Source organism: Heloderma suspectum, chromosome 3 (genome assembly GCF_057233095.1).
Source record: "Heloderma suspectum isolate Gila_16-S chromosome 3, 16-S_ref, whole genome shotgun sequence".
Classification (NCBI taxonomy): domain Eukaryota; kingdom Metazoa; phylum Chordata; class Lepidosauria; order Squamata; family Helodermatidae; genus Heloderma; species Heloderma suspectum.
In genome coordinates, this window is record NC_139460.1 from 8,488,304 (window position 1) to 8,622,748 (window position 134,445).

At 47.1% G+C, this 134,445-nt stretch overlaps 1 protein-coding gene across 1 annotated transcript; it reads right to left on the reverse strand.

Moving 5' to 3' along the window:
- Positions 1–17,244: 17,244 nt before the first annotated feature.
- Positions 17,245–83,326, reverse strand: LOC146349318 (retinal guanylyl cyclase 2-like). The gene is made up of 24 exons (XM_084845390.1): positions 83,258–83,326; positions 79,518–79,581; positions 78,617–78,673; positions 76,673–76,725; positions 75,021–75,061; positions 74,217–74,281; positions 73,221–73,916; positions 69,470–69,771; positions 67,660–68,017; positions 65,908–65,992; positions 59,336–59,432; positions 57,143–57,274; positions 55,523–55,603; positions 51,815–51,991; positions 48,588–48,744; positions 46,600–46,749; positions 45,390–45,538; positions 43,406–43,569; positions 36,019–36,211; positions 34,672–34,846; positions 29,244–29,342; positions 26,168–26,262; positions 22,634–22,719; positions 17,245–17,771 (listed from the first exon to the last, which is right to left on the reverse strand). Exons 1-24 carry the CDS (start codon positions 83,324–83,326, stop codon positions 17,678–17,680), a joined length of 3,639 nt encoding a protein of 1,212 aa, XP_084701516.1. The 3' UTR covers positions 17,245–17,677.
- Between the last annotated feature and the right edge of the window lie 51,119 nt (positions 83,327–134,445).

Sequence of the window (134,445 nt, forward strand, 5' to 3'; positions counted from 1 at the left end):
AACTATAAAGATTTAGGGTGCTTCGAGATGAGGGCTTTTTCATACCATCTCTATGTCTCATTCATGGAATTTGGGGGGGGTGTCTAGATTTCGTCTTCTACTCATAGCTCGCCCGTATTTCCTCACTGCTTCTCCTGCCTTTTTTCTTGCTGCAGAAAAGCCATCAAGGAAGAAAAGGCAGAATAGCTGCACCATGCCTTCTGACTGGTAATGCTAGGTGCACTCTGTCTGAAAGCACCCTAACAGATTTAGGGGACCGCAATACCTGATGCAGTGCCTCTCCTGACATGAATCTACCCAGACACTATAATCAACACCCGGGGCCTTCCTCTGAGTGCCTCCTCCGAGGGAGGCTCGGAAGGTGACAACAAGAGAGAGGGCCTTCTCAGTGGTGGCCCCCTGACTTTGGAACAAGCTCCCCACTGAGGCCCACCTGGCACCAGCACTGTCATCTTTTCAGCACCAGGTTAAGACTGTCCTTTCTTCCCAGGCATTTAATGACATATGATGGGGCATTTATGACAGCTGTCTTCATCAGGTCTGGTATCTGGTTTTAGCTATTTAAGGAAGCAATCCTATGGCCCTAGACAGCTTCTGAGGGGCCATAAAATACTTTGGATTCCCTAATCTGATGTCAAAGACAGCGCTCTGACCTTGGAGGGGGGAATTGGAGATCTGACTCCCTCCCCCTCGCAGCTGGTGCAGAAAAACTGCGCTTCCGCTCTGAGGCCAGGAACACAACCTCAGAGAGGTGGAAAAGGGGGCGTTTTGGTGGGTGGGGAGGGGAGAAGGGTGGAGAGGCCAGGAGACCAGCTATCTTGAGGCCTCTCCAGCCTCCTTCCCTCCCCCCTCCAAAGCGCTGTCACCACATGGGCAAAAAAGCCCATCTAGCGAAAAATGCAGGGCTGGAGGACAGGGAGGCCAAGATCGCCTCCGCTACTCCTCCCACCCTGCACGGGATGCTCGTAAGCCTCTGTGTTCGGGGGTTTACAGTCATTGAGGGCACAAGCCATAGGACTGCACCCCAAATTGTTCTACATTTTGTTTGTTAACAATTTTATACTATATTTTGTTATCTTGTATTTGTGGTTTGTAATTTTGTGAACCACCCAGAGAGCTTCAGCAATTGGGTGGTATAGAAATGAAATAACAACAACAACAACAACAACAACAACACATTTTGGTAGCTGGGAATCCAGCTCATCAGATGTTGGATTGGACAACGTTCTGGAGAAGAGCTCTCAATAGCTGTGGATACAAGCCCTATCCAATCTTCCTTCGAAGCACAGAGCTGAGCACAAATGACGGGGGGTGGGGGGTGGAAATGTGCGGTTGGCCAATGTTGGAGGCAGAATGCTAGACTAGATAAATCTTGGACTGACCCAGAACAGCAGTTCTTATGTCCTATGATACGCTCAAGGTGATTAGTTGATGGCACTCCATCCTTGTTGGTCTTTAAGATGCTACACCAGCCTTCCCAACCTGGTGCCCTCCAGATATGTTGGACTACAGGTACCAGCATCCCCAGCCAGGATAGCCAACACAGCTGGATCAGTGGAGGCTGGTGGCTCCGATGTCAATGGGGGTGGTGAATCCACTCCAGGTTTCAGTCGGATTCTGACTGAAACCTGGAGCGGGTTCGCCGTCCCACTGACATAGGAGCCACCAGCCTCCACTGATCTGGAGGGCACCAGGTTGGAGAAAGATGTGCTACACAATCTTAAGAGTTTCAGCACAGGTGTCAGGTTCCTCATCTGACATTATGCGCCATGTGTGAGATCAGATTGGCCGCAAACAAACTATTCCACAGGTAAACCAAATGCACAGGCCAAAATGGGAAGTTTACTGAAACAAAACAAACATGGAAAAAACGCACATTTCATGCCTTGAGGGTCGAGCCCCAACCAAAAGACATACATTTTTGGCACACTTTTTTTTTTTTAGGAAGGGAAAAAGTGCTTGAAATGAAAGCTCCCACAACTGAAGTGATCATAACAGTTAGGGATATGTCTTCTGGAGTTTCAGATATTTTGAAATTAGTTTTCTTAACGAAGCAAAACAAAATTAAAAAAAAAAATAGGGCATGATCCTGTCTGAACCTGCCATGAGGCAATGCATGTACACAGCCCACAGATGAGCATAGCTGTCTGATGAGAAGGGACCCCGTAGAGGAAAGGAGCCATAGGTCAGTGACAGAGCATGTGTTTGCACACAGGATAGTACTGTGCAAACTCTTCAACTATGCACTTGTGCACGTGTTTCCAGAACAGTACAAGATGCTAGCTTGGGATGATGGGAGTTGTAGTCCAACCCATCTGGGGGGCACCAGGTTGGGGAATGTTGGCCTAGGACGGGGTGGGCATAGTTAAACTATGGAACTCACTACCACAGGATGCAGTGATGGCCACCAATTTGGAGGGCTTTAAAACGGGGTTGGACACATTCCTGGAGGAGAAGGCCATCGAGGGCAACTAGTCCTGATGACTCTGTGCTACCTCCAGTGCCAGAAGCAGTGAGCCTATGTACACCAGTTGCTGCGGAACATGGGTGGGAGGGTGCTGTTGCGCTCGTGTCCTGCTTGTAAGTTCCCGGTCAACAGCTGGTTGGCCACTGTGTGAACAGAATGCTGGACTAGATGGACCCTTGTCTGATCCAGCAGGGCTCTTCCTATGTTCTTATATTCTTATGTTCTTAACTTGTGGCCCTCCAGATGTTTGGGCCTACAACTCCCATGAGCTTCAGCTAGCATAGTCAATGGCTAGGGATGATGGGCACTGTAGGCCAAAACATCTGGAGGGCCACAAGTTGCCAGCTCCTGGTCTAAGAGAACATTACCCACATTCTGATGTTGAGATGTTGTGTGTTTCCCTGTCCCCTTCCAGTAGCAACCAATGACGTGGAACAGTGGCAGGGGAAACGGAGAACATGACAATGTCAGAGAGGGCACAGGCAAGTTCTACATAATGTTGCAGAGCGGCAATCAGACAAGCAGCTGCCGTTTTCAGTGGCAGGAGCGTGTTTATCATAGTACTTAATGAGAGTGCAATCTCCACCTTAATTTGGACGCCAAAGTGAACTCCGTAGTGCCGGATCCTTGGAATATAAGCTGACAACCTCAGTCAGCCATGCTCAGCTCCTAAATGTAACGGTACAGGCCTTGCTTTAAGGACTCTGGTATATTTCCACGAACCTTCTCAGGATTGGGCCCTCAGGGTTGGGCCTTGTTAGTGTTTGCAAAATGACTGGATGAGTCAGCTTCCCAAATAATGGTTTATTAGCTCCAGCTTAGACACTGGAGACAGCTGGGATCATTCATGCGCATGAAAGGTTGAGCAAGAAAGAGCCTTCAGACATGTTGCCAGGAACATGTGAAGAAACCGGGCACAGGCATGGCTGACAGAGTGAGAGGCGGGGCTTCCAGTGATGCGCTGACTGACACATTTGAATCTGTGCCAGTCACCCAGAGAATGTGTGAGGAATCGCTATTTTGACTGCTGCTCAAGTTGCCAACTCTTTCACAGGTCCTGCTGCTGTGCTTTAACTGAAGCATGGCGTGCCAACAATTTAAGCAAGAGAAGGTTTTCCTGGCATTGAGATAATGTGGTAGGAAAAGGTTCCTGGCTGCGGTTAAAGACGCTAGAACAAAGGCAATGAAAAGGGGTTTGTTTTTTGAATATCTATCTTGTGTTTCTGCTAGGGATAGGTGTATCTTTTAAGCTCAATCTCAACGTCCTCATTTTTCCACTGCCGAGATTGTTCCATCCCAGTTCTGTGTGAGCCTCTTGTTTTCCATACAAAAATGTGTATGTCTTTTTGTGTGCATTTTTCACTAACATGAGTTTGTATGCATTTTAGAAATGTTCACATTTTTCTTTGCACATTTTCCAAAACTGTGCACGTTGTCGGGCGCATTTTTCCTTCCCTTGGAATGCATAGCAAGCTCAGAAATGGGCAGATTTCCAACGATCTTGCATAAAAATATGACCCTAATGAATTTGTCACCCATCCCTGCTTCCTACCATGATGGAATTCAAGGCAGCATAGATGGGGTTTTGTAGAAAATCTTCCGATTTCCATACACTGACCAGACTCAGACTTGCTTAGCTTCACCACGGATGTTGCTTAAGATGAGGGGGGTGGGACCTTTGATCGGCTACATATTGTTGGATCATAGCTCCTATCATCCCTGGCCATTGGTCATGCTAGCTGGGGTTGATGGGAGCTTGAGTCCATCAATATCTGGAGGGACGCAGGTTCTGGCCCTTGCTTTCAGACCATATGGTGGGAGCACACCTGATGGTATTGGCCCACCCTTCACCCCTGCTCAAACAGGTTTTGCAGGTTTTTTAAAGAATATCAAAAACTGCCATTCCTATTTGTCAAAGGAGAAAGCACAACAAAGTTACACATCATGAGCAGCACTCCCTCTCTCAGGCTGCCTCCCGCTCTCTGAACAAACTGTCTCTACTCCAGGCATTGTTGTTGCCGTTGTTGTCATTATTGTGTGTTTTCCACGATTGCACCTTGCCTTTCATGCAGAGATGTGCTCCCATTTCTCCTTATGACAACTCTGTGTGGTAGGCCAGGCTCAGTGACACTGAGCAACCAGCTCAACATCCCCCTACGGAACCCTTTTAGTGCTGATCCTTATGGTTTTGGAGTGGTGCAAATTGTTTTTGAATGCTTTAAAAATCCCTAGGTTTCCTTGGCATTTTTGAATGGTTCTATATGTTGATGCTTTCATATGTTGCAAGTTCAGTTATGGACAGGAAGGTGGAATGATGATGATGCAATAATCATTATTATTAATAATATAAGCACAAGTAATTCATTGCAGCATGAAGCAGCCCTTAAACTCTACATTTAATTGAACTTTCTGATGGGTTCCAGTTTTGTACTAGATCTTTCTTTCCTTTTACGTGCAAAGGCTACCGGGAGACGCCGGTTTCCATTTTCCGATCCTTCATTCAGTCTGGCAATAATTCTCTGACTCCCACCCTCGAGCCTTTGACCGGATGGTATCCTTTGCCTGACCCCCAGCTTCTGTCCTGTCCCGTGCTCCTGTATGAACTGGGCTGTGTCCCGGCTCCAAACTATTGATTCCTGGCAGACTTCAGAATGTTACACCTTCTTGTCCAAATCCTGTATAAGTTACACAACAAACAATCCTTCCTATCCTTCAACCCAGATGTTTCCTGCTGCAATGTGATAGTCTGGTCATCATCTCTGCAGCCCAGTCTGGCAGTCGGTTGTGAATGCAAAAGCTCCGATACACACACTTCCCATACCCACGATGATTTCTCCATCAATTTCAATGGAGGAAGCTATTATACATGTGTGTGCGTGCGCATGCGCGCAACTGAAGACCTGTATCCTCTATTTTCTAGGAATCTTCTGGACCCAATACACCAGCCTCCCACAACCTGGTCCCCTCCAGATGTGTTGAACTACAATCCCATCATCTTCAGCCAGCCTGAACATGATGGGTTATGCTCCAACACCAGGTTGGGGAAGGCTGGAATACAGTATTTGGATTCAGTCCCCAATGTGTGATCCATGGTCACATCATAGTTCCATTGAACTTGGGGCTCCCAAAAATAAGTTCAGCTTAATCCACCTGTCTGCAGGGGTGGGAGTAGCCCAGGTGCGCCCCCACCTATGCATATGGGATTGGGGCACAGCTCTTCATTTTGAAAGTAATGCTCATCCTAAGACCTCCAGAAGGAGGTTAATAACAGCCCTGTTGAAATGACAATCACATTGCTCATGCCCTTATCCAGGTTTGGCATCAAAGGTAGGCATGGCTGACCCTCCCCAGCAGGGGACCATTGACAAGAGCCCTCTGGAGTTGCTCCTCCTCTTCACCATGGCAACCTGCTTCTTGTTCGCCTACCTCTCGCTTAGGTCCAGATGATGCTGGTGGTGAGAAGTCCCTTTTACCTCTCACAGGGGAAGTAATAGCTCTCTTCAGAGTTGAGTTGATGCTTGTTCTACTGTATGCGTATCATCAAAAGCAAATGAATGCTTACAAGAGTGGATTGATTCAAACTGATGCAATTAACTCAGATTTTTTTTTAAACGGCAGATAACCTCAGTAATAAATTGGAAGATCAGGCTAAATCCAACATTATGTGAGTGCGCTGGGAGTTTCCCTCCTCCTCGCCCCCCCATTCCTCCCCCAAATCTGCTTTGGAGGGTCCCCCCAACCTTCCGGAGAAGATTTGGGGGGCATGTGGGGAGCTTCACGAGCGGAGGGAGAACTGGATCTTCTGGCAGTGTCTATTCCACTAGTGGATGGGCACCGTGGGATGCAACCCAATGAATAGAAATTGCTCGACCAGTTAATCTGTTCAAATTGAGCATTCATGGAAGAAAAATGAGAATGGATGAACATAAATAAAGAATGGACCAATTAACTGGTTAAAACCAGCAGTGTTGGACAAATGAACCAAAAATTAATCAACCCTGCTGCATCCCAAAAAGAGGCGAAGATTGGTTAGCAGTAGATGTAATTTGGGTGTGTGGTTCTACACTGACTCCAGAAGATAAAATATGTCATTTGGAAACAAGCTGATGACCTGTTCTCATTGGATTCTGCTTTGGCAGAAGGAAGGCTTGTCTCCCAGACTTCGTATGGCATTCTCCTTCCATGGGTACCAGATGTTTTACAGCTTGGAAAGGACTTTCTCATCCATTAGAAATGTAAAGAATTCCTAAATAGGATTTAAAAAAGGGATCAGCCTCTGTTACTCAGCATGCAAAGTTAGTGAAAGGCTGGGCAACAGGGATGAGAAAGCCAATGCGGGCAGAGGGAGGGGGGAGGCTGGGGAAGCATCTAAAAAGGAAAATGTTTGGCAGCTGTACAATGTCCACCAGTTGGGAAATTGCAGATGTGTATGTGTGTGCATGCATGTGCCACCACGCTGAACATGGGTTCTATTAAACACATCTTGCCTGCCCCCTAGTGGCAAGGGATGCATGTGCCTTTGCAGTGTTAAGGTACAAATATTCCACTACCATTTCTTTCTTTCTTTCTTTCTTTCTTTCTTTCTTTCTTTCTTTCTTTCTTTCTTTCCCTGTTAGACATATGCATCACTCAGAAAGAAGGCAAACGAAAGGCATGGATTTGCATAAAATGTGCATGAGTGAATTTATATGTATACATGCAAATTTAGAAATGTTCATTGCAATTTAAATAGAAAGACAATATATCTCACCATAGCGGGAAAGATTGTGACCAGGTGACCTGACTGCCTGTTCAGCCTGCTAACTGTAGAAGGGCAGCTTTAAGGCACCCATTTATTTTTATTATATATTTTTTAAGGTAATGGGCTGTAGTCTGCCTATAAACTCTTTGGCTCTATGAGCAGGCAATATTAAAGGGCTTGTAAAGGAAGAAGAGGGTCGACCAATTGCTAATATGTTAGTTGCAGCCTGGATTCCTATTGCAAATTTTTGGGAAAAGGAAGAAACACCACCACCTACGTTATGGGAAAACAGCATATGGCAAAGAATATTAATGTATAAAATATATCTCTCTATACAAAAAATCGGGAAGGTAGAGCAACAAAGGAATACTCAGTGAGACAGTGGAGTAAATTTATTATGTATTGGAAAGGGAAAAAATTAACATGATATTTTAATTGAAGACATTCTGGAAGTATTTTAATTATTGAAAAACAGAGTATTCAAGTTAGGGTAATAACTATTGTTATTTTTGATCTTCTCTTTATTATTGAAAGTCTTGTGTAATGAGAGTGAATATAAATGGAGAATAATTTTTATTATTATGACTCTGATAATGACTGTAATTATTATCAGGTTGTATTACTTCTGGCTCCTTTAGTACTGGACTCTGATTGTATATTTGTATAGTATATTGAGAGAGGGAGAGGCACCCACCTGCTCTCCCATCTTAGGGTTCTTTATCTTTAAAACCAGAATTGGACTGGACATCCTCTTCAGGTAGAGGACACCTTCAGATAAAAGATTGTCCTCCAGCAGCTCTTCAAGTAGCGCAGAGGATGGCCAGGCCGTGATCTGCACCTGGCTCTTGGCCTCTCTCTGTGTGGCCCCCAAGCACACACCCTGTACCTTCGCACTGCCACCGCAAGGAGAAAGAGAAGGGCCGGTCGGCCAGCCGGCAGCAAGGACATGTACAACCCAACCTTGGAGCATGTGCTGTGCTATGTGCTTGGGTGCCACATGTACCTGCTTCCCAGTCTCCTGCCAGCTCTACCGTTCTTTCCGGCCGCAGCGGCATGGAAGGGCAGGGACTGGGCATCAGGGGGATCAGGGAGGGGGAGGCGAGGGCTTCTTTCTCTTGCAGGATCTTCTGAATTGAGGAGAGAGGGCAGGGGACAGTAGCGCTCTAGGATGAAAGGGGGACAGCAGACTGCACAGCTGCAAGCGTGCATCTGAGTGCACGTTTGTGTGAATGGATGGGTGGTGTGAGTGAGAGAAAGAGAGAATTAAGGGGTGATGAGGGAGGGAGAGGGGGTGATCCTGCCCACGCTTGGATTTTGCCCCGCCCACCACCGGCATGTGGCTCCTGGCCTCTTTCCACTGAGGAAATGAGTTCCACGCTGTCCAAAGATTTGCCACCCCTGGAATAGAGGACTTTCCTCTGTGAAGCAGGATGCAAAGCTCCCTAGCGGATGTGAGTCCCATTACCCACATTCTACCATTTGCAATGGGCCAGATAGACAGTCTCCATGGGCCACGAGCTGCCCAGCACAGCCCTAAATATCCCCTATTTTCTGGTACATATCCTTAGCATGCCCCAGTTTTGCCTTTGGGGAAGATTTTTCTTTTCTTTTTTTAGTGTTGTTTAGTGTGCGGACGCGTGGACTACAGGGGCACTCCACTCCCACTTTTGTAGGGCAGACACACCCAGAGGAACAATTTTTTAAAAAAAGGAACGGAGGGCTGGAGGGACGTCCCAGATGAGGAGCGGAACACCATCAGGGGCAAGGCCAGTTGATGCGACACACGAAACCATATATGCGAATATGCTCATTTGCGAGAATGCACATTTTCGCACATATGCAAATATGCACATTTTTGCGATCGCCATTTTATTTCTCAAAAATGGCAACCGCAGAGGATATCCGGTTGGAGCCATGGCATTCTGTAGTGACTTGAGGAGCTCTGCAGGTTGCTTATCTCAAACAGCTCAGTAAACTTTTTTACATCTTTCCCTGGAATTAAAAGGGGAAGCTTACAGTACCATCCAGATGAAATCTTGGAAGAACAGCTGCTTCTGCGGAGAAACAGAGGAGCTGAAATCTAAGATTAGATGCTGGAGTGTCATCTACTGAATGCTGTTTGAAACTCCTAAGCAATTAAGAGACATAAGGACAAACGGCTCCAAATAGTATTTCTGAATTTAAACTACCAGCAATAGCTGAGGACTTGTAATAAAATCTGTGTGTTTGCCTTTTTTTGTTTCTGCAATTATACTTGTTTGTTGTTGTGCTTTTGAAAGTGGAGGATGGCAGTACCAAAGGAAAAAAAGAAAGGCTTGAGAATGTCACCTATCTCCCCAATTGCTCCCCCGGCAAAGGTTTCTAGAAATGCTGGAGATGAAGAGGAGTTGCTTGCTTTGATAAAAACTATGTCTTCTCAGCTGCCAGAGCAGTCAAAGAAACTTGAAACAATTCAGGACTCAATTACTGCCCTTCAGGGGGCTGTGGATTTAATTAATATCTCTTTTCAAAAGATGGAATTGAAGGTTAATGCCCTCAAAGATCAGGTTAATGCTCATGAAACCGCCATGGAAGCTTCTCATAACATTTTGTCTGCTTGAATTTCTCAAGTGGGGGCCTTCACATGTAGAGCGAATCTTCGTATCTTTGGTATTAAGGACGTGGCTACTGATAAATGTTTGGCTGAATTTATGGATAAAATTTGCATGATCTATTGTTTTTTCCATCTGATTTTCTACTTGATATTGAGCATGCATATCATGTTCCTGGTTCAATTGTTGTTGTTCAGTCGTTCAGTCGTGTCCGACTCTTCGTGACCCCATGGACCATAGCACGCCAGGCCTTCCTGTCCTCCGCTCTCTCCCGGAGCGTGCTCAAGTTCATATTCATTGCATCCGTGATGCTATCTAGCCATCTCATCCTCTGCCATCCCCTTCTCCTTTGGCCTTCAGTCTTTCCCAGCATCAGGGTCTTTTCCAGGGAGTTTTCTCTTCGCATTAGGTGGCCAAAATATTGGAGCTTCAGCTTCAGTATCTGTCCTTCCAATGAGCACTCAGGGTTGATTTCCTTTAGGATGAACCGATTTGACCTCCTTGCAGTCCAGGGGACTCGTAAGAGTCTTCTCCAGCACCACAGTTCGAAAGCATCAATTCTTCAGCGCTCAGCCTTCCTTATAGTCCAGCTCTCACAGCCATACATTACTACTGGGAAAACCATAGCTTTGATTAGATGGACCTTTGTCGGCAAGGTGATGTCTCTGCTTCTTACTATGCTGTCTAGGTTGGCCATAGCTTTCCTCCCAAGGAGCAAGCGTCTTTTAATTTCATGGCTACAGTCACCGTCTGCGGTGATCTTGGAGCCCAAGAAAGTAAAATCTGTCACTGCTTCCATTTCTTCCCCTTCTATATGCCAGGAAGTGATGGGGCCAGATGCCATGATCTTAGTTTTTTTAATGTTGAGTTTCAAACCAGCTTTTGCACTCTCCTCTTTCACCCTCAACAAGAGGCTCTTGAGATCCTCTTTGCTTTCTGCCATTAGGGTGGTATCGTCTGCATATCGGAGGTTGTTGATAATTCTCCCAGCAGTCTTAATTCCGACCTCTGATTCATCCAACCCGGCATTTCTCATGATGTACTCTGCATATAAGTTAAATAAGCAGGGTGACAATATGCAGCCTTGTCGTACTCCTTTCCCAATTTTGAACCAATCGGTTGTTCCATGTCTGGTTCTTACTGTTGCTTCTTGACCCTCGTACAGGTTTCTCAGGAGACAGGTGAGGTGGTCTGGTACTCCCATCACTTTGGGATGATGGTCCCATCACTTCTGTGGGGACCAGCAAATGATGAGATTATGCTCTTTCCTGATTATACTAAAGAAATTACTGACAGAAGAAGGCAATTCACCAAGGCGAGAAGTTTGGCAAAGCAAATTAACCTGGTTCAATACGTGGCACTAAAGGGACTTTTGGGACTGTTATTGTTAAATTTTCATGAGTCTCTACAAAATATTATCTTATGCGTCTGTCAAGAGAATGAGATGAGCTTCCGTGGGGACCAGCAAATGATGAGATTATGCTCTTTCCTGATTATACTAAAGAAATTGCTGACAGAAGAAGGCAATTCACCAAGGCGAGAAGTTTGGCAAAGCAAATTAACCTGCAATATCATATTAAATATCCAGCTACATTTTGCATTCTTTTTGAAGGCCAGATGAAAAGATTTTTGGATCCTGATGCTGCAGAATCATTTTTAATTGGTATTAAAATTAAAACAAGAGAACCAACTCTCTCAGCCTCCAGAGTTGGAACTTTGCCATCTTTACTGTTCTTCTGAAGTGCTGTTTGGGTTATAGCTGATAAGATGTCTGGGCAGTATGCCAGAGTAAATGTTTGCATATTTCTGTTTTTTGTCTCCTTTTTTGTGTTATATTGTAATAAAATGCCTATTTGTGTGTGTATGTGTGTGTACACATATAAATATATTTTCAGATATGATATTACTTAAAATATACAAATGATTTGCATTTGTTTTTTATTTTTATCTTTTTCTTAAACTTTTAAATATTTTTATTATTATTATTACTATTATTAATTTCATTATGGGACTATTATTATTACTATTTCTTGTTGGCTAAACCTTTAATGTTTATGAATACCCATTAACTGAATGGTATGGATTGTTTGCTCCCATTATTTTACTATAAGACTGAGGTTATGATACTGAAAGATAAGGTTTACCATTTGTGGTGTAGTGGATTGAAGATTTAATAATACTTGTAATGTTTGGAAGAATGCTAGGTATAATCTGCAATTGGACTTATATTTGGATATTTGGTTTGTTCTTATTGAAGTTTAATATAATCCTTTTTTCTTTTTTCCCCTTTTCCTTCTTTTGTTATCCTCCCTTTTTTCTTTCCTCAGAATATTGTACTGTTAGAAACGGAAGATTTTCATTATGTTGTTGGTAGTGTTTATTTCATTTATAAAAATAAAATAAAAATAGATTTTAAAAAATGGTGACTGCAGACCTTGACGAGGCCGCCGGAGTGAGTGCGGGCTGCTTGCTGAGCACGGAAGAGGCTCAATCGTGCTCCGGGGACTGGCGAGCAGGGAAAGGGGCTGGGCAGGGACCTGGAGAACCCGGACGGAGGTGGGTTCGTGCATCTCTAATAATTCTACACAAACTCAGTCAGTGGTCAGCAGTTTGGATAGGTCCTTTACAGTTCTGACTGGTTTTTGGCTGAAACCCAGAGGAGATTCACCGTCCCACTGAAATAGGAGCCACCAGCCTTCACTGCACACAGTTCTTCATGGCTGATACTTAGAAAGTTCCTTGTGGCAGGGAACTGTTCCTTTTGCTTATTTTCCTCTAAATGTGCTGCGTTTGGCAGCTGTGCTATATAAATAACTGTGGTGCATCTTTTAGATTTCCCTCAAAGCAGATTTTTGCAGAAATATGTCTGAAGAAGACAGACGTATGAGGTTTGTCCTGTACCAGCTGCAGAAATACAGCACTATGGCAGCTACCAATTGTGGAATGTTCCTCTGTCTCTTCCTTCTTCCAGGCTTAACCTAACTTTGGGGGTGGGTGGGGCATATGCAGTCACCATAGCATAGTGTTGGGTCCACCCGGCTGGGAAAACACAGTGCAGAGCTATGACAGCTGCACACTCACGGATCTCTCTCTGTGTGTTTTTTTAGGCTAAAAGGCATTAAAGCCAGAAGACTCAGGCTCAGTGGTGCAGCTAGGTAATTTTAGACTGTGACTTAATTATCTTAGGATCCTGTCTTTAGATGGCCATGTTGTATTACTTCTGCTGTGAAGCACCAGACTAACAATTTGCTTTTCTTCACTCACTATCCCCTGCTTTACAAATGCTTCTACATTCCTAATATATCTGAGCAAACTCCTCCCCAATCCCCATAAGCCCTGCCAACTCTGATGAAAAAGAAAGAAAGAAAGGAAGGAAGGAAGGAAGGAAGGAAGGAAGGAAGGAAGGAAGGAAGACTCTCATCATATGCAGTTTTGGTTTGTAAACGCACTTAGGGGGCAATCTTCAAGGTGTTGGTTTTGACCTTTAAAACCCTATATGGTTCCGGCCCAGCCTATCTTAAGGAGCGCCTCCAGCAGCACCAGATAGGCCGCTTAACAAGATCAGCCTCAGATGGCCTTCTCTCTGTCCCATCAGCCAGGACAGCTAGACTGGTGGGGATGAGGGAGAGGGCCTTTTCTGTGGTGGCCCCCACTCTGTGGAACTCCCTCCCTAGGGAACTCCGTCATGCCCCCTCTTTAATGAGCTTCCGTCGTGCATTAAAAACGTTGTTCAGGCAGGCATTTGGGGTGGGTTAGGGTATTTTAGAAAATGTTTTTATTGTAGAATTTTATTGTTTTAAACTGTTTTTATTGTATGTTGTACATCACCCAGAGTGGCTGGGTGACCAGCCAGATGGGCGATTAATAAATTTAATAATAATAAATAAATAAAAATAAATCTTATTAGCAATGTTGAAGAAATCCATTTGGGGGGTGGAGTTCGACAAGTTTTCCTAAGCTCAGCCCCCCCCCCCCCCGACTTCATTTCAGTTCCTGGTGTGGCACCCAAATCGATCTGCAGCAAGTCAGGCCAGTTCACAGAATTTCCAAGAATTTTGCGCATTTTGGAGGAGGGGATGGTTCTGAAGTTGTGCAAATTTCTTAGCAGTCTGCACACATTTCTGAGCAAATTGCAGCAAAATTGGCACAAAGTCAACCATAATTTGTGCAAATTGCTCAGAAATGTGTGCAAATTGTGGAATCTTCAAAAACAAAATTGCACAAAAAAGTTCCCTGAATTCAGGGAACTGCCCATAGATGCAAAGCACATTGTACACACTGCAGAACTCCATTGAGCCAAAAAATGCTAAAAGCAACAAAAAGGCTTTCTTCAGATGCATGCACAGTAAAAGACAAAGGAAAGAAATGGTGGTTCAGCTATTCAGTGAGGATGGCAAAATGGTAACAGATGACAAAGAAAAGGCAGAAGTGCTCAATTCCTACATTGGCTCAGTCTTCTCCCGAAAGAGGGTCTATGAGCCCCCTGGCAAAGGAGAAGTACAGGCTGAAGGGGCAGGATTGCAGCTTGAGATCAATAGGCATATGGTCAAGGAACACCTAATTACTTTGAATGAGTTCAAATCTCCAGGGCCAGATGAACTGCATCCTACAGTAATAAAGGAACTGGCAGAAGAACTCTCAGAGCCACTGTCTATTGTCTTTGAGAAATCATGGAGGACGGGGAAAGTGCCAGATGACTGGAGGAGGACTAATGTTGTCCCTCTCTTCAAAAAGGGCAAAAAGGAGGAACCTGGGAACTACAGACCAGTCAGTCTGACATCAATCCCTGGGAAAATTCTGGAGCAGATTATAAAGCAATCCATCTGTAAGCACCTTGAAAACAATGCAGGAAGCCAACATGGATTTTTCAAGAACAAATCCTGCCAGACTAATCTGATCTCATTTTTGGATCAGGTAACCTCCCTTGTGGACTGTGGGAATGCTGTGGATATAATGTACCTCAACTTCAGCAAATCTTTCAGCAAAGTGCCCCGTGATATCCTGATGAGCAAACTAGCTTAAAGTGGGCTAGATGAAACAACTCTCAGGTGGATCCACAGTTGGCTACAGAATCGGACTCAAAGAGTGCTTATCAATGATCTTCTCAAATTGGGAAGAGGTAACCAGCGGGGTGCCGCAGGGCTCAGTCCTGGGCCCAGTGCTCTTCAACATTTTTAGTAATGACTTGGAGGAGGAAGTGCAGGGAATGCTGATCAAATTTGCAGAGGACACAAAAATGGGTGGGATATCTAATACCCTGGAGGACAGAAACAAAATTCAAAGTGATCTTGATAGACTGGAGTGCTGGGCTGAAAACAACAGAATGAAATTTAATAGGGATAAATGCCAAGTTCTGCACCTAGGAAAAAGAAACCAAATGCACAGTTACAAGATGGGGGACACTTGGCTCAACAACACTACAAGCGAGAAGGATCTTGGAATTGCTGTAGATCACAAGCTGAAGATGAGCCAACAATGTGATGTGGCTGCAAAAAGGGCAAATGCTATTTGGGGCTGCATTAATGGAAGCATAGCTTCCAAATCCCATGAAGTACTAGTTCCCCTCTACTCAGCACTGGTTAGGCGTCATATGGAGTACTGTGTGCAGTTCTGGGCACCACACTTTAAGAAGGATGCAGACAAACTGGAGAGGGCTCAGAGGAGGGACAATGAGGATGATCAGGGGACTGGAAACAAAGCCCTATGAGGAGAGACTGAAAGAATTGGACATGTTTAGCCTTGAGAAGAGAAGACTGAGGGGAGGTATGATAGCGCTCTTCAAGTACTGGAAATGTTGTCCCAGAGAGGAAGGCCAGGATCTCTTCTCGATCATCCCAGAGTGCAGGACATGGAATAATGGGCTCAAGTGACAGGAAGCCAGATTCCAGCTAAACATCAGGAAAAATGTCCTGACTGTTAAGAGCAATATGACAATGGAACGAATTACCTAGGGAGGCAGTGGGCTCTCCCACACTGGAGGCATTCAAGATGAAGCTGGACAGCCATCTGTCAGGGATGCTCTGACTTGGATTCCTGCATTGAGCAGGGGGTTGGACTCGATGGCCTTGTAGGCCCCTTCCAACCCTACTATTTTATGATTCTATGATTCCCAGTGATGGAAAGCCCTAAATCTGACACATGTTTAGAAAGAAAAAAGGCCTACCAGCATGCCCCAGCCAGCACAGCTGGGAGTTGTCTGCATAGGATTGTGCCTTTAAAATCAGAGCACCATCAAGAATAAAATGGACCCTATTTCTGCTGCCCTGATGCTAAACACATTTATTTGGGAGTAAGCAGCATTTCGTTATAGAAAAGGGTATCTATCTATCTATCTATCTATCTATCTCAAATGATCATGTGCAACAATGTACTTCCTCAGGCAACTGTCTCCTGACAAAATGTTTAAGAAGAAGAAAGCAAGCAATGTCAGCCCCAGGGCTTCCTCGCATGCCCATGATGTCCCAGGTGCTGACACCAGGTCTGTTAACCCCTGTCCTCATCATCTGCTGCTCTCTGCGGGGTCATTGTGCATGTGTGTCTGTGTGTGGGGGGGGTGGATTGGGTGGCAGTGCCCTGGACTTTGGCCCCACTGCTGAGGCGTAGTTCTCACTGAAGTAAGTCTGGGTCAAACTACTTATGGCTACAGGTGGGCTTCCATGAAGAAGAGTAGGATTTAAGGAGAAGGGCTCCAGGGTTTGTTTTGTTTTGTACTGGTACAGAGGAGCATTCAGTCATGTGAGCCCCCATCTTCAGTCTGACATGGTGTGGCCCAGGCACAGGTTTTAACACCTCAGGGAAAACTAGGCCACAGAAGACACCATGAGTGTGACCGACCACTAGGGATGGGGGAGAAATTTGTTCGGTTTGCATTGATGCAGGTCTCCAATCAAAAAAGATGCATAAAAATGTGTATGCTATGGGAGAGTGTGCACGAACATGTATATATTAGCAAAAGTAATGTACAAAAATGCATTATATTAGGGAAACCGCTTGCAAAAAATGTGTTCCTTAGGCAAAATTGCATACAAAACTGCATAGTAGGAGAAAAGCAAATTCTCGCATGGCCTTAAAAAACAAATTGCACACCGATGCGGAAATGAGACACAATGAACATAAGGTTGGGAAAATGAGAAACTGAGCGAAACCAAAATTGGTCGGCTTGGCCGTGCCGATCTCCCATAGCCCTCTGCGGCATTTCTCCAGCCCTTTTTTTTTACTTTCCAGAATTGTATGCAAATTTAGTCGTATGAAAATACGAAACTTACTGGAAAATATGCTAATATATACATAAGAACATAAGAAGAGCTATGCTGGATCTTACCAAGGGTCCATCTAGTCCAGCATTCTGTTCACACAGTGGCCAACCAGCTGCCCACGGGCAACCCACAAGCAAGACACGAGTGCCACAGCCATTTAACAACAACACAACAACAACAACGTTTCCTAAAACTCTGATCTTTCTTCAGCCTCTGCTGTGTAGCACTCTTTTATTGTGCACTCTGCTCATTGATTGTGCAGTGAGCTAAGAAAAATACACAAAAGGTTATGTGCCAGCAAAACTTACATAAATTACGACCGACTTTTTTGTGTAGGGGAAAAAAGATCCGATTCCGTCAATGAGCAGACAATGGAATGAAAGACGCCTGACAATCCATGAAACGCAGATGGAAAAGATTAAACAAAAGTTAATCCCTATCAGTAACAAAGCTGAAGCAAACATAACAGTGATACATGACGTGCGATGGACCAGACCTCAATTTAAAACAAAACGAAACCATCCATTTTCAAAATGTGATGATCAGCCATAACTTAAAAAACAAAACAAAAACGGCAGTTAATTGTATGGTTAACCCTTTTCCGTTGCATTTGTTTTTCAGTTTAGTGCTGTTTGTTGTGCTTGCTGATGATCTTTCTCTTTGAGTGTTTCAGGGCAGACTTGATTTCTTGGGCCACTGTCTCTTGCCATGGTTGTCTGTCAACAATGAAGAGCAATCAGATGATGAGGAGGAGGTTTGGATGAGCTATGACAGGGGTAGAACCTCACAGCTGGGGGACCAAATCTGGCCTGTCTGGGGTTCCAATCGGGCCCTCTGGGTTTCCCCAGATGCCCACACCTCCTTCCCCGGCTGCAGCCCTTTCCCCGTTGATAGAACCAAAGAGGCACCATCTTAAAGTACTGGCAGCCATCTGAGGCAGCCTCCTACAGTGGAAAGTCCCAGAGGAAGATAGTCCTATCAACTGCCTTGTTGGCAGCAACAGTAACAGTCTGTTTCATATCAGGTACAGCCAGAGGAGCCTCCCCACCTTCGAGTAGCCACTCCTGCAGCTGGTTAGAACCAGTTCCAGCTAGATCGCTTCCTGCCCAGCTTGCAAGGACAGGTCAGCCATAGAGACATGTCAACTACGCATGCTTAATGAAGTTCATGAATATTATGTGGCCCACCCCGCATAGCTAATGAGGTCATTATACTGAAAGTATATAAGCTGTACCAAAAACTTCTAGGGTGTGGTTCTCCTTTGCGGCGTTAGCTGCGAGAATCCACCCAAACAGCGCTGTTTGTCTCCTGCCAAATAAAACTGCGTTGAACTGAATCTCAGAGTTCTGTGTGTCTCTAAGGGGATATTGGCATACCCCTCCTAGAGGGAACGAACTTAAGCATAATTTGTGCAACACCGTGGCCACCAATTGTTTGGTGGTTTCCTGGGTTCTGTGCAGGTCTTTCCCCGCTCTAAAAGGTTTGGATGCCTCTCCTAAGGCCTAGTTACTGGCAGGAAGAATTTTAAGCTAAAATTGGCTGCTATGTTTGGCCCCTTTTGCCTTTGGCCCACCACTAGAATGTGGCCCCCAAGAACCTCTCTGAAAAAGAATCCAGCCCTGAGGCTGAAAGAGGTTCAACACCCCCTGGGCTATGAGGGTTTCGCAGCGAAAGCTCATTCACTGCCCTTGACACCCCCACCCAGTATGAAGATCTGCTTCCATAATCAACAATCAGAATTCTCTATCTTGAGATAACGGTGGTGTGCAGTCATTTTCGAACAAATATGAACTATATGTGAACCTACTCGGTTCCATTGTCATGTGTTTGGAAACAAGTGCCCAGAGGAGGACCGGAGGGGAGTGACTGCACCCCCCCCCCCATTCTTACCCCTTTGTGCCATTTGGAGGCGGGCCTCCAGTGGCTGTTCCTGGCAGATGCCATTTTTGTGGCTGTTTCTGGGGCCGCCATTTTATTTACCCAGAATGCCCTGAACACTGTGTTGTTCTGAGGCATTCCAGGGGAAGTTTCTGACAACTTGCGGAGGCCATCTTTTGTTTGTGGTGGCTACCATTTTCACCCAGCATGCCGCAGAACGACAAAACAGGCAAGGCATTCTGGGTAAACAAAACAGCAGCCCTCAAGAACAAACACAGACATGAGAGCTGCTGTTTCTGCCACTACCACAAGCAACAGCAAAAAAAGGGGGGGGGATGACAAAGAAATGAAAGTGAGTGAAATGAATAATTCACGAAAAGAATGCCATGTTAACAAATACATTATAAAATGAAAGCAGGGCTTACTAACAAAAATTAATGGAGTAATGAAATGGGGGGGGGGAATGGTTGCACGACTATATGGAATCACGAGTAGTGTCTTTGGCCGAGTTCTCACTGAGGTGGTAAACCTGTGTCCGGAGTGTACCACTTCAGGCTGCGGGTGGGGGCTCACATGACCGAATGATCTTCCATACAAAAAAGTTCCTAGTTGAACAGCAGGAAGCAGGGGTAGGGGGTGGAGCCAAGGATGCTCTGTTCTACCTGGGCAGCAACTGGGTAGCAAAAATGTCCATCACTGGCCCCACCCACACGGTTCCTGGATCCAAACATTCCCAGCATGGTGCAGGACAAACCAGTCAGGAAGAGACGCCCCCAGACTCCCAGTGTAATGGATGAATCGGCTTTAATGGGAAGAGGGTGGAAATGGGTTAACCTTTTGGAAACAAACATTTCCCATAGCATTACCCATTCCTGTAGTCTAAACATCTTTTATTCTCCCTTCAAGGCTGGGATATCGTTGCTCAAATGGGACACACACCACCCCCAGCCAATAAAAAATAGCCTGAGAAATAAGCTCCGTTCTTGATTTCTGTGGAGTGTTATCCAGAGACAGGGAACTGGACTATCTCAGTGTCACGCTCAATGTTGAAGCCATAAATAAGTCTTTTGAGGTTCATGGGATCTGTAATTCCTCTTGCTGCAGACATGGGAGGTCAAATGCTGACAATATTTAAGGGCCTTTCCAGATACTGTGGTTCTCCCTGGAGGATTTGCAAAGCCGGCACTGAACCAACTAAAGCCATAGCCTTCAATCTATCCAGACTTCAGACCCACCTTTGAACCCCGAGCTGTAGCATCAGACCCACTCTCAATTTATCTGTTATTTATGCCCCCACCTCCTTACTTTCTCCTTCTCTCTCCTCCCACTTTCTCTCATCTTCTGTCTTTGTGTATCACTCTCTGGCTTATTTCCCCCTGAGGTGGTAAACCCATGTCTGGACTGCACCATGGCAAAATGTCGGCGGGGGCTCATGTGATAAAATGCCCTTAACTGGGGGGAAAAAAACCTGAATAGAGAAATATAGCATGCCAGGGGGAAGCCTAGGCTACGACCCTTCCCCCTGACATGCTGGGTTTCTACATGTGGGGATTTTAATTTTATTTGTATTTGTCTGGAATGGCATTCAGTCATGTGGCACCCCACCTCCCATCTAAAGCAGGGCCAGTGCTATGAATCAGTATTAGGTGTGTTGAACCTCGGTCCCGTGGGGCAAATCCAGCCCACCTGGAGTCCCAATTTGGCATGCTGGATGATGATGATGATATTTATTTATATCCCGCCTTTTCCCAAAACTGGGACTCAAGGTGGCCTTACAACATTAATACTTAAATAGAAATAGAAATACAACTGTACAAAAGTTAAAAAATATAATTAAATCATCAATATTAAAATTGTAGAAATATTAAAACATTAAAAGACAACCACCACCACAAAAATAATATCCATATGTCACATTTTCACAGGTCCAGACTAGCTATCCCCAAAGGCCTGCTGGAACAAAGAAGTTTTTGCATGCCTACGAAAACATATCAAGGAGGGTGCCACACTCGCCTCCCTGGGAAGGGAGTTCCAGGGCCTTGGGGACTGGCCATGCCCCTTTTCCCTAGCCCCACCCCTTTTCCTGACGTCCAATCATTGGTTTGTTTCCAGGCTTTTACAGTTTCCCCCCCATTCTATACAGTTGACATCCTTCTCGTAAGGCTTAGTTACTGGCAGTGACAGCTTCAAGCTAAAATATGCCAGTACTTGGGGCCTTTTGGCCACGCCCCTATTGCCTTTAGCGCCCCGGAATGCAGCCCCCAAGAGCTTTTCCAAACTCAGATTTGATCCTTAGGCTGAAAGTGGTTCAGCACCTCTGGTCTAAAGTGTTATAGTCCAGGCACAGGTTTAGTACCCCAGTGGGAACGAGGGGCAGTTTCCAATGGTGACATTCCGCAAACTCAAACAGCGCTAGCGGAGCTCCACTGAGTCTGTTGTACAAGCAGTTGCCCATTATGTTTGTGCAACTGGTTGCACAACGCACTGCACAATGCATTACACAATGGGTGCAAGCAGTTGTGTAACCGGTTGCACAAGCAGAATGCACGGTGCATTGTACATAGGGATGTCACAAGCGCCCGTGCAGGGGGTGGAGTCCAATGGACTCCTTCGTGCTCAGCCCCCCAGATGCAGCTCGCCAAGCCCCCGCCACCACCTGCCAAGCTGTGAGAGGCTCCGGGACTTACCGAGCCCACCTGCAAGCCCCTGAAGCTGTCCACCCTCTGTGCAGGTCACTATTCTATGTAAAAAATGGTGACTTGCTGTTTTCCATAAAGTAAATCTTGCACAAATCTCCAGCACTTTCCAGCCGGCCACTGTGCATAAGATTTAACTTACAAAAAAGAGTGTCCTCCTGTCAAAGCACTGCCTTCACAGTAGCTGGGATGGAAGGGGGAGAAAGGATCGTTGCCCCTGCCCACTGAGCCACGCACCTGCAGCCGCCCGTCCTCTGTGCGAGTAGCCATTTTACACAGAAGTGGCAACTTGTTATTTTTTCCAAATTAAACCTTGCACACAACAGCAAGCCAGAAAGCGCCGGCCATCATGCACAAGATTTAATTTACGGAAAATAGCAAGTCGGCATTTTTACGTATAATGGCAACTCACCCAGAGGACAGACAGCTTCAGTTGCACGCAGGTGGGGACAGGGCGAGCATGGAGGCTCGCCGAGCAGGTCCAGGCCACGCAAGTGGGGGCAATGGCTCGTCGAGCTTCCAACTGGCCCGGACCGAGGTGAGTTCGTCCTTGCCTATGCACACAACACGTGCATAATGGGTTGCACAAGAGCTAAGCAAAAGCCCTTGCCCAAATGTAACTTTAGTTGGATTCTTCCCTTGTGCATAGTTCAAAACCTAGTTTCCACTCACGCAGCATTATTTGCGCTAACAGAATGACACGGTTGGATACTGTCCCTAGGATTCTTTCTTAGTGGAGAGTGGGCAAACTCCGCAATAACTGATCCACCCCACCCCCCAAGCATGTCCACTGGACTCCCAGGATTAACCCTAAGTCAAGCGGGACGAGTCAGCCTTGTTGCCCTTCCAATAACCTCATCCTGCAGGCAGAGCGAATTACAGTCTAATTTGTTTATGTATTCTGACTCTGCGGAGAGATTTTATCTGATTAGACTCATGCGTTCCACTTCGTCTTTTAAGGGGGGGAAACGATGTAGTTCATTGACACTCACAGTCATACTCACCCTGGTTTGATTTCAGGAGGACGTGGCAGTGGCTTCGTGAACCCTTTTTTCCCTACCAGCCAATACGTGTCTTCCAAGCCTTTGCCCTATCAGCATGGAAACGGGAACTCGTCAGCACTCGAAATGGTCTGAAATGTCAAGGCAATTTTGCAAAGGATGTCCAGTCCACCCCCACACCGCCTCAGGGGCTGATTCCAACTTCAGGGGGCCCTTGGCAAAGGGATGTCTGCTGGGCCCTCCACTCCTACAGTGGTGGGCACCTATAGTGTTCATGGGGTGCGGCTGGGGGTGGGGACTCTGAGGGGCTGTTCTTGGTGCAGTCAAGGCTCCAATGTCAGCAGGGAGGTGAATCCCCTCCAGGTTTCGGTCAGAAGCAGTCAGAACTCTAAAGAAGCTATTCAAGGTGTGAAATGGTCCATTAGAGTTCTGACTAGTTCTGCCAGAAACCCGGAGTGGAACATAACATAAGAAGAGCCCCGCTGGATCAGACAAGGGTCCATCTAGTCCAGCATTCTGTTCACACAGTGGCCAACCAGCTGTTCATGGGAAACCCACAAGCAGGACATGAGTGCAACAGCACCCTCCTGCCCATGTTCCCCAGCAACTGGTGTACACAGGCTCACTGCACTGACATTGGAGCCGCTGGCCTCCACTGCCTTGGTGTTACCAGCATCTCCTCCCAGCGGCCATTTTTCCCACCTGAAAATGCCCTGAAAGTCACATTGTCTTCTGGGGCATGGGGGGGTGGGGAGAAAGGGCCCCACCGTGTTTCTGTGGTGGCAGCTATCTACCCCCTACAATAGATTTGCAGAACCTCCAGACCAGGGGTCAAATTCATCCCTCCTGGGGGTTTTCTGGGGTTCCCCAGATGGCTACACCCTATTTCCTTGGCCCCGCCCCCTTTCCCTGGCCCCGATCATTTGGTGGTTTCTCAGCTTCTGTGCAGTGTTCCCCCCATTCCAAACGGATGGGATGCCCTCTCCTAAGGCTGAGTGATTGGTAGGGCTGTGCACCGCTTTGGCCCGAAGCCCGAGCTCCTAGTCAAATTGGGGCACTTTGGGATGCCTCCGAGGCCAAACGGAGGGGGCTTGAAGCGGCCCAAAGTGAAGCAGGCTGCTCTGAAGTGCTTCGGTGTGCTTCAGAGTGATCCAGAAGCCCAGCGGCCATGCCGCCATCACTGCTGCCGCCCAGCCCACAGCTCCATATCTGGGTTCTCTGGATGTGTGCCAGCAGCCATCTTGTTGTTTTGTTTTAAAAATGGCTCCTCCCCTCCAGAACAACAAGACGGCTGCCAGAGCATGTCCAGAGGGCCTAGGAGCTGGCGGCAGAAGCGGCTCTCCTGGCAGCAGTGGCAGCTCCCCTGGTGGCGGCACACCCCCTCCCCATGGAACAAGGGCCCAGGCAAGGAGCTGGGTAGCGTGTTGCGGGGGGCCGAAGCAGGATTCTGGTGTCCAAATTCTGCTTCGGCTTCATGGGCCTAAGTGAGTCGGCGGGGGGGCCTGAATCAGCCTGAGCTGAATCGGGCCCACCTCGGAATCCACGAAGCAGCCTCCAAGCCGGATCAGGGGGTCTATGCACAGCCCTAGTTACTTGCACTGAGAGCTTTAAGCTACACTATTCTGACACGTTGGGCCTGCCCCCTTTGCCTTTGGCCCCGCCCACCGCTGGAACGCAGCCCCCGACCCCGAGAGCTTCTCGCAAACAGAACCCGGCTCTTGTGCTACAGGAGGTTCTGCACCTCTGCCCTACAACACTGGCAGTGACTTGGAAGTTGCGGCAGCCTCCAGACCAATGGTGAAAATGGAAGTGGTCATTGCGGAGCTGGATAACAGCGTCGCTGTGCTGTCATTTTTAAAAGAGGGCCAGGAGGAGGCAGGGCCAGCCCAAGATATTTTGCTGCCTGAGGCGAAGGACAAGATGGCACCTCCTTCCATTCCATGTGCAAAAGCTGACTCGACTGGCTGTTGAATCATTCGTCAGTACTGACCGTGGGACAGCATCCACCCTTGCACCTGAAGGCAGCAGGCTAGCTTAGGGGGCGCAGGGCAGACTGTGTGGCCCACAGCAATCTCCAACAACGTGCTGCCGCCTCCCTGCATCTGCCGCCTGAGGTGACAGCCTCACTTTGCCTCATGGTAGGGCCGGCCCTGGGAAGAGGCACCAGCAGCGGGTCGTGCCAGGACACTGGTGCTCCAGGAGGTGCCCAATGTTCCCTAGTGCTGCCCCCCTCCCCCAGTTGCTCTCAGTGCTCCAGTATTGAGACATAACTTTTTATTTCAGTTGCATTTATTCCAGTGGGAGAATTGTTGTGCAATCCTATGCATGTCAACTCAGAAGTAAGTCCTATGGAGTTCAGTAGGACTTAGTCCCACGTGAACGGGCAGAGCAGGGCTGGGGAGCCTTTTTCCTTCAAAGGCCCATTGAGCTGAAGGAAAAGTCAATAGAGGACCACAGCTGATGGTGGGTGGAGCCCGATCTCATGGGTGGAGCCAGAGCCCAAAGTGGGAGGAGTTTCCAGCACCATGGAATTGCATAGCTCTTTCTCTCGGTGGTTCACCCCATCCCTTTGTCTTTGTCTCTCTCGCCTTCTCATGTGCACATACATGCATGCAGATGCACACAGACACATGCACAAAGTAGAAAAGGGAGCTGTTCCCAATCTAGACTGGGTCCACAGCATCCCGAAAGCCAGATGACACCATGGGTAGGGATATTGGAGAATTCCGCCATGGATCTCAGTGAGGCTGAATGCCAATGCATTCGGCCCCCCGAAATCCGTGGCGGAATGAAGCCCCCCCACCCCACAAAAGGCACACAAAACGGAGCACCTACCTGGTGCCGTTTGCGCTGCTTTGCGAATGGCGGCCGCAGATGCGGCCGCCATTCGCTTCACGATTTTTCCCGTGATAGGCTACGTAAGTATTTACGTAGTAAATAGTAAATAGTAAGTACTTACTATTACAGCTAATGCAGGGACGCCATTTGCATCTCTGCGGAGGCTGTGATAGGCTACGTAAATATTTACGCAGCCTATCACAGCGAAAAAAAGGGACGCAAATGGCAGCAGCTACGGTGGCTGCCATTTGCGTCCCTGCGCAGCCCAGCAGCGGCCGGATGTTGCTGCGGGCGGCCCCAGCTGGCGGCTCCGTGGAGTTGCTGCAGAGCAGAGCCGGCCGGCGAGGATTTCGGGGGGAGGGACAGAGCGCCTCCACACCACTGCGGATGTCACGAAACGAAACAGGTAAGTCGTTTCGTACATCCCTAACACGAGGCACATGAAATAAGGCCCAGCATTGCATTCTGACAGTGCAGCCGTGTACATTTTATTTTTTAAATTTTTTTATTTCATTTCTATACCGCCCAATAGCTGAAGCTCTCTGTCTACTCAGAAGTATGTTTCCTGAGCTATAGCTCCTCTTTGACCTGCCCTCCATGCTGAACTATAAAATGATGCCCTTGGCAGAATGATGGAGCTGGCCAGAATACAGGAGGGCTTCCTAGCAAGGAGTCTTTTGGTCAGCGTGAGTTTCTTACCTTCAGTTCGGTCTTCCCCCTGAAATCTATTTTATACCCTTCGTTTAGATGCCGCAGTGTTTTCATTGTGCTTTGGCTGATGTGAATTCTGTACGCTGAGATTAAAAAAGAAGATATATGCGCACAAAATCTTGCCGTGCATCCAAAATGTAGAGCCTTTTGTAAATGCTCCTTGCGCGTGTTTTAAAAACACACACCTTGCTTCGTCGGGATGTTGTGGGCAAAGGTCAGCTCCATCTGTTGAATTCTGTGTGTTATGCAGCTGTTAAAAGCACAGACATTGAGCCCAACAGACCAGCTTTCCCCAACTGGCACTTTCCAGATGTGTTGGACTGCAACTCCCATCAGCCCCAGCCAGCATGGCCAAATGATGGGAGCCCTTCAAAGAGAGGACGCCTTCAAAGAGCAGACTGTGCTCTGTAAAGAAAGACACCTGGCCACCCTGTGCAGGACTCCCAAGAAATCTCCCTTCCAAGCAGAGCGAGACTTGTTTAGCTTTAGCAAACTGAACTGCACCCCTCGGGCCATTCTCCAGCTTCAGTGGCACCCCTCTGGCAGAATGCTAACTGCTGCCCACCATGGATTGACGGCTTCCCTTTGCTCCGAATCAGCATCTTTCACTGGTCCTAAGGGGCTGCTGCACATGAAGGACAGCTTCACAGGTAACGACAGCCCACAGTATGGGTTGAGTATTGGTTGTCATTGAACTGTGGGTTGCCATTACGTGCGAACCCTGCACTATGGCTTAATTATGCTTTTGTTAACCATGAGCAACCCAGAGTTCACAAAAGTTCTCTTCCTGGATTGTTCATGGTTAACAACCCATAGTTAAACCATAGTGCAGGGTTGACATGTAATACCAGCCCACAATTCAACAACAAACCATACCCAACCCATACTCAACCCATGCTCTGGGTTGATGTTATGTGTGAATCTGGTCACTATGAATTCTATACATGGATGCCCTGTCCCTGGTTAGAGAGAGGATCTTGTGAATGCCAGTTGTGATGCATGCACTCTCTCTCTCTCTCTCTCTCTCTCTCTCACTCACACACACACATACACACACACACACACACAGTATACTTCATTACATGTGTATTCATCATGTATATCCAACCACCTGTAGGATTTTCACACTGTTTCCTACCCAGAAGTGTCTGCTATGTGGAAACATGTAATTTGGGATGAAGTGGCACTAACTTTAAGATATCTGTGTAGGATGGCTAGATATCTGAAGGTTTGTGCGGCAAGGGGACTGGGAAAAAAACAAAAAAATTTGCCCCAAAACATACACATCCCCACCCCCTAATTTTCCAAAAATCTCTGGGGGGAAAATGGAAGAATTTTCCCCCCATTGTTTGTCACTCCACCCCCTTATTTTTTTCTGGGTTTTTCCTGGGCCTTCACATGTCTAGGAATGCCACACATCAGCTGCACAACCTGTGAGCCTACAACTGAAACCCAGCACACTGGCTAGCTGGGTGTAGTGGCTCACCAGAGGTTTGACAGTCTGGGAACTTTGAGCCAGCTAGGGTGCAATCCTATGCATGTTCAGACAGAAAAAAGTCCGACAACTCCCAGCATTCCCCAGCCAGCCATGCTGGCTGGGGAATGCTGGGAGATGTAGGACTTTTTTCTGTCTGAACATGCATAGGAGTGCACCCTTAAGAATTTATTTTATTAATTATTACATTTATATCCCACCTTTTTTCCTCATGCAAGGGCCTCAAGGCAGCGGACATGATCCTCCTCCTCTCCACTTTATCCCCACAACAACCCTGTGAGGTAGGTTCGGCTGAGAGTCAGTGACTGGCCCAAAGTTACCCACTGAACATCATGGCCGAGTGGGGACTAGAAACCAGATCTTCCTAGTCCCACTCCAACACTCTAACTACTACAACACACCAACTCTCAAGAATGTTGCAGCCAGATGACTAACCAGGGCCAGTTTTAGGGAGCATGTGACCGCCATGTTACAACAGCTTGATCGGTGACTGTTCCATTTGTGGGCACAATTCAAAGGGTTCGTCATGATCAAAGCCCTACACAACCTGAGACTACGTTATCTGAAGGAGTGTGGTCCCTGACAGGAGCCTGCCCAGGCCTTGAGATCCGCAGGACAGACCGTTCATCTGAAGCACGACCAGCAGGAATGTCAGTCTGCTGACTTTTAATGATGTTAACACTGGTTTTAACTGGTTCGTTTGATTGATGTTGTTTTATTGATATATTGTTGTTTTATGTGAAGACTTCGGGGGGAAACTGGAAAAATTCAGGAGGTAAATGTCCCACCCACCCCTGCACACATTTACAAAAATCCCTGATGAAAAAAACCCAGAACCCCCCCCCCCGGGGGGGAGGCGCTGAATTTTTCCATTCCTTCCCACCCCCCATTTTTTCTGGGTGGGTTTCAGACCTTCACATCTCTAGTTTTACCAGACTTCAGGGCCGGCATCAATGAAAGGCATGATCAAGTAGCTGGCAAGGGCACACACCCCAGCAGGGGCCCACTGACAAGAGCCCCCCAGAGTTGCTCCTCCTCTTCACCTTTGCAACATGCATGTTCACCTGCCTCTTACCTGGCCCAAACAAAGGGTGCTCCATTGTCCTCTTTTACAGAGGAGAGCGGTGGTGAGAAGGAGGAGCTGCAGAAGCCAAGGCCCGCTTGCTCCCCGGCTCTCCGCCTGTCGAGCAAGGAAGTGGGAGCAAGGACGAGAAAGAGGACAAGAAGCAAGAGCAGCTGGGGACCATGGTGGTGAGAAGGTGGACTCCCTGAGGAAGCCCACGGAGGGTGTCTCAGCCAAGGGCCCTCAAAAACCTGGAGCCAGCACTGCCTGACTTGTCTTGTTCTGGGTTTTTAAAAACTTTATTCCTATCTGATCATACTGTATTTTGTTACGTTGTTATATTCGTATTATTAGTTTCAGAACCATTTGGTTGAAAGGGCAAGACACAAATGAAGCCAACGAAGAACCAAACAATCCATTCCCCCCATTTTGGCAGTCCTCAGGAAACAGGCCCCAAACTGGAAACCTCCCCAACAGATCTGCTCAAAATTCCATGGAACACTTACGTAACCCAGTGGATTCTATCCGGGAAGCCGTATTCACCGTATCGCCAAAGAGACAGTACCGGGGCATGGTAAGACCCACCACCCCCGCAGCACAAGGGCCTAGGAAAAAAGAAAAGGGAAAGACAAATACAGATTGTGAACAGGACCTCAGCCTGAGCTGAAACAGATATTTGCAAATAGTCAAAAATGTGGTGACTTTTCAGATTTTGATGCTCCCATGTTGGATGTGAAAATTTTCTTTGAAATATGAATGCTTTAGACTTAGAATTCTATTTTTTATTATTATTATTATTATTATTATTATTATTAGAATGTGTGCATTGCTTCCAACTGCCAAAATCAGTGTCAAAGTGCCTTACACATACAGATAGCCATAATTAATATAACAGAAAAAAAGCCAAAATCAATACAATATGGAAAGTGTTGATCCACAACATACAAAATCTTTCCCAACTCCCCACTCCCAGCCTAGAATAAACCCCACAAAAGCAGCCTGGAATTATTAATGTAGAAATGTCTAGGAAAGTTGATTGGCCCCGAAAAGATGACAGTGTTAGTGGAAAGCGAGCTTCCTTGGGGACAGCTTTCCATAAACAGAGTCTAACATGGAGCTATTGTGGAACTGCTCTTACCATTAAGAAGTTTCTCCTAATGTTCAGCTGAGATCTACCCTCCTGTAACTTAATTCCATTAGGTCAAGCACCATCTTGCCCCTCCTCAGCCTTTTCTTATTAGCATCTCTTGATGGTTTTGTGTCATTATTTAGAATTTCCTTATCTCATCTTTCCACATAGCAGCAAAAGTGGTTAAAATAATAATAAAACAATCACATTAAAATGAATAAAATATCAAATGTTATCAGCTGTCAAAGACGAGTACCATTCCATGTCAGCTGCTAAACAGCATTGCATGTCATCTATCAAATACTCAGTACCTAATACTAATACTAATTGCCTAATGTGAAGTACCATTTCATATCACAGCTACTAAAGATTGTCAAATACTTTTGCACGGCAGCCATGAAATACTGCCAAATATCAGACATGTCAACGACTAAGCTGCTAAACAGCAATGCACATCAGGCAGCTTTCAAATACTGTTAAATACTCAGCAGCATTAGATTCCAGCTAGTAAATAATGTCAAATGATCCATTTTCAAATATCAAAATGTGACGTCAGACGTCATGGGATGTCAAAGGTGGACATCAACTATTCAGAGAATCTGTGAGAAACTTTCCAGACAAGGTACACGTTCCAGCCTATCAGTGAAAGTCAAGAGTTAAACTCTACAGTTCTTGGCAAAGTCATGGACCACCCAGCCTCCCATCCTTAGGCCTGGAAATCTGATTAAATAATCATCCAGACAAGCTGTGTGTTTTGGCTATTGTCTCATCCCTGAGTGAAGGCCCCATTCTTTTCAGAAGTAGTCAGGAAAACCCAAGCCGTATGCTGTTTGATAATGTAAAGTTTAGGAGATATTCATTCCACACCCCTTTTAATGTGAATTTACCTAACTTTGCACTTTCAAAGAACTATGAGAGTCAGTGCAGTGTAGCGGTTAGAGTGTTGGACTACGGCTAGAGAGACATAAGTTCAAGTCCTCACTTGGCCATGAAGCACCCTGGCTGAGTTTGGGCCGGTCACTGACTCTCAGCCTACCTTACCCAACAGGGTTGTTGTGGGGATAAAAAGGGAGAGAAGGGGGATCATGTACGCTGCTTTGAGCTCCTTGGATGAAAAGTGGGATATAAATGTGCATATGCGAACCAAAAGCACAAGATGTTTCCAGACCTGTTTATATATCATTAGTTGCCTAATATTTATTATGCAGCGGACTCAAGTCCACAAAATATGATGTCTTTATAAGTCTTTTAAAAGTGCTGCAAGTTTCTTCCTTGGTTTTGTTCAGCATCTGGACACCCTTGGTGCTTAACAAGCTGACAACTGCTTTTTCTCATGAGTAGGGGTGGCTGTATCTGTCTGTTTGCTTTCTCCCACATTCAGTTTTTTTTTTAAAAAAACCCTCAAGTTCTTATCAAACAACGAACTGAAATTCTCACCCATCTGCACTGACCAAATCCGAGACATACAGTGATTCCCAACATGGAGAGGCCCCTGCAGCCCTTAAAGATGAGGAGCCTCTCAGCAAAATGCACAGGCCGCCCTAACGCGGTTGGATATGCAAGTATTCAAAGCCAGACTTTCATGAGCTAAGGCAGCCTTCCCCAACCTGGTGCCCTCCAGATGTTTTGGACTACAACTCCCACCAGCCCCAGCCAGCATGGCCAATGGTCAGGAATGCTGGGAGCTGTAGTCCAACACATCTGGAAGGCCCCAGTTTGGGGAAAGGTGAGCTAAGCAGACAAATGGGCGAATTAGTCAGTTTCGCTTTCTCCTACATTCGAATTTTTGTAGCCTCAAGTTCTTTGTGTCCTGTTTATGGAGAAATTGGGGGATCTGGGAGAAGATCTTCTCAGAAAACAAACCAATCAGAATTCTCATCCATGAGCTTCCACGTGGACTTAGCTCCTTGCCTAGCCTCCATAAGTCAACAGGGTGACTTTCCTCAGCAACAGCTTCCCAAGCAGGACGAGAGATTCTGTGAGGCAATCTTTCAGCTCAGATGTCTGAGTGGGTCAGGTTTCTCCTCCATGGTCTTAGGAATTTGCTTTTCATGTTTGCTGTTTTTCTTCGCTGGTGGCCGCTTGCCAGGAGAGCCGGGTAGGTTAATGAGGTATGCTAGCTAATCTTCTGAAATAACCATTAAGGATTCCAGGGGGATATATGAATTTGGAGCTGCGTTGGGTGGCTCCCTGCCAAAGATTCAGGGTCTTGACAAACAAACCCACCCAGGCCTCTCTTGCTTGGGGGAATTCTACCTCTCTCCCAACACTGACTCCCCTTGCTGTTCAGGTCCAGCTTGGATATCTCTAACTCAGCTGCTGTTTTTGGCATGATAAAGCCACAGTGCAGATGGCAGTGGGAGGTCAGGATCCACACTGAGAATTCTCTCCCCTACCCATCTAACAATAACTCCGAAATGTTGATCGCCAACTTCTGACTTGTTAATTATGCTACAGCCCGAACAAGACCATAACTCAGTGGCATAGCAGGTCCTATTTACTACTAGCAAACCCATTCTCGGCGTGCTGACCCATCTGTAGCCAAAATGGCATCATCCATCCACAAGAGCTGGCAACCCCAAAGATTGCAGAAGTACCCCCCCAAAAAAAATCTTTAGGGGGGAAAAACTTAAGAGGGAGGAAACATCAAGAACAGCCCAATGGAAACTGAATGGAATGGTGACTGACCTTAGCGGGGTGGCTGCAGGGGAAAGGAGTATCATTGAAGAAGACGTGGCTGGCTGGAACCTTGAACAAAAGCACTCTATGCTGCAACATTTTGTTGCAGATCCCAACTGTGTTTTGTCTATAGGAATAGTCTTCAGCTTGTTCAGTCCTTTAACCCAAACATGCATTTTGGGACACATTTATTTATGTTTGTTTCCTTAGGGCACAATCCTATGCATATTTAGACAGAAAAAAGTCCTACAACTCCCAGCATGCCCCAGCTAGTCATGGCTGGCTGGGGCATGCTGGGAGTTGTAGGACATTTTTCTGTCTAAACATGCATAGGATTGTGCCCTTAAAATATTTCTTGGCCACCTTTCAGGGCAGGAGCCCTCCCAAGGTGGCATGCAACACCAAAACATATTGTAAAAACTGATGCAGTATTAAAAATGTTAAGAACACAATAAAAACAGCAAAACCACAATAAAAACAGCAACAGCAGGGAACAGTCTAAAGAACAGCAAACGCCAGCATAAAATCAAAACTTACAACAGACAGCTGCAGCCACAACCCAGTCCAATAAAACATTATCAAGGAAGGCCAGAGTAAAGTAGCACATTTTCAGGGCCTTCTTAAAAGTCTGCAATGATGGGACCTGGCAGACTCCCGATGGCACCTTCTTCCAGAGGTGTGGGGCCACTACGGAAAAGGCTGTTCTTTGTGTGGTCGTCCACCTAACAGCCCTCACAGGTGGGCCAATGTGAAGGGCCTCTGTTGCTGATCTTAAAGTGCAGGCAGATACATACTTCTTAATCCCCCCCCCACATATATTTATATGGTCCTAGAGCACCTGTTGAAACCCATCTTTGTTCAAAGCATGACCCAGTAATGGATCCCAACCCATCAGTTGAAGACCAATAGGCTATGGCAGGAATGGGGAATTTTGGCCCTTTTGATATTGTTGGACTACAACTCCCAGCACCCTTGACCACTGGTCATGCTGGCTGAGACTGATGGGAATTGGAGTCTGACAACATCTGGAGGGCCACATGTTCCTCACACATCTACGCAGTTCAATCTCCCACATCTCCAGTTATCAAAGATCACCAGTAGCAGAGATGGGAAAGAATTCTTGAGCCCCTCGGAGAACCGCTTTCAGTCAGAGCAAACACCACCGGGCTGGATGGAGCACCGATCTCAGTCAAAGTAAGGCAGATAAATATAATCCTATATAATTTAAAACTTTTAATTCTGTGTTGTTGTTGTTGTTGTTGTTATCCCTTTTATTGTTCACCACTCAGATATTTTATTTTATTGGTGCAGAATGGTATATAAATGGTGTAAATAATTAATAGGGGGGACCCATAGCTCCATGGGGCAGCACGAAAGCCCCAAAGTGCAAGAAAATACCTTTTGGCAGAGGCTGTCAGGGTTCACCTCTGCCCAGACCTGGAACCTGGTGTCACCTCGGAGGATGAGCAGGGGGAGGAGGACACTGGCCTCCCAGCAGACTCCCAAAATCACAGCACCACAGAGGAGCCTTCAGACCCAGACATGACAGCTAGTCACCTGGGTTCCTGGCCAGCTCTTACATGTCCTCTTGTCACCCCCAGTACTGCAGAAACAGAGGGGATGGGATGCCAGGCAGGATCAGATCTCCCATGCCAAGCGTGGGAGATCTGATCATATGGGAGAGGCCACAGCTGAGTGGTAGGGCCCCTGCTTTGCATGCAGAAGGTCCCGGTTTGAACCCCGGCATCTCCAGGTAGGGCTGGGAAAGACCTCTGCCTGAAACCCTGGAGAGCCGCTGCTGCCAGTCAGTGTCAACAATAATAGGCCAGATGGACCGAGGTCCTGACTCAGTATAAGGCAGCCTCCTATGTTCACAGCTTTCCCACGTCATGTGTGGTTTTAGCCCAAGTAAAACACCATGTTTGACGGGCCTCTCTCATTCCCATGTATTTTGAATTATTCCTCCCCCAAAGCCTGGAAACGGATGTGGGAGTACAATGGTACTGCGCTGCAGACAAGAAAGAACAGGTGAGTAATACTGAAGGCGACGGCCTCATTTTGGTTGGCCAAAGACTGCCAATTCTGATTTGAATTTCAAACCCAGGCAAGGGGTCTGGCATCATTACCTGAGTGCAGCCCCATCCGTATCCTGACAGGCACGTTGGGGAGGTGCTTCATTCTGAACGACCCCACCGAGCTGAGGATGTCCAAAGACATGTTGGCAATCTCGGCGGCATGTCTGTGGCCGTTGCGTTTTGGCAGCCCTGAGGCAACCATGTAAGCGTCGCCGATGGTTTCTACCTGGAAATCAAGGCCATTATTTTTTCCCAAAGGGCAGATCTGGAGTCAACGAATAAGTTATTTATTTGTTTATTTGTTTATTTAAAACATTTGTATCCCACCCTATATCATTAAGATCTCAGGGCGGCATACAAATAAAATCAATTTAAACGGTATAAAACGTATGCTAGTACCTTGCCCAGATTGAAGAGGAACAATGGCTGTGCTGGCTCAGAATGACGGGAGTTGTAGTCCAACCTCCAGAGGGTACCAGATTGGGGAAGGTTGATCTACACTGGAGGCATTTAAGATGAAGCTGGACAGCCACTTGTCAGGGATGCTTTGACTTGGATTCCTGCATTGAGCAGGGGGTTGGACTCGATGGTCTTGTAGGCCCCTTCCAACCCTACTATTCTATGATTCTAGGATTCTACACACAGGTGCCCTCAGGGACACCTGTTCTACAAGTGTGCCTGTGTGTGCAGGGACCACTACATACTTATTTATTGAGTATTGTTGTATTTGGCTTTTTCTCCAAATTGCTCAGAGTGGCTCACGCATGGTTCCCAAGTGTCTCCCATGCAGGTATAACTAAGGTCCAGACAGGAGGATTAGAGCTGTGCACAAATGTCCTCTTGAAATTATCCACCTTACTTGTGGGCAGAGAAATTTGGGAGGCAATTTCATCAAATTTCTCCAGGGATTTATAAAATAATATTTTAAAAATATATTTTTGTGGTGTTTTTGAGCTTATCTAATCACAGCAAGCCTCCCAGGCTGCCTGCGTGTCCTGATCTGAAAAAGCCCTATGGGAGGAATTACCTCATGGTGTCTTCCATTGGGCTTTAATTGAAATGTGGGAAGCTGAGGAGGCTACAGGCTGCCAGAGAGATTATTGTACGATGAAAAACGGGACATGTGTGCTCACTCCTTAGTAACGTAAGCCCAAGAAACCCAACCCCAAACCATGAGAATTTCTCCAAAATGTATTCACAATTGAATTTCCTTTTGAAAGCAATTTCTCTCCTATCAAATTGAATGAGAATGGTCGGAAAAAATGTGGGAGAAATTTTTGGCACAGCACTAGAGAGGATATTCAGCCCACTCCAAAGTGGGGCTAAAGGGGAAGATGAAAAAAACCCCACACGTCCTCCTCCGGCTCTAAGGTTGGAGCACCCAGGGCAAGGCCTCACCTTGTAAACATCATGGTGGCCAATGATGGCATCGAACAGAGTGTAAAGGTCATTCAGAAGATCCACAATCTGAATGGGCTCGCTGAGGGCAGAGATGATTGTGAAGCCGATGATGTCACTGAAGTAGATGGTGACCTCATCGAAATACTCTGGTTCGACAGTAGCCCCAGTTTTCAGAGTTTCTGCCACCGACCTAAAATGGCACAAGAATGTCAGTCTGAGCAACCTGAAATGGAGGACCTTGTAAGGCAGCAGCCGGAACATTTAGAGGTATTGGGGGATGGTTGCATCATCAGACACACACACCCCAGTGCTGTCAAAGCTCTCTGGGTGACCTTGGATCAGTCCGTATCTCTTAGCCTGATCTACCTCACAGGGTTATTGTGAGGATATAATAGGTGGGGGAGAACCACGTACACCACCCTTAGACTGATGGATGTGATAAAAATGTAATACATTTTTGTTTTTCCTGTGCTATTTGGTTGGGTTTTCTTTTTTAATTTGTATTCCATTTTATTCTTCTAGCTTTATGTAATCTGCCCAGAGAACTTTTGATATTAGGCATACTAAAAATAAAATAAAATATATAAGCAGAATCATTCCCTCTATCTCTGAAACTGAGGGATGAATGTAGATCCTTGTGTCACCAAAACAGTATCATCCCCTAGGGATGTCGGAGAAATCTGCAGTGGAACCAAATGAGTTCAGATTTTCATGAATCTGACCCATGCATTCCACAGTGACCAGCTTTTCCCTTGTCAGGCAGATTCCATGGACTTGTGGACTGTTTTTCTAACTTTCCTGAGTTTTGCACAAATTTTGCCATAGAAAAATATGCAAAATTTAAAAAACCAGCCAAAAACGTGCATTTCCCCCATAGCCTAAAGCGTGAAAATGCAGATTTGGGAGGAAATTGTGCATTTTCATATGTGCAAATTTGCACAAATTCGGTAACAAAAAAAAATCCAATTCCCTCGATGGGCGGACGACAGAACAAAAGGTGCCTGACAATACAGGAAATACAGACAGAACAGATTTTACACAGTCCGTACATCCCTATCATCCACAGACAAAAGGGGGTTAGTAGGCTCAGTGAAACCCCAAGATTTGTAAAAATTATATATGAACTTCCCATGTGAAGTTCCATATGAGCCTGCCTGTAGTTTAAGATTTTCTTCGAATGCCCTTCTGTGAGTCCCACCACCAAGACAGACTAGGTTGGTGGGAACACGGGATAGGGCCTTCTCTGTGGCAGCACACTGCCTTGTTGCTTGTTCAGTCGTTAAGTCGTGTCCAACTGTTCGTGACCCCATGGACCATAGCACACCAGGCCTTCCTGTCCTCCGCTCTCTCCCGGAGCGTGCTCAAGTTCATATTCATTGCATCGGTGATGCTATCCAGCCATCTCATCCTCTGCCGTCCCCTTCTCCTTTTGCCTTCAATCTTTCCTAGCATCAGGGTCTTTTCCAGTGAGTTTTCTCTTCACATTAGGTGGACAAAATATTTGAGCTTCAGCTTCAGTATCTGTCCTTCCAATGAGCACTCAGGGTTGATTTCCTTTAGAATGGACTGATTTGACCTCCTTGCAGTCCAGGGGACTCGTAAGAGTCTTCTCCAGCACCACAGTTCGAAAGCATCGATTCTTTGGCGCTCAGCCTTCCTTATAGTCCAGCTCTCACAGCCATACATTACTACTGGGAAAACCATAGCTTTGATTAGACGGACCTTTGTCAGCAAAGTGATGTCTCTGCTTCTTATTATGCTGTCTAGGTTTGCCATAGCTTTCCTCCCAAGGAGCAAGCATCTTTTAATTTCATGGCTACAGTCACCATCTGCTGTGATCTTGGAGCCCAAGAAAATAAAATCTGTCACTGCTTCCATTTCTTCCCCTTCTATATGCCAGGAAGTGATGGGGCCAGATGCCATGATCTTAGTTTTTTTAATGTTGAGTTTCAAACCAGCTTTTGCACTCTCCTCTTTCACCCTCAACAAGAGGCTCTTTAGCTCCTCTTCGCTTTCTGCCATTAGGGTGGTATTGTCTGCATATCTGAGGTTGTTGATAATTCTCCCAGCAATCTTAATTCCGACCTGTGATTCATCCAACCCAGCGTTTCTCATGATGTACTCTGCATATAAGTTAAATAAGCAGGGTGACAATATACAGCCTTGTCATACTCCTTTCCCAATTTTGAATCAATTGGTTGTTCCATGTCTGGTTCTTACTGTTGCTTCTTGACCCTCGTACAGGTTTCTCAGGAGACAGGTGAGGTGGTCTGGTATTCCCATCTCTTTCAGAATTTGCCAGAGTTTGTTGTGATCCACACAATCAAAGGCTTTAGCGTAGTCAATGAAGCAGAAATAGACATTTTTCTGAAATTCTCTTGCTTTCTCCCTGATCCAGTGAATGTTGGTGATAAGATCTCTAGTTCCTCTGCCTCTTCGAAACCCAGCTTGTACTTCCAGTAGTTCTTGGTTCACATTAGGGATGGATGAAAGGGACTTACCTGGTCCCGCAGCTTGCTTCGCGGTGGGGGGGAGGTGCTTCGGTTCTCCCGCCGAAGTTCAGGCGAGGGGGGGGAGGCGCCCCGCCTCGCCTGGCCGAAATTCAGGCCGGGGGGGAGGCGCCCCATCCCTCGCCGCCGAAATTCAGGCCAGGGAGGAGTGCCTCGTCTACCCAGCCGCGAAAAAAAAAAGGAAAGTAAAAAAACCACACACACACACCCATGATAGGCTACGTAACGATTTACGTAGCCTATCACGGCTAGATTTCCAAAGTCAGCCGTGATAGGCTATGTAAATTGTCACGTAGCCTATTACGGGCGACTTTGAAAAAAAAAAGCGCGTACGCAAATGGCGGCGCCCATGGGGCGCTGCCATTTGCGTTCCTTAGTTTGGCACGTCTAGTCTACGTAAAGATTTATGTAGACTACGTCGAAAATAAGGGAACGCTATTTGCGTTGCCCTTATTTTCGCCGTAGTCTACGTAAATCTTTACGTAGACTAGACGTGCCAAACTAAGGAATGCAAATGGCGGCGCCCCATGGGCGCCGCCATTTGCATACGCACTTTCCCCCCCCCAAAGTCACCCGTGATAGGCTACGTGACGATTTACATAGCCTATCACGGCTGACTTTGGAAATCTAGCTGTGATAGGCTACGTAAATCGTTATGTAGCCTATCATGGGTGTGTGTGTGTGTTTTTTACTTTTCTTTTTTATTTTGCAATGGCGGCGGCAGCCGGTCAGAAGACTGGCCGCTGCTGCCGCCCCCGCCAAACCGCCGCCGAACCGCCACCTGGACCCGCCGCCGAGAGGGACATTCGCACGAGGTAAGTCCCATTCGGGGGGCTGGGGGGCCGGCGGAGAATTTCACCACCAATTTCGGGGGGCCAAATGCGTTGGCATTCAGCCTCCCGGAGATTCGTGGAGAAATTCTCCGCCATCCCTAGTTCACATGCTGCTGAAGCCTAGCTTGTAGGATTTTGAGCATAACCTTGCTGGCATGTGAAATGAGCGCAATTGTACGGTAGTTTGAACACTCTTTGGCATTGCCCTTCTTTGGAACTGGAATGTAAACTGTCCTTTTCCAGTCTTGTGGCCACTGTTGAGCATTCCAAATTTGTTGGCATATTGAGTGCAGCACTTTAACAGCATCATCTTTTAGGATTTTAAATAGCTCAGCTGGAATACTGTCATCTCCGCTAGCTTTGTTGTTAGTCATGCTTCCTAAGGCCCACTTGACTTCACTCTCGAGGATGTCCGGCTCAAGTTCAGTGACTGCACTATCATGGCTATCAGGGACATTCAGATCTTTCCTGTATAGTTCTTCTGTGTATTCTTTCCACCTCTTTTTAATCTCATCTGCTTCTGTTAGGTCCCTGCCTTCTTGGTCCTTTATCATGCCCGTCTTTGCACAAAACGTTCCCTTGAGATCTCCAATTTTCTTGAAGAGATCTCTAGTCTTTCCCATTCTGTTGTTTTCCTCGATTTCTTTGCATTGTTCATTTAAGAAGGCCTTCTTGTCTCTCCTTGCTATTCTCTGGAACTCTGCATTCATTTGGATATATCTTCCCCTTTCTCCCTTGCTTTTCACTTCCCTTCTTTCCTCAGCTACTTGTAAAGCCTCATCAGGCAGCCACTTTGCTTTCTTGCATTTCTTTTTCTTTGGGATGGATTAGTTGCTGCCTCCTGAACAATGTTATGGACCTCCGTCCATAGTTCCTCAGGCACTCTAGCTTTCAGGTCTAATCCCTTAAATCTATTCCTCACCATCCCTGTATATTCATAAGGGATATGATTTAGGTCATACCTGAATGGTTTAGTGGTTTTCCCTATGTTCTTCAATTTCAGCCGAAATTTTGCAATAAGAAGCTCATGATCTGAGCCACAGTCAGCTTCAGGTCTTATTTTACTGACTGTATAGAGCTTCTCCATCTTTGACTGCAAAGGACATAATCAATCTGATTTCGATATTGACCATCTGGTGATGTCCATGTGTAGAGTCGCCTCTTGTGCTGTTGGAAAAGAGTGTTTGCTATGATCAGTGTGTTCTCTTGGCAAAACTCTATTAGCCTTTGTCCTGCTTCATTTTGTACACCAAGGCCATGCTTGCCTGTTATCCCAGTGATTTCTTGACTTCCTACTTTGGCATTCCAATTCTTTATGATGAAGAGGACATCTTTTTTTGGTGTTAGTTCTAGAAGGTGTTGTAGGTCTTCATAGAACCGATCAACCTCAGCTTCTTTGGCTTCAGTGGTTGGGGCATAGACTTGAATTACTGTGATTTTGAATGGTTTGCCTTGGATTCGTACTGAGATCATTCTTTTGTTTTTGAGATTGTACCCCAGTACTGCTTTGCCCACCCTTTTATTGACTATGAGTGCTACTCCATTTCTTCTAAGGGATTCTTGCCCACAGTAGTAGATATAATGGTCACCTGAATTAAATTTGCCCATGCGTGTCCATTTTAGTTCGCTGATTCCCAAGATGTCGATGTTCAATCTTGCCATCCCATGTTTGACCACCTCCAACTTACCTTGATTCATTGATCTGACATTCCAGGTTCCTAAACAATATTGATCTTTACAGCATCGGATGGCCTCGTCTTTGTTCAGTTTTAGGCAGGCTGATAATATTTTTTTGTTCCATATGGCTTTTTAGTATTATAAGCCTGCAGTCCTATGCACACTTACCTGGGAATAAGCCCCATTGAACTTAATAGGGCTACCTTCTGGGTAGACATGAATAGCATTGCGCTGCATATTTCTTTGCTCCACACTCTGTTCTTAAGGTTCTCTCCTGCTCTCAATTTCTGCTGTTAATGATGTTTTAAGGTTTTAAACTGTTTTTAAAGTTTTTAAATATTTCAGAAAAGGTTAGTTTGGGGGTGGGGGGAAGTTTTAAAATTGTGCAAGTTTCAGCTGTAAGTCACCTGGGCGGCTGTATTTAGGGATGTCAGAGGAATCCAACTGGGGAGTGAAGCTCACTGAGCTTTAGTCAGCTCTGCGCCCTGGATTTTGGCCTGCTTTCCCACAAACTGGCCTGACTCAATCTGCATCGAGTAGGGCCAGTTCATGGATTTCCTTTTTTAAAAAAATTGTGTATAAAGCACTTTGCTGCAATTTGTGCAAATTACACAAATTGCAGCCATAATTTGTATAATTCACACAAATTGCAGTTGCAATTTGTGCAGTTTGCACAAATGACAGCAAAATTTACATAATTTGAGCAAATTACTTTTTCTGCAAATTTTTAAAACCCAAGAAGTTCCCAGATTTCTGGAAGAAACTCCCAGCTAAGCTTGCAAATGCAAGCCAAGCCGTGGTGCTACAGATATCCAGTTAGCCCCCAAAAGAATCAGATTCCCTGGTGACAGACATCCCTACTCATAAATGTATAAATAAATACCTTTTTAAAAAAAGAAACCATAAAAGGGAGAGAAAAACACCCCAAGCAGCTCAGTGAGGATGGTGCATGCTCAATGAGGACAGAATGCTGACTGTTGGGGGTGGGAGGAGAGAATGGAAAACATGGTGGAATGGGGAATGGAATGGAGTGTTGTGGAGGAGGGCATGGCTGGCAGGAACAGTGAAGAACTCCAAACTGTGACATTTGGCTGCAGACCTCACTTAGGGTGCTTCCAGATGGAGGGCTCCTAGCGCTAACAAGCAGAAGGCATTGCAGGGCCATTCCATCTTTTCTAACTTAGAGTGCAATCCTATGCATGTTTAGTCAGAAAAAAGTCCTACAACACCCAGCACGGCTGGCTGGGGGATGCTGGGAGTTGTACGACTTTTTCTGTTGAAATGTGCATAGGATTGTGCCCTTAGCAGGTTTTCCTCATTAAGACAAAAGATGGAAGAGGTAGTGGAAAGCCACGGGAGGGAAGATGACATAAGAACATAAGAAGAGCCCTGCTGGATCAGACTAAGGGTCTATCTAGTCCAGCATTCTGTTCACACAGGGGCCAACCTGTTGCCAACCAGGAACCCACAAGCAGGTCATGAGTGCAACAGCACCCTCCCGCCCATGTTCCCCAGCAACTGGTACACATAGGCTCACTGCCTCTGGTTCTGGAGGTAGCACACAGCCATCAGGACTAGCAGCCATTCATAGCCTTTTCCTCCAGGAATTTGTTCAACCCCTTTTAAAGCCATCCAAATTGGTGGCCATCACTACCTTCTTAGTAGATGACGTTGTCTGGACACTCCCCCCTATAATATTCTGTAAATGAAGCAGAACAATCGCATGGAAAAGAAGCCTCATCTAGAAGCATCCTCATTCTCTGTATTGAAGTGATTCCCAACACATGCAGACGTGCAAGATTACATGTGACTAGGCATGTATGAGAATTTCATTTGTGCTTGCAAAATGTGCGAGCATGTCCTGTTTTAAGCCCCAAACATGAGCACGTCTGCAGAAAATGTTTGCACATCGTCAAACAAGTGCTCGCATGCATCTCATTCCCAATTCCCCATTCAATTTGAGCACATTTCCTAATTTCCATAAATTCCCTCAGGATACTGAAGCAGCCCTGCTTTAGTCTATGGAGGGAATTTGCACAAATTAGGAGATTTGCACAAATTTGGGGAGATGTGCGCAAACTTGGGGAGATTTGTGCTTATCTCCCATTTGATTGCTGCTCAATTTGCACAAGTTTCCCATTCATGCAGAGCGAGCTGCGATCACAAACACAAACTGGAGTCCAGCACAAGACAAGCAGCAAGAATTCTGGCAATTTCGAACATCGCTCACTCACGCATCTTTATGCGTGACTGATTAAGGCAGACTCCCACAACCTGCAGAAGGTTTTTTTAAAAAATACATTTGGAAGGTCTTTGGAGCAGAGTGTCTGTCAGGCAGGGATCCTTACTGGGACTTGTCCTTACCAGGGAAGCATCTGGGTGAGCAGTTTCTCCGTCTTCTGCTTTTCGATCTCCAGCTCCTTGGTCCGTTCCCAGATTAATTCCTCCAGGTTGCTGGAATATTGTTCCAGCATCCGCAACATGGAGTCGATGATATTTGTCCTCTTGCCTTTGTTGATGGTTTTAAACTGGAGTGGCGCCATGGGGGAGGGGAAAGAGAGAATTTAAAAATGGATTTTGAGGTGCCAAGGGTGTCAGCCGACTAAAGAAAACTTAGTTAATTGGTCGCATGCGCTGCACTTGGTGAAAGGGAGGGGGGATGGAGGAGAAAACCTATTCTGCTTTTAGCTAATGTGTTGCAGGCAACAGAGGCCCCAAACTAGAGATGACTGATGCCAGCCTTCATAATCTCCCAGGCAGCCAGGGCCAAATTAGTCGTGATGGGGACTGCATGAATGCCAAGAACAGTGGAGGCTGGTGGCTCCAAATTCGGGGGGCTGATGTAAGGGTACCAAGTACAAAGGGAACTAGGTTGGGGGGTTGGTTTCATTACATTAGATCACATCAAGGATGGGCAACATGTGACCCCTGACCTTTTTTGCAGCCTCCCACTGCCCCACCACTGCCACGTCACCAAAATTCGGTGGCATGGCAGTGGGGAAAGTAGTTCTTAAAAAAATAAAAACGCCAAAATTTGGTGGTGGGGCAGCAGCAAAAATTGGCTATTTTAAAGCAGAATAGCCCCTTTTCCTGAAGGCCAACATTCTACTCAGCATGACCACTCCTTCTTACATACTTGAAGATCTGAGATAGAGAGGAGAAGAGAAGAGAAGAGAAGAGAAGAGAAGAGAAGAGGGACTGTAATGCTGGCATTAACTATGCGATCAGAGGGCACGCATGATGAGGGTGGCCACTTACGCATCAGCAAAAAAGAGGAACGCCATCACCCCAAAAGAGGACAAATGAGGTCTGAAATTTGCATCAGATTTGCATATGTGAATGTATATAGATATTTGTTTTATTATTTATTTATTTTATTTGTACCCTGCCTGTCTGCCAAAAAATGGCACTCAATGGATTCCTGCGTTGAGCAGGGGGTTGGACTCGATGGCCTTGTGGGCCCCGTCCAACCCTACAATTCTATGATTTTATGATTCTATGATTCTAAGGCAGCTTACAAAGCCAATTAAAATGGATTAAAACAATATATTAAAATGCAATAAAAGCATAACAGTTAGAGAAAAAAATATTATTAAAAACAGCACCCAACCCACCAGACCCACTTACAGGTTAAAGCCCTTCTTAAATAAAGCAGTCTTTGCCTGCCGTCAGAAGGGCATTGAAGAGGGAGTGAACCTAACCTCCCTTGGGAGGGAGTTCCACAGCCTGGGAGCTGCCACCAAAAAGGCCCTCTCTCACGTCACCACCAAACATGCCTCTGATGGTGGCAGCCTTGAAAGAAGGGCCTTTCCAGAAGATCTTAAGGACCAGGCAGGCTCATATGGGAGAAGGGAGTCTTTCAGGTAGCCTGGTCCCAAGCCAGATGCAAATTTGGGAATACTTGCTATCGTTTAAAGAGAAATACGACACATTTCACCAGAGTGGGGAAGGTTGTGACCAGGTGTCCTGTGTCACCTGCTCAGTCTGCTATCCTGGTGCTAACTGTGGATGGGCAGCTTCATGGCCCCTCCCACTCTCCCTTCTTAGGGTTCTTTGGACTGGATCCAGTCTAAGTTAGTTGCACGTAATTCCCATTGACATCATCGGGACTGAAGTCATGACTAACTTGATCGACTGATGTCAGTGGGGTCTAACTTCAACCAACTCTTTGTTTTTAAAGCAGACTTGGACCGGACAGTCCTTCAAAGAGAGGACACCATCACACAGAGGCCTGTCCTCTGTAAGGCAGTTCACATGACCACCCTACAACCACCTCCCCACATGGTGAAAGTAGCAGTGCAGCTCCTCCCCCAAGAGGACAAGAACGTGCACCACAGCAAGTACTGACCTGTTCAAAGATCTCGTCAAATGTTGGTCTTCGCTCTGGGACTTCGCTCCAGCACTGCTTCATGAGCTGGATACATTCCAAGGGGGTATTTTCTGGGGGAACGCTCGGGCGGTACAAGGGCGGAGGTTTCCTCAGCTTTCGGATAATTTCTGGACCGAAGAGAGGAGAAAATCAGGCACCACTCATCTCCAAGTGCTAACTCGCTGATAACCCTCACATTTCTGGTATCAGAGCCCCAAGAAAGGACCTCAGGAGACAGAATGCAGGGGGAAAGAGCTAGGCATGTCAAAGAAATTTGGATCTGATTCAAATGAGTTTGGATTTCAGATTCTGCAGCGGAGTGGCTTTTTCTGGGTCGCACAGATTCTGTGGATTTGTGGACCAGGAGGGACAATTCCCCCTACTTTGGAGGGGGAATTTGTACAGATTTGCACTTGCGTGAATATACATTGGAGCTAATGCGCATTTATACTAAAGCATATGAGTGCTAATGTGCATTAGTGCAAGTGGAATTAAATTCTCATAGATCCCTAAAAAATAATCCAATTCCGTGAATGAGTGGACAACAGAAGAAAAGACGCCTGACAATCTGTGAAACACAGATGGAATGGATTTACCAAAATACGTTCATCCCTTGTAAGAGCAGTGGGACGGTTCCACAGACTCACCCCCACACCACTTGGGTTTAAATTGCATTTCCCCCTTCTTTACATGTGAATGGTTCAGACACATGTTTAAAGGCCCAGGTCAACCACCGTCACATGCTTCTCTCTGTTGAGCCAGAGAGAAGAAGGCATGAACAAAGACAGGCAATCTCAAAAAGGAAACCAAAAGATACTTTGTTCTAACTTTCCCACTGTCACTCTGCATTGATCAAAATTGTAAAACTGAACCGATGCTGACAGCACAAATGTTTATGTCCATAAAAAGTGTTTGGGATTGCATCCTTCAGGTCTAACTAGACTAGGAATCCAGCCCATCACCCAGCACAGCCAGTGGCCCACACATCTGGAGGATGCTAGGTTGGGTTGGGAGAGGCTGCGCTATGGAGCTAGAAATGTCATGGGTATGTTGTTGCACCTGATGAGTGCCCCATTCCATGTGAAAAAAAAGAAAAAGAACTGCCCGTGACCACCCAGGTGTGTTGAGTACATATGCACCCAATTTGCTATGTGCATGCACGTACTGAAGAAACATTCAGTGACATCACCTTCAGCCGGTATTTCAGACATGCAGTACGGGGCCCCCCGGAGAACAACCTCTTGCAGGATGATGCCAAAACTATACACGTCTCCTTTAAAGGTGCCTTTTGGGTGCATCATTGGGTCCCGCAATAACTCAGGAGCTGTCCAGAGCAATTCTGCAAAAAAAGGAGAACGGGGGAAAAAAGACCAGCTTATTCTGTGACATGGAGCTGTCCTTCAGGGTCCGTTTCTATAGAGCTGTGAGCATCTTCGACCAGCATGCTGGCTTCCATAAACCTCTCTGGAAAGGAAGCTGCCTTATCAAACCCTCGGTCCATCTAGCCCATTACTGCTGACATAGGCTGGCAGCAGCTCTCCAGGGTTTCAGGCAGGATTCCTTCCTAGCCCTACCTGGAGATGCCCGGGATTCAATCTGGGACCTTCTGCATGCAAAGCAGGTGCTCTGCCACTGAGCTACAGTCCCCCCAAAGGATCACACATGCCTTCCCCAGACTTCCAAGTCCACGAAATGGGAAGCTTTGTCTGCCAGAGTCAGCTAAAGCCAAGTCTCCGTTAATCAACACTTTTCTAGCTTCCTCGCACAGCCCAAAAGGTGAGAAGAAGGGTCTTCCTGCCGACGCACCTGTACCTGATTGCTGAACTGAATAAACGTGGAATACATCCCTTCTGCTTTGGGGTCACTGGATCCCCTGACCAGCGAAGGATGTTGCGTGTGTTGCAACTCACCAGTTGACCCCCTGCGGTGTGAGCCTCTTCCCTTAAAGGGTTGAACGTAGGCTAGCCACCTTTGTTTTACTTTGCTTTCTCTTCTTGCCTTTTATTATATTCCTTTAGCAAAGACCTTCTCTCAATTTGGATTGGAGGTTTGGAGGGCCAACCCTAAGAGGGAGGTGTTTCTCTCCACACCTGCCTAGCCACTTGATTTAGTACCAGGCTTCACGGAGTTATGCCTGGGTGGGAGGAAGCAAGCAGCCTGCCTGTGGGCGGGAGGTTTTGGCTGGCCGCTCCCCCGCCCCCCATTCCAGGTACATAACTGGCTCATGGCTCTTGGTTCCCTTACCCAGGATTAGAGAAAAAAGGAGTGGTGGCAGACCACAATCAGATAGAACCATGTGCAGCTGGCCTGCCTCGCAAGGCAGTTGTGACATGAGGAAATACTTCTTTGCATTCAGGTCTACGCTTGCAGGAAGGCTCCAGAAGGGAAGCCCTTTTTTTTTAGCCTGCAGCAGGAATGGGTGCTTCCAAATCACATGCTCCTAGGGCTGCAAGTCAAAAGGCATTGTACAGCCTTTCTCCAGCACTGAGCAGGGAAAGACAATCACTCCATGCCTCTCTCTGCATGGAGAAAGGAACCCGATGATGTCGAGGGACCTAGGGCACAATCCTATGGAGATAGCCGTCAGCCTCCGAGCTCAGAGGCTGACAACTATCCAATGCAGCCCTGCTTTTTTGGCTAGATTAGCGATTTTGCTTGTCTAGCTGGGGAGCTTCAGAACAGGAGGGGGGAGAGGCTGCGTGGCACATAGGAAGCTGTGTAGTGTGGCTTCCGTGGTCTTCTCCCCTCCCCCAGGAGCGCCCCCTTTTCTCCATTTCCGAGTGTGGAGACATAGCAGGTGCGGAGAGAACTGCGCTGGCTACAAGGAGGCGGGGAGCATGGTTTCTAGGCTGCAAGGGTGGAGCCTTGGTTCCAATGTTGGAGCCCAGAAACCAAAAAATCCTATGTCCCCCCAGACACTGTTTGGGAGACATAGGATTGCTCCTGCCATGCTTTAATTAATTTAATTAATCAATTGAAGAAGAAGAAGAAGAGGAGGAGGAGGAGGAGAGTTTGGGGAAGGACGTGGGGCTTTGGGATGGGTGGTCCTATTACTGATGTCAGCCAGCCACCCAAGGGTGTCCTGAGGGCAATTCAGCCTCCAGGGCCAGAAGAGTTCCCCACTACTGGCTCAGATAGACCAGTGTTCTGACTCTTCCTAAGGCAGCTGCTTCTTACCTTCTGCCGGTGGCTGAATCTGTAGGGCGTGCTGTGCTGCTAAGAGCTCACAGCAACTGTAGTCAGTGATCTTCAGCACAAACCGTCCATCCACCAGACAGTTGCGAGACTTGAGACGCCCGTGGCAAATATCCTGCTGGTGCAAATATTTCATTCCCTGTAAAACAACAGGGCTTGATGGCGAAGTTGACGCTTTCACCTTAACAATGCAACAAGCCTTCTCCAGCAAAATGTCTTGTTCCATGTCTATTGGATGCCACAACATCTCTTTAATAAGGATTTGGATGTGTAACAGCTAATGCTGCTTTTAACCATATGTTTTGGCAATGCCCAATAGTTGGCTCTTTTGAGGAAGAGGTTATATGGCTAAACCTTGTATTGGAACACTCTTTAATATTTACTGATGTACATGTCCTCTTAAATTATGTACTTGCTTCCTGGAAGCAAGGTCAGTGCAGACAGATTCTCCATGACCTTTTGACAGTGAAAGACTGATAATCCAAGATTGCAAGGATAAATGCTCATCTTCTATAACTGCAATGGACTGAGGACCTAAAAAAGTTTTCAGTATTTGAACAGGCGGTAAACAGATGCCACTTACAAATGGATACTGATATGGATATTTGGTCCGCCTTTATTGAAGTTCATGTATAATTCTTAGAAAGCCATATGTAGATATATAGATATAGATATAGATATAGATATAGATATAGATATATACACACACACACATACATTGTTGTTGTTCAGTCGTTAAGTCATGTCCGACTCTTCGTGACTCCATGGACCATAGCATGCCAGGCCTTCCTGTCCTCCGCTCTCTCCCGGAGCGTGCTTAAGTCCATATTCATTGCATCGGTGATGCTATCTAGCCATCTCATCCTCTGCTGTCCCCTTCTCCTTTTGCCTTCAGTCTTTCCCAGCATCAGAGTCTTTTCCAGTGACTTTTCTCTCCGCACTAGGTGGCCAAAATATTTGAGCTTCAGCTTCAGTATCTGTCCTTCCAATGAGCACTCAGGGTTGATTTCCTTTAGGATGGACTGATTTGACCTCCTTGCAGTCCAGGGGACCCGTAAGAGTCTTCTCCAGCACCACAGTTCGAAAGCATCAATTCTTCGGCGCTCAGCCTTCCTTATAGTCCAGCTCTCACAGCCATACGTTGCTACTGGGAAAACCATAGCTTTGATTAGACGGAACTTTGTCGGCAAGGTGATGTCTCTGCTTCTTACGATGCTGTCTAGGTTTGCCATAGCTTTCCTCCCAAGGAGCAAGTGTCTTTTAATTTCATGGCTACAGTCACCGTCTGCAGTGATCTTGGAGCCCAAGGAAGTAAAATCTGTCACTGCTTCCGTTTCTTCCCCTTCTATATGCCAGGAAGTGATGGGGCCAGATGCCATGATCTTCGTTTTTTAATGTTGAGTTTCAAACCAGCTTTTGCACTCTCCACTTTCACCCTCAACAAGAGGCTCTTTAGATCCTCTTTGCTTCCTGCCATTAGGGTGGTATCATCTGCGTATCTGAGGTTGTTGATAATTCTCCCGGCAATCTTAATTCCGACTTGTGATTCATCCAACCCGGCATTTCTCATGATGTACTCTGCATATAAATTAAATAAGCAGGGCAACAATATGCAGCTTTGTCGTACTTCAGCCTCAGTGGTTGGGGCATAGACCTGAATTACTGTGATGTTGAACAATTTGCCTTGGATTTGTACTGAGATCATTCTGTCATTTTTGAGATTGTACCCCAGTACTGCTTTGCCCACCCTTTTATTAACTATGAGTGCTACTCCATTTCTTCTAAGGGATTCTTGCCCACAGTAGTAGATATGATGGTCACCGAAATTAAATTCGCCCATGCTTGTCCATTTGAGTTCGCTGATTCCCAAGATGTCGATGTTCAATCTTGCCATCTCATGTTTGACCACCTCCAGCTTACCTTGATTCATTGATCTGACATTCCAGGTTCCTAAACAATATTGTTCTTTACAGCATTGGATTTTCTTTTCACCACCAGACACATCCACAGCTGAGTGTCCTTTCGGCTTTGGCCCAGCCGCTTCACTCTTTCTGGCGCTACTTGGAAATTTCCTCTGCTCTTCCCCAGTAGTATATTGGACACCTTCCCACCTGAGGGGCTCATCTTCTGGTGTCATATCTTTTAGCCTTGTGATACGTTCCATGGGGTTTTCTTGGCAAGAATACTGGAGTGGGTTGCCATTTCCTTCTCCAGTGGACCACATTTTGTCAGAACTCTCCACCATGACCTGTCCGTCTTGGGTGGCCCTGCATGGCATAGCTTATGGCTTCACTGAGTTACGCAAGCCCCTTCGCCACAACAAGGCAGTGATCCATGAAGGGGACATACATACATACATATAATTTATTTGATTTATTAGTCTCCCATCTGCCCAGCTACCTGGCCACTCTAGGTGGCGTACAATACTAATAACAAATTTACATAATCAACTGAACAAAAAAAAATAACAAAACACGGCCCTAAAAAACCCTAACCTACCCCAAATGCCTGCTGGAACAGCCAGGTTTTTAAAGCCTGGTGGAAGCTCATCAAATATAAATATAAATATATAATCATATGCATGCATTGAAATTGATATATTCAAATATACATAGCTACAATTTTTTCTTTTTTGTTTGTTTGGTTTTGTTGAAATTTCACAATAAAATTAATTATTATTATTTTTTAAAAGCAATACAATAACCTCTAATATTAAACCGAACATCTGTCAGGTCCAGCCATCTGCATTGGTTGAATGGCCCTTGGGAGCTCACCAGCAGGGCATGAGGGTGGTGCATAATCATTACCATTTAACCATTTTTAGCTATTGAGGCCAACAGTTAGGGGTAGACCTTTCCTCCATGCTATAGATCAGCCTTTCCCAACCTGGTGCCCTCTAGATGTTTTGGACTACGAGTCACAGCATTCCTGACCATTGGCCATGTTAACTAGGGCTGACGGGAGTTGAAGTCCAAAGCATCTAGAGGGTGCTAGGTTGGGGAGAGCTGCCATAAGGGACCCCTGTAAGCCTTCCAAAGATTTGTGCGGAACCCAAACCCAGTCTCAAGGCTCAGAGCAACCTCTATTCCTGTTGTAGGGTGGGAGACAAGGACTGCACCATGGATGGGACACATGGTGTCAAATTTTGCACTTTGATGAACTGCTGCTTCAGCCCTCCTTTGCAACCCCACCATAAGAAGAGACCTTACTTTAATTGAGTCCATCAGAAGAGACGATTTGAACATCCAGTCCAGCTTAATGTCTGTATTTCTCAGCAAATCTTCCAGGCTCCCTCTGGAGCAGTACTCCATCACCATGGCAGAATGGACCCTATCTGATAAAAGGCCTAAAAATGGGTTCACATTTTCATGGCGTATGTCCTTCATCTGGGGACCCAAGCATCAAAGCACAAGAGAATGAGGGCTTCTTATTATTGTTATTATTATTACATTTTTACTCTTGCAAAGGAACCCAAGGCAGCTTACATGATCCTTCTCCCCATTGTATCCTCACAACAACCCTGTGAGGTAGCTCAGGCTGAGAGTCAGTGACTGGCCAAAAGTCACCCAGTGGGCTTCAGGGCTGAATGGGGACTAGAACCCAGATCTCCTGGCTCCCAGTCCAACACTCTAACCACTACACCACACTGGCTCTCCTTTTGGAGGCTAGGGAGGGGTACTTGGCTTTCGATGTCCAAATGCAAAAGAAATGTATCACCATGTCAGTGCATGACTGGTGTCAAAGGAAGGCATGATTGGGCACCTGACGAGAGCTCACTCCTGAGCAGGGTCCCACTCACTGACGGCCCCCTGGGCTTGCTGCTCCTCTTCTCCTTTGCCACCTGCTTGCTCAGCTGCCTTTCGCTCTGGCCCAGACAATGGTGGCCATGAGAAAGAGGATGAGGAGTGATACCAGCCAGTGACAATGGTGATGAGAAGGTAGACTCACTCAGAAAGTGAGTTTCCTTCAGAAACCTGGGACCTGTTTCCATAAGTGATTTACTCCGAGCTGGCTGTGTATGGAGGTCATTAGGGATACATGATGTCGTAGCCATCCAGCTGCCACCCCGGAGCTTACCGCAGAAAAACTGGATTTTCTGAAACTGCTTAAAGTCCATTTCTTTTCCTTAAGTCGGGTTCTCCCCAGTATAGTTACTGTGTGCCCCAGCCCCCACATTGACCTCGGGTATGCGAGCCCTGCCCAGGAGAGTGCCTTTCACCGTGACCGCAGTCAAGGGGAGTTTCATGTGTGTTTCCCATCCCTGCACAAACCAATTAGTACCTACTCAGAAGTAACTCCCATTGCGCTGAATGAGGCTTGCCCTCTGAATGCCCTCAGGACTTACAGAGATCCCGCTCAATTTACATGGCACAGTTTAAAGCCCAATTCCATAAGTGTGGTAAAGTGTGATCTTGAGGCTCTAATTCTCCTTTGTTTGGTTTATTGCCTTAGGAAGAAACTACTTCCACCCTTCATTATACGGATCCTGCAGGTTAAAATGGGGGCTAGTTTCCCTCTCTCCCCCACTCTTCCCAGCACAAGCATATGTGTGTCTACTTGGAAGTAACTCCCATTGTGCTCAATGAGGCTTGCTCCTGAAATGCAGGTGCATCTGGACTTTCAGGGGAAAGGAGAAAGGGGGCAGAGGGGGGGAAGCCTCTCTTATTGGTTGAGCAGCCCCTGCCAGTCAGATGACATTCACTCCAACCCCCAACCCCACCAGGAAGTATGTTCTGTGAAGTGATTTTTACTGGTACACAGCACTGACTCGTGGAGCCCTGCATGGACCAAAGTGCAGCAAAGCTGATTCCTTTTAAAAACTCTGGTACTCCTCCATTGGCTTCTCTGCCCGTTGCCATGGAAACATGGCCTTGGAGTCAGCATTGATGCAGTGTGATCCACAATTATTCTGCAAACTTTTAATGACATTTACGATAACGAGACTGAAAGTGTGTGTGATATTTGTTCCTTTCATTTCCTTATTTATTCATTCAATTTTGTCTCCCAACTTTCCATTTTGGCGTGCATGCTCGAGATGGCTAAGAAAATTGCCAATGTACAATGCAAATAGGCTCAATCGAGCAAAATGATGACATCATGATCAGATAGAAAAAGAGCTAGCCTCTAATGGCAACTGATAACGTTGAGTGGGCACAGCACAGACAAAAGTCTGTCGTTGGCTACTATCTCTGCTGCAGAAGGCTGAACATGTCAAGTGGCTGTAGCATCAACACCAACATGTTTATTTGTGTGCCACTTTTCCAAATTTTGCACAAGGTGGCTCTCACAAGAGCAAACAAATCAATATATAGGCGCCACAAAAATATAGACCTCCACCCAAGGCCCATCTATATATTCTGGAAATGGTCCGGAAACTTCAGTTAGTCCAAAACAGGGCAGCAAGATTGTTCACAGGGGCTCAACAAGATCACATTACGCCAGTACTTTTCCAGCTGCACTGACTGCCAGTCCATTTCCAGGCCCAATTCAAAGTGCTGGTATTAACATTCAAAGCCCCAAACGGCTTGTGGCCAGGTTATCTGAAGGATTGCCTCCTTCCATATGTGCCTGCCTGGACCCTAAGATCATCCTCAGCGGTCCTTCTCTGTGAGCCCCTGTCAAAGGAAGTGAGACGGCTGGCTACCAGGAAGAGGGCCTTTTCTGCTGTGGCACGCTGCCTGGGGAATGAACTCCCTAGAGAGGTTCACCTGGTGCCTACACTGTACTCCTTCCAGTGCCAGGTAAAGACCTTTTTATTCTCCCAGTATTTTAGCATTTTAGCTTCCTAGTCTTTTAGCTTCGGTGTTATAAATCTGTATTTTAAATCTCTGCCTTGCTGCTAGGTTTTATTCTGGTGGTACTGTTATACTGCAGTTTTAATGCTTTCATATTTTATATTGTTTTATCCTTTGCATTTTGGTTTTAATTTCTGTGAACTGCCCAGAGACCTTTGGCTATTGGGTGGTATAGAAATGAAATGAAATAAATAAATAATTTTAAAAAAAATTAAAGCCAGGTTCAGATAGTCTTTTCAGCCATCACTATGGTCAAAAAGATTAACGAGATATTAAGTTAAAGCACAGAAATCCAAAGGGCTGGATGTGCCTGATCTCATCTGAACTCAGAAGCTAAGCAGGGTCAGCCCTGGTTAGTACTTGGATGGGAGACCGCCTGGGAATCAGGCTTCCTGCATGGAGCAGGGGGTTAGACTCGATGGTCTTGTAGGCCCCTTCCAACCCTATGATTCTATGACATCGAGCGAAGGGTTGGATGCGCCCGATCTTGTCTGATCTCGGAAGCTAAGCAGGGTCAGCCCTGGTTAGTACTTGGATGGGAGACTGCCTGGGAATCAGGCTTCCTGCAATGAGCAGGGGGTTGGCCTCGATGGTCTTGTAGGCCCCTTCCAACCCTATGATTCTATAAGACATTGATTTGCAGAAAAATACTAGAGTCCCCCTGTCCCCAGTACTTGACAAATGAAGCGACAGCATTTGAAACCTTCATAATGATTGGGTGTAAGAGCTCTGGTTTAAATTGCTTGGAATGAGACCTTCCTAGCCATTGGCTCAGCTGCTGCGGTGTTATCAAATGTTTATGAACATTCCATTGCTCCAAAGTGTTACAATAATCAGTACACAAGGTCGAGGGACAGAAGGACAGTGGTGTTCTCTTAATGGGAAGGAGTGGGGCACAGAAGAAAGTAGACAGGGATACTGAAATGGAAGACATCCTTTAGACTATGTGTGTGACTGTTTTGTGTGTAAAGAGTGTATGTGAATGGTATATGTGAGTAATATGAATGGGTGAGTGTGTGAGAGGGTAACAGGGGAATGGACACAGAGAAGATATGCACACAAAAAGAGACATCTGTGAAGATGGGCACGTCACCATTTGTTCAATATTCATCCCTTCCCTACCTTGCTTAGCAAGCAGGTTGTACGCTGTCTCAGGTCATTGGTTGTTCCAAACTCCAACTTCTTCAACCATACCCAGTCTCCCTGGGCAGAAAAAGCATAGGTGAATGATTAGAAAAGACGGTGGCTAATTAGAGAACTAAAACAAAAGTAAGCGCAAATGCATGGTTTTACAACATTTCACAATTCAGATTCATACTTCCTCAATGTGGAATGTTTCCAAATTTCACTTTGGGAAATGAGATGAAGCTGACTTGTAAGGAGTGAATGGGTGGTAGTCATGTGAAAATCTATCAGAATAAAAAGAGGCTCAGCTCTTTCATTTGCTTTTCAAGGAACATTCTGAAATGGGTGTAGAATTTGTCGTTCTGTGGTCCCTGATTGGCTAGAATCACCTATGTGACCTGTATATGAAGCGTTGTCCTTACTCTAAACATGCTTCATGCGTCCTAAGTGATGTCAGGAAATGGCCAAATCTTATTGATTAAGATGTTGTACTGTCTTTGTACATGATTCTTGATTGGCTGGGATCACTTGAGGAAGATTAAAACATAAGGGGAAATGGCTGCCAAAGCAGCAGCAATGAAGAACAACTGCAAACAGTAGTGAATACACACACAAATTTAGGAGTTGGCAGGTTGGCTACCTTTGAACTGAAAAAAAATGAACATAGAGAATTTTAAAGTCAGTCCTAAAACCGGACTTCGAGGAATGGAAGAGAAAACTGAGGGGAGATATGATAGCACTCTTCAAGTACTTGAAAGGTTGTCACAAAGAGGAAGGCCAAGATCTCTTCTCAATCATCCCAGAATGTAGGACACGGAATAATGGGCTCAAGTTCCAGGAAGCCAGATTCCGGCTGAACATCAGGACAAACTTCCTGACTGTTAGAGCAATACGACAATGGAACCAATTACCTGGGGAGGTGGTGGGCTCTCCCACACTGGAGGCATTCAAGATGAGGCTTGATAGCTATCTGTCAAGGATGGTTTGACTTGGGCTCCTCCACTGAGCAGGGGGTTGGACTCGATGGTCTAGTAGGCCCCTTCCAACCCTACTATTCTATGATTCTATGAATACTTCTGGGAAGCTCAAAGTTTAAGCCCTATTGATACGTTTTAAGCCAGTCATGAGAAACATCAGCTGAGCATAGTCAGTGCTTTGAATATGAATGACACCTGTTTCCCCTCCCTTCTCCTTGAGGCAACCTATGGCTTTGGATGCAAGGAATCCCTGCCCCCTTTCTCCTTCACACACCTTTGCCTTTGCTGTCTTACCTTCTGAGGGACATTCTTAGGACAGATTCATACAGGCATGGCCATTAGGTGATGACTGCAACATCAAGCGATGGCTTTCATGTGTCAATGGCTCATCACAGATCAAACACCTCAGGCAGAACTTCCAAAGCACCTCACATTGCTTCAGTGTTTTTCCAGTGGAGTCAGTTTATGTTCATACAAGGTATTCCTATTCCTCAAGTAAGAGAACCACCTTTGTGCTACTGGAATAACTACCCACCCACCCACTTATTTATAGCACTTGTAAGATTTTTTTGTCTGTTTAGGTAGAGAAGGATCTCCAAAGGTACTCAGTTTGACCATATTTTATCAGGGTTCCCACTACCTCATACACAGCCACATTGGAGGTTTCGTAGGTCACAACTGTGCTTTTGACAGACAAGGAATGGGTTGCAGATCTCAAACTTCGGCCTTCTGAGTTGCTCTTGGAATCGCTGAGGTTATCCAGAGTCAGCCGCTGTGAAAGCAAATGTAGCCTGAGGTTAACCGATGAAGATGTCCTGCTTACCACAGCTGAATATGTAGTAAGCAGTTGAATATGTAGTAAACACTCCTATGTAGTGTTGATACAATGATTTGGATGGACTGTAAAAGTTTCCTCCAAGCCAAGAGGCCATGATCATTTGTCCCTTTCTCATGATCCTCTGTGACACTGGTGAATGCTCTTTCCCACACTGCTTGGTCATACCGTGGCTGCTCTTCATTTCCGCATCACTCGTCCTGGAAAGTAGGGTTACCCTAAGAAGTGAAGGAGCCACAGCGTAGACTCCTTGATATGAACCAGGGCTCCTCAAGTTACCCCAGCAGTGCAGGAAGAAGCCATGCTATTTATAATTGATTGGTTACATTTATATCTTGCCTTTCCTCCATGGAGCCCAAGGCAGTGTACATTATCCTCCACCTCCCCATTTTATCGTCACAACAACCTTGTGAGGTAGGTTAAGCTGAGAGTCATTGACTGGCCCAAAGTCACCCAGTGAGCTTCATGGCTGAGTGGTGACTAGAACATGGCTCTTCTGTCTCCCAGTTCAACACTCTAACCACCACACTGGCTCTCTAACCACTGCACTACAGATACCAATGTAACATGATAAGGGACCTATGAAAGTGTATCAGAAGAAATGGTTGGAGGAAACTCCCCCTGACCTTAAGATGGCTAGGCTTTTGCCAAGAGACAGGGTTTGGATCCAGATTTATGCTGGATCAACTGTGCTCATGGAAATGGACAGAGGGACATTCTGTGGGTGGAGCCTTTCCTCTTACAGAATGTCCCTCCTTCATGTGGAAGGCAGTTCTTGGATCCAACCCAAGGTCTAGAGTAATGCTGATCCAAAATGGGGAACCCATGTTTGTGAAAACCTTCATCAGAAGCAAAAAGGCCCCCAATTCATCATTTTGTCATTGTGAATAGGCTAAGAAACTCTTTGATTCTTAGAATAATCCCTGATTGGCTAGGATCAGCTATGTGACCAGTTCAGGAAACACTGCCTTCACTCTAATAGACTTTGTTCTTATTGACATCACCACATAGCTAATTTTGTTTGGCTATATTGCATTGTCATATCATCCATTCCAGTATGTGATCCCTGACTGGCTGGGATCACTTGAGAAGGAATGAAACAGAGGGGGATATGGCTGTCAAAGCAACATCAAAGGGGGGAAATAGTGTGGAAGAGTGCTTGTGAAAAGCTGTAACTACTACCAAAAGTAGTTGTGGGAGGACTGCCCCCACTGAAATAATTACTTTTGAGGCAAAAATAAAACCTGGAGTACATTCAACTCAGCACTAGTCTAGAAATGCAATTCTAGCAGGGATGTTAGAGAATTCCACCACGGATCCCAGGGGGGCCAAATTCCAGTGAATTCAGCCCCCCGGAATCCGTGGTGGAACGGAACCCCCCGCCCCACCACTCTGCGAAAGCCCCGTGAAACGGAGCCTATCTGGCTGCGGCTCTGGCTCCAGCAGCGGCGGCAGCAGTAGCTTCGGCCGCTGCCGGGCTGCTGCAGCCGCAAATGGTGGCCATCGTAGCGGCCGCCATTTGCATCCCTATGCCGGCCCTTGATAGGCTACGTATATATTTACATAGCCTATCACGGGCTTGCGTAGGGACACAAATGGTGTCCCCTACGCAGGACGCCATTTGCGTCCGCAGCAGCCCAGCAGCGGCTGGAGGCCCCGCTGCGGGTTGGCCCGGCCAGTGGCTCCATGGCCTGGCTGCGGAGCAGAGCCAGCCAGGCAGGATTCCGGGGGGGAGGAACGGATCGCCTCCCCCCCATCAAGGATTCCGGGGGGAGGAACGGATCACCTCGCCCCACCTGCGGAACCCAGCGGAGCCAGGTAAGCGGGGTTTCGTACACCCCTAAATTCTAGTCCACCCTGCTTGACTTCCTTTGAAAATTCTCATATGTTTCATGCACTTGAAGAGCAGGTCCTAAATTTGTTTCAGGTATAGTTTAGGTGAAATGTCAGTGCCAACTGCAGCCAGTATCTGATATATACATTCAGATTAATACCTACCATTCTGCTGAGCTGAGCGTGTACAAAAGTGAGATCATCCAGAGTCAGCAGTAACTTCTTAGACCCTTTGATGAATTGGTGATAGAGGGCGCTGTGCCTGAAAAGGAATCGGAATAAAAACACAAATATCCTTTTTGCAAGTTGGAATTTTATTATTCCAGTCCCTGCCATGTGGTTTTAACTTTTAGATCTGGCTATCATTTTAGTTGTGTTGGCATGTTTATTAGTCTTATATTGTTGATTGTTTTTATTAGGATTTTATTTTTATTTATAGGTTGTTGCCATGTTTTGTACAACATCTAGAGAATTCATTAATTAATTAACATGTACATACCACCTTATTTGCTAAAAAGCCATCATTATTTTACATTCCTCTATTTGAAGGAGTCCTCGAAGGTGTCCTCTGTTTGAATAACTGACCAGTCCAAGCCCAGTTTAAAGACAAAGAACCCTAAGAAGGAAGAGCAGCTGGGGGCCTTGAAGGTGCCCATCCACAGTTAGCACCTGGACAGCAGACAGAGTACGCACACACATCACCTGGTCACAATCTTCTCCACTATGGTAAAATTTACAGTATTTCTATTTAAATAGTAGTTATGATTTCTAAGTTTGCACCTGTCAAGGTTCCTCTTATGACCTGGACCCCCTGAGCAACTTCTTAAGGATGTCTTGGCTCCTTAAGAGTACCACCGATGGCCTTGTAGGCCCCTTCCAACCCTACTATTCTATGATTCTATGATTCCTTCTTTTAAACTTCCCCTTCCCAGTAACGTGGGGTTTAGGCTGTAGACATGGGGTGATTGACACTCTAGACAGGGTTTAACCACAACAGTTTACTGGTAAATTTAAAGCTAGCAAATCACAACTAAAGGTACTTACACAATAAAGCTGAGTGATACAAAAAAGGCATTAGAAGAAAATAAAACTCACAAAATGCAAGTTCCTTTACCCTAGCTGTCCTTAGACTTTTCTAGGCTGCTTCTTCCTCCTCCCTCTTCAGGCTCTGCTCTCACTTCAGGCTCTGGCTGTCTCTTCTCTTACTGGCTCGTTTGATTTCTTTATATACCCTCCTCCCTCAAAACCGAAAGTACTGCTTCGAACCTGAAGAAATGGAACTTAAGGGGAGAAATGATACTAACACTTAACTGGAGAAATGAAACTACTCCTCTCAGGGTTATCCCCTCCTAACAGAAAACTCCAGGCTGCTAAGCCTGACCGTTTTTTTCCCTTTGCCTCTGTAGGCCTCAAACCTTCACAGCATTTATACATACACCTTTGCAAATGCAAATGTTATGCAGATTAGCGTCCTCTTTTGTTCTCTGTTTTGGCAGTGTGTAAGTGGCCACCCTTGTCCAAGGCCAAGGTCAATGGTCTCCCCTTTCAGAAGGCAAGGAGGGGGAGCTAGGCTCCCAGCTCCCCTCCCTCATCCACCAGCACATCTCTGGATTAATAAATCCCATCTGGAAGCCAAATTGCTGGGTGGCCTTTATTGACTCAGTCTGATTTCACCTTTGCAGAAAGAATAGAAGGCCTCTCCATTTACGGCTGAAGGAGGCACTGTGGCAGCAACAGAACTCTGCCGTGAGTGGGATGCACAAGAACCAAGGACCGTTTCGGTCCTCTTTCTGCCTCTGACAGAAAAAAACTCCCATTAATCAGGAGGCAATTCTGGGGTTCTGGTAGCATCTTGTTCTGCACTGAATTGATTCTGGAAGCAGGGCTTCTTTCTGCTGCCAGCAGGGCTGGACCACCCTCACTCTGGACAAGCACACATCATGGTTGTGCCAAGGAGAACCAGCTGCAATAACAACAGCTTTTGCGCCCCTCTTTTCAGGAGCATCGCTGTGGGAAGGCGGGAGGAGGCGGGAGAATGCCTGGATCACAAATTCCCAATCTGGATGCCAAGACCTATTCATTAGATAATTAAAGAAGTCACCCCTCATAAGTCTACTCAGCAAGGAGGATGGCCGGTGCGTCTCTGCATGATCCATCCTCCCTCCCCCCAATCAGTCCCCACTGGGGATGGGTAATTTCATTCCACCATTGTATCTCAGGGGTGGGGAATCCTCTCCCATCCCTGAGGGCTACATTTCCTTGGGGGAAGTGGTCAGGGGGCAGAGATGGCAGTGGCTGGGGACAGAGATTTAGGGCGCAATCCTAACTAGATAGGCGGCCGCCTCCGAATTCGGAGGCCTATCCAAAGCAGGGCAGGAGAAGCACGGAGGGGATCATTCCCTCCGCACTTCTCCTGCCCTGCTTTTTTGGCTAGACGACCGATTGCGGCTGTCTAGCCACAGGAGCACGGAGCGGGGAAGGAGGCTGCTGTACGACACATTGGATGTGTCGTACACGTAGCTATGCCCTCCCCTCCCCAGAACACCCCAACCATGCCCCTTTCCTGCCACTCCCGCTCCTCTCGCGAGCACTGAGGACGGGGCTGTTCCGCGCTGCCTCGGAGGCAGCACAGAAGTCAGGGGAGGTCGGTTCTCCGGGAAACACCATATCCTATGGCCGTGTAGCCGCTGTCTAGCAGCCATAAGATTGCTCTCTAAAAAAGTGTTTGTATATCTAAGTATTTATAAGTTACCTTTATGGACCAAGTCTACCCAAGGCAGCAAACAAAATGCAAATATAACAATACAATAATATCATATTTTATTATTTAACATTATTTCAGGCCACCTTTAAGGGTGGAGCACTGTCATTTTATAATAAAACAGTAAAATATAAAACAGTAACAATACATAAGGCTATATAATTCAGCCAATCTGAAAAAAACTTTTTCAGAGCCACAGCTATAAAACCTAAATAAAACAGCAGCAAGAACAATAAATAATGTCAACTGAAAACCATTTGAAACCGGTGGGGCTTTGAAGCCTTTTTAAATGCTGCAAACTGTGGGGGCCAACCACACATCCCACGGGATGGAGTTCCAGAAAGTAGGGGCTGCTACTGAGAAGGCCCTGTCTCTGGTACCCGCCAGTCTCACTGATCTTAAAGGTGGGCCAGCAGCTAAGGCTTCTGATGTCAATCTTAATGTACAGGTATAGTGGTTAGAGTGTTAGACTGGGACTTGGGAGACCCGGGTTCTAGTCCCCACTCACCCATGAAGCTCACTGGGTGACTTTGGGCCAGTCACCGACTCTCACCCTAACCTACCTCACAGGGTTGTTGTGAAGATAAAACGGAGAAGAGGAGGAGGAGGGCCATGTAAGACACTTTGGGTTCCTTGTGAGAGGGGAAAAAAGCAAGATATAAATGTAATAAAATAAAAAATATGGGTGCCAGCAGTCCTTCAAACAACCTGGCTCCAACTGTTTAGAGCAGCAACATTGAATCCCTTTCAGGCTGAAGGCTTTTCAGAGAAGCTCGGGGGGGGGGGGGGCTGCATTCCAGTGGTGGATGGAGCCAAAGGCAAAGGGGAGGGGCCAAAAATGCCAGCATATTTTAGCTGAAGCCTAAGGAGAGGAAACCACCAAACCATCATCAATGGCTGCAGGAAAGGGGGTGCAGCCATCTGAGGAACCCTGGAGGGCTGGATTTGACCCAAGGAGGGTCAGGTTAAATCTCCAAGCCTGGGGTTCTCTATCCCTGGTTTAGGGTTTTAAAGGCCAAAGCAGTATTTAAAACTGCATTGTGTTGAGTTAAGAGCACTTACTGAAAAACCACCAGCTCCTGTGAAGATTGGTTCCAGAAGGTCTGGGACACTGTCTACATGATAAAATCGACATATTTCAGAAGATATAAAGAACAAGGTTTTGGAAACAAGCTTATTCAGAATTGGCCACTTTTCGTAACGTGTTGGAATTCTAAGTTCAAGGATTGTTTGAGTCCTTATGTTATGTTTGAAATGTTATAATGGTCTCTTTTTTCTTCTTTTTCTTTGTTATATCTTGTGAGTTGTGAAAATAAAAGAAAACAACAATATTTTTTTAAAAAACCTATCAACTCCAACAGGGTTTATCAGACAGGTATGATCCAACATGGATGATGGTCACAGGGCAACCAGGTTAGCAAGCTTCTTAATTACACAGACTTTTTCTTCAGCTGGGAATGAAGAAGCATCCTGCGTCACCCAAAGATCACAACTGTACCCTGTCCACTGAGAAGCTTCTACAAAACTTTAACCTAGACCGTTTTTAGTTGCGCTGTGTATGATTCGCTGCCCTTGGGCATTTGTTCACATTAGTGTTAATAATTCAGTGTTATTATTATTAGTTAACGGTTAAGCAGGAGACCTGTATGCTCCTGTCACAGCCTGAATTATCAGAGGATTTTGAACACCTGGCCTATAATGACTGCTATACACAGCACTTACTTAGCACAATTTATTTCCGAGGTTAGCAGTCATTAACCAATTAGACCTCCCTGTAACTCTCCCTTTGCAAGTGCAGAGCTGTTATAACTCTCAAGCCAGGCGGTGGAGGAAACATGGAGTGGATTCTTGGTGATGACCGGGTTGGAATGAGGAAATGAAGCAGAGCAAACCAAGGCTGGGTGCACTCACCCCAAAGTTTGCACCACAGGACAGCTGGATTTTGCACTCAAATATGGATAGCCAGACAAATGCTGAGAACCTGTTTCTGGCCACCGACTTCTTGAGGGCAGGGAACCTTTATCCCACCAGGGGCCGGCGACCCACTGAAAAAATTAATCTGGAGCCACACACAAGGAGATGGCACCTCTCCCACCCGAGGAGAACCTTGGAGGTGCTGCTTGGTGGGGCTGTGGAAGCCCTGCCACTTTTTGGAATACAGAAATGGCCAGGGTGGCTGACGCTATCGTTGCTAAGCACCCTCTTCCCCCTGGTAGGGCCAGGCTGGCTCCCTGGTTTGGCAGGGAGCTAAGGGCACTGAAACAGGAGGGGTGAAAGCTAGAGCACTGTTGGAAGACGTAGAAGACCACCCTTCACTAGGATGTCCATTGCTATAGCCAGGGCCGGCATCATGGGTAGGCCTGATGGGGCAGCTGCCAAGGGCCCACACCCCGGCAGGGGCCCACTGACAAGAGCCCTCTGGAGTTTCTCCTCCTCTTCCCCGTTGCAGCCCGTTTGTTCTCCTGACTCTTGCTCTGGCCCAGGCAATGGTGGTGGTGAGGAGGAGGAGGAGGAGAAGCTTCTGTCGTGCATTAAAAACGTGGTTGTTCAGGCAGGCATTTGGGGTGGGTTAGGGTATTTTAGAAAATGTTTTTATTGTAGAATTTTATTGTTTTAAACTGTTTTATTGTACATTGTACATCGCCCAGAGTGGCTGGGTGACCAGCCAGATGGGCGATTAATAAATGTAATAATGTAGTGGTGGGAGTGCTGGACTGGGAGCCGGGAGATCCGGGTTCTAGTCCCCACTTGGCCATGGAAGCTCACTGGGTGACTTTGGGCCAGTCACAGACTCTCAGCCCAACCTACCTCACAGGGTTGTTGTTGTGAGGATAAAATGGAGAGGAGGAGGATAATGTAAGCTGCCTTGGGTTCCTTGCAAGAGGAAAAAAGGTGGGATATAAATACAATAATAATAAATAAAAAATAAAAAGGAGGAGGAGGAGAGGATGCCCCTGCCTGCTTGCTCACTGCTCTCTGCCTGGCAAGCAAGCAAGTGGGAGCAACGAGGAGAAAGAGCAGCTGTGACAATGGTGGCGAGAAGGTAGACTCACTGAGGGAGGGGGGCATTGAAGGTGTCTTGCCCAAGGGCCCTCCAAAACCTGTGCCCAGCACTGTCTTTAGCCACCCATATCTGAAGATACCCCCCATTCACTTCCACTGCCACCATACATCTACACCCTTTTATTTCACATACTCCTTTACTACTAAGTCCTTGGTTAATGGCCTGGTTCGCACATAACAACCCAGAATATTGGTTGGGTATGGGTTGTCACTGAGTCATGGGTTTTCGTTATGAGTGAACCCTGCACTATGGTTTAACTATGGGTTGTTAACCACAAACAACCCAGAAAGAGAACCCATGATTTGTTGTTGTGCTGAGAACTCTGGGTTGTTTGTGGTTAAAAATCCGTAGTTAAACCATAGCACAAGGTTCACACATAAGGGAACTCCCTCCCTAGGGAACTCCGCCATGCCCCCTCTTTAATGAGCTTCCACCACACATTGAAAACTTGGTTGTTCAGGAAGGCATTTGGGGTGGGTTAGGGTATTTTTAGATGATGTTTCAACGTGTGATTTTACTGTTTTAAATTGTACTGTTGTTCATCGCTCAGAGTGGCTGGGTGACCAGCCAGATGGGCGATTAAGAAATTTAATAAATAAAGATAACCTACAATTCAACGACAATGCATACTCAACCCGTACTCTGGGTTGTTGTTACGTGTGAACCAGGTCAATGAATTTCTTCTGGCATATTAGCAGTGACACACTAGACCCCTCCAGCACACAGTTGAAGAGCAAATGCTGTAGCCACTGCACAACGCTGGCCCTTAGTTGGACCACGATTTGGCCATTTTGATGTGTGTTGGGGTTGTGAGCTGTGTCAGTGAGCCAGGCTTGTCAGGGGTCCTTCTGTTCTTTGGGAAAGAGATAGAGCCTTTCAAAAGTAGAAAGAGAAGGTCTAGAAAGCTCTAACCTGATGAGGTATGCAATGCACATGCCGAAGAGCAGCAGGGAGAGTGGAGGCAGCAAGACCAAGATGACAATGGGTGGCTCTGAACCTAGGTGGGAAAGAGGGACAACAGAATGAAGTCTAAGTCCTGCACTGGAATGAAGGCTAAGTCCTGCACTGGACTTATGTCAAAATATCAAAAATACCATCCCATTAAAGCGCTTCCTGCCAATAACTAAGCCTTAGGAGAGGCATTTCAATCTTTTAGAATGGTGGGGTGGGGGCGGGAGAGAGAGAATTGCTCAAAGGCTGGGAAACCACCAGACGACTGGAGGTCAGGGGAAGGAGGTGGGGCCATGGGGAGGGGTTGTGGCCACCTCAGGAACCCTGGAAGCCCAGAGTGGGACTCTGGGTAGGCTGGATTTGGCCCCAGGCCTGGGTTTCTGCACCCATGCTTTATGGATGCACCTTAGGAACCTGCTCAGGCATTTTAAAGTGGTTAAACCAAGGATAGGGTACCTCCAGCCCATGGGCCCAATATGGACCTCTCGGCCTCTTGGCCTGGACCTCTAGACTCTCCTGAAGCCACAGCCAGCCACCAGCTCCACTCTTGGTTTCTGATAGTATTTACCCCATCTCACTCTGCCCTCCAACGACAAACTGATCAGTGTGTGGGGGGACTTCCACATATTTGGGGAATGGGGTTGCCAGGATGCAAGTGTCCCCTCGCCCACCCACCCAGATGACATAGTTAATAAAAGTAAGAGCCACATATGTAACTCCACCCACTTGGGCTCTGGTCCTGCCCACTTTTGGCTCAGGCCCTGACGACTGCTGAAATGCAGTTCCCAACAGGTTTTGACCAAGCTGATGTTGAACTTGACAGGAAAAATGTCCCCCACCCCCAAGTCCAAACATTGGTCCAGCTTGCCAGGTGATTGTCTACTCCAATTTGTCAGCACTTTTCCAGGGTTTCCGGAAGACATCTTTCCCAGCTGCTTGCCTACGCTGATGGACAATGGCTGTCCAAGGACTCAAGCAATGGTCTCCAATCTTCTCTGGAGATGCCAGTGGTAGAACCTGGGACCCTCTGCATACAAGAATCCTTGGGATTCTTTTACTTAGCACTACCAAGGACTGGAGCTGGGATGTTCTCCCTGCAAAGCATGTGCTCTGCCACCTAGCTACACATCACCTCCCTGTAGGTTTCCCATGTTAATAAGATGTTAACTTCTCCCCCAAAGTTCCCTCCAAACTAATATACCTCAAAGTCATTAATTCCCCGGAGAGCTCAGCAAATCGTCAAGGAAATACAATGCGCCACCCTCCCAATGGAGAGTTCTGGGCTGCCTCCGGCATCTCTCGATACAACTCAAATTATATTAAGTGATTTCTCTCTCCCCCCTTCTCCCTCTCCCTCCCTCCCTCCCTCCCTCCCTCCCTCCCTCCCTCCCTCCCTATCTTGTTCTTCTTGCTGAGATAAGCTCAGCATATTCCCCAGGGGCTTTTCTAATTGGCAGAATGCAGAGTTGACACAAAGCGGCATTAAGCAAAGAGACCCGCAGCGTTCAGCCTTTCGATATGGCTGAGATACACCAATTTGCTTCATCGTCAACAGAGAACAGAACAGAAGAAACAAATGCCTCAGGGATTGCTACATTTTTTTTCTTCTTTTTTTACTGGGTTGTTGCGAGGGTGACAAGAAGATAATGCCAGCCAAGTGCTTCCCACTCAAGTCAAGAGCACCGTGGAAATTGCAGGATGGGCATACATTACCTCTAATGCAGAGAACATCTGGATCAAACCAACAGCTGGGATCGGCGGGGGGCGGCCCTCTTCCAGGAAAGTGCACTGCTCTTCCCAGCGACTGCACCAGGCCAGAGGAGGCAGCCAGCAAGCAGGTGGGGAAGAGGTGGCTCCCTTTGCCATCTGTGTCCAGGATGACGTATCTGGCCAGGGGTTGCCCTCTGCTGTCGGCCTGGACCCTGCGGCTGAATCCAGCAAAATCGAGGTTTTTGACATGTTGGGCCAACGTGGCCCCTGAGATCTCGGCGGTTCCGTGCTGACGTGCCTTGGTGAAAGCTTTCGCGATGAGGTAAACGGCATCGTAGATTGTGCCGAAGAGCGGAGTGACCTGGAAAGATACAGCCAGCTTTTCGCTACTTCCCCAAATGTGGCAAAGCATCTGACTCAATGTTTCCTGCTACATTGCTAGTTTCCCACCTGCTATCAATGTGGGGGCCAAAGGAGAGTGGCTTAAGGGAAACCACTGAGTCAGAAGTTCCCTTCAGAGAATGTTCAGCTCAAATTCTGAGGGCTGGAGGGGGAAACGAAAGGTTCCTTGAAACTGACCCGCAGACTGCTTTTGTCACTGCTGTCTGTTTTGCAGTAGGCACGGTGGTACTCTTCCAGGCAGTGGGATGCCACCCTTTTTTTTACCCAGAAATCCCCTAGAGCAAGGTTGGCAAAGCAGGGAGCGAGCACTCTGCTTCCCCAGGCCAAAGGCCTAGAGGGAGGGTAGGAAAGAAGCAATTCTGATTGGCTTCAGAATAAGGCTATGTCATCATGTCACATTGTTCCGAAGCCAATCAGAGCGGAGGCAATGCTTCCATCACTCTCAGGCAGGAGAACACAACCTGAGGCCCTCCAAATGTTTTGGACTACAACTCCCATTAGCCCCAGCCAGCATGGCAGTGGAGGCTGGTGGCTCCGATGTCAGTGGGGTGGTGAATCTGCTCCGGGTTTCAGTCAGAGCCAGTTTGCACCTTGGATAGCTCTTTTAGAGTTCTAACTGGTTCTGACTGAAACCCAGAGTGGATTCACTGCCCCACTGACCTCCACTGACTCGACCCTTGCCTTTCTTGGCCAATTCACCTGGCCAAAGTGGGACTGATGCCATGGCCAAGAGAAGTGATGAATACCTCTTTGCGGGAGGGAATTGTTCCATCTTGCTTTAAAGAGGCACACTCAGTCCTCATTGGGGCTGTTTTGTGATTTCTCCCCCCCCCATTAGGGTGTTTTTCTACCCCCAAAAATTGTACATCTCAAAACTTTGGGGGTCCCCCAAGTCTTCTGGTACCTCCCTTGTGTGTGTGTAGTGCTCTTTTAGGTACATAATAAGTAACTGTTTTAGAGTTCTGACAGGTTCTGACTGAAACTCAGATCCCCAGTCTACCTTTTTCAAAGCTTTCTTTGATTCTTTTTGCGTGAGAATCCACATGCAATTTCCGCCACATGTTTCCAATTGTACAAATCAGTTGTGCGCGTTTTTAAATGTATGCATTCTTCTCCCATTGATTAAAAGGTATTCGTGCACATTTTTCAAAAGTACACATTTTTTCATGCACATTTTTCAAATGCACACATGCTGTGAAAAACATTTTGTGGGGTCCACAAACTACACTGCAAGCTCAGAAATGTCTGGACTTCGACTGCAGATTGCATCCCAGTCTGGGGGGGGTGGTCTTCATTAAATGGAAAAGGGGCAAAATGCTTCCAAGTTTATTGTGATATGACGTCACTCTCAGCACATTCTGGTTCTGGAGCAAAACAGTAACGAAGGACTTCTACTATAGTCAGTGCTCACCTGTTGTGGTTCCAAATCTATTGTTATTTCACCCCTTTGTTTGGCTGCCCCAAATGCCTCGTAAAAGGTTCTCTCCCCAGATTGTAGAGTAATAGTCAACACTGCGTCATAAGCCTCTCGAAACTTGCGATCGTTTTCCAGAATGAAGTAGGAATGGTTTTGGTATGGAAGGCTGTAGAACAGGGTGTCATACGTCACAAAGACGTATCTCCCATCCGTCAGCCCCATTTCCTGAGCTTTGGTTAGTAACATAGCCTGGTCTTCTCCTCCGATGAGTGCGGAATGCATGCACAGAATTATAACTGAAAGAAGAGAAACCCCAGTTAATTTTTTCAGAACTTTTTCTGCTGTAGAGAAGAAGGAAAAGGTCAGCAGGAGTGTCAATTCACTGCTGAACCAAAGATCAGCTTTAATTTATGATTACACTAGCGAATGGACCCGGCTTTGCACGGGTTGGACTGGCCCTTAGTTTGATACAGCAAAGCCTTCAAGCAAATTTACACAGCTGTCAGAGTGGCCACCCCATCTGAGTGAGAGCCTGCCTGCTGGCACCCCTAAGCTCAGCCCCTACCAGGCTCCCCAAAGGGAGGGTTATGTCCACTCTAGTCCCCTGAGGGAGGGCTGCCCCACAGAAGGGGGAGGGTGAAGCCATATAACTCTGTCCCTCGGTCTCTTCATTTCCCCTGGCTTCAAACGGTACGGACTGCAAAACTATGTGCTGGTTAGGGAAGTCTGCCCCTGGTGACTGAAGATGTCACTGCAAGCCTCGACTGCGTGGGCGCATTAATATGAATTAAAAATAATTAATATATCAACTTAACGTCAACCAAATCACAGCAACGTAGGAATTTGCCTCATACAGAGTCCGACCATTGGGCCCCTTAGCTCATTGCAGTGGAGGCTGGGGGCTCTGATTCAGTGGGTCAGTGAATCCACTCCAGGTTTTAGTCAGAACCAGTCAGAACTCTAAAGGAGCTCTCCAAGGTGAAGCACCTTGGCTTTAAAAGGGGGTTAGACCAGTTCCCAGAGGAGACAGCTCCACACCTTGGAGAGCTCCTTTAGAGTTCTGACTGGTTCTGACTGAAACCCAGAGCGGATTTACCACCCCACTGACATTGGAGCCACCAGCCTCCACTGTCCCAGTGTTGCCCACCCTGCTGGACAAGGGCTGTCCAAGCTCTCAAGCAATGGTCTTTGCCGACCCTTCCTGGAGATGCCAGGGATTGAATCTGCATACAAGCATGTGCTCTGACACCGAGCTACAGCCCTTCTCCTTTGCACCATGGGCCTTCAGGCTATGCTCACACAGGAGATACCTGTCAGGGCACTGTCAGAAAATGTCCCCCTTAAATACAGGGTGGCCCAAAAGTAGGTATACAGTTGTTTAGAATGTTGATGGGACGGGGAGAGAATGTGTGAGTAGAAGATGTGTGAGTGGAGTCAGAATGACAGTTGGGCAAAGTGAGTGACAGGGATTGACAGTTAAATCAGTTAAGTGTAGAGAGTGAGGGGAGTGAGGCCCTTAAGTAGGTGTACAGTTGTTTAGTTGTTTAGTAATTTTTTTTACTGATATTGTGAATGATGGCAGCGAACTTGAGTCAAGAACAAAGAAAGTGGATTCTAAAGCAGTACTGGAAGACTGAAAATTCTCTCCCCCTTCCATCAACATTCTAAACAACTGTATACCTACTTTTGGCCCACCCTGTATTTCTCCTTTTTCTAAAGCATCAGAGAAATACAGGCTGGAAAGATATATACTAAACAGGACATTTAGTACAGAAAGTTGGCTCAGCTCAGGAATGACTAGTCCTTCCAGCCATAGAAAGACATGTAACAATTTCGGGAAGGAGAAATGAGATTTTTGACTCATGGGTCAGGATCTCTCCAAAGATACACACTTCTAAGTTGCAATGATTTCAGTGCAAGAGAGTTAAGCCATCCAGCCTCAAATGGGGGAGAGTCCACCACCTCCAGAAGCAGTGTGGGCAACTGTCGAACAGCCCATACCATCAGGATGTTTTTCCTAATGTTTTGTCAAAATCCTCTTTCTTGTCATTTGAACCCATCAATTCAGGTCTTCCACTCTGGAGTAAGAATGATGGGGAAATCCACCGTGGACTCAAATGAGGCCCCGTTCCAAAGAATCTGACCTCCAGAGTCTGCCATGGGCTGGCCGTGCTCACCTCTGGGTCTGGAGGAGTTCCCACGAGGCAGGTCTCCAGCTTCCTGTAAAACACGATACACTCATGGTGGCTGCCATTAGCTTATCACAGGAAAGTGACAGCTGTAAATGAAGTATTGTATGCCATTTGCGGCTGTAAAGCACTTACTTTTACCTAAATACAGCTGTAAAAAGCTGCAATTTAGATTAAAGTTAGTGCTTTACAGCCACAAATGGTGCAAAATATGCCATTTACAGCTGTAATTTTCCTGTGATAGGCTAATGGCAGCCGCCATTAGCATATCACGTTTTAGAGGAAGCCAGAGAACCGCTCTGCCAACTCTGGCGGACACGGCAGGGCTCCAGAGAACTCCGCAGGGCCCCAGGTGGCCCCAATTGCCCCACAACGGACACCCCCTACCCCAGGACCAGACCGGGGGGCAGGTCATACATCTCTACTCTGGAGTGACAAAAAAATAAATTTCCTCCATCCTCTATGTGACAGCCCTTCAAATATTTGAGGATGGCTATTGTATTGCCTCTTAAACATGTCTTCCACAAAATAAGCATATTCAACTCCTACAATGGTTTCTCATAGGACTTGGTCTTCATGAGAACATAAGAGCCCTGCTGGATCAGATCAAGGGTCCATCTAGTCCAGTGTTCTGTTCACACAGTGGCCAACCAGCTGTCGACCAGCAACCCACAAGCAGGGCATGAGTGCAACAGCTCCCTCCCGCCCATGTTCCCCAGCAACTGGTGTACATAGACTTACTGCCTCTGACACTGGAGGTAGCACATAGCCTTCAGGACTAGTAGCCATCGATAGCCTTCTCCTCCATGAATCTGTCCAGTCCCCTGACCATCTTTGCCACCCTCCTCTGGACACATTCCAGATTGTCAATATCCTTATTACATTGCAGTGCCCAAAACAGGAGACAGAGCTCCAGGTGAGGACTGAACAATGTCTCCCCTTATCATCAATGCAAGCATCTATGATAGCATTAAATTTTCTGAAAGCTGGCTGGGGCATGCAGGGAGTTGTAGTCCAACACATCTGGAGGGCACCAGGTTGGGGATGGCAGTGCTAAGATGATAAAATCAGGTGGACAGGATTGGTATAATTCTAGTCTCTAATCCTCCCTTGCACGCAGTGATGCATGACACTCCCAATCGTGTTGGTCCCAGAGAAGGAGACATATTTCTTGGACAAGTCATGGTTCCAAAAGGAGCTTATATTCTACCTGTTTGCATTTTTAAAAAGAAAAGAGTCCCAAAGCCTCTGTTTTGGTATTTCCACAAATCAGGTGCATAGTACTTGGAGGCTTCAATGTCAGGCACACTTTTCTGGAAGTATACCCCATTGAACACAATGGGACTTACTTCTGAGGAGACAGGCATAGGATTGCACTGTGCATGTGTGAGGCACTCTGCAGTCCTTGTGTTCACTGTCACAGTGATCCTGTGAGGCTATCTAATTTTTGAATGGAGACTGAGAGACAGAGGCATGCTCAAGGCTATGCAAAATGGGGCTAGAAGAACAGAGGTGGCTCAGGCTCACAGACCTCTCCAAGACCCTCTCTTACTTACCTTTGATGTTTCCAGCAGCTTGGATCTTTGCCCAAGTCCCTTCAGCATTTTCGTCATCTTTCCCTGTTGATGTCACAACGCCTACGGGTAGACCCCGGTTTCTTAGTGCCATAGCTAATTTATTGGCCGTGTCCACCCAAAGGTCGTCTTTGGAACAGATGATGCCAACATGAGCCCAGCTAAAGTATTTCAACACAGCCAGGAGTACACCAGTTGAGGAGGGCAATGTTCTTATAAACGTGGGATGGGAGCTTGGGTTGTCCAATTCATCGTTTATGCACACCCAGGAGAAAACGGCTTTATTCCAGCCCTTCCCTAGCAAGGAGGCAGTGTCACAGTAGCCAGGGTTGAGAGGTCCTATAAAAGCCGACAGTTGTTTCTCAGAGCCAATGAATCCCGCAAGAGCTGTACAAGTTTGGCAGTCCTCGTCGCATAATGTGCAGTCCAGTTGATGTGCATGATTAATTGAGGGGTCTTTCTTGATTTGCTCCATGGCTAACTTCACAGCAACTTGGGGAAATGCCTTGGAAAGGAAAGGGTCACATGACCAAGGTCCTACCAGACCAACATTAAAGACAGTGCAGTATATTGGAAGAGGTGACATTAGCATTCCTAGAGATATCCACCAGAGCCCTGCTAACATGTTGCAAAGCATCAGAAGGGTCAGCCGGAGCAATCTTGCACACTGGGAGATGTCTAGAGGAGCACAGCTAAAACACAGTAGGAAAGAAGCCATTCTCTCATAGCTGATTAGTATCAAGTTGAAGTCCTTACAGCTGCATGACCTGTCAAAAGGAAAAGTAGATTGTAGATGGTATAGATGAGGGGTGGGGAACCTCTTCCAGACAGAGCACTGAATTCAATTTTTGGAGGAGCTCTTGGGTGCCAGATTCCAGTGGTGGGTGGAGCTGAAGGCAAAGGGGGTGGGGCTGAAGAGAAAAGGGGTGGAGCCAAAAATACAAAAAAAATGCCAGCATATTGTATCTTAAAGCTTACTGCTAGTAGCTATGCCTTCGGAGACGCATTTCAACCTTTTCAAATGGGGGTCAACAGCACGAAATCTGGGAAACCACAGAACAATATGTGTTTGGAAAAGGGGGGGCATGGCTATCTGGAAAACCCCAGAGCACCAGATTAGAACCGCAGGAGCACCACATCTGGCCTCCGGGCCAAAGGTTCCCCATCTCTGGTAAAGATCGATTATGGGCATTTTAAAGGATCAGTGGCAGCTGGTGGCTCCGATTTCGGTGGGGCTTTGATTCCATTCTGGGTTTTAGCCAGAGCCAGAATTCTAAGGGAGCTATCCAAGGTGCTGAACTCTATCCCCAAAATGGGTTCAGCACATTGGATAGCTCCTTTAAAGTTCTGGATGGTTCCAACTGAAACCCAGAATGGAATTCCAGAATGGAATTCAGCCCCACCGAAATCGGAGCCACCAGCCTCCACTATTCAGGATTTATGACCTGGAAGTGGACAAATAAATTGCAGATGACATAATATTACATGTGCAGGAAAATGTTACATATAGGAAAGAGGCACCCAAAATATATACACATAGGGTACTTCCAAATGAGGCTTTTACTCTGCAATTGCCCACCTCAAACATAGAATTTTAGGGGGGGGGGATGTCCGGATGATGTCATGTACCATCTGAAACCCTCCTATATTTTCCCACTGCTTCTTCTGTCTTTTTTCTTGCCAGGAAAAAAAACAGTTTAGGAGGAAAAGACAGAATAACTACACTATGTCTTTTGATCGGTAGCATTAGGAGCCCTCTGTCTGGAAGCACCCCATAGTTACACGGTTTTGGTTACCTCCATCTTAAAACGGGCATTGTAGAGCTAGAAAAGATGCAGAAAGAAGCAGCCAAAATTATCAAGGGAGTTGAACAACTTCCAAATGACACTAAAGCATTTGGGACTTTTTGTTCAGAAAAAAAGATTTGGGGGTAGGGGCAGAATAGAAGTTTATAAAATGATGCCTGATGTGGGGAAAATGGGAAGAGAAAATAATTTGCCCTGCCCTGGAATACCAGAACTCAAAGTCACCCCATGAAATGATGAGCAACAGATTCAGTCCATCTTCACCCAGTTCTTAACTAGCCTATGGAATTTACTGCCAAAGGATGTGATGATGGTTTCTTAGATGTCTTTAAATGGGGACATCTTTAAATTTATGCAAGAGGACACACCTATCATGATTGTGTATAGAGTCTGCATATTCAGACAGCAGTATGCCATGGAATACCCCTTGTGGGTGAGCAACAGTGGGCAAACTCTACTGCCTTCCTGTCCTGTCTGTGAGCTTCCTAGAGGAATCTGATTGGCCACTGTACGAAACAGGACTTTGGACTAGAATGATCTTTAGTCTGATCTGGCATGGCTCATCTTCTGCCATTATGTTCTTATGTATTGATGGTGCAAGTGCTATCTCACTCGATGTCTGTTCAAGGCAACCTAGCACAAGAACCCCTGCATGGCTGCTACGGAACCCTAGAATGTTACAGAATATTCTGGGGCTTATTCTATGAGAAAGACTCACTTTATGGGGGCACTGGAAAGGCCTTTTGGGCCTCAGCATCATGCCATGCAAACTGAGAATATTTCCTAGAATACCCACAGCCCTCCCTTGGGCTCACGAATTTCTGCAGAATGTCAGTCATGGTGGACAAGTTGTTGTCATTGGGGAAAGCCTACCAACCATGACTGATCTTCTTATGAAGGTTCACTAGGCTCCTACAGAACACCATTTTCAGGGGTTATCGTTTCATTAAAAATAATAATGTCATATTACACACTGTGTAATAACTATATCCACTATTTCAAAACAGTCCTTCATTTGGAAAACGTATGTTCTTTGTATCTTGCGGGAAACTGTCCAGTGCATGTAAAAATACTGGGTGAGAAAAGGAAGTAACGGGTTGTATCCATTATTAGTCTAACTTAAGTCCCATTCATTTCAATGGGTCTACTCTAGGTAGGACTAACATTTGATGCAACCCATTGATATTGGGCCAGAACCTTAGGATTACAATAGGCTATTTATGAACATAAAGAATTTTGCATGGCAATTAGTTATTTTCCAAGAGATACTTGGTTAGCTGCACGTATGGCAAGAATGTTGCCAAATGGAAGGATATGAAGCTGTTAATTTTACTGAGAGACAGCAATATCATTATTATTTCAAAACATTTTTCTAGCACATGCTTTAGACAATAAACACAGTTTTCACGCTATACAATGTGATGACAATATAGGAGCAAGCAATTTTCTCCAGTCAGATTACGAGTCTCCAGTAGTTTGATAAAAAGCACTAATAGAACATCTGAACCTCTCTTCTCACAGTCAGCTTTGAAGACTAGAAATATGTAGAATGAATCTGTGTTTAGTTAGTTACAGCTGATCTGCTTTGCTTCACTTGTCTGCACAGAAAGCCACATGAAATCCACTTACCGGTGTTCTCAGTAGAAACCTACAGCCATATAACTCTCCGACATTACTAACGGCTGCAATGTAACCAGCGCAAAGTCCGGGAAGAATGCTTCATAACAAGAAGCTCCATGCATGCCCTCTGTTTATTTTACAGCTTGAAGAAACTCATGTCTGGAATAAGTCGACATATAAGTGCGCTTGTTTTTATCATCAGATGCAGCTGGGGCAGTTGCCCCGAATTTGATTGTCAATGACAGTAATGCATGTTCAGCACCAAGGACAGTTCCTCTTGGGACTCTTAATTGGAAATACTTTTGACAGAAGGCTGCACACCTGGAAGGGTGTTGCTGAATGGAAGAGGCTCCTGGAGGGATTATCTCGCTCTGCCCTGTCTCCATTCATAGATGTTCTCCTTTGGAGGCATTCACCAAGCCGGATGACACAAGGCCGCCTCGAACCTTCCGCACCTTAAATCTCAACTCTGCTCATCAGCAGCAAGGCGACACTGTTGAACCGTCTTTCCTCAGTCCCACACATCCCAGTTCCTCAATCCTGCATATCCCAGTTCAGCATCCAAGATGCCTGTTGTAACTGTAATTACAGCAATGGCACATTACGGCTTTGTGCTTGGATTAAGAGGAGTTAATCTGTACAATGCAGGTTTTGCCGCCAGACCGTGGGGCCGTGCAGGTCCAGAGAAATGTCTAGGCCTAAAGTTTGGTGAACTGAATTAATCTTGACTTTAGTGGGATTTTAAAAACAAACAAACATTTTGGTAGCACTTCCATAATGCCATTAAGGACACAAGGAGAACCTTGCTGAATCAGTCTAGAAGTATCTAGTGGTGGCCGGCCAGATGATTCTAAGAAGCTCACACGGAAGACATAAAGATGGTGGCCATCTTCTCCCTGCTATTTTATCATTCCAATATCTTCAGATCAAGATGCCATTAAAAGCAGAGGAGGAAGTGCCAGTACAAAAAAGAGGCAACCTTATGCGGACTGTATGTACAGACCTGCAGCCCAATCCTATACGTGTGTTTACGATGAAACTAGTCTCATTGACTTGGAGGGAAACACATCCCCAGGGATGTGCACTGTTTGCAGTCTTAGTGGGCAATGCCAGATTCATAGCTTTAAAACTGGTGCTGTGGAATTTTAAGCAGGTGTACTCAAGGGTAAGTCCCACGGCATTCAATGGGACTGATTCTGTAGCGCAGGGGTGTGGAATCTCTTTCAGCTCAAGCTCCGAATTCCATTTTGGACAAGCTCCTGGGGGCCACATTCCAGTGGTAGGTGTGGCCAGTGGAAGGGGTGTGGCCACCTGGGGAACCCGGGAATGCTGGATTGGAAACTGAATCCAGCTTCAGGGGGAGGAGCTGCTCCATTGGGGCTGAGCTGTTCCACGCTTCCCTCCCACCACCACCACCTGGAGGCTTTAAGAGCAAGGCTGGAGCTGCAGCTTGGGGGGGCTCTGCTCCAGGGGGAGGCGCTGTTCCAACCAAGGCATTTCCCCCCCTCTTCTGCTCTGCCCATCCCCCCACCCGGGAAACCTTATAGGGAGCCCTGGATTATTCCAGCTCTACTCTGGAATTTTTGCTTTTGGATATGTAGAAGGTGTGTTTGGGCTGCAGGGCTTTTAGTTGCTTTAGTTTTAAACAACTGTTGTGATATTTCTGCTTTGAACTTGCATTTAGTGTATTGTTTGAATATTGTATGTGCATATTTTTGTGAGCTGCTTTGGGGGCCTTTTGGCCGAAAGGCAGCCCCCAAATAGAAAACTGAAATAGAAATAAAGTATAACATAACTTAACCCAGGCCTAAAGTCCTAGATGCCTGGACTTCATGCCTTAATATGTGTGCATCTGAGCCAAACAGATGTGTATTTTTTCATTGCGAATTGCATCAGTTTGCAGGTGTAAGAGTGATAATTAGGCATGAAGAGGGACTTTTACCCTTTCTTTACCTGATGCAGTCCTTCTCTGAAGCTCGTATTTGCATTGGGAAGAAATGAGAGCATAAACTATAGGGGGAACTAACAAAATGGGCAATTATTTCCACACCCTGAAAGGGGCTTTGGACATTTGTTTCTTGGACAGTAGTCCCTACCCCATTGTCTCAAGGCAATCCACTTTTAAAACTGAAAGGACTTCCAGAATCATGGGTTATAGTCAACTGTCTGGCAGCTATTGCGTTCTAAACCAGCTGAAGTTTCCAAACAGTCTTCAAGGGCAGGACCACATGTACATTTTGGTAGTCTAGCCCAATGTTGCAAGGGCATGGGTGACTGTAGCACATGTTCTTAGTATTATTCACAGTGGGTGCTGCTAAGATTTGGTGACAAATTGTGAACAACCAGCTCTTTGACTGTAGAGGTAATGATCATAGCCGATAGTTTTAATGTGTCTTTGATGTATCAGTACAGGACTATATTTTCTTGTGGATTTGTCTGGGTATTTCTTATATGTTGTAAAGCCATCATGAAATACTGACTGATGGATCTTTTCACACAACACACATGATCCATTAGAACAAAAAAAAAAATAGTCTAAAGCCCTGACAAAACAACTGAAAAATAGTCCCTAGGTTGCTTTGGAACCTTCTCACACCTATTGAAGTCACAGGAACAAATTTTTGACTGAACAGAAGCAGGTGCTTCAGAAGTCCTGAAAAGTCACTCCTAATTTTTCAGCCAGTTATGTGTTTTGCTGATGAGTCCCTGAACTGCTCCTTCCATGCAGTTAAAAAAAAAAAAAAATCTGCTATAGGTCCCTAGGTTCTCTCTTCTAAGGTTCTGACCTCAGCAGTTTTTGCTGGAATTTGATCATAATTTATGGTCAAAGCACAACAAACAAGTCCAGACTTGCCCTCTGGAGTAACAGGCATTTTCTCTTTCTGGCATTCACCCTTGCAAAAGTGCAGACCCTCATACTAAGGAGTATGGGGAGACAGGAGTGGGGAGACTAAGGAGTGGGGGAGACAGATGGGGCACACAGTGCTAAACCTTTTGGAGAAGAAACTGAAAAGCTGCCTTAAAGTCATGATGAAGATAGGTGCTTTTCCCTCAGACACTGGCCATTATTCCTGTTATTTCTGATGCTCAGGCTGTGAGTGCCGCTACTTATGTAGCCAAAACAGCAGGACCGACACCAGTGGAGGCTGGTGGCTCCGATTTCGATGGGCTGTGAATCCACTCTGGGCTTTTCAGTCAGAACCAGCCAGAACTCTAAAGGAGCTATCCAAAGTGCTGAACCCCAACCTCAAAATAGGTTCTGCACCTTGGATAGCTCTGTTAGAGCTCTGCCTGGTTCTGACTGAAACCCGGAATGGATTCACAGCCCACCCAAATCAGAGCTACCAGCCTCCACTGACCCACACATAAGACAGAGGTGCCAGTAGGCTTGGGGGAACACAAAGATTAGTAGAAGTAGAAAAAAAACTTTAGGAAAAAGTTTTTGCCCACCCTATTTCTGTATGCCTGGCACCTACACGTAAATTGTGCTTTCTTGCTGCTGCACTGAACTATCGTTTTAGTTAAAACTGGTGTTTTTTCTGGGCTTTGTATCTGCTGTTGCTTGTTATAGTTCTTGTGTGTGTTTTCCAGGGCTGGCCCAAAACCTTTTGCTGCATGCCCACCCATCCCATGTCCAGATGCATTGTATCCAAAGCCACCTAAGTCATTTTGATACATGAGGTAGAAAATCCCACAAGCACTTCTCCCCATCCCTGGCAGTAGAATTACAATAAAAACAAGGTAAATGACTAGCAATTTGCTACCTTTTTATGACACCTAAATCTACTGCCTGAGGCAACTGCTTCACTCTGCCTCATGGTAGGGCCGGCCTTGGGGTTTTCACATTTACTGTGGACAAGTGGGACCTTCAACAAAACATTCCAGCATCAAGTGCTACTATTTAGAGTTCCAACCAGCCCACTCCACTCAATTCCATCCCCCCAGCCCAGTTTTCTATCCCAACCCCCACTCCTGGCAACAGCCAATCAGGACTTTGCAGCCACTGAGCATGCTCAGCTCTCATTGGGCTGTTTGGATCACCTGCCTACGCCACTATAGGGTTGTTTTTCCTACACTTTTTGGTGTGTTTCTGCAACCTTTGGGGCTACCCCAAACTTGCTGATACCTACCCTCTTGTGTGTGTATGGTGCTGTTTTGTCTACATAAGCATCGGCACTCAATGCCTGAACACTGGAAATAGAGGGGATGGTTTTTAGGTTTACTTTTGTGTGTTTTTCTGGTAAGCCACCTCAAACAATTTTGGGGAGGCAAGACTCACATTAAATAAATAAATAAATAAATAGGCTACTAACAAGGCTACTAACTGGGCATGGGGAAACACATCTTACCCATGCTTATAGCTTCATTCGCTCCTAGTCCATTTCTGAGCACAATTCCAAGTGTTTCTTCTTACCTGTTAGGCTCTGCACAGATTGCGCACCAGGTACTGGAGGGAGCCTTCCTCCTTGCCTGTGTATTCAGATTTTCTGTGGAGGCTTTCTTCGGGGCACCCTTGCCATCTGAGGTGACAAGGCAGAGAGGGCCTTCTCGGTGGTGGCAACCCAAGGAGCTATCCAAGATTCTGAACTTTACCCCCCAAATAAGTCCAGTATCTTAGACAGCTCCTTTAGAGTTCTGGCTGGTTCTGACTGAAACCCAAATTGGATTCCATGGCCCACCGAAATTGGAGCCATCAGCCTCCACTGGCTAATCTTTGGGACAAGGGGAACTCCCATTGGCATCAGTGGAAAGATTTTGTTCTAAGCTTCATTTTCATGTAGGGGGTGGGGTTGCAGGACATTGCAGCTTGTGGTGGTAGTGTTAACGCTTTTCTCCCCAGATTCAACCCCCTTGAAAATTGCCCCCTGCATGGCAATGGAACTGAGAGAAAACAATTTGCATTGGCACCAACGGGCACCTAGTGCTCTGGGAAATTGATTTGGGTTCCTGGAAAATAGATTCCTGGTGCCCACAATTGGGAATGTTGCGGAAAATATTTCCAGTTTAAGATAGAGTATAATGGAATCATAGATGGCAGAGAATGATCAGCAATCTGCCCAGGAGAAAGGCTCTGAAATGCATAAGCCATGTTGACATGAGAAACTGGCTGAGCAAGGCAAAGAAGATTAGGGCCAGGCATCGTTCCTGAGAATTAGGAGAAGACCATGAAACTTGGATATACAGCATGTCTCTCTCTGTAAACAAAGGCTTTTTGATAGGAGGTACACATTGCTGAGAGCGTTCATACATTTCTAGACAAAGCACTAATATCTCTGATTGTTTCCTGATGTTACAAAGAAGTAAACACAACAAATGCTCTGAAAATACCCTGCATTTCTGGCATTTGAATTCCAAATATATCCAAGAATGAGTTGCTTCCCACACACACTGAAACCCAAAAGGGCATCCCTGCTTTGAGAGTTCCATTTTGCAATCTTTTAAGTAGATCACTTAAAAGCAATCTTTTGTTATGATGGCCAGGATGAGAATGGTGAGTGTGTTTGCGGGGCTGGGGGCATACATCACAGAGTCCCTGGCAAGTATAGTGACTCACTCAAAATGCATGGCCACTGCCCATCCACATAAGAAGAGCCATCCTGGATCAGACCAAAGGCCTGCCTATAAGGGTGGTGTCAAGGTTCCCCTGTTGCCTTCTGAATACTCCAATAGTCAAAATCAACACTCAGACAAAAGGGCTGCTTTCCAAGGCTTTAATTCCATTTATCCTCATGAGGCATTTATTTATTTATTTATTTTCATTTCTATACCACCCAGTAGCCAAAGCTCTCTGGGCGGTTCACAAACCGGCATACAGATGCTAATTGCTTGAGACTCAGAGAAACTACAAAGGAACAGCCACCTAGGGGTTTCTAAGGGTTAGGATGTCAGTTGGTCTCTATTTGGGAAAAACACGGCAACTCGCTGAACTTAAGGGGTGGGAGGGGAAGATCTCTCCCTTTTCCGTGGAGCCTCGGGGTGCAGCTGTTGACGTCGAGCCAATCGCACTGAGCACCTAAGCTCAGCTCCTGCAATCTCTTGCTTGTGCCTGTGTCTGTGCCTCACATCTAAAAGCTCAAGTTGCCCCTCCCTTTCCATGCCTGGATCATTGTCGCTCCCAGGGATGTGGGCAGGGGGGGGCTCCCCCTCCAGCTGTGCCTCTGAAGTCTGAGAGAGTTCCTCCTCCATGAATTGTCTCTCCTCCTCAGAATCAGAGATGCTTTGGGACTCTATGGGCTCAGACACAACCCTGACAGGTGGATGAATTTGTCCGTTTCATTTTCTCCTGCATTTGAGTTTTTCCATTCTCAAGTTCTGTCAATTCCACATATAAAGACATTTGTACATTTTGGTAAATTCTTATAAGAAACCAAAACTAGTTCCTCACCCATCTGTACTGGCCAAATTCAAATAGGTATTCCCAAGATAGAGCAGGCCATGTTGTACCAGCCTGCCATACTGGTCAGAAAAAAGAAGTCGCAACATTAGTTTGGCAGCACAAACATGGCTGAATACAAAGGGATTCAAATTCAGATTTTAAGATGGGGGGGAGCAATCCTGTGGCCCCTAGACAGTGTCTGGGGGTTCATGGGATACTTCAGATTCCTGGATCCATGATCCAAGGTCCACTTCCTTCTCCCTCACAGCGGGCGCAGAAACAGCCATGCTGGCTGCCTCTCCGAGGTCAGGAACCCGACCTCAGAGAGGGGGTAAAGGGGGCATTCCAGTGGGTGGCGAGGGGAGGAGACTGGGGAGGTTGGGATATGAGCCATCCCAAGGCCTCTGCCACTTCCTTCCTTCCCCCTCCGACACCCCAGCTAGATGGGCAAAAAGGCCCATCTAGTGAAACTGCAGAGTGGGAGGACTGGCGGAGGTGACAGTCCCCTCTGCTGTTCCTCCTGCTCTGCACTGGATGCTCCTAAGCTTCTGAGTTTGGAGGCGTACGAGCACTGAAGGCAGAAGTAATAGCATTGTCCCCTTAAGCACTCAAAGCCCTGGGCCTGGATGGACAAATCTGTCAGTTTTGGTTTCTCCCACATTCATTTTTTTAAAAATTTTCTCAAGTTTTCTCCATCCTGTTTATGGAGAAATTTGTGAATTTTGTTAAGTTCTTGTCAAAACAAACAAAACAAACAACATTTTCACTCATTTCTACCTATAGCTACAACATTCCATTCAACCATGGCCAACCAGCTGCCCACAGGAAATCCACAAGCAGGACACAAGTGCAACAGCACCCCCCTGCCCATGTTCCACAGCAACTTGTGTACATCGGCATATGGCTACTGATACTGGAGGTAGCATGGAGCCATCAGGAACAGTAGCCATTGATAGCCTTCTCCTCCATGAATTTCTCTAATCACTTTTTAAAGCCATCCAAATTACATCTTGAGGAAGTGAATTCCAGAGTTTAAGTCTGCACTTTGTGAAGAAGTCATTCCTTTTCTCTGTCCCGAATCTCCCACCGATCAGCTGCATGGGATGATATGGACTCTAGTGTTATGGGAAGAGCTTTTTCCACAGCATGCAAAATTTTATGCATCTCTATCTAACTCACCTTTTTTCTAAACAAAATAGCCCCAAACTTTGTAACCTTTCCTCTAGGGATGTACGAAAGTCACTTACCTGAACCGAAATTTGCTTTGCGGTGGGGGGGAGGCGCCCCGTCCCTCCCCCAGAAATTCTGGCCTGGGGGGAGGCATCCCGTCCCTCCCCCCCCAAATTCTGGCTGGGCGGGAGGTGCCCCATCCCTCCCACCGCGAATCCCGGCCGGCCGGGAACGCAAATGGCGGCGGCCATAGCCGCCGCCGTTTGTGTCCCTGCAGTCAGCCGTGATAGGCTACGTAAATGTTTACGTAGCCTATCACGGCTGAGTGAAAAAAAACAAAAACAAACCGCACGTATGCAAATGGCGGCGCCCATGGGTGCTGCCATTTGCGTTCCTTATTTTGGCACATGTAGTCTACGTAAACATTTACGTAGACTACGGCGAAAATAAGGGGAACGCAAATAGCGTAGACACTATGCTATTTGCGTTCCCCTTATTTTCGCCGTTGTTGCTGTTCAGTCATTCAGTCTTGTCCGACTCTTCGTGACCCCATGGACCATAGCACGCCAGGCCTTCCTGTCCTGCGCTCTCTCCCGGAGCGTGCTCAAGTTCATATTCATTGCATCGGTGATGCTATCTAGCCATCTCATCCTCTGCTGTCCCCTTCTCCTTTTGCCTTCAGTCTTTCCCAGTATCAGGGTCTTTTCCAGGGAGTTTTCTCTTCGCATTAGGTGGCCAAAATATTGGAGCTTCAGCTTCATTATCTGTCCTTCCAATGAGCACTCAGGGTTGATTTCCTTTAGGATGGACTGATTTGACCTCCTTGCAGTCCAGGGGACTCATAAGAGTCTTCTCCAGCACCACAGTTCGAAAGCATCAATTCTTCTGTGCTCAGCCTTCCTTATAGTCCAGCTCTCACAGCCATACATTACTACTGGGAAAACCATAGCTTTGATTAGACGGACCTTTGTCGGCAAGGTGATGTCTCTGCTTCTTACTATGCTGTCTAGGTTGGCCATAGCTTTCCTCCCAAGGAGCAAGCGTCTTTTAATTTCATGGCTACAGTCACCGTCTGCGGTGATCTTGGAGCCCAAGAAAGTAAAATCTGTCACTGCTTCCATTTCTTCCCCTTCTATATGCCAGGAAGTGATGGGGCCAGATGCCATGATCTTAGTTTTTTTAATGTTGAGTTTCAAACCAGCTTTTGCACTCTCCTCTTTCACCCTCAACAAGAGGCTCTTGAGATCCTCTTCGCTTTCTGCCATTAGGGTGGTATCGTCTGCATATCGGAGGTTGTTGATAATTCTCCCGGCAATCTTAATTCCGACCTCTGATTCATCCAACCCGGCATTTCTCATGATGTACTCTGCATATAAGTTAAATAAGCAGGGTGACAATATGCAGCCTTGTCGTACTCCTTTCCCAATTTTGAACCAATCGGTTGTTCCATGTCTGGTTCTTACTGTTGCTTCTTGACCCTCGTACAGGTTTCTCAGGAGACAGGTAAGGTGGTCTGGTACTCCCATCACTTTCAGAATTTGCCACAGTTTGTTGTGATCCACACAATCAAAGGCTTTAGCGTAGTCAATGAAGCAGAAATAGACGTTTTTCTGGAATTCTCTTGCTTTCTCCATGATCCAGCGAATGTTGGCGATTTGATCTCTAGTTCCTCTGCCTCTTCGAAACCCAGCTTGTACTTCCGGTAGTTCTCGGTTCGCATACTGCTGAAGCCTAGCTTGTAGGATTTTGAACATCACCTTGCTGGCATGTGAAATGAGCGCAATGGTGCGGTAGTTTGAACACTCTTTGGCGTTGCCCTTCTTTGGAATTGGAATGTAAACTGACCTTTTCCAGTCTTGTGGCCACTGTTGAGTGTTCCAGATTTGTTGGCATATTGAATGCAGCACTTTAACAGCATCATCTTTTAGGATTTTAAATAGCTCGGCTGGAATACTGTCATCTCCGCTAGCTTTGTTGTTACTAATGCTTCCTAAGGCCCACTTGACTTCACTCTCGAGGATGTCCGGCTCAAGTTCAGTGACCGCACTATCATGGCTATCAGGGACATTCAGATCTTTCCTGTATAGTTCTTCTGTGTATTCTTGCCACCTCTTCTTAATCTCATCTGCTTCTGTTAGGTCCCTGCCTTCTTTGTCATTTATCATGCCCATCTTTGCACAAAACGTTCCCTTGAGATCACCGATTTTCTTGAAGAGATCTCTAGTCTTTCCCATTCTGTTGTTTTCCTCGATTTCTTTGCATTGTTCACTTAAGAAGGCCTTCTTGTCTCTCCTTGCTATTCTCTGGAACTCTGCATTCAGTTGGGTATATCTTCCCCTTTCTCCCTTGCTTTTCGCTTCCCTTCTTTCGTGAGCTACTTGTAAAGCCTCATCAGACAGCTACTTTGCTTTCTTGCATTTCTTTTTCTTTGGGATGGATTTCATTGCTGCCTCCTGAACAATGTTACGGACCTCCGTCCATAGTTCCTCAGGCACTCTGTCTATCAGGTCTAATCCCTGAAATCTATTCCTCACCTCCACTGTATATTCATCAGGGATATGATTTAGGTCATACCTGAACGGTTTAGTGGTTTTCCCTACGTTCTTCAATTTAAGCCGAAATTTTGCAAGAAGCAGCTCATGATCTGAGCCACAGTCAGCTCCAGGTCTTGTTTTTACTGACTGTATGGAGCTTCTCCATCTTTGGCTGCAAAGGACATAATCAATCTGATTTCGATATTGACCATCTGGTGATGTCCATGTGTAGAGTCGCCTCTTGTGCTGTTGGAAAAGAGTGTTTGCTATGATCAGCGTGTTCTCTTGGCAAAACTCTATTAGCTTTTGTCCTGCTTCATTTTGTACACCAAGGCCATGCCTGCCTGTTATCCTGGTGATTTCTTGACTTCCTACTTTAGCATTCCAATCCCCTATGATGAAGAGGACATCTTTTTTGGTGTTAGTTCTAGAAGGTGTTGTAGGTCTTCATAGAACTGATCAACCACAGCTTCTTCGGCCTCAGTGGTTGGGGCATAGACTTGAATTACTGTGATGTTGAATGGTTTGCCTTGGATTCGTACTGAGATCATTCTATCCTTTTTAAGATTGTACCCCAGTACTGCTTTTCCCACCCTTTTGTTGACTATGAGTGCTACTCCATTTCTTCTAAGGGATTCTTGCCCACAATAGTAGATATGATGGTCACCTGAATTAAATTCACCCATGCCTGTCCATTTTAGTTTGCTGATTCCCAAAATGTCGATGTTCAATCTTGCCATCTCATGTTTGACCACCTCCAGCTTACCTTGATTCATTGATCTGACATTCCAGGTTCCTAAACAATATTGTTCTTTACAGCATCGGATTTTCTTTTCACCACCAGACACATCCACAGCTGAGTGTCCTTTTGGCTTTGGCCCAGCCGCTTCACTCTTTCTGGCGCTACTTGGAAATACCCTCTGCTCTTCCCCAGTAGTATATTGGACACCTTCCAACCTGAGGGGCTCATCTTCCGGCGTCATCTCTTTTAGCCTTGTGATACGTTCCATGGGGTTTTCTTGGCAAGAATCCTGGAGTGGGTTGCCATTTCCTTCTCCAGTGGACCACATTTTGTCAGAACTCTCTGCCATGTCTTGGGTGGCCCTGCACGGCATAGCTTATGGCTTCACTGAGTTACGCAAGCCCCTTCGCCACAACAAGGCAGTGATCCATGAAGGGGTATTTTCGCCGTAGTCTACGTAAATGTTTACATAGACTACACATGCCAAAATAAGGAACGCAAATGGCACTGCCCATGGGCACCGCCATTTGCGTACGTGTGGTTGTTTTTTTTTCCCACTCAGCCATGATAGGCTACGTAAACATTTACGTAGCCTATCACGGTATTTTTTGAAAATCTAGCCGTGATAGGCTACGTAAATCTTTACGTAGCCTATCACATTTTTGTGTGTGTGTGTGTGTTTTTCTGGAAATGGCGGCGGTGGCGGCGGCCGGTCAGAAGACCGGCCGCCGCCGCACCACCGCCAAACCGCCCCCGGAGCCGCCGCCGCCAGGGAGGTTCGCCAAAGATAAGTCCCGTCCCGGGGGGGGGGGGGGACAGACCGTTTCACCACCGATTTCGGGGGACCGAATGTGCTGGCATTCGGCCTCCCCGAGATTCATGGCGAAATTCTCTGACATCCCTACTTTCCTCAGAGGGGAGTTGCTTCCTCTTGGATGAATACCATCTGGGCCTGATTATTTGTTTGCTTATTTATTTACCATTTGTCCATAAAGTTTAGAACTTCATGCCTTGTCACCACTATTTACCTCAGTTCCTCAAACGCCTGTCCTGAAAATATCAGTTCAGGTCTGGGTCTGTGTCCTACATTTTCTACAGTGGAGTCAGAGACAAAGAATTCATTACACTTCTCTGCGATCTCCTTATCCTCCTTTAGCACTCCTTCCCCTCCCTTCTCATCCAATGGTCCAAATGCCTCCTTAGCCAGAATTTGTTTATTGCTGGTCTTAATATTATTAGCAATATGCCCCTCAAAAAAATGTTTGCATACCTTATTGTTTGCTTGCATTTCTTTTGTGCAAGTGTGCACTCTGTTTTGTTCTATTGTCTGTTTTCTCAGGCTGCACCAACTCAAACTGATACCATACAAGCAGACCAGATGGTGCTCTGGATACCACCACAGGAATTCCTCTAATGGTGGCATCAAGTTCAGAGCACATCCAGTGGATTCACCACCCCACTAACATCGGAGCCAACAGCGGATATCCACTGAGCAGATATGTGATTTTGTTCTCAAATTGTCTTGCAAATGTGGCATAGCAGGCCTCCAAGCATCTAATACATCCTGAGGTTTAGCTGTAATAAACCTTTTGGCAAGCAGAAAAGTTCTACTGGATCACTACTCAATGATGCAGGGGTGGTAGAGAAGTAACTTTGCTTTGGGTGCTGTTGTTTTTGCAGGGGGAGGGGAGTAACGGAAATGCCATGTTGAATGTCATTCCTCCCCTTCACCCCACCCCAGTTTTCACTGCATTGAACACTGAGAAATTGGAATGAAATTTCATACACCTTTGAAAGGCAGAACTGTTGTGATGGTATGCACCCAGTTTTGTTCCACTATTTCAGTGTTTGGCAGAGCTGTTGCATTAAATTAACATTGGAATGAAATTAAATTGAATTGCAATGAAATGAAATGAAATTGGAATGAAATTTGATACACACCCTTGAAAGGCAGAAAACAATGCAGTGATTAATTGAAGGCAACATTGATTCGTCAAGAACACATCCTGCCAGACTAATCTGATCTCATTTTTGGATCAGGTAACCTCCCTTGTGGACCGTGGAAATGCTGTGGACATCATATACCTCAGCTTCAGCAAAGCTTCTGACAAAGTGCCCCATGATATCCCGATGAGCAAACTAGCTCAAAGTGGGCGAGATGAAGCAACTCTCAGGTGGATCCAGAGTTGGCTACAGAATCGGACTCAAAAAGTGCTTATCCATGGGATCTTCTCAAACTGGGGAGAGGTGACGAGCAGGGTACCGCTGGGCTCAGTCCTCGGCCCAGTGCTCTTCATTATTTTTATGAATGACTTGGATGAGGAGGTGCAGGGAATGCTGATCAGATTTGCAGATGACACAAACTTGGGCAGGATAGCTAATACCCTGGAAGACAGAAACAAAATTCAAAGTGATCTTGATAGGCTGGAGCTCTGGGCAGAAAACAACAGAATGACATTTAATAGGGATAAATGCCAAGTTCTGCACCTAGGAAAAAGAAACCAAATGCACAGTTACAAGATTGGGGAGACTTGGCTCAATAACACTACAAGCGAGAAGGATCTTGGAATTGTTGTAGATCACAAGCTGAATATGAGCCAACAATGTGATGTGGCTGCAACAAAGGCAAAGGCTATTTGGGGCTGCTTTAATAGAAGCATAGCTTCCAAATCACATGAAGTACTAGTTCCCCTCTACTCAGCACTGGTTAGGCCTCAACTGGAGTACTGTGTCCAGTTCTGGGCACCGCACTTTAAGAAGATGCAGACAAACTGGAAAAGTTTCCAAGGAGGGCAATGGAGATGATCAGGGGACTGGAAATAAAGCCCTATGAGGAGTGACAGAAAGAACTGGGCATGTTTAGCGTTGAGAAGAGAAGACTGAGGGGAGATATGATAGCGCTCTTCAAGTACTTGAAAAGGTGTCAGAGAGGAAGGCCAAGATCTCTTCTTGATCATCCCAGAGTGCAGGACATGGAATAATGGGCTCAAGTGACAGGACGCCAGATTCCAGCTGAACATCAGGAAAACCTTCCTGACTGTTAGAGCAATGCAACTATGGAACCAATTCCCTAGGGAGGTGGTGGGCTCTCCCACTCTGGAGGAATTCATGATCAAGCTGGACAGCCATCTGTCCGGGATGCTCTAACCTGGACTCCTGCATTGAGCAGGGGGTTGGACTAAGTGGTCTTATAGGCCCCTTCCAACCCTACTATTCTATGATTCTATGCACGTTTAGACAAAAGAAAGCCCTGCAACTCCCAGCATGCCCCAGCCAGCCATGCTGGCTTGGGAATTCTGGGAGCTGTAGGGCTTTTTGCTGTCTGAACATGCATGGGATTGCTCCCTAAATGTATGTAAAATTGTTACAGTGACCATTCAGAAAGCAGTGTTGATAATAACAGAAGCATCTTGGCATTGGTAAGGTAATTAACTCTGGTAGTGAGATAAGATTATCTTGATACAGGCCAAATGTGATAGAACTGAACTTCTCAATACACCATAAGTCAGGGGTTTCACACTAGAGTCAACCTTTGGCATCCCTTTGTAGAAGAACAGTCCCTTTAAGATCAGGAAAAGAGTGCCCCAGGAGGGTGGAATGTTTCCCCGGTGGTTCCTGAATACTGCCCCCAAGGTGCCTGCCCCCGAAATCCAGCATGCGAAGCCGGAGAACTTTCGTCCTGCGAAGACGGCTGTTTCTTCTCTCCACCAGCAGAGGGCTCTCCATCTCTGCTTTGGCATAACATTTGGACTAGGGACGGAAGAAAGTCCCTTACCTGTCCTCAAAGCTTGCTTCGCAGTGGGGGGGAGGCGCTTCGGTTCTCCCCCCGAAATTCAGGCTGGGGGGGAGGCGCCCCATCCCTCGCCGGCAAAATTCAGGCCGGGTAGAAGCGCCCCATCTACCCGGCCGCGAAAAAAAAAGTAAAACAAAAACAAAACACCCCCGTGATAGGCTACGTAATGATTTACGTAGCCTATCACGGCTAGATTTCCAAAGTCAGCCGTGATAGGCTACGTAAATCGTCACGTAGCCTATCACAGGTGACTTTGGGGGGGAAAAAAAAGTGCGTACGCAAATGGCGGCCCCCATAGGGCGCCACCATTTGCGTTCCTTATTTGGTCCCTGTAGTCTACGTAAATCTTTACGTAGACTACGGCGAAAATAAGGGCAACGTTATTTGCGTTGCCCTTATTTTCGCCGTAGTCTACGTAATCTTTACCTAGACTACAGCGACCAAATAAGGAACGCGAATGACGGCTCCCTATGGGGGCCGCCATTAGCCGTACGCGCTTTTTTTGTTGTTGTTGTTTTAAGTCACCTGTGATAGGTTACGTGACGATTTACGTAGCCTATCACGGCTGACTTTGCAAATCTAGCTGTGATAGGCTACGTTAATCGTCACGTAGCCTATCACGGGGGCGTTTTGTTTTGTTTTTTACTTTTCTTGGAATGGCGGCGGCGGCAGCCAGTCAAAAGACCGGCTGCCACCCCCGCCCCTGACGAAGACCTGCCGAACCGCCACCGGGACCCGCCGCCGGGACCCGCCGCTGGGAGGGACATTCGGGAAAGGTAAGTCCCATCCCGGGGGGAGGGCCGGGGGGGCGGAGAATTTCACCGCCGATTTCGGGGGGCTGAATGCGTTGGCACTCGGCCCCCCGAAGTTTCGGGGAGAAATTCTCCCCCATCCCTAATTTGGACCGAGATCATCGCTGAGTTCTCCTTCCCAAACAGTCCCAGCGGGGAGCCATTTTTGTGGAGAGCGTTTCATGGGGGCGCTTGCACTGCATAGCCAGGAGCTGAAGGACATAGGTGGGAAGCAGGGGGTCCCTCATACCTGCTTAACAGACTGACGAGATTTCCATCAGCTTTCACTTTTCTGTTTGTTCCTGCTTCAAGTCACAGTGTACTCTCATCAATTACCCAGCCCAATAGTTTTCTTAAATTAAACATTAAGGGTGCAATCCTACCCATGCTTTCAGAAAAAAGTCCTGCAACTCCCAGCATTTCCCAGCCAGCATGTCTAAACATGCATAGGATCGCGCCCTAAATGTATGAGAAAGAAGGGGTTACACACATATGCATGTGTGTGTTGTACATGTGAGATGTACGCTTGGTGGGGATCCTATGGGAGAGGCCACCACTCACGGGGAGAGCATATGTTTTGTGTGCAGAAAGTCCCAGGCTTGATCCCCAGCGTCTCCATACAGTCAACAATATTGGGCTAGATGGAGCAAGGGCCTGAGTCAGGATAAGGCATGTTCCTGTGTTCCTACCTTTTTCAGACCAACCAGGGGCTGCGTTTGATCTACATGCATGAGTGGAGCTGCCCTCAGTCATACTGGATTTAGAGCTTTCCTCCCCCTTCTAGATATGTCACACACCCCTCTTTGAGTGAAAGCAGAATCCATCCCTTCTCCTTCATAACCAAGTTCCACAGATCATTAAACCTGTCTTCCTTGATTGATCTGCCAGTGTGGGCAAGAGAAGTACAGTCAGGAAGGGAACAGAACGGAAGGTTATAGACTGACTTGGCAGAATCTACTGCCGGTCTTCAGAAAGACAGCCCCACAAATGTCCTTTCCCCCATAGGAACTGCACAGGGGACCATTTCCCCTCTACCCTAGGGAGGCTTCCATGAATATGAACAGCCAATGGTGAGCGATAACCAATCAGAAAACACAGGGGAGGGGGTGGCTTGTTTAGCTTGGAGAAAAGGAGGGTCAGGGGAGGCATGAAGGAGGTCTACAAAATCATGCATGGTGTGGAGAACGTGGATAGGGAGACGTTTTTCTCCCTCTCTCATAATACTAGAACCCAAAGGGGTCCTCCCATGAAGCTGATTGGTGGGAGATTCAGGACAGATAAAAGGAAGGATTTCTTCACACAGTGCAGAGTCGAACTATGGAACTCGCTACCACAGGATGCAGTGATGGCCACCAATGTGGATGGCTTTAAAAAGGGGTTGGACAAATTCCTGGGGGAGAAGGCCATCAAGGGCTACTAGTCTTGATAGCTATGTGCTACCTCCAGTACAAGAGGCAGTGAGCCTATGTACACCCGTTGCTGGGGAACAGGGGTGGGAGGGTGCTGTTGCGCTCATGCCCTGTTTGTGGGGTCCCAGTCGACAGCTGGTTGGGCACTGTGTGAACAGAATGCTGGACTAGACAGACCCTTGGTCTGATCCAGCAGGGCTCTTCTTATGTTCTTATGTTCTTGAGTCAATGCCCACAGACACTGTGGACCCTGTCATCTCATATGGAAATAGCCAGTGGTGTGATGGAACCAGGATTCTTCAGTTCGCAGTGCCAGGACAGTTTGATGAGCAAGGATGATATCTTCTGCCGCCGCCACCCTCCTCAGAATTCCCTGTTCCCTCTGAGCTTAGCTGCAGTCCTCAGAGTAGCTGGGATTGGGGGGATGGATTTTCCCAGCAGCAATATATTGTTGTGCGCTATATATAATACAGGGAGAAAGAGATGGATCAACAGAGCTGCCTGCCTTCTGGGACTCTCCTTGGGGGCCGTAACTCTGGAGGCTGCCATACTGAGTGCCTGCACTTCAAAACTGATCACAACACCACTGTAAATAGCTGATGTGGCAGAGACTGATAGGCGCATGAAAATGCAACTTGGTAAACAATGCTACATCGATGGTAATGGAGATGTGGAGAAATCCAGAAAGCAACCCTGGCGTTTTGTAAGAGGTCACCTCCAGTAAATTGCTTGCTTGCTGCCTTTTCTAGTGTGTGTGTATGTGTGTGAGGGGGGTTGTCTGTAGGAAACAGCACCTGCTACCCAGCTCTGCTTGGGGTAGATTTGAACCCTGTAAATGTGCTCTCTCACTCTCACAGGCCTCTCAGTATGTGGCTTTGTTCTCTGGCGTTAGAATTCCCCTACATACCACGCTGGTGGATCCTCTCATTTGTCTCTGCCTGCTCACAGCAGGAGGTGAGGGTAAGGGAGAAGGGCATGTGCAAAGAATTTCAAAATCAACACTTGTTTTATGTGCATGTGCGTGCATGTATGCGTATATGAATGGCCCCTCTTCTCACGGGTTAGAATAGCCCTTAATTTGATACAGCAAATCCTTCAAGCAAACTTACACCGCTATCAGAGTTGGACACATTGTCGTCGTCCCTGTCCCCCCAGCAACTGAGTGAAGCCATGTGGGCCAGCACCCATAGGCACCGCCCCTGCGATGGTGCACCCCTATAGCCCCCTGAGGGGGGGGTCTGTCCACTTCATTCCCCTGAGGGGAGCTGCCTCACAGCGGCAGGGAGGGAAAAGGGGTAGAATGCTGCCCCTCAGCCTACTAATTTCCTTTGGCTTCAAACTGTATGGACTGCAAAGTTATGTGCTGGTAGAAACGTCAGCCTCTAGAGCCTCTAGAGGCTGGAGATGCTACTGCAGGCTTCAACCACACAAATGCATTTAAATTAATTTAAATTAATGCATTTTAAAAACAAAACAATCCTGAAGTGCACAACCCTAGGATCCCCCTTAGTACATATGCCAAGTTTCAGGTGCTTAGGTTTCATGATCTTGGTACTATGGTGCGGACAGACAGATGGATGGTTGGAGAGACACACTATATATATATATATATATATATATATATATATATATATATATATATGGCAACCTGCAAATTCAGTAAATCAAGCACACATCTCCACGGTCACAATGTGGATGTGATCAGCCCATATGCAAGCTGCTACCCAAATCACGGCCACGGGGCTCCCATATGGGATTTTCCATGCTATATAGGGAAAGGCTCTAAGCTTCCCATGTGCTCAGAAAATGAAGCCTCTGGGATTAACTGAAGCCCCACAAAGCTCTTGCCTCGTTTCCCGAGCCTCCCTCCCAGTCCCCTGCCTGACTTCAAAGAGAAACAGGGCCTTAAATAGTCATTACTTCATACACTGATGTCCCCGGAGCCCTTCAGAAGAGAGCTTGGCTGATTGATGGTGCTCTCTGTTGACCTTTGAGGTTGTCCCAAGCCTTGTTCCCCTTGAGCAGCTGATAGCGCCGGTCAAGGGTCAAGAATTCTAACCCAGCATCAGTTTGATTCCAGCAATAAGCCAGAGCCCAGCACACCCAGCTAGTGAGTGATTTATTTTGTTTCGATAAGGCCCAACTCTCCTGATCAAAGCCAAACTCTTTCTGATACAGTCACGAGATTATCTGAACTAATTCTTCAGTGTTTTTGTCCCGCTCTGTAAACCATCTTCCCTGAGACTTTTTTGGCCATGTTTCTGGCCACTTTTCTCCCTGATGCTCAGACATATTTTATGTCTTCCAAGCATGGAGAAGGCTATCAATGGCTACTAATCCTGATGGCTCAATGTTGCCTCCAGCACCAGAGGCAGTCTGCCTATGTACACCAGTTGCTGGGGTACATGAGTGGGAGGGTGCTGTTCCACTCATGTCCTGCTTGTGGGTTTCCCACAGGCAGCTATTTGGCCACTGTGTGAACAGAATGCTGGACTAGACAGGCCCTTGGTCTGATCCAGCACAGCTCTTCTTATGTTCTTATGTTCCGGTTGGTTTGGGTTGGGTTGGGGGGAACTTGTGAATATGGGCAATGTGGCACATAAACTGCAAAACAGCCTATTTTTATTTGAACCCCAGAAAGTCCCCATTGAATGAAAAGGGTCCACAAAAGGTCCACAAATAGAGCTATTACCAAGCACCAACTTGATTGGTGAGAAACATTGCCTCCGTACGTTTCTCTTTGGGTTTGAGGTTTCTCCTGCACACGGTACTTCTGAAAACACACCAAAAAGTGGATTTATTTATTTATTTATTTCATTTCTATACCACCCAATAGCCGAAGCTCTCTGGGCGGTTCACAAAAACTAAAACCAAACAACACACAATAAAACAATTTAAAATATACAGAACATTAAAACCACAATATAACAATACAACCACAATAAAACCTAGCAGCAGTACAGAAGTTTAAAATACAGATTTAAAACAGCAAAGATAAAAATTTAGAAAGCTAAAATGCTAAAATGCCTGGGAAAATAAAAAGGTCTTCACCTGGCGCCGAAAGGAATACAATGTAGGCGCCAGGCGAACCTCACTAGGGAGCTCATTCCAGAGCCGGGGTGCCACAGCAGAAAAAGCCCTCCTCCTAGTAGCCACCCGCCTCACTTCCTTTGCCAGGGTCTCACGGAGAAGGGCCGCTGACGATGATCTTAAGGTCCAGGCAGGCACATATGGGAGGAGGCGATCCTTCAGGTAACCTGGCCCCAAGCTGTTAAGGGCTTTGAATGTTAACACCAGCACTTTGAATCGGGCCCGGAAATGGACTGGCAGCCAGTGCAGCTGGAAAAGTACTGGCGTAATATGAGCTCGCAGGCCAGTCCCTGTTAACAATCTTGCTGCCCTATTTTGGACCAGCTGAAGTTTCCGGACCGTTTTCAAAGGCAGCCTCATGTATAACACATTGCAGTAATCCAGACGAGAAGTTATCAGAGCATGGATAACTGTAGCTAGGCTCTCTCTGTCCAGATAAGGGCATAGTTGGTATACCAGCCTAAGCTGATAAAAAGTGCTCCGTGCCACTGAGTTCACCTGTGCCTCAAGTGACAGTTCTGGATCCAAGAGTACCCCCAAACTACGAACCTGATCCTTTAGGGGGAGTGCAACCCCCTCCAGAACAGGTTGAATATCACCTAGCCGGGCAGACGAACCACTCACTAACAGTACCTCCATCTTGTCTGGATTGAGTTTCAGTTTATTGGCCCTCATCCAGTCCATTACCGTGCCCAGGCACTGATTCAGAACAGTCACTGCCTCACCTAGTTTTGATGTAAAAGAGAGGTAGAGCTGGGTGTCATCTGCATATTGATGGCACCTCAGCCCACACCTCCGGATAACCTCCCCCAGCGGTTTCATGTAGATGTTAAACAGCATGGGGGATAAAATAGAGCCCTGTGGAACCCCATGGCACAATTGCCATGGCACAGAGCAGTAATCCCCCAGCACCACCTTCTGGAATTGGCCATCCAATTAGGAGCGGAACCACTGTAGTGCAGTGCCTCCTACTCCCAACCCAGACAACCTATCCAGAAGGATACCATGGTCGATGGTATCGAAAGCCGCTGAGAGGTCCAGGAGAATCAACAGGGTCGCACTCCCCCTGTCCCTCTCCCGGCAGAGGTCATCCCACAGGGCGACCAAGGCAGTTTCCGTTCCAAAACCAGGCCTGAAGCCCGATTGAAATGGATCTAGATAATCCGTTTCATTCAAGAGTGCCTGGAGCTGTCCTACAACCACCCGCTCAAGCACCTTGCCCAGGAAGGGGATGTTGGCCACTGGCCTATAATTGTTAACATCCTCTGGGTCCAGGTTAGACTTTTTCAGGAGTGGTCTAGTTACCGCCTCTTTTAAAGCGGCAGGCACCACTCCCTCTCTCAAGGAGGAATTTACAACCTCCTGGACCCAGCTGGACAACCCCTCCTTGTTTGATTTAATAAGCCATGAAGGGCAAGGGTCAAGCACACAAGTGGTCGATCGGACTTGGCCAAGCACCTTGTCTGCATCCTCAGGCCTCAGTAACTGAAACTCATCCAATAAAACTGGACCAGACGGTGCTCTGAATGCCTCTACCAATGGAACTGCATTAATGGTGGTGTCCAATTCATGACGAATCTGAGCGACTTTATCCTCAAAGTGTCGTGCAAACTCGTCACAGCGTGCTACCGAGGGTTCCACCGTCTCTCTCCCTGGCCCAGAATGTAACAGGCCGCGAACCACTCAGAAAAGCTCCGCTGGACGACACTGAGAAGATGCAATGCTGGTGGAAAAGAACTGCCTCTTTGCCACCCTCACCGCCACAGAGTAGGCTCGATAGTGGGCTCTTACCTGTGTTTGGTCAGACTCAGCACGAGTTTTCCTCCACCTGCGTTCTAGCCGTCTCCCCTCTTGCTTCATTGCCCTCAGCTCAGGTGTATACCAAGGAGCTGGCCGGGCTCTGCTCAGAGGGAGAGGGCGCTTGGGCGCGATTGTGTCAACCGCCCGAGTCATCTCTGCATTCCACAGAGCGACCTGGGCTTCGACAGGAGCACCAGCCATACCAGCAGGAAAATCCCCCAGAGCCCTCTGGAATCCATCGGAATCCATTAATCTCCGGGGGCGGACCATTTTAATAGGTCCCCCACCCTTGCAGAGGGGGAAGGCCGCCAGGAGTCTAAACCTCAGCTGGAAGTGATCTGACCATGACAAAGGGACATATGTTAATTCCTCCACTTTCAGATCACCATCCTCCTGCCCAGTCGAGAAAACCAGATCAAGCGTGTGTCCTTTTGTATGCGTTGGGCCGATGACATGTTGGGACAGCCCCATGGTTGTCATGGCGGCCATGAAGTCCTGAGCTGCCCCGGATACAGCGGCCTCGGCATGGAAGTTGAGATCCCCCAGGACCATCATCCTAGGGGTCCTCAACACCAAGTCCGAGACCACCTCCGTCAGCTCAGGCAGGGAGTCTGATGGGCAGCGGGGTGGGCGGTACACCAACAGAATCCCCAATCTGTCCCGGGTACCCAACACAAGGTACAAACACTCAAGATCTGCGCTCGAATGAGCAGGAAGCCTGGAGGGGGAGACTGAATTCCTATAGACCACGGCAACCCCCCCTCCCCGACCCTCAAGTCGGTGTTGGTGCTGCACCGAGTACCCAGGAGGGCAGAGCTGGGAGAGTGGCCCCTCCCAGTTCCTCCACCCAGGTCTCAGTAATACATGCCAAGTCAGCGCCCTCATCCACAATCAAATCATGGATGAGGGAGGTCTTATTTTGGGCTGACCTGGCATTCAGCAGCAGCAGCACCAGACCCGAGGGCAGACTGGTAAGGCTGCCAGGAACCATCAGGTTGGGGGAAGAACCAGAAGAGGGGACAGCTGTAAGGTGTCTAGCCCCTCTTCTCCTCAGCTGGCCTGTTAATCCCCCAACGCCATACCTCCCCCTGCCCGTGACCACAGTTATGGTGGCACCTCTCTGACTCCCTGAGTTGCCCAATAGTCCTCCCAGGCACATATTAAAATGTTAAGATATAAATAGCACAACAGTTTAAAAGAATATAAAAGATAAAAGAGATAAAAGAGAACAGCAGCTAAGAAGGAGCAGATAAAGTCCATGTTTGCCCCTTTCCCCTTGCCTTTAAAGCTGCTGCCCTCTGCTGCCGCTATTTGCTGCTGGTATTGTGGCTGCCGGTGTCTCTGGAGAAGCAGGTGGGTAGGTCTTCAGGTCCTACGCGACTCCAAGTGCGACGCCAAGTGCGCACTTAGTGTCGCACTTGGCGTGACGCCGAGGCGCTGCCTCTGGCAGCCCCGCCCCAAGTACCCGTGGGCGGGGGCAGAAGCAGGCTCAGGCTCAGGACCACCCGGTGCAGCTGCTGGCCGGTCCTCCCTTCCCAGGCTCCCTCCCGAGCAGCCTCCGGCAGCCCCGCCCCAAGTACCCGTGGGCGGGGGCAGAAGCAGGCTCAGGCTCAGGACCACCAGGTACATTTTTGAACATGTAAAACGCAACTCCCCTTTATGGATCACTGCCTTGTTGTGACAAAGGAGCTTGCGTAACTCAGTGAAGCCATTAGCTATGCCATGCAGGGCCACCCAAGACGGACAGGTCATGGCGGAGAGTTCTGACAAAATGTGGTCCACTGGAGAAGGAACTGGCAACCCACTCCAGTATTCCTGCCAAGAAAACCCCATGGAACGTATCACAAGGCTAAAAGATATGACACCAGAAGATGAGCCCCTCAGGTCAGAAGGTGTCCAATATACTACTGGGGAAGAGCAGAGGGAATTTCCAAGTAGCGCCAGAAAGAGTGAAGCAGCTGGGCCAAAGCCGAAAGGACACTCAGCTGGGGATGTGTCTGGTGGTGAAAAGAAACTCTGATGCTGTAAAGAACAATATTGTTTAGGAACCTGGAATGTCAGATCAATGAATCAAGGTAAGCTGGAGGTGGTCAAACATGAGATGGCAAGATTGAACATCGACACCTTGGAAATCAGCAAACTGAAATGGACAAGCATGGACGAATTTAATTCAGGTGACCATTATATCTACTACTGTGGGCAAGAATCCCTTAGAAGAAATGGAGTAGCACTCATAGTCAATAAAAGGGTGGGAAAAGCAGTACTGGGATACAATCTCAAAAAGGATAGAATGATCTCAGTACGAATCCAAGGCAAACCATTCAACATCACAGTAATTCAAGTCTATGCCCCAACCACTGAGGCCGAAGAAGCTGAGGATGATTGGTTCATTGAAGACCTACAACTCCTTCTAGAACTAACACCAAAAAAGATGTCCTTTTCATCATAGGGGATTGGAATGCTAAAGCAGGAAGTCAAGAAATCACCAGGATAACAGGCAAGCATGGCCTTGGTGTACAAAATGAAGCAGGACAAAGGCTAATAGAGTTTTGCCAAGAGAACACGCTGATCATAGCAAACACTCTTTTCCAACAGCACAAGAGGCGACTCTACACATGGACATCACCAGATGGTCAATATCGAAATCAGATTGATTATGTCCTTTGCAGCCAAAGATGGAGAAGCTCCATACAGTCAGTAAAAACAAGACCTGGAGCTGACTGTGGCTCAGATCATGAGCTGCTTCTTGCAAAATTTCGGCTTAAATTGAAGAACGTAGGGAAAACCACTAAACCATTCAGTTATGACCTAAATCATATCCTTTATGAATATACAGTGGAGGTGAGGAATAGATTTCAGGGATTAGACCTGATAGACAGAGTGCCTGAGGAACTATGGACGGAGGTCCGTAACATTGTTCAGGGGGCAGCAACGAAATCCATCCCAAAGAACAAGAAATGCAAGAAAGCAAAGTGGCTGTCTGATGAGGCTTTACAAGTAGCTGAGGAAAGAAGGGAAGTGAAAAGCAAGGGAGAAAGGGGAAGATATATCCAACTGAATGCAGAGTTCAAGAGAATAGCAAGGAGAGACAAGAAGGCCTTCTCAAATGAACAATGCAAAGAAATCGAGGAAAACAACAGAATGGGAAAGACTAGAGATCTCTTCAAGAAAATCGGAGATATCAAGGGAACGTTTTGTGCAAAGATGGGCATGATAAATGACAAAGAAGGCAGGGACCTAACAGAAGCAGATGAGATTAAGAAGAGGTGGCAAGAATACACAGAAGAACTATACAGGAAAGATCTTAATGTCCCTGATAGCCATGATAGTGCGGTCACTGAACTTGAGTCGGACATCCTAGAGAGTGAAGTCAAGTGGGCCTTAGGAAGCACTACTAACAACAAAGCTAGCGGAGATGACAGTATTCCAGCCGAGCTATTTAAAATCCTAAAAGATGATGCTGTTAAAGTGCTGCACTCAATATGCCAACAAATTTGGAACACTCAACAGTGGCCACAAGCCTGGAAAAGGTCAGTTGACATTCCAATTCCAAAGAAGGGCAACGCCAAAGAGTGTTCAAACTACTGTACAATTGCACTCATTTCACATGCCAGCAAGGTTATGCTCAAAATCCTACAAGCTAGGCTTCAGCAGTATGTGAACCGAGAACTACCGGAAGTACAAGCTGGGTTTCAAAGAGGCAGAGGAACTAGAGATCAAATCGCCAACATTCGCTGGATCATGGAGAAAGCAAGAGAATTCCAGAAAAATGTCTATTTCTGCTTCATTGACTACGCTAAAGCCTTTGATTGTGTGGATCACAACAAACTCTGGCAAATTCTCAAAGAGATGGGAGTACCAGACCACCTTACCTGTCTCCTGAGAAACCTGTACGAGGGACAAGAAGCAACAGTAAGAACCAGACATGGAACAACCAATTGGCTCAAAATTGGGAAAGGAGTACAACAAGGCTGCATATTGTCACCCTGCTTATTTAACTTATATGCAGAGTACATCATGAGAAATGCTGGGTTGGATGAATCACAGGTCGGAATTAAGATTGCCGAGAGAATTATCAACAACTTCAGATACACAGATGATACCACCCTAATGGCAGAAAGCGAAGAGGAGCTAAAGAGCCTCTTGTTGAGGGTGAAAGTGGAGAGTGCAAAAGCTGGTTTGAAACTCAACATTAAAAAAACAAAGATCATGACATCTAGCCCCATCACTTCCTGGCATATAGAAGGGGAAGAAATGGAAGCAGTGATAGATTTTATTCTCCTGGGCTCCAAAGCAGACGGTGACTGTAGCCATGAAATTAAAAGATGCTTGCTCCTTGGGAGGAAAGCTATGGCACACCTAGACAGCATAGTAAGAAGCAGAGACATCACCTTGCCAACAAAGGTCCGTATAATCAAAGCTATGGTTTTCCCAGTAGTAATGTATGGCTGTGAGAGCTGGACTATAAGGAAGGCTGAGCACCGAAGAATCAATGCTTTCGAACTGTGGTACTGGAGAAGACTCTTACGAGTCCCCTGGACTGCAAGGATGTCAAATCAGTCCATCCTAAAGGAAATCAACCCTGAGTGCTCACTGGAAGGACAGATACTGAAGCTGAAGCTCAAATATTTTGGCCACCTAATGCGAAGATAAAACTCCCCGGAAAAGACCCTAATGCTGGGAAAGATCGAAGGCAAAAGGAGAAGGGGACGGCAGAGGATGAGATGGCTGGATAGCATCACCGATGCAATGGATATGAACTCGAGCACACTCCGGGAGAGAGCGGAGGACAAGAAGGCCTGGCGTGCTATGGTCCATGGGGTCACGAAGAGTCAGACACGACTTAACGACTGAACAACAACAAAGATGCAACTTTGTATGATCCTTTTTCTTCGGGGAAAAAGATGATATGTTAAAACACAGTGCGAATAAAGACCATTCTATGCAGCTGTTTTCTTTCTATGTTGAAAGGGTTCAAACCCAGCATTCCCCAGCACAATGGTCCCAATCAGGCTACTTTGATATTAAAAATAAATAAAGCTCTGTGTGATATCCTTTTTGTGGATCTGCCACATCATGGGCTGGAGCCAAGACCTGCCTTCCATTGATGAAAGAGCTCCAATAACAGAAAGTGTCTCCCCCCAATTTTGGGGGGTCCCCCTCCCCACTGCACCACCACTCATCCCATTCACCAGGGTCTCCTGACCCTCTGTGTAGCATTTTCCAGGGAGAGACTTCCAGGGGGGGAGGGGGAGGGAAGCCCACCTCCACAGCCCATTTGAACACACCTACATCTGTATCCAACCCCACATCTATTTTGACCCTGAGACGGCATCATTACAACCACAGTATTTGAGTTTCCTGGTTCCAGATATGGATTTGGGGCAAGGATAGACAGTGCTTACACTTCTGGATAAAATAGTTTTTCCTCTTCCCTCCCCATTCATCTTTCCTTGTGTGTCATGCCATTTTAGATTGTAAGCCTGGGCGCAGGGACCATCTTATTTTATTGCTTATATGTCAGCCACTCTGGGAGCCCTTGGTTTCTTTTCTTTGTTTCTTTTGCTCATTTTTTGCTCAGGGGAGGGATCAAAAAGACTGCAAATAAATAGAGAGAAAGAAAGGAAAGAAACCTGATCCCTTGTAAGAAATTCTAGATTTGTGGAAGCAAAAAATCGTTCTCACACATTTGGCAAGCAGTTCTTCACTAAATGACACTTCTCCAACAGTCAACTAGCTGGAGGATTAATTTCAGCTCTTTTGGCCGACGGCACGATGTTCCGCTGCGTGCACTTGTACATACATGAGCTGGACCATGTTAACATTTTCATTTGGGCTGTTCCAACAGCAGGGAGGGATTATTCTCAGCAGAGCTGTCGAATGCGTAAGGGAAAAAAAGGGAATGACCAAGCATCTGGGTCTGAGGAAATCATTTCCTTAACAGAACCACCAGCCAAACCGCTGCAAGACAAGAACCAGGCCTGGATTTTGGGTGGGGAAAGACAAAGCAGGAAGCATAACCGACACTTTTGAAAACTGCAGTTAGAAAAGAACAAGTGAACGATTTTCAGCCATGATCCAAACAGTTCCATCCTTTGTAGTTATGCAGACCTAACGTGAAATGGGATTGCTGGGGGAAGCAATGGTGCTTGGAGTGGCCATGTGTCCTACTTTACAGAAGACAACCCTCCATTTGAGGAGCAGCAGATGCCATGGCCGGCCTGCTCCCGGGCTCTCTGCCTGTCAAGCAAGCCAGTGGTAGCAATGATGAGGAAGAGGCGGAGGAGCAATGGCGGTGAGAAGGTAGACTCATGGGGGGGGGCATGGAGGGCATCTTGCTGAACAGTCCTCAGAAACCTGGGGACGGCGCTGTCTCAGTCCACTAACATGTTGGTTCTACACACAGAGGGAGTGGAAGTAGCTCTCTACATGTGTGGGTCATGTACATGGATACAAATGTTTGGATATCTATATCCATGTTCATCCCATACATGTTATCCGCCTGCCACTAAAATTAACTCACTGGCACACACATGGATGCCCAGCGTATGCTTTAAATCATGCATGACATTCTACATGGGAGTGACTAGGGGCATAAGCGAACCCAGGACTCATTTCTGTGCCGGCAGCCTACCCAAGAGAGGCCGGTGTGAACCATCCTTTGGTTCTAATAGCATTAGAGGATTAGGGTTATCACAGCCAGGTGCCAGTGTAAATGCACAATGGATGATGGATGTTTCCCAGTAGATCATTACAAAAATCCTTATCTTTGGAGAGAACAAATGGGGGCTCCTGTACGCCCTGGAAAGGACAGCCCTGCTGAGAGCGGCATGTTCCCCTTCAGTTTGCATTCCACATGTTCCTCAGCCACGAGCACTTGCCGCCTCCGATGGTTGTGTTGCATGTGATCTCTGTCTCACGCGCACGCACGGGCCTTTCGCACTGTTGAAAGAGGCACTGGGGGCCAAATCGGAGCTTGCCTGTAGCGAGCCTAAAGCACAGTTCTGTCAGGGCTGGGCTGGCCCGTCGGCAGCCGCAGAGATGGGGGAGAAACGTGCTCACTCTGCATTTTCATTCAAACCAAACTAATTTGCACCTCCCAAACACCCGAACCGAACACAATTATCCTTCAGCTTTTGCACTCCTCTAAATTTTATGATGCAGTTCCCTGTTTATTATTTTTTTAAGTGTGCATTAGGGAAAATTGTGCACAAGGAGAAATGCATATAAAAATGCCTACATTAGCAGGCATGCATACAAAATTGTGCATATTGCAGAGAATGCATATAAAATGTGTATGAATTTTTGGGTGCATTTCTGTGAATGTAAGCATTTTTGTACCCATTTCTGCTAAAGCATAATCAGCAAAAATGCATATAAAATGCATACACTTGCAGAAAAGCATTTAAAAATGCATATATTAGCAGACATGCAGATTTTTGTGCAGTCTTTTTACCAATAAATGTACAGACTGATGTGGAAACTTGATAGAATGAACAAGTGCTTCAAAAAGCATGTAACTTGTACTAGACACCAAAACAGAGAGATCTGTCCATCAAATTCAAATTTGTCCATCAAATTCTTTGGCCATCAAATGTTTTATTCATTGGTTACACTTACATCCTTCTTTTGCTCCAAGGAACCCATGGCAGCTTACATGATCCTCCTCTCCATTTTATCCTTATAACAGCCCTGTGAGGGAGGTGAGGATGAGAGTCAGTGACTGACCCAAAGTCACCCAAGGAGCTTCAATGGCCAAATGGGGACTAGAACCCGGATCTCCCGAGTCCCAGGCCAACCCTCTAACCACTACACCACCCTGGCTCATCCCTGGGCAGCAGTCTGAGGTGAGCTGGGAGCCAGGGACCAGAAGCAATGGGGAAACCCAGTACTTTGGACCAAAGGGCAAACCTGGAGGTGGGGCCACCCCAGAACTTGAGAGCACCTTGTTGCTCAAGCAAGGCGTGAACTGGTAGCTTTGGTATAGTCCTTCTTGTCCTGCCTGACCCCAGTTCAGGGACTGAGGATGCTCGGCGGCAACATGCCGTTCAGTGGCTCATCACCCAGGGCAGCTCTTACAGTGGTGCAGTGAGGCCAGGGCTGGCAGGGACGCAGTGCCGGCATGGTTTTATTAGCGGTGGATTAGCCGCCACCACCACTCAGAAGGCCCTGCTCCCTCCGAGCTTAACTGTAATCCTCACAGTACTTGCAGGGGGAGAATTTTCCCAGCAACAATATATTGTTCCCTCTTGTAATACAAAGTCTTTTGGGGTGGCTTGGTTTTGAATGGGCAATTAAATCCTATTCACTTTACAAAAGACCTGCTCCTGGTGGAGATGGAAACTGCTAGACCTGGTTTGTTGATATGGATCGACACAGTTGCTTGCATTTTTGGACTCTCCTTCAGGGTGTGGCTACGGAGACTGTCATGAGGAGTGCCTGCGCTTTGAAATTGACCGCTGCGCCACTGGCTTCACTGCACACCCAAAGGCTCCCGGTTTGGGCTCCAGCAGTGCAGGACAACTTCTTAGATCCTTGGTGGCTTGGCCAATGGGGCAAAGGTGTCCAGCATTCTACCTGTTACGTCTTCTTCCCAGGCAGAACCCTCCAATTGCAGTGGCAAGCGATGGGGGGCTTGTGGAAGTCTATAAAAGAGGGAAGCAGAGTCTTGTTGCAACTTCTTTCTCCTTGAGGATGGAATGTTTACAGGCTCCTCTGTTGCTCTGGCTTTTGTCTTTCTGCAGTTCCAAGTCAGTCCCCTCCTTTAAGCATTTTTCAGTCCTTTCTGTGTTTCCCTCACTTTCCCATTCCATTCTGCTTCATTACTATGCAGTCCATAGTTCATTGAGCCAGATTTAGCCTTCCCCAACTGGTTGGACTGCAATTACCATCCTCCCCAGCTAGCATGGCCAATGGACAGGCTGGATTCTGATGATGGGATGTGTAGTCCAACACACTTGGAGGGTGCCAGGTTCATGGAATCCTAGAATCATAGAATAGTAGGGTTGGAAGGGGCCTACAAGGCCATTGAGTCCAACCCCCTGCTTAGTGTGGGAATCCAAGTCTGAGCATCCCGGACAGATGGCTGTCCAGCTTCATCTTGAATGCCTCCAGAGTGGGAGAGCCCACCACCTCCCTAGGGAATTGATTCCATTGTCGCATGGCTCTAACAGTCAGGACGTTTTTCCTGATGTCCAGCCAGAATCTGGCTTCCTGTCACTTGAGCCCATGATTCCGTGTCCTGCACTCTGGGATGATCGAGAAGAGATCCTGGCCTTCCTCTCTGTGACAACCTTTCAAGTACTTGAAGAGCGCTATCATATCTCCCCTCAGTCTTCTCTTCTCAAGGCTAAACATGCCCAGTTCTTTCTGTCTCTCCTCATAGGGCTTCGTTTCCAGTCCCCTGATCATCTCCATTGCCCTCCTCTGAACCCTCTCCAGTTTGTCTGCATCGTTCTTAAAGTGTGGTGCCCATAACTGGACACAGTACTCCAGATGAGGCCTAACCAGTGCTGAGGAGAGGGGAACTAGTACTTCACATGATTTGGAAGCTATGCTTCTATTAATGCAGCCCGAAAGAGCATTGGCCTTTTTTGCAGCCACATCACATTCTTGGCTCATATTCAGCTTGCAATCTACAACAATTCCGAGATCCTTCTCGCTTGTAGTATTGTTGAGCCAAGTCTCCCCCATCTTGTAAGTGTGCATTTGGTTTCTTTTTCCTAGGTGCAGAACTTGGCATTTATCCCTATTAAATTTCATTCTGTTGTTTTTTGACCAGTGCACTAGTCTATCAAGATCACTTTGAATTCTGTTTCTGTCTTCCAGGGTATTAGCTATGCTACCCAATTTTGTGCCATCTACAAATCTGATCAGCATTCCCTGCACCTCCTCATCCAAGTCATTAATAAAAATGTTGACAAGCACTGGGCCCAGGACTGAGCCCCGCTCGTCACCTCTCCCCAGTTTGAGAAGGTCCCGTTGATAAGCACTCTTTGAGTCCGATTCTGTAGCCAGCTGTGGATCCACCTGAGAGTTGCTTCATCTCTGGCCCACTTTTAGCCAGTGTGCTAATCAGGATATCATGGGGCACTTTGTCGAAAGCTTTGCTGAAGCCGAGGTATATTATGTTTAGGGGTGTACGAAACCCCCTTACCTGGACTGTGTTGGGGTCTGCAGGGGGGGAGGCGATCCGTCCCTCCCCCCCAGAATCCTTGCCGGCCAGCTCCGCTCCACGGCAAGTCCGCGGAACAGCCAGCCGGCTCCGAAGTGCCAGCGATACGGCCGCCATTGCCATATTGCTGGTGGGCCGGATTGACTGCGGCCGCAAATGGTGTCTGGGACGCCATTTGCAGCCGTAAAGGCCTTAGTTTAAGGTAAATGCAGCCGTAAATGGTTGTATTTACCTTAAACCAAGGCCTTTACAGCTGCAAATGGCGTCCCAGATGCCATTTGCGGCCGCAGTCAATATGGCCCACCAGCGATACAGCAATGGCAGCCATATCGCTGGCACTTCGGAGCTGGCCAGCAGGGAGGATCCGGCCGGCGAGGATTTCTCGTGGAGGCGGAGGTAAGTCTTCTGATCCTCCACGGATTCCAGGGGGCCAGATTCTTTTGAATCCGGCCTCACTGGGATCCATGGAGGATTTCTCCCCCATCTCTAATATGTCCACAGCATTCCTATAGTCCACAAGGGAGGTTACCTGATCAAAAAATGAGAACAGATTAATCTGGCAGGAGTTATTCTTGACAAATCCGTGTTGGCTTCCTGCATTGTTTTCAAGGTGCTTACAGATGGATTGCTTTATAATCTGCTCCAGAATTTCCCCAGGGATTGATGTCAGACTGACTGGTCCGTGGTTCCCAGGTTCCTCCTTTTGCCCTTTTTGAAGAGAGGGACAACATTAGCCCTCCTCCAGTCATCTGGCACTTCACCCATCCTCCATGATTTCTCAAAGATAATAGACAGTGGTTCTGAGTAGGGTTGTACGAAAGTCACTTACCTTTTCGAAGGGTGACATTTGCGGTGGGGGGGAGGCGCTCCGTCCCTCCTCCCCGAAATTCTGGCCGGGGGGGAGGCGCTCCGTCCCTCCCCCCCGAATCCTGGCTGGCCAGCTCCGCAAATGGCGGCGGCCGCTGCCGCCGCCATTTGCGTCCCTGCAGTCAGCCGTGATAGGCTGCGTAAATGTTTACGTTGCCTATCATGGCTGACTTAAAAGAGAAAAAAAACCCCACGCGTACACAGATGGCGGCGCCCATGGGCGCCCTACATAGCCTATCAGGGTTTTTTTGTTTTGTTTTGTTTTACTGGAAATGGCGGTGGCGGAAGCTGGTCGGAAGACCAGCCGCCACCGCCGCCGAACTGCCGCTGAACCGCCGCCAAACCGCCGCCGCCAGGAAGATTCGCCGAAGGTAAGTCATGTCCCGGGGGGGTGGGGGGGGGCAGACCGTTCCGCCACCGATTTTGGGGGGCCGAATGCGCTGGCATTCGGCCTCCCTGAGATTCGTGGTGAAATTCTCTGACATCCCCAGTTCTGAGAGTTCTTCTGCCAGTTCCTTTATTACTCTAGGTTGGGAAAGACTTTATTAGTGATGACCAGTGGGGGAGTCATCAATTTTGAAGTGCAGAGGCATGATGGTAGCCTTTGCCCCCAAGGAGGGTCCCCAGATGCAGGCAGGGATGTTAAACCATATCTCTGCATGTGTGCTGTAGATGTCTTTTGTAGGTCTTTCGCAAAGCTAATGGGTCTTAATTACACATTCAAGACCAAGTCACCTCAAAAACTTTGCCTTACTACAGGAATGACTCATAACAATATATTTTTGCTTAGAAAACTCACCCCCCCACATACCCACCCCATCTCAAAGAGAACAGAGAAGCCTGAGTGAGAAGAGGATGGATGATGACATTATCAACCCTGCTAATCGAGCACTCACAGTACTTTGATCCTGCAAGCCCTGATTCCACTACATCATTGGTTATGTCTGATGGTGTGAGTCTATCCATATGCCTTTTAAAACTGCCTGTAAAACAGGGGCCCTTTTTCCTACCTCTCAGACATTTGGCAGGCCTGATCCCTTAGAGGGGGAGCAGAGTCCCTAAATGTGTCTTGACAATTAAATGGAAAACAAAGAAGTCATATGCAGAGGACCAGCTGGGTCTCTCATTGAAGACAATGGGAAAGTAAAGCGGATGTTATTTTAATGAGCAAATAATTGAATGAATGCAGTTTTCACAATGAAAAGAAATGGAGCAACTAACTGAAAAGCAAAGATGTTGCCCATCCTGACCCCAGAATTAAACAAAGAAATCGTGCAGTGCAAGCTGGGGCGTAGGACTCCCCTTTGGAAAGGAACTAGGTGATGTCTAGCTTCAGATTTCATTACTGTGTGCCAGTGGGATTCCAGCCGAACCAGTTATTCTCTGCGTCTCCAATTACAAAGGACAAACGATGCTTCAGCGGATCTGTGGATTACCTAAGATAGCATCTCACAGGTTTCCTTTACATCCAAAGCCTGCTTAAATGAACCTTCTCAAAAGGATTTGTTTATTTATCCCAAGGCTTGCTTGCCATTCTAGATGGGAACTGGCTAATCTCTAGGAAGTGTCACACTACTGGAGGCCAATTAGTTTTTAAATACCTGTAGCAGGAGAGATCAAGGTACAGGGCTGGAGCCCCTTGACTCTGGCTGGAGCATAATGATGGGGAGACACTGGCATGTCTCCATCTCCTCCCCTTTTCCCAAAAGGTCCGTCACCCCCAAAAGTGGACCCAAGCATAAATGAAAACATATGCATAAGTGAAAACAAAGAAATAGTTACTATAATTTAAATGGAAATGCAGTACATCTCACCATAGTCGAGAAGGCTGGCCAGGTGACCTGCGTGCCTGCTCAGTCTGCTGTCAAGGGGCTAGCCTTGGTGGGCAATTTCAAGGCCTCTGTCTGCCCTCCCTTCTTACGGTTCTTTGACATTATCCCAGACTGGTTTGAGCAGCCCATCAAACAGAGGACACCTTCAAGTAGAGGACGGTCCAGCTAGGGCAAAATGACAGCGCCAGCTTGAAAAATATCTCACATTTCCCATGAAAATGGAATATCAGACAGCTTTTACTAGACTACGTTGTGAACAAATGGACACAATGATGAAATGGGGGAGATACTATGGTATTCCAGCTCAGAAGAGACTGTGTATTTGTGGAGAGCAAGCATTGGAGGATGTGACTGATGACATGCTTGAGTGTAGGTTATACTCTGCTATTAGAGATAACTCTCTAGATTCTTTCATAAAGAAAATGAAATACTGGAGTATATAACAGAAATTGGATTTTCTTTTACAATCTGAAAATCAGACTGTTGTTCAAAGGGTTGCAACATTTGTGATCAAGGCCGCAAGGTGCAGGGAAAAGTTTCTCTTTTTACTTGACCCTCTTTCTGTAAAGTGCCCTGGTAAGCCCAAGATTTCATTGTATAAAAGTGTAGTCTGGCAAGATTTTAATTTCTACCCCAGTTTTAATGGTAATGTATTTCTTTCCCATGCTGTAGGTGTTGTTTTTGAACTTGTGATTTTTGGTCATGTTATGTAAGTCTTCTATTGTTTAAATGATTTGTATCCTGTTTCTGTTTTGCAATAGTCCTTGGACTCAAGGAATGAAAATCTATCTGTCTATCTACATATCTATCTATCTATCTATCTATCTGACTTGGACTGAGCAGCCCACCACATAGAGGACACCTTCAAATAGAAGACTTTACCAGTTCTCGAAATAGAGGACTGTCTTCTGTAAAGTAGGACACCTGGCCACCTTAGTTATCCAATTTGCTAGTACAGGGGTGGGGAACCAGTGGCCTGCCAGATCTTTTTCACTCCATCTCCCATCAGCCCCAGCCAGCAGTCAGGGATGATGGGGGTGGTAGTCTACAAACATCTGGAGGACCACAGATTCCCCATGCCTGTTCTTTGTGTAGGAAGTGGCTTTCCAATGCTTCTGTTTCTCCTGCCACAATGAACGGTGGGACAAGAGCAGGTTTAACAACAGTGTACGCCTAGGCAGCAGTTTAGGGCCAACACCAGGGGTTGAATCCAGACTTGGTCACACTTGAAATCAGTGAAACTTAATTTAGCAATGACTGATTTCAGTCTCATTGACTTTAATTGGTCTACTCTAAGGAGGACAATTAAAATGATCAAGGGGCTGGAGCATCTCCCCTATGAGGGAAATTTACAACAGCTGGGATTGTTTAGCCTGGGAAAAATGGTGAGTAAAGGGACACATGATGGAGGTGTGCAAAATTATGCATGGTGTGGAGAATGTGGATAGGGAGACTTTTTCTCCCTCTCTCATAATCTAATGGGGTCATCTCATGAAGCTGATTGCTGGGAGTCAGAACGGATAAAAGGAAGTCCTTCACACAGCGCAGAGTGAAACTATGGAATTTGCTACCATAAGACGTAGTGATCACCACCTATTGAATGGCTTTAAAAGAGGAATTGATAAATTCGTGGAGGATGCGGCTATCAATGGCTACTAGTCCTGATGGCCCTGTGCTACCTCCAGGAACAGAGGCGAATGCCTATGTACACCAGTTGCTAGGGAACATGGGCAGGAAGGTGCTGTGGCACTCATGTCCTGTTTGCGGGTTTCCCATCGAGAGCTGGTTGGCCACTGTGTGAACAGAATGCTGGACTAGATGGACCCTTGGTCTGACCCAGCAGGGCTCTTCTTATGTTCTTATGGCTAACCCTATGTATACTCCGGCATGGTGTCATGTTTCTAGCACTTATGGCTACAGAGAGAAACCTGAAATCACCTTGGCTACAGCTGGTGACATCTCAGAAGACAGCAGAGAACTAAGCAGAGCATTCCAGAGGTTAAGAATATAGGGCCCTAAAGTCTTGCCTGTCTCCTCATCCATATGCAAATATATGCAAATGTCTCAATTCTTTGTTCTTACATGTTCTCAGGATGTCGAATAGTGCCTCCAATATTCCTTTCTATGGTTTTTCACTGTACTCACAGAGTGCTCACTGCCTCTGATTCCAAAGCTCATGTGTCAGGAAATGGGAATTCAAAGCAGCATAGCAACTCAGGCATGACAAACCAGATTAAGAAGAAACAAGGCTAATCAGCTTCAGGACCAAAGCCCCCAGATCCAAAAAGGAGATTGGCACCAGATGTGTGGATTTCTCCGCACAAAAAGTGGGTTGCTTTTTTTTATCTGCTGGCATATTGGTTGTGGTTTTATGTGTTTGCATTTTTAAAAAACAAACAAACCTGTAAACTGCCCTGGAATCAATTTTGATGAAGGGCAGTATAAAAATGTTGTCAATAACACAATAAGTATGATTTTAAAACATGGATTATCCCAGAGCAGCGGCGGGCAACCTGCTGCCCTCCAGATATTTTAATTTTTTTCTTTTACTCTAGAGTAAGTCCACACACACCCAATTTGGATCTGGGACCACGGCACATGAGGAGGGAAGAATTAAACTCCCCCCCCATTCCCCCCCACCCCCCATGGGGGAGGAGATAAAAAATAGTCTCTATTGGTGAAATTTTAGACTCTGCCTCCATAATCCATAACCACTGGCCACGCTTACTGGGGTTTATTATGGGAGTTGTGGTGCAAAACATCTGGAGGGCAGCAGAAGTTTTGGATTACCCCTGCCCCAGAATGCGTACTTCCCACATGTAGATTTTTCTTTTTACAGCATACCTCTATGCATATTTACTGAGAAGCAAATCCCAAGGGCTTTGGTAGAGCTTACTCTCGAGTAAGCGTGCATGGCACTGGAGCTTCAAGGTCAAACTACACCTTACCTTACGTTAATTGCATAGCAAGTAGCTGAGGACAATCTCTTTTTTTCACTCTAGAGTAAGTGCACACAACCCTGATTTGGACTGGGATCACTGCGCACTCTGAGGGGAGGATTAAACCTTTCCCCCTCACCGCTTTTGCCAAAAATCCCCCCCCCAGGGGGTTAAAAATGCAGACTGTCTTCTTTTAAACCCCTTCCCATGTGTGTGTGGGGGGGATTTCAGGGGGGGAAATGGTGGGGGGGAGTTTTTATTCTCCCGTCCCAGAGTGTGCGGGTCCTGATCCGAACTGGGACCACACACACTCACCCTAGAGTTAAAAAAAACACCCAACCATCCAGTTATCCTCAGCTACACACTACACAACTAACGTCATGTGCAGTTTGACCCTTACATGCCTTATATTTTTAAGTTCTAAGTTTGAGACACCCCAGAAGCAACATGCTGGCTAGCTGGGATCTGCGAGGGAGAAGTTTCAAGAAACGCCCAATGCACGTGGGGCCAGAGTGGAGCATTTTCGCACATGTTTCTTTGGTTTAGGAACATCTGATGCATTACAAAATCAGAGCACGAGGAGTGGAGCCCCCCCCCCAACCTCCCAGAATCCCACAGCTGCAAACTCTTTAAAACTGTCCCTGTGGGATAGGAAGCCGGGGGGGGGGGGGGTGCGCTGCTGAATAAGGGTAAGTTAAGTTTTGTTCTGTCCCCACCCTCTTTTATGTAAGTTGTGTCATTTTTGTTGTTTTTGGTTCACAGTTGCAGCTGGAAAGACTTAAAATGTCAGACAGGGACAATTGCCTCTACTGAATTTTGAGAAGCAGCTGTATGTGGTGATGCTAACTAGGTTGGGGGGGGGGAGCCAGGCTCAGTTTAGCTGCCAGTTAGCCACAGTGTTGGGGGGGGGGGCTAAGATTTGTGAGGGGTTGTTCAGATAATCAGTTGAAAGAGACCCCTTCCTTGCAAAATTTAGTTCATCTTACCAAAACTGGGGGGGGGGGATTTCACCTGAGGAGGAGCTCCTAAATTCACACTGAGTTTGGTGAAAACTGGGGACAGCCAAGGGACCCACATACCTTTTGGACAGCTGTCTCCTGCACCATCCTGCCCATTGGCTGAAATCACCACCTGAGGCTTTTCTCTGGGTGCCCTCACCATCTGAAGTGTGGCGATGGCGAATGGAGGAAGAGCCTTTTCAGTGGTGGCTCCTTTCCTTTGGAATCCCCTCCTGAGGGAGACCTGCCTGGCATCCTTATGACTATCATTTAGGTGCCAGGCTAACTGCTAATGAGTGGAACCTCTGGCCCATGCACCAGATTTGGCTCACGAGGCCTCCACATCTGGCCCAAAGAGGCCCAGATAGATGCCTTGCCCCAAAGCCCCTCTGCCTCTTTGAAGCACCACCCCTCCAAGGGAGGGTGCTCCATTTTCTATTTGCACAGAGAGAAAGAAGCTGCCCCTTTCTGTGCACAGAAAGCAAAAGCTGCAATCTGACCATGGAGGAAGAGACCTGGGCTAGACTGAGACTAGTGCTTTTTATCGGTGTTGAAGCACACGGATAACTGTTGGGAAACATTGCACATGCACATCCCATATTCTGCTTTTATTTATTTATTATTACATTTCTATACTGCCCCATAGCTGAAGTTTTCTGGGCAGTTTACAAAGATTAAAAACCATTAAAGAAACCATTTTCTGGTGCTATTTCCCGCTTTTTATTCCGTATTATCCAAAATACCACAACAAACGTCATTGTGTGTGCTGTGAAGTATAAATGGGCAAGAGGGACATGGCTTCACCATGATATGAGGATATCATATCTGGCCCTGGTCAGATCACTCTCTTTTCTCTGTGCACAGAGAGCCATGTGCATGCATTGAGTGTGTGTGTGTGGGGGGGACCCACACCTACTTTGGGCTCTCCCCACCTACTACCGTCATTCAGCCCCCAGGAGGTGCCCCCGGGAGGCAATTCACCCTGCAGGCCGAAAAAGAGTTCCCCACCCCTGGGCTAACGTTAGCATTTTTAACTTAGAGCAGTTTTGATTCTACCGTCCATTTGAATGGACTGTTGATATTTTAATTTGTTGCGGTAGTTTGTACGCTGTGATGTATTTATTTTTTTTAATGTTATTTTATTGTTTCTTACTACTTGCCTAGCTGCCCTGGGAGATATACATTTATGTCGCTGAAGGGGCGGGATATAAGCTCTGTAAATAAATAAATAAATGTTTCAGCCTGATTGCCACGCTGCCCGAAAGCCACCTGAAGTAAGACAGGAGCAGGAACATTCCCAGAGCTGGACAGAGAACGCCAAGAGGCTGCAGGGCCTGCTCTTCAGATCATCCACAGCCCCAAACCTTTTGGTAGAGATGTGATGTTCAAAGGGGTGGGGGCTGTCTCAGTCCTCCACTCCTCTGTGTCAGAAGGTACCAAGGGCTCACTAGAGCTGGCGAGCGGAACATGCCGCAGAGGTCCTCTGGAAATGATTACTCAGCTTCCTCCGAGCGCCGCTGATCAGGAGATTCGGGGCTGAGTGGAGAGCGCCTGACGCAAACCACACCTTGAAAAGGGGAAGCAGTGGAGCACAGACGATGCGTGTAGACAGCGCAGGGATTCCTTTTCGGGGCGAGGAACGCAATTAACCCTGGAAAGGAGGACGGCCTCTTTCGCAGAGCTCTGCACTTTCTTCAAGACATTGGCATTCATTTGCAAAAGGAGCGAGCTCGCTGGGGGACAGAGGTGCACCCACTTGGTGCCTGCAAGCTCAGCCTGGTCCGTATGTTCCCGGAATGATGTCATTTAGCCTTCCTCAAACAGCTGCCCACCCCCGCCCCCACCCGGATGTGTTGGCATACAACTCCCATCGTCCCCACCAGCATGGCCATTGGCTGGGACACATTTACTTTTCATTGGCCCTCAGCTGCTGCAATGAACTCCTTGTACCCTGGGACAAAGAAACACAACCAAGGTATCCATGTGTCCCGCAGAGGACGGACCTCCGTTTGAAGAGCTGTCCAGTTCGAAACTGGTTTGAAGATAAAGAACCATCAGAAGGGAGAGCAGGTAGGGGCCTTGGAGATGCCCATCCACAGATGGCACCTGGACAGCAGACTGCACAGGCACACGGGCCTCCTGGTCGTGGTGGCATGTGCTGTACTTCTACTTAAATTACAGTAATTTCTACACGTTCATCTACACACATAAATGAACATATGCAAATCACTGCCTCTTTTTTGCTGATACATATCCTCTTTTCTGGCAATGGATAAGAAGACACCCTACACACAACGGGTGAGCAAGAGGTTACTGCTTACCAGTCACAATGCCTGTTAGTCATGATTCAGCTGGGATTGTTTAGCTTGGAAAAAGGAGAGTGATGGGAGACATGATAGATAGAGGTGTACAAAATTAGGGATGGTGTGGAGAAAGTGGATAGGGAGACATTTTCTCACTCTCTTGTAATACTAGAACCCAACGGGGTCATCCCATGAAGCTAATTGATGGGAAATTCAGGACAGATAAAAGGAAGTCCTTCTCCACACAGTGCAGCATTAAACTGTGGAATTTGCTGCCTCAAGACGTAGTGATGGCCACCACTTTGGATGGCTTTAAAAGGGGACTGGACGCATTCCTGGAGGAGAAGGCTATCAATGGTTACTAGTCCTGATGGGTATATGCCGCCTCCAGGATCAGAGGCAATATGTACACCAGTTGCTGGGGAACATGGGTGGGATGGTGGTGTTGCATTCCTGTCCTGCTTGTGGGTCTCCTGTGGGCAGCTATATCGTCACTGTGCGGACAGAATGCTGGACTAGATGGACCCTTGGCCTGATCCAGCACAGCTCTTCTTTTGCTCTTATGGCTATATATTATCTCCAGTATCAGAGGCAATAGGCCTCTGTATACCAGTTGCTGGAGAACAAGAGCAGGAGGGTGCCATAGCCCTCATGTCCTGCTTGTGGGCTTCTCATAGGCAGCTGGTTGGCCACTGTGGAAACAGAATGCTGGAACAGTTGGCTTTGGTCTGATCCAGTATGACTCTGCATATGTTCTTATGAGGTTCATTCTGGAAAAAAAGGCAGAGTGATGGGACAGGCAGCGCCAGCAGCTGCTCCCTTAGCTCACTTTCTTCCTACCAGGGACTTGGGACTACAAATCCCAGGATCCCCAGTGGGAAAAGATACTCCATCTGTCATTTCCCACTGAGCATTTGGCCCCTGGGCCGAAATTCTCTCCTCCGTTAACGATTTTGAAGGATGGAATAATGCGGGATGGGCGGGTAACGTACCAGTCCTTCACTTTACCCTAAGAGAGGAGCATCACCCAACGGAATGGAATGGATATCCCGTTTCCTCAAGCAATGCTGGGTCATTTATCACAAACCAAGGACTCTTAGGTGCCCTATTAATAGCAAATTGCTGTATACCTGAATGATTTCCCAGTGAGCCTTTGCCTGAAGCTTAGTTAATGGCTTTTGTAGGTGAATCGTTCATTTCCTGCTAAGACACACACACACACACACACACACACACACACTGCAACACAACACCAGCAACAACTACAAGCCCAAGCATCCCTTGGCAGGTTTATAACCCACATAGTCATTGTCACTGGCATACCACAGGGCTTGCTAGGAATAAATATAGGAAGGTAATAAATAAATGAATAAATAAATGAAATAAGTGTGATTAACTTCCTTGCTGGGCAAAACCATCAGACCCATAATGAAGCGAGTGGGGGAACATCTAAGCAACGTTGGAAATAAAAAAATGGGGACCACCCTAATTAGTCATTGTGCAGAGGAGCATTTTAGAGATTTGCACAACGAATAAATAATTATCATAGACCGTTCTCAGTGCCACTTTGGGATTTTTTCCTTCCTGGTTGTTTTGCACATAGTGCCTTCCCACTCAATTTTCTACTTCCGTGCTGGCTTATTCGTATTTTTGATATTTTAATGCTTTAATATTTTAATTGGGGGCAGGGTATTTTGGTTTTATATTGTCATTTTAAACCTTTACATTTTTATCTTATGGTTTATCAGGCTGTGTTTGCATGGTTTTAATTGTTATGGATGGTTCAGAGAGCTTTGGCTATTGGGTGGTCTAGAAATGTAATAAACAAATAAATAAAAAAAATCTTGATGTTTTCATTGTTATATTTATTGTTTGGGCTAGTATTTTATTGCTTTGGGGTGATTTATGGTTGTAAAGCACTCTGAAAGTATATGCCAGTTGAGATGGCATGTATATTTAACAAATAACTAAACAAACATTGAGGTCAGGGATAGGAAACCTGTGGGATGCTACTGGACTACTACACCCAACATCCCTCACCATTGGCCTTGTGAGCCAGGACCAATGGGAGCTGTAGTGTCCAACAACATCTGGAGGGCCACCACTGCTTTAGGCCCAGTAAGGTGGCACCTCATGAATGTGATACTGGGGAGAGGGAGGGGAAGATGGTGAGGTGTTCATGGATATAGGTGTGTGTGCCACAGGGCCTGCCCTGCTAGGCCCCAAAAGCTAGCCGGCCCCGCTAGGCCCCAAAAGCTAGCTGGCCCCTCTAGGCTCCACAAGCTGGCCAGCACCAGTAGGCCCCAAAAGCTGGCCAGCACCAGTAGGCCCCAAAAGCTGGCCAGCACCAGTAGGCCCCAAAAGCTAGCTGGCCCTGCTAGGCCCCAAAAGCTGGCTGGCCCCACTAGGCCCCAAAAGCTGGCCAGCACCAGTAGGCCCCAAAAGCTAGCTGGCCCCACTAGGCTCCAAAACCTGGCCAGCACCAGTAGGCCCCAAAAGCTAGCCTGCTGCCCTCGGGTGCAGTGGAGGAAAGCTCTCCTGTTGACACTGTTGAGGTAAGATTCTTTACCTCAACATTCCGTCACGCATTGAAAACTTGGTTGTTCAGGCAGGCGTTTGGGGTTGGCTAGGGAAATTTTAGGAAATGATGTTTTAATGTGTAATTTTATTGTTTTTAAACTCTTTGTATTATTGTACATCGCCCAGAGTGGCCGGGTGACCGGCCAGATGGGCGATTAAGAAATTAATTAATTAATTAAATAAATAATAAAGATTCAATCACCACGGAGGGAAGGCAGCCCCAGGGGTAGCCCCTACTGTTAGCCCTGAGGCATTGAACCTCTTTCAGCCCAAGGGTCGAATTCAATTTCAGAGAAGCTCCCGGGCCTGCATTCCAGTGGTGGGCAGGGCCAAAGGCATAACGGGGAGGGCCAAAACATCAAAACTATGAACATATTGTAGCTTCAAGCTTTTTACTGCCAGTTACTAAATCTCAGAAGAGACATTTCAACTTTTCAGAATGGGGAAGAAGTTGTGCAAAAGCCGGGAAACTGCCAAACAAGAGGCAGTAGGAGGGAGCAAGGAGCAGCCGGTGGGGAAAGGGGCCATCCAGGGAACCCCAGGGGGTTGGATTGGGACCCCAGTCAGGCCAGACCTGGCCCCCGGGCCTGAGGTTCAACACCCCTGCATGAGGCAGAGTGAGGTGGCTGCTTCAGGCAGCAGATTTGGGGTGTCATGAAATGGCAACAAACTTAGTTACTAATGTGGTATCTGTATATTTTTACTGCCAAGGCAGGGGTGAGGCACTTGCGGGATTTTCCACCTCGGGTGTCAAAATAGCGTAGTGCTCAATCCTATGCATGTTTATTCAGAAAAAAGTTGAGAAAAAGACTTTTCCCCGACTTTTTTTTGTAGGAAAAGAGTCCTGCAAATCCCAGCATAGCTGGCTGGGTCATGATGGGGGTTGTGGGACTTTTTTATGTCTAAACATGCATAGGGCTGCACCTTTAGCTGGGCTTGGCTACTGTGCACCTCAACTGGGGGGTCAGGTTGGCAGGGAAGGCACCATTTGCTGCTCCACCTCAGGCAGCGAACGCCTTGCGTCAGGTGGCCATGACGGCCAGCCCCTGGTTTGCCTCAGGCAGCGAAGTGGCATGGATTGGCCCTGTCAGAGGCCCAAGTGGACTCAGCAGAAGGCGCCTCTCCGTCCGCAGCTGTGTTGGCAGGGGCGCCACAACCTGGAGTTTAATGCCAAGGCAAACCTTGCATCGGACATCGTCGTTAAAGAAAGCACAGAGGACCAGCAGGGAATGATCCCTCCTCCCGTTCTGTTCTGCTGCTGGAGCCTTGACCCAATACTGACTTTGCCGTCCTTATCTATCACTTCCAGGGTTGTAAACAAGGCTGACACCGGGGGCGGGGGGGGGGCGATATCTAGTAGAACAAAGGTAATAACACAGAACGACTCTGGCTTCATCTACCCAAACAGTTCTGAACATAGTTTTAACACTAGTGCCTTTAACCCAGAGGTGGCCAACCCCCCCCCCCATGGGGGGGGCATTGCCCCCTCCCTGGAACCCTGAGCAGACCACACACCTCCTAGTCACCAGAAGTGACTTCTGTTCTTTTAAAATGTTTTAATTGTTTTAATTATGGAGTTTCATTCTTTTATCTTGTTGTCCGCCGCTTGATGTGGAGCAGTATATAAATATTGTAAATAAATAAATTAATTAAATAAAATACGTGGCCGCCACTGAAATCACAGCAATTCTGCCCTCAACCGCCAAACAGCTATACAAAACAGCCCGCATCATCATCTTTGCCTGTTGCCTAGGCTGTTATCTTTTCTGCACCAGGCAAAGACCTTTCTTTTCTCCCAGGCTTTTTAGAGACCTAGTTCTAGATTTTCATGGCTCTTTTATCGATTCTTGTGCTGTTTATAAGGTTTTGCATTATACTGCATTTCATTCTTTTCAGTATTTTATTGTATTTTTATATTTTTAACTGTTCCATGGTATTTTAGGGGGGGCGGGGGTTTAACTGTTTGTAATCCACCCAGAAAACAGTAGTTATTGGGTGGATTAGAAATGAAATGAAATGAAATGAAATATGAATGAATGAATGAATGAATGAATGAATAAATAGGAAAAATAAGATATTGGCTTATACAGTTCTACGGGATGTGGAGAAAATGGATATAGAGAGGTGGGGGTTGTTCCCCCTTTGTTATTATAGGACTAGGGGTCAACCATCAAAGAAATTAGGTTAGGAGTAGCTTGAGGGACTACAAAAGCAAGGGCTTCACACAATGCATAATTAACTCTTGGGTTTCCTTGCCAAGGGACAGCGTGGTGGCTCCTCACTTTGGCAGTTTCAACAGGTGTTCTGCCCATTAGTAAAAATGTACCTATTATTATTATTACTACTACTACTACTCATGTGAGCATTCCTGAACACCGATTTTCAGTGCTGGCTTTATTGATTTCTGGATATTTGTTTTACTGCTAAGAATATAATAACTTAAGGAGCCCTACTGGATCAGACCAAGGGTCCATCTAGTCCAGCATTCTGTTCACACAGGGCCAACTATCTGTTGACCAGGAACCCACAAGCAGGACATAAGCGCAACAGCACCCTCCTGCCCATGTTCCCCAGCAACTGGTGTACATAGGCTTATTGCCTCTGGTACTGGAGGTAGCACATAGCCATCAAGACTAGTAGCCACTGATAGCCTTTTCCTCTAGGGATTTGTTCAACTCCTTTTAAAGCCATCCAAAGTGGTGGCCATCACGACATCTTGTGGAAGTGAATTCCACAGTTTCACTTTGCGCTGTGTGGAGAAGGACTTCCTTTTATCTGTCCTGAATCTCCCACCAATCAGCTTCATGGGAGGACCCCTTTGGGTTCTAGTATTACAAGAGAGGGAGAAAATGCCTCCCCATCCACATTCTCCACACCATGCATGATTTCGTACTCCTCTATCATGTCTCCCCTGACCCTCCTTTTTTCCACGCTAAACTGTTGTTTTATTCTATCAGCTTTATTTTGTAAACCACCTTATTACCTTTTAGGATGAAAGGTGGCCTATAAATCATTTTAATAAATAAACAACACGGGGGTAGACAAATTCATAGAGGCTACCAGCTTTCCCCAGTCTGGTGCCCTCCAGCTGCATTCAGGCTCGCACTGCGCCCAGGGGCTCCAACCCTAACCCCTCCAGGATCTATTACGAGCAATTAGCCATGGTAGTTAGCAGTGCTGGCTCCAGGTTTTGGAGGTCCCTTGGGCAAGACACCCTCCATGGCTTCCTTCCCTCAGTGAGTCGACCTTCTCACCACCATTGTCACCAGCTGCTCTCGCTCCCCATCCTCTTCCTCATCATTGCTCCCCCTTGCTTGCTCGACAGGCAGAGAGCCAGGGAGCAAGTTGCTCTGGGCATCTCCTGCTCCTTCTTCACAGCACCACCGTTGTCTGGGCCAGAGCGAGAGGCAGGTGGACAATCAGGTGGCAAGGGAGAAGAGCAGCAGCAAGTCCAAGGGGCTCTTGTCAGCAGGCCCCTGCTGGGGTGTGGGCCCTTGGCAGGTGCCCAACCATGCCTACCCTTCACACTGGTCCTGATGGCTGGATGGAACCTCCATGTTCAGAGGCGGGGAAATGCTGGACAAGGTGCACCAGCATCTCCTCTCTGAGCCAGCAAAGCCTGCCCCAACTTCTGCTGATGCAAGCAAGCTGACTTTTCCTGCCAAAGACTGTTCCACTTGGTTTAAATTAGAATGGAAAACACAGGCAGTAATTGAGTGACTTCCTGATTAGATGGATAAAGTTAACCCAAATTGAGGCCTCTTTCCTCCGACTCTGTTATTATATACATTTGGCCTTTCAGGGAATCGGACTATTCTGAGTTCCATCGAGCCACTTTCCTCTCCTCCTACTCAGCATCTACTTCTGGGGCAGGGGGAACAGGGGAGGGTTGTTCCTAAATGACCCCAGCATCACCTGACTTGATCCTGCCACATCTCTGAGCCTCCCCACTCTATTGGTCCTGTACTCGCCACTCCCTTCAAAAGAAAACTTGAAAGTTTTGCTGGCCCAGCTCTACTGCAGATGTAAATGGGGCAACCACAAGGGATGCTGAAATTCCAGGGGCATCTGCCTTGGCTATATAAATGTCCTGGAGAGAGAGTGCTACAGCCCACACTTTGAGAAGAGGAGCCCAACTTAGCAGCCCATGGTCTGGGTTATATCCTTTGAATTTCAGGAGACCCAGTCAAGAGCATATTCTTAATCTGTACCAGCTGCTCGCAGGCTTCTCCAATACAGTGCCCTTCAGGAGTCCTGGACTGCTATTCTGATGCTGTTCAACATACAAGGGGGAAGGGAGTGGCAGATAGTATAGGGCAGTGTGGTGCAATGGTTAGAGGCTTGAATGAGGACAGGCAAGATCTGGGTTCAAATTAGGGTGGCCACTTACATGTCAACAGAAAAGAGGAACTGCATCACCAAGAAAGTGGACAACACTTTGTATGCTGTCTCCATATACAGATGCATGAGAAGTGATGGCTGTCATTTAAATAGAAATACAATACCTCTCACCACGGTGGGGAAGCCTTTGACTGGGTGACCTGTGTGTGCCTGCCTGCCTAGTGAGTCTGTGGTCCAGGTGCTGTTGATGGGTACCTTCAAGGCCCTGCTTTTCCTTCTGCTGATTCATCTTTAAACCAGGCTCATCCTGGTCAGCCCTTCAAAGAGAGGAGTGTCCTCTGCAAAGTAGGACACACAGACATAGAATCATCGAATCATAGAATAGTAGGGTTGGAAGGGGCCTAGAAGACCATCGAGTCCAACACCCTGCTCAATGCAGGAATCTAAGTCAAAGCATCCTTGACAGATGGCTGTCCAGCTTCATCTTGAACGCCTCCAGTGTGGGAGAGCCCACTGCCTCCCTAGGTAATTGGTTCCATTGTTGTATTGCTCTAGTTCAAATCTCCACTCACTCATGAAGCTCACTGGGTGACCTTAAGTCTAGTCATTATCTCACAGGCTTGTCTTGGGAATAAAATGGTGTGGTGGGGAGAGAAAGGGAGTAATAATTAACAGATGTGTTCCATTTGCTGGGATGGCAAAACAAACTTGGGTTGGCTCAAGAACAAGCAGACAGGTCCAGCACAGAGGCCAAGAGCTGTGAGCCACCAAGTTCTAGGGTGAAATCTTAGCCCTGCCCTCAACTCTGGAGGTAAACGTAAGCAATGCCATCAGCTTCGTCACATGCCCTGCCAAGTAGCTACTGTATGGAGATTTCCTGCCCTATAGTCCACTCCTGATGCCAAACACCAGCTCAGCCCCTCCTTAATCCAACAAAAAGGAGAGGTAGAGCTGGGGGGTCAACAACATCTGGATGACACCACAGCCTAAATCTCCAGATGACCTCACTCCGCAGTTTCACTTACACATTAAAAAGCAGAAAAGACGAGACGGAACCCGGTGGGACCCCATGGGACCCCATGGCATAAATGTGGGACCTCATGCCATGGGGCCAAGTGGTAGCCTCCCAGCACCACCCAGCATAAGAACATAAGAAGAGCCCTGGTGGATCAGGCCAAACGTTTATCTAGTCCAGCATTCTCTTCATACAGTGGCCAGCTAGATACTCCAGTGGGAAGCTCCAGAGTAGGACATAAGTGCAACAGCACGCACACACTTACACACCACTGCTTGTGTTCACCAGCAGCTGGTATACAGAGGCATGCAGCCTTGAATACCCATCCCCACATCTTGAATACAGACAGACTATGCAGAAGGATACCATGGACAATGGTATCTAAAGCTGCCGAGAGGGGCAGGCTAATGCCAGTTAGAGCAAAAGAACATCAGAAGAGCCCTGCTGGATCAGACCAAGGGTCCATCCAGTCCAGCATTCTGTTCCCACAGTGGCCTATCAGCTCACCCAATGGGAAGCCCACAAGCAAGACATGAGTGCAACAGCACCGTCCTACCCATGTTCCCCAGGAACTGGTGTACATAGGCTCACTGCCTCTGGTACTGGAGGTAGCATACAGCCTTCAGGACTAGTAGCCATTGATAGCCTTCTCCTCCAGGAATTTGTCCAGTCCCCTTTTAAAGCCATCCAAATTGGTGGCCATCACCACATCCTGTGTCGGTGAGTTCCATAGATGAATTATGCATTGTGTGAAGAAGAAGCATTTTCCCTTGACTCTCCTGCCAATCTGTTTCAATGGGTGACTCCACTGGGTTCTAGTGTGATGAGCCCTGGAGGGAAAACATCTGTCTACTCTCTTTCTCCACACTATACATAATATCAGCCTTGATTAGGTCCCTTCTCACTTGGAGGAAGGGCAGCTTCAAATCTCCTAGTGCCCCTTGGCCCTTTGTAGCCATGTAATTCTGCGAAGTGGGTTGCTGCCGCTGCTGCTGTTGTGTGAAAAATAAAATAACCATTGCCAATAATGGCGAAAGCCTCCCCCAACCTGGTGCCTTCCGGATGTGTCAGATGACAACCTCCATCATCTCCAGCTGACAGGGCCATTTGCCCTGCTGGCTGGATGTGGTGGGAGTCGTAGTCCAAGACACCTGGAGTTGTAGTCTGACACATCTGGAGGGTGCCAAGTTGCGGGAAGGCTGAACTGTGAAAAAGAGGGGCACTTTTGTTCTGTAAAGCCCGCTCAGTTTGCTATGTTCTTCAGCTTTCTCAGTACACTCCTAAGCTTGGCAGAGATCTGTCTGTTGTCAGTGGTATTTATTTTTTTAAGTGCAAATGGCTCCACTGTTCCGTTTGCCCTCCCTCTCTCCAAATATCGTTCCAAACAGCCTGGCTAAATTTAATCCTCTTTTCCATGTTTTTATCAGCACAGACCAATGTAAGTAAATAGCCTCTTTCCTTCCACATATGCGGTCATTACAACAGCGTTATCTGCTTTTACAAATGTCACCTCTGTGAGGCCCATGTCTCTGATAACTGCAGAGCTTTCTTCATTGTTGGTGTGTGTTTTTTACCTCCCCCACCGCACGCCCCGAGGCACGGTTTCAAGGCTCTACATCACTTCAGGCTGCAAACATTATGCAGGCTTTTGTCATTCTTTCTCCTGTGTTTCGTTTTTTGCAAAAGCCGAAAACAGTCTGAGGTTGAGGCAGGGGCCCAGTTCACACGATCGAAATACGCCACAGTGGCATATTTCCCCCCACCTCTGCGTGCCAGTCGCGTGCAAGGGGGAGTTTTGATAGTTGCCCTCAGCAGTGCCGCAGCTTGTCATATCATGCGAACCTGGCCAAGGTGGCTGGTTGCATTGGGTAACAAACCACCCCATAACCCTACAACAGCCCATATTTTCTGGGTGGCTTGCTACTCATGGCAACAAGCCACCCTAGCCAGGTTCACATGACACAACAAGCCGCACTGCCGAGTGCAATTATGCAAATCCCCCAGCATGTAACCAGCACGTCTGGGGGGGGGTGGGATAAGCCACTGTGGCTTATTTCCCCCTCTGTGGTGGTGCAAACCCTGAGTATGCATTTGCGAGGAAGAAGGGTGCATGGAGAGATTCTGCTTAACCTCTTCATTCCTCCAGTCCCCTTTCAACTCAAAATCACCCTCCCCATGCTGCTCTTTCATCCGCGGAGAAACATATAAGATCCCCATAAGCTGATGCTCAAATTAGGGGGGAGGAAGATGGACCCGATCCCCTGAATCCCCTTGTCTCCACCGGCTTTTTGTTGTGGCTTATTTGGGCGGGGGGGGGGGGAGGGAATGCCCAAGAAGGAATCACAGAACTCTGCAAAAGATGTAGCTTGAGCCTTATTTGCATGTCGTTACACTCTGCCTGCCCCCCCCAAGTGGTGAGATGTTCCACAGGTGCAGCTCTTACCCAGGTCTGTTTTCCTTAGAACGATGGATCCCTGGAGACTGAAGGCATTTTGCAACACCTGAGTCTGTCCGCAAATATATATATGGTTTGAGAAGAGGCGGGAGGCAGGAGGCACTAGTGGCCCTGCGCATCCATCCTGGGTGTCAGTCACAACCAGCCAGAACTCTAAAGGAGCTCTCCAAGGTACTCCACCCTGTCCCCCAAATAGGTCCAGTGCTCTGGAGAGCTCCTTTAGGGTTCTGGCTCGTCCTGACTGAAACCCAGAATGGATGCACAGCCCCGCGGAAATGACAGCCACCAGCTTCCACTGGTTGGGGGCAGAGCTCGGATGCTCCAACAGGCAGCCAAAGGCCACTGCTCTGGACCAGATCTCCAGAGAGAGGCTCAGGCAGCCCGCAAAATGCTGCTAGCTCAGGAAGATCAGCCTCTTTGTATCTGCCACCCTCAAACTGCAGCCTGTCCCCTTTGCTCCTTTTCTCAGTCACCTAAACTACATCATCCTTAGCTGGGGGAAGAAAAGCGGGGGCCCCTTCAAATATTTTTTATTTATTTTCATTTATTTCATTTCTATCCCACCCAACAGCTGAAGCTCTTGCCATTCAGAAGTCTCAAGAAAAATCATCTAACTGTGAGCTCCCAAGGAGACACAGCAACGGAATATCCCACCCTATCAGCCCTCCTCTGTGAAGGTCAAGACTCTGGCTAGGTGCTGTCTTAAGGCAAAGGTGCAGAACCTGCGGCCCTCCAGAGGTTGTTGGACTACAACTCCCACCATTCCCGACCACTGGCCATGCTGGCTGGGGCTGATGGGAACTGGGGTCCAACATCTGGAAGGACACAGGCTCCCCACCTCTGACGTAGCCCGATACTGCCTACACCAGGGGTGAGGGACCTCTTTCAGTCTAAGAGCCCAGTTCAATTTTGGACAAGTGCTCTAGGGCCACAGTCCAGTAGTGGGCGGGACCAAAGGCAAAAGGGGTGGGGCCAAATAACAAAAGTACCAGCACATTTTAATTTTAATGCTTTTGCTGGCGGGAATGAAGCCTCGGGCGTGGCATTTCAGCCTTTTAGAATGGGAGGAAGGTTGCACGACAGCTGGGGAACCACCAAATGATTGGTGATTTGGGGGAAAGGGGTGGGGCAAGGAGAAGGGGGTGGCCATCTGGAGAACCCCAGAGGGCCGGGGTGGGACCCCAGGAGGACCAGTCTTGGCCCCCAGGCCTGAGGGTGTCACCCCTGGTCTACGCTGACAAGGTGTTCAGGGAGTTTATATGCCAACAGACTCAGGGCTGGTTTGCACGACTGCAGAGGGAAATAAGCCATGGTGGCTTATTTCCCATATTGCACATGCCGGTCATGTGCCAGCCAGATTTCCCTAATTACCCTCGCTGCTGCAGCTTGCCATGTTGTCCAAAGCCTGGTGACATGGTTTGTCTGAGGGGAGGGGGAACAACCCTCAAATAACCCCACAACAGCCCATGGGCTCTTCAAGGGCTGCTGTCCCCTCCAACAAGCCACGCTGCGTCACCGCCCAGCTTTGGACAATACTGCTTCAAGCCGCGCCAGCAACGGTAATCAGGGAAAACCAGCACACACAAGTCACCATGGCTTGTCAACCCAGCCACAATTGTGCGAGCCGGGGCACAGTGTCAGACACAGCATTACGACATCATCAGCAAAAACCACTCAAGTCAGGTCAAGTAGCAGATAGGGCAAATGAGAGCGATAACAGCAAGGGCAAATTAGAAGGGAAATGGCTCCCAAAGATCAGCATCAAAGCAAGAGGAACGTGTTCACCACAGTGTCAAAATCACAAAGATGTGTGCTTTCCCTCACAAACAAATACAAAACGAGGCAGGGAGCTTCATCTCACCTCAGTGCTGGGAGACACCTGGGCCTGAGCATTAGGGATGCTGGGGGAATTCGAGACGGACTAAAATGAGCTCGGATTTCTAAGAATCTGACCTGTGGACTCCTCTGCGGAGCGACGCCCTCATGCTGCGTGGAGTCCGAGGCTTACTTTCCTGAAATGTATGCATATTTATTTGTAGGAAAATATGCACATTTCTGCTGAGGAAGTTAAATGGAATGGGGGACAATACGCTAAATGTTACGTGCTGTGGTAAATTATGTAAGTTGTTACGAAACCTCTTACGTAATTACTGATGTATCTTTCCACATGACGAAAGAGAATTCACTCCATGAGCGGACAATGGAGCAAAAGGCGCCTGACAATCCGCAAAACACAGTCTGTACATCCCTAATCAGCACACAACATCCTAGAACAGCTGCTGGAGTCTCAGCAGCCTGGCAGGACCCACAGCAATGTCTCTGCCAGCCCACCCCCCATTTTTCATAAGTTGCTGGAACAGGGAGCCACCATTTTAATTTCCCACAATTCCCCAGATGACATTACATCAGGGGCATTGTGGGAAATTAAAGTGGTGGTTCCAGGCTGTTGGGAATATTGCAACCTCGTGTGCAAGTTACAGGAAGGGGGCAGTGTTGCAGCTAGTTAGTTCATGGGAAGCTTCGCCACAGCTAGTCTTTTAAGATCTCTATAGCCTACAGTGTGGTTTCCTGTGCTCCTCCCCTTCCTTCCTCCTCCTCTCTCTTTCTCTACCTCCTCCATTGCTGGGAGCATGTGTGTTTGCTCTCTTGCTCTTGCCAGCATTATAGAACACAAAATAGACTGAACAAACTCTCTTTTGAAACTGTATGCTATACTCACATATTATATGCAAGCATATTTTTAATTTTTGTGAACCGCCCAGAGAGCTTCGGCTATTAGGCGGTATAGAAATAAATAAATAAATAAATAAATAAATAAAAAGTCAGTAAAACCATTTCACCTTTAAAAAGGTGTGGTCTCCTTTTTAGCCTTGTGTGCATGTGGGACTGGTAAACGCTCGTTCTGTTTTATCTGAATCCGCAACAACTAAGCAACCATTGTGTATTTCAGCCTTCCCTGACCTGGTGCCCTCCAGATCTGTTGGGCTACAGCTCCCACAATTCCCCAGACAGAATGGCTGGCTGTGGGGTTCTGGGAGTTGTAGCCTAACACATTTAGGCTGGTGTATTCCTAAAAAAGAAAACAAAAGAACGACTGTAAGGTTCTAATGTTCTGACCACGGGAATACATCCTCATGCCATCTCCCTCAACGTTGAAGTATGTGCCACTGGTCTGGCATGCGACAAACTCGGCCCGGACGTCCTCTGCATTGTAGAACTAGGTTCAATCTGCAGAGCCCCGTAGGGGAGCAGCTCTTTGACAGTTTCCCTCTCGCCTCAAAATAGCTCCCCACATCGCACCTCCCCATTTCTCCTGTTTCCTGAGGGGAACTCCTTTGACCGTGGAAAAGGTCACAGCTGGAAAAACACGACAGGGACAGCTCTCCCCGAGGGTAGAATTTCCAGTAGGTGGAAAGCCGGGCCGTTTGACACAATCCCCTCTTTATCCAGCCGCTGCTTGACATGGGAGTCAGGAAATGACGGGAGCAGAGTTCAGGCACGGAATATGCGGCTGGAATGATAACAGACCCAGACGAGGAGGTGAAGCTGCGGCCGTTAGAAGCATCACGTGGTGCCTGTGTCTTCAATTCCCCCAGCCCCCATCTAGTTGGCCCAAGGATGTAAAAGTTCTAAGCCTTTGCTAGCCATTGGAACCTTCAAAAATGGCACCGTGGTCGCTCAAGAGGGCAGGGTGCGGGAAGGGAAGGGATGGAGGAGAAATTTGTTTGGTTCACATTTTAGTGTAAGCGCATGTAATTTTGCACTTTCAAACCAATATCAGCCAGCCTTTGAAATGTGTCCTCCGAACTTTACAATGGAATTCCCCAAGCGAAAAATGCATAGAAAAATGTGCCGCTGAGGGGAACGTGCACACAAAAATGTGTATAGTACTTAAAGTAATGTTAAAAAATGCATCCCATTAGGAACACCGCTTGCACACAAAAAAAGGTGTATATTGGGCAAAATTGTATACAAAAATGCATGTACGAGGTCCTGTAATTAGGGTAAATAATTGGGAGAAATGTACATGAAAATGTGCACGAATTTTCGTGCAAACTTTTTTTTTTTTTTAAGTTTTCGAAGTTTGAGATGAACCAAACTTAAGACTGGAAAAATGAGTAATGGAGAGAAACCAAAATTGAGAGCTTTGTCCATCCCTCAGTTTGGCAGTGGAGGCTGGTGGCTCCGATGTCAGGGGGGAAGTGAGTCCACCCCAGGTTGCAGTCAGAAACAGTCAGTGCTCTAAAGGAGCTCTCCAAGGTGTGAAGCAGGTATACCAGGTGAAGGAAGGCTTCCTCCTTCCATGTGAGCTACAGTCAGTGTCAGCTATAGGCTTGGGGTGGGGGCTTGGAGAACATGCCCCCAGTGGGTCTCCCTCCCTGAATGGGCCTCCTCCTCTTTTCCAGTGACACTGCTGCCCATTTGCTTGCCCTCCGCCCCACCCCCCAGTCTGGGCCCGATCCGCACAGCCACTCAGAGGGAAAGGACAAGGTAAGTCGAGTATGCTGTTCCATCTCCTCACTTTTGTCACTACTTGCATGCTGAGAGAGGACGGGGGCCATGCTTGTAATGCCCATCTTCTCGTATCGAGGATGACTTTGCAAGCCCAACCCCCTCCACTCTCACATATACCAGGGCTGGCCCTACCATTAGGCAGATTGATGCAGCTGCCTCAGGTGGCATATGCTGGGGGGGGGTGAAGTGTGTGTGTGTGTGTGTGTGTGTGTGCAAGTAAAGAGGTGCTACATGGCCTGTCCTGAGCCCCCTAAGCTAGCCTGCTGCTTTCAGGTATGGTGCAGGATGCTTCCCTGCCTCCATTGTTGAAGAAAGATCCTACTTCCACTCCAGTTGGCTTCTGTAGGTGGAACAAGGCAGTGCTATCTTGTCCTTCACCTCAGGTGGGCTGGTCCTGTTGAAGGCTCTTCACCAGGAGTAGGCAACATGGTGCCCACAGGCACAAGTGTACCCCGGACACCTTTTTTGGTGCTCGCTGAGGTGTCCTAGCCCTCCCACTTAAAAACAACAGGGTTTCTTACTGGCAGCTGGGATCACTTCAAAGCCAAGTGATGGCCTCTGGCTGTTCCCATCTCAATTTCCCATGAATTCCTCTGGGCCACACGTGCAGCTCAGAGACATTCTTAGGAAATGAAGATGGGACGTGGCTGGAGGCCGCTGCCTTCCTCTACAGTGTGCCCATTTTGTGGTTGTGCCCAAGAAATGTTTCTGAAATTCCCCGAGGCGCCCAAGGGGCCAAAACGGTTGCCTGCCCCTTCTTTTTCACCATCATCTGTGTGATGTCTTCACTGACTATGCAATAACCCTTCACAGATTTAAAAAGCTTTTAACTTTTAAAAGGCATTCATTTTTGTGAATGCCTTTTAAAATCTAGACAGACAGACCATCTAGACAGGGGTGTAATTAACAAATAAAACAAGGACAGAAGGTAGCAGGGTTCTCTGGTTAAAAATCTACTACTACGACAACAACAACACTGTCCTGTAATATGTCCCCGAGGGTTCAAAATCTGTTTTGGCACCAGCTGCTCAAGTGAATGAAATACCAGGCTGTGCCCTGCGTGATGCCAAAAGAACTGGTCAGATGAACATCCCCACATTCTCAATGAATGCACATGAGGAGAGCAGTGGAATGCCTGGCCAACCGCACGGGAGCCCTATGCGCATACATTTGTACATGTGTAGGCCCTTTTTAAGACACTAATGCCAAATGCACGGTTACCAGGGGCAGCAGACTGAACAGGCCGGCACACGGGTCACCTGATCACCGTGTTCCAGACTATAGTGAGACGTGCTTATTTAACTTATAAGAATTAACTTGCTTCCCAGATAAAAGGAAGTCCTTCTTAACACAGCGCATAGTTATACCATGGAATTCGCTACCACAGGATGTAGTGATGGCCACCAATTTGGATGGCTTTAAAAGGGGGTTGGACAAATTCCTGGAGGAAAAGGCTAACCATGGCTACTAGTCCCGATGGCTCTGTGCTGCCTCCAGTACCAGAGGCAGTGAGGCTATGTACACCAGTTGCTGGGGAACATGGGCGGGAGTGTGCTGTTGCGCTCATGTCCTGCTTGTGGGTTCCGAGTCAACAGCTGGTTGGCCACAGTGTGAACAGAATGCCGGACTAGATGGTTTGATCCAGCAGGGCTCTGCTTATGTCCTTACGTTCTTCTGTGGGTTACTAATGTGTTTGCTCATGCCTTCCCATTTGTGGCTCACGGTGATTGCACAGGATCTGCTCAGCACGAACATGATCCATTCATCGTTCATTCACACAGCCTTCCCCAGCTTGGTGCTTACTGTTGATGGGTAAGAGTTCTTATGGTTCTTTATTTTTAAAATAGAATTGAATAGCCCTTCAAAAGGAGGTTCAAATAAAGGATGTTCCTCTGGTAGCCTTTCAAACACAGGATGGAGATGCCAACAGCGAAGGCCGGTGGCCCTGGCATCAGAGCCATCAGCCTCTGCTGGATGCCAGGACTGAATCTTAGACTTTCTACACATATGCTGGACCACTAAGCTATGCAACCCCTTCCTTCACCATCAGCGGCATGT

Coding starts and splice junctions, on each gene's coding strand:
- LOC146349318 (XM_084845390.1), bottom strand. CDS start 83,326: ATGGCTGTTTCTGCGCCCGCTGTGAGGGAGAAGGAAGTGGACCTTGGA. Junction 73,917..74,216: donor CGAAGGCATAGCTACTAGCA/GTAAGCTTTAAG, acceptor GTGCTCCTCTAG/ACATCTCCCAGTGTGCAAGA. Junction 68,018..69,469: donor TAGATTTGGAACCACAACAG/GTGAGCACTGAC, acceptor GTATCTTTCCAG/GTCACTCCGCTCTTCGGCAC.